This window comes from Eumetopias jubatus, unplaced genomic scaffold (assembly GCF_037043125.1).
Source record: "Eumetopias jubatus isolate StellerSeaLion01/CBP00866 unplaced genomic scaffold, mEumJub1_p1.0 scaffold_11, whole genome shotgun sequence".
In the NCBI taxonomy this organism is placed as follows: domain Eukaryota; kingdom Metazoa; phylum Chordata; class Mammalia; order Carnivora; family Otariidae; genus Eumetopias; species Eumetopias jubatus.
In genome coordinates this window covers 68,848,575-68,990,468 of record NW_028274817.1, presented here as the reverse complement: position 1 = coordinate 68,990,468, position 141,894 = coordinate 68,848,575, and the positions used below count along the sequence as shown (strand labels likewise).

At 50.6% G+C, this 141,894-nt stretch overlaps 2 protein-coding genes across 4 annotated transcripts; one reads left to right on the top strand and one right to left on the bottom strand.

Annotated features, from left to right (window-relative positions):
- The first annotated feature begins 64,613 nt into the window (after positions 1-64,613).
- On the top strand, positions 64,614-138,617 carry NHSL2 (NHS like 2). 3 transcript variants are annotated; one of them, XR_015769458.1, is made up of 9 exons: positions 64,614-65,128; positions 117,433-117,588; positions 120,618-120,745; positions 121,053-121,248; positions 123,076-123,207; positions 124,472-126,799; positions 128,477-128,609; positions 129,424-130,699; positions 135,105-138,617. XR_015769458.1 is itself a non-coding variant. In XM_088028733.1 (8 exons), exons 1-8 carry the CDS (start codon positions 65,086-65,088, stop codon positions 129,746-129,748), a joined length of 3,441 nt encoding a protein of 1,146 aa, XP_087884859.1. In that variant the 5' UTR covers positions 64,614-65,085; the 3' UTR covers positions 129,749-138,617. The 3 variants fall into 3 exon arrangements, 2 of the variants coding, with proteins under 2 accessions (XP_087884859.1, XP_087884860.1); XM_088028733.1 differs by having other exon boundaries at positions 129,424-138,617; XM_088028734.1 differs by lacking the exons at positions 117,433-117,588; positions 120,618-120,745; positions 121,053-121,248; positions 123,076-123,207 and having other exon boundaries at positions 129,424-138,617.
- Positions 112,432-117,263, bottom strand: RTL5 (retrotransposon Gag like 5). Its single transcript, XM_088028732.1, has 2 exons — positions 113,504-117,263; positions 112,432-113,023 (listed from the first exon to the last, which is right to left on the bottom strand). Exon 1 carries the CDS (start codon positions 116,856-116,858, stop codon positions 115,167-115,169), a length of 1,692 nt encoding a protein of 563 aa, XP_087884858.1. The 5' UTR covers positions 116,859-117,263; the 3' UTR covers positions 112,432-113,023; positions 113,504-115,166.
- Positions 138,618-141,894: the final 3,277 nt, after the last annotated feature.

The window sequence follows — 141,894 nt, the reverse complement described above, 5'->3', positions numbered from 1 at the left end:
ATGCTTCCAAATTCCCTCCAGTAATCCTGTACTCCACGCAGTAGTGTATGAGAGTAGCAGTTTTGCTCACCTCCGTGCCAACACTTGATATAATCAAACATTTAATTACCAGTGTGATGGGTGAAAGATGGTATCTGATGGTTGTTTTCATTTGCTTTTCCTTGATGACTAGAAGTCGAGCATTTTTTCAAATGTCTATTGGCTATTTGTAACTCTCCTTCTGAATTGACTGAACATATACTTTGCCATATTTCTTTTGGGTTGTTTGCCTTTTTTATTTATTTACAGAATCAATATAGATAGATGTAGATCGATATCATTGGTATCAATATATATATGTAGAGAGAGAGATTAATTTTTTTAAAGATTTTATTTATTTATTTGAGAGAGAGAGAATGAGAGATAGAGAGCACGAGAGAGAAGAGGGTCAGAGGGAGAAGCAGACTCCCCACTGAGCAGGGAGCCCGATGCGGGACTCGATCCCGGGACTCCAGGATCATGACCTGAGCCGAAGGCAGTCGCTTAACCAACTGAGCCACTGAGGCGCCCAAGAGAGATTAATTTTTGACCTAATACATATATTGCAAATAATATACTTTTCCCAGTTTATCACTTGTCTTTTACCTTTATTGATGGTGTCTTTTGTCTAAGAAATTTTTTTTTGCTGGAGACTCAGATTTATCAACCGTGCCTTTATGCCTTTTGTGTTGTGTCTGTGTGTTGGTTAAAAAGCATTTCTCTACGCTTGAAGTCACAAATATATGCATCTACATATTTTTATTGTAGTTACAGGTATGTTTTATTTTTTATATTTAGTTGTTTCAGCTATCTGAAATCGTGTGTGCGCGCACTCACACGTGCTTGCGTGCATGTGTGCATGTGTGTGTGTGCATTGTTTAGTACGCGGGAAGGATCTAATTTAGTTTTTTTCCAAATGAAAAGCCAGTTGTTCCAATACTTTGTATCGAATAGTCCATCCTTTCACCACTGGCTTGTAAATGCCACTAATATTATTTATTTAATATCTTTACATATGTTGGTTTGGGGGCTTTCTGTTCTCTTTGACTCATTTATTTGTCTATTTCTGTGCCAATACCGTACCTTACTAGTGAGGATAGATCTGATACCTGGTATAATAAATTAGCCTTCATTGTCATTTTCCCGCAAAATCGTTTGAGCTTTTCTTGTGCATATCCTCTTTCATATGCTTGTTTAAATCAGTGTGCCAGGGTCCACAAAAAATTCCTGTGGAGATTTGCTTGGGCTGGTAATGAGTTCACAGATTAATTTAGGGAGAATTGAAATCTTTTCTACTTTTTTTCCACGTAACTTTTCCTCCTTCACAAAGAACACCGGGGGCCCATGTGAAAGGTGTTTGGGGCTAAATGACCCACATGAGACCCTCCCCCACATACACACACGTTTGTTTCTGTGTATTTGCAAAAGCCTGTACTTCAGACTCCAAGGGTAAATATTGTTTAGAAACATGGACTTTTTGTACCCACACTAGGTCTGTTGTTCAGTGGTACTCCCTAAGCGGGGGCGATCCTTTTCCTGATTAGAAAGAAAGAAACAGAAAAAAAACAAAAACAAATTCTGGCTTGATAACATAGCTTGTTGGACTTCAAAGGAAGGGAGTGAGGAGTAGATGAGGTAGACAAGCATCACAGAGAAACATTAGGAGACAGTGGGGTCATGGTTTTCTTTTTTTTTTTTTTTTTAAGATTTTATGTGTTTATTCGTCAGAGAGAGAGCTTGAACACAAGCAGGGGGAGTGGCAGAGGCAGAGGGAGAAGCAGGCTCCCCGCCGAGCAGGGAGCCGGATGTGGGACTCGATCCCAGGACCCTGAGATCATGACCTGAGCCGAAGGCAGACGCCCAACCGACTGAGCCACCTGGGCGTCCCGCTGGGGTCATGATTTTCTATCCGGGAGAGCCCAGGATGACAGCAAGTGTGAATGGTGGAGGAAGGGAAGAACCAGGAATTAGGAGCGGCCCCCTATTCCAAGCTGCTGGGATCCGAGGGTCGGGTCCTGAGGAACTATGGAACCACCCATTCCCAGCAGGGTGCTCTCCTTCGTGTCCATCTATACAGGGTAAGAGGGGAAGATGAGCTGGGTTAATAGCTGGGCCTGGTGGGCCTGATGTTCCGGACAGACTACAGTGTGGGTATGGGAGTTGTTCTGACTACCTTTGGGTCCGCTGCTGACATAACACTCCCCAGTTCTGTAGAATTTCTGTCTTGGCAGGGTTGCTGATGCCTAGAAAATTTACCCTCAGATAAAAATGCCCCATTCTTCCACAACAGAGCCATGCTGCCTGCCCAGCAGTATGTTCATTGTCACCAGCTGGCAACAGGCGCTCACAGCCAGTTAGAAGGTCTTGATCCTTGGCCTTGGGATAGAGCTGCCCTCTCAGTTGCTCTGGCAAACTGTAGGCCTAGAAGGATATCCAGTAGCACAAGGCAGGCTTGGAGTTTCACTGAAGCCCTCCACACTTTTCCCAAGGAGCCTATAGGGGCTGGTTTAGGGGTTTTTGATGTGCAGATGCTGTCTGGGCAGGGACTTCTGCCCTCCCCATGTTCCATCTGGCCGACAGGATGGACACTGCCCCAGGACATATGTATTCTCCCCTCCCCCCCCCACACACACAAGGTCATGGTCTCCAAAGCAGTAGTGGGGCCTAAGCCACCGGCACTACCCTAGGGATTTTAGCACCTAACAAGACCAACAAACCATCGCTCTAGAAAGAAGGCAAACTAAATTGCAGTAAATACCTTATGAGAGGTACAAAGTCCCATGTAGATCTTACTTATCTCACTTTTTTTTTTAGGATTCTATTTATTGGAGGCACCTGGGTGGCTCAGTCGGTTAAGCGGCTGCCTTCGGCTCAGGTCATGGTCCCAGGGTCCTGGGATCGAGCCCTGCTTCAGGCTCCCTGCTCAGCGGGGAGCCTGCTTCTGCCCCTCCCCTGCTCATGGTCTGTCTCTCTCCCTCTCTCTCTGTCTTAAATAAATAGAATCTTTAAAAAAATAAAGATTCTATTTATTTGAGAGAGAGGGAGAGAGAGAACGAGCAGGGAGGAGGGGCAGAGGGAGAAAGAGAGAAGGATACTTCCTGCTGAGCAGGGAGCCCAACGTGGGGCTCCATCCCAAGACCCGGAGATCATGACCTGAGCCAAAGGCGGACACTTAACCAACTGAGCCACCCAGGCGCCCCTACTTTACCTCACTTTTAAAATCCAGTCTATCATTGACTCTTTTCCCACTCTTGGCTCTGTTCCCCCCCCACCCCATTTTCATGACTCTGATTTAGACCCTACTGAGCGCTACTGGACTACCATATGTCCACTTCACTGATCTGTTGTCCTTTGGTGCATCTTCCCAACTCAAAGCTCTGATCATGTCCTCTGCTCCATAATAAAACACGTTTACAGAGTCAAGCCCAGCACCCCCCTGACTTTCTTCTCAACTGCCATTTATACCTTCTCTTTTATTTCCCAAATTGTCGGTGTTTCTTATAGTGCTTGATTCTGAAGGTCCTCTAGGATGTGGTCCAACCTTCCCTTTCTGCCTATGTGTGTGTTGGGCGTGTGCTTAGGAGGATGCTGTGGACAGCACACCTCGAACCCTGGAGTCAGATAACGGGTTAATCTAGCGGCCCCCCTGCTTCTTAGCTTCTTGACGCTGGCCCTCACCTCCTCTTTCTCGAATCCTCACTTTCCCATTCTGTGAAGGCCGCGTAAGAAAACGACCCCTATCTGAGAGTAAGTGGTGAAGACTCAGAGCTGTGGGGCGCGGGGCTTCCGACTCCGGAAGCTTCCACGACGCGAGGCTTGGGGCAGGGTTAGGCGCGGGCTGGCGGAGCAGGTGCTGGCGCACAGGGGCCGTCGGGGGCCGCCGCGGGGCTGCTTCTCTTTCGTGCGCAGAGCCGCTCCGCGCGTCCGGGTGCGTCACCGGGCGCGTGCAGAGGCGGCCAGGCTGCGGGGGCGAGCGGCGCGGGCGCAGCCGGCGCGATGAGTCACGGTCCCCTCGGCACCTCCGGAACAAGAGGCTCCTTGGAAGCGGCCCCGCTCCCGCCCGCGTTCCTCCCCCGCCCCACGGAACGGCCGAGGCAGCCCCGCGCCCGGCAGAGGGCGCTGCAGCGCAGCCGCTCCGGCCGCCACACCGGCCGGCGCTGCCTCAGAGGGCTCGGTGGAAAAGAATCCGGGGCCCAGGCGGTGGGCTGGGTGGGGAATGTCTCTGCAGCCCCGGCGGTGGCTTTGTTTTTGAAACAGACGTGAAATGGACTCAAAAATGATCAGCCCCTGTGCAGAGTGATGGAGCCGACGGGGTCCTACTGGAGAGAGCCTCTTCTTGCTTCCCGCAAGCTTTGGAGCAGAGTGGGTGGAAGCCGGCGACGTTCCCCCCCCGCCCCCCCGCAGAGAGGGACCCTGATAGGGCGGGTCTCCCCTTTGCAAAGTCGTTCTCCTTAGGTGGTGCAGCCCTTGGTCTTCTCCCCTCGGACCTTTCCTACCCCCGATGAGGGAGGTTACAGAGATTTGGGCTGATCGTAATGCAGGGCAGAAGAAAGCGCTCTGGCTATCAGGGTACCAGGGTTTCAGTGCCAGGCCCATCTCGAGGGTGCTGTGTGACCTTGCCCATGCCATCATTCATTGATTCAGAAAACATTCACTGTGTCCACAAGGTACTAACGATAGGGGAGATGGAAGAGGCCAAAGCTATGAACAGACAATTATCCCACACGTCAAACAGCTGTGCCTCACACAGGGCCCCACACATAGGTGATCCATATTCGTTGAAGGAATAAGTGCTATGACTTCATCACGGCACACTAGGGCAGGGACTTTTTATCACTGATGTGTCCCAGGTGCCTACAACAGTGCCAGAAACACAGTGGGCGCTGAGCGTTCTGTCAAATGCACGGTAGAGGAATGCGTGGAGTTTTTTTATGAGTACAGAGGGCACCTAACCCACAAGAGTATGTGATGCTTGAACCACATCTTGAGGAAGAGTGCATGTTAGCTGGGTACGCAGAGCCGGACGGGAGGGTGATACAGGCAGAGAGAAGAGCCTGTGCCAAGGTACAGAGCCCTCAGTGTCCTCACGTGTCTGCACCTCGATTCCATCCTGTAAGAAAAAAAGGACAGGGTTGGCCCTGTAGTAGCTCAGATTCTTCTAGTTCTAAGAATCTCTGATCCTAGAAATGAATACATTCACCCAGGTTAGGGCCTGACCAGTGCTGAGCAGCTTTGCATTCTAGGAGATCCGGGTTTTGACTTTGGCTCAGCCCAACTTCAGAATAAAGGCTTGGCGAACTCAGGCACCTCTTTTCCATCCCGGCACTCTCCTTTTCACTTTGGAAATCTCCCTCAAATCCCGTACAATCAATTACACCACAGAAGTCAGCACTTCTTTGTATATTGCCATGATTTTCCTTTGTATTATTTGGGTTGTTGAAATAAAGCCTTTGTTAATTACAGATTTTTAAACTAACACAGGTTAATCATGGTCAACATGGAAAAGTATCACAGAAGAAAAGAAAAATCACCCATACTTTCACTACCTGATATAGTTCCTTGAAGATTTGTTATTAAAATCTACATACATGGGGTGCCTGGGTGGCTCAGTAGGTTGAGCATCAGATGCTTGATTTCGGCTCAGGTCACGATCTCGTGTGGGTCCTGAGATTGAACCCCACACCGGGCTCCATGCTCAGTGGGGAGTCTGCTTGGGGAGTCTGCTCCTCTCCGCACTTGCACACACTCTCTCTCTCTGTCTCTCTTTCTTTCTAAAATAAATACATAAATCTTTTAAAAAATGCACATACATGTGAACTTGTAAAACCCACTGTCACAGATGGCTGCCCTGTGAGTTTTATGTTCCCAACAAAGCATGAGCTCGGGGCAATCCTCTCTTACCCTCCATTAGTTGTGTCTCTGATGGGAAGAGATGTTGGCTGGGACCCCAAAACTTCAATTTTTTTTTAAGATTTTATTTAGTGACGCCTAGGGGGCTCAATCCATTAAGCGTCTGCCTTGGGCTCGGGTCATGGTCCCGGGGAGCCTGCTTCTCCCTCTCCCTCTGCCACTCCCCCTGCTTGTGCACGCACTCTCTCTGACAAATAAAAAAAATGGATAAAATCTTTAAAAAAATAAAGATTTTATTTATTTGAGAGAGAGAGAGAGAACACGAGTGGAGGGGAGGGGCAGAGAGAGAAGCAGAGTACTCCCTGAGCAGGGAGCCTGACATGAGGCTCGATCTCAGGACCTTGAGATCATGACCTGAGCCGAAGGCAGACACTTAACCAATTGAGCCACCCAGGTGCCCCAAAACTTCAATTCTTTAGCCAGCCGTGGACCATCGTGCCAAGGCTGCAAAGAACATACTGGTCAGAGGACTTTTCATTGGGAGGCAGGGCTCTGGATCCAAAACACTATGTAGCTTCCTCACCCCGTCTATAGAGTTGGCCTAGATTATGTGGGAGCCACCAGGCTTTGTTCCAGACCAGAGACAGCACTGAGTGGCTTTCTGGCGGCGGGGGGGCAGCTGGGGAGAGGCTGCTTAGGAACTTACTTCCCTACCTGCCTGAAGGGGCCCCCACAAATAAACCCATAACCCTAGCTTGCTCAGTTTCCCTTGGCCCTCCCACAGAAAGCTCCATCTCCAGCACGCTGGTCCCTTTTTGTGGCCTAGTCCCTTTCTATTCAGTGAGTGGTCCATGGGCCGGCAGCATGGACAGCCAGATCTCTAGATGATGGTTTGTATGTTAATGTTTAAGAAGCGAAGTGCAAATTCTATTTCAGAAAGTCTAGGGTGGAATCTAAAATTCTTCATTTTCTTTTTTTAAAGACTTTATTTATTTGACAGAGTGAGAGAGAGAGAGAGAGCACAAGCAGGGGGATCGGGAGAGGGAGAAGCTCCTGCTCAGCGGGGAGCCCGATGCGGGGCTTGATCCCAGGACTCTGGGGTCATGACCTGAGCCGGAGGCAGATGCTTCACCGACTGAGCCACCCAGGCAACGGGGAAGTCTAATAACATGAGATTGGCAAACCGATTGTGGGCCCAGGCCGGTAAAAGTAGTTGTGAACATGGTGGCGAACAGGCAGGGGCTGCCCATGCCTCGAACAGGTAAGGAAGAAATTTGGGCTAACAGATGCTGGAGGACTACCTTTAGGAGCCTGGAGGAGCAGTAGGAGAAGGAGATGGAACATTGTCTGCTCTTTCCAGAATGAGCGCACACAAGGGGAAGTAGCGATTACGGTTCCGACAAAAACAATATTTCCAGTTGTTACCTGAAACAATAGGATTTGGGGGTGTAATTCTGAGAGGCGGGTGATGTAATGGGAATGGCACTAAACTAAACTTCTTTCTAGAACACTCAGATTCTGTGACCCCTTGACCTGCGTCTCAGTGTCCCCTCTCCCTGTCTTGCTGGCTCTCAGACCTTGGCCAGCTCCGTTCCCCTACCGCAGCCTCCAGTTTCTTCCTCTCTGACTTGGCAGGATGTGCAGCGGGGTGGTGTTCATGGAGCTTGGAGTCTTGAACAGTAAGCTTCCTCCGGGCTGTTGACATTCTTGGCATGCAACAGGAACAGAAACATGGATCAGGAAGGCTCAAGCAGCAGAGCAGACCAAGGTCGGGGAGGTGGGTGCGGAGTGGAAGGAGCGAGGACCTGACTCAGTTACCACATCTGCGCGGCACAACGGTGGCTTGGATCCTCCCCAATCCCGTCCCTGACCCATGACGACTACAATACATTAGAGGAGCTGTGGGTTTCTAAATCCCCCTTTAGCTTGTTAGAAGTTTGTAGGCACACTCCAGACTCTTAAATGGGGAGCCCAGGGCCGTGGCAGAGCCAGGGACTACGGCGCCTTGGGCAGCTGGGGGAGGGGGCAGCGAGTGAGTGGGGGGCTACCGGGAGAGGCCTTGGGGGACTCTCCTGAGGTGAAGTCCAAGGACAGGCAGTCCCTGAAAAGGAGCTCACTTCTTGGCCTCAAAGAGCTGGCCTTGGCAAGTGTTTTAAAGGAAACATTTCAAGATCCCAGGTCTCCAAAGAATACAAATGGCATGGTATTATGCGAGGTGTTGGAGTTGTCTTTGCATAGGGGGGGAACTTCGCTGGAGGTAGGGCTTTGCCCTGGGGGTTGGACCTGCACCCTAATCTATAGAAGCCCATTTGCAGAAAACAGTAAGAGCCAACACTTAGAGAGCATCTGCTACGGTCCTAGGTGAGGATCCAAGCGCTTGATGTATGCTCATTAACTCAGCGCATGCTCAGAGCCACGCCCCCCGCTCCCCCCCCCCCCCCCGTTTCACATAGAAGACAGGCACAGAGAGGCTAAGTAGGTTGGCCTGGGTCACACAGCTAATGAGCGGAGGAGCAGGTAGATCTGTCTCCAGAGCAATAAACCACATTGCCCTTGGCAGCATCCGTGACTGTCCCCAGTAGAATTCCAGCTCTTCCTATCACCTTCCACTGGCTGCAGGCATCTCAGAACATCATTAATGCTCATCACTACCTCAAAACGAAGGGAGTCATTGGAGCCGCTGCTAGATCTTGTTATGTTGAATGTGTTCATCAAGAAGCCCGTACGACTGGATTAGAAGTTGTATTTCAGGACACAGTAATCAGTTTCCTTTGTCATCCTTCATAATTTATTAGATGCATTTTTTTCTGAGAAAGGGTCCACAGGCAGCACCGGGCTGCCAAAGGTGTCCACGGCCTGCTCTAGAAGTCTCTTCCTGAAGCCTCGGGAAGCATGCGCCCTGAGCACCCCTCTGTGCCAGGCACTCCACCTGCATGCTTTCACCACAGCCCCACGGCTCTGGGAGCTAGCTGTGACAGACGAGGAGACCAGGGCTAGCAAGGAGGGAGCCTTGTCTCTACGGGCACCATCATGTAGGGGGCCAAACTGGGCCACGCATCCAGGCATGTCTGACCGGAGTCCATTTTGTAACAACTGCCGCTTTCTGTCTTCCCTGGAAGATGCAGGTCCCTCAAATACAAATGATCCCCCCCCCACCCCCGCAAGATAAAGGACACCTGAATGCACAGCAGCCAACACCACTTTTTCAGACGCAGAGCGTCTCCAGACCTGGGGTATGCATTGAGGGCACTTCCAGGGAGAAGGGAAGCATCTGAGAGCCATACCAGGCTCAGTGGTCAGCAGCCGGGAGGTGGGGGGGTGGGGGGAGAGGGGAAATAATGGCTGCCAGCTGCCTGCCTGAGTTCAAATCCCAGCTCTGCCCCTTGCACACTCATGAACCAATTTCTCAACCTCTTGATGCCTCAGTTTCCTCAACTGTAAAATGAGAATGATAATGGTACCCCCGAAGATGAGAATGGTCCTATGGATGCAGCGAGGTAGCACACGAAGCCCTTGGTGTGAGCCGTTGCCATTATTTTCTCCTGAGAGTGTTGCATGGAGGGAGCCCAAGGCTTCTGGAAGAACGTTGGGAGATGCCCACCCTTTGTCCTTCCCCGTATCTGTTACCTGCTCACCCTTGCCCGGATTCCCGGATGTAATAAGCAGCAGAAACCCTCAAATCTATGGCTCGCAACCCTGACTGCATATTGAAATCACCTGCAGAGCCCTCACGGTGGCAGGTGCCCAGTCCCCACCGCCCACCCCCAGACTAACAGGCTCTGACTCCAGGGCTGAGGCTCGACTAAGGAGCATTTCTTTCAAAGCCCTTCGGGAGATTCTGATGTGGAGACAGCTCCCAACCATGCCCTCAAAAGGAAACGGGGCTGTGTGCTGCTCTCGGGGGACAGCGAGAAAGGAGGGGGAGCCTCGGAGAGCACGCCCTGCTCTGCAGACAGGATGAGAAGGAACAGAAGCCCAGGCGTGGAGACGAGATGGGCAGCCTCAGGGAGGAAGAGGAGTGGGAGCCTGCAGTAAGAAAGAGAGAGAGAGAGAGCAGGGGGAGGGGCAGAAGCTGACTCCTCGCTGGGCAGGGAGCCGGACATGGGGCTAGATCTTGGGACTCTGGGATCATGGCTCCAGGCCCCGCCAGGCCGAGGGCCTAGGCGGTCTTCCACAGAAGGAGTTGGGAAATACGGGGGTGAAGGAAAGACGAAGATGTGCTCACAGCCTCTTTCTGTGCCCTCGGATGGTAGATCCTGACGGGCTGTTAATGCCTTGCAAGGAACACGGGAGACAGTCTGTCCTCCTCCCCTGACACACAGACACACACACACACACACACACACACACACACACAGTGGCTCCCCATCCGCCCACTCACAAGCTCACACCCAGATTCCACCTCTACCCAACCCAGCAGAAAGTCCAACTCTGATCCATGCAAATATCTGGCAGCCAGAGCAGAACAGCATGCCGGTGGGGGGGGGGGGGTGTCAGATCCCAGGTCCCCAAGGGTGCTGCCTTCTGCTGTAATGGGAGACTGCAGCAAGCCTGGAGCTCAGCAGGGCTGGGATTAATATGTTTTCACATGTCAAGAAAGGAAACAGGGGCAGAGCGGAGGAAAGTGACTTGCTCTCGCATTCGGAATAGTGGTAGAGGCAAGACTCCCAAGTCCCGTACTCCTTTTCCCACACTCACCTGCAGATGTCCGCTTCGGCCACTAATGTGCCAGTCCTGGGGACCTGACCCACATCCCACCGTGGCCCTGTGTCCCTAACAGGGTCTCTTGAGTCACCCAGCAGAGGTCTTGAGTGGGCTGCTCTGGGGGAATCTCAAATACACCTCCAGCTCTGAGTCTGAATCAGGAGTGAACATGTGGGACATTTGGGGCTTGGCACTAATGTTTTCTTCCCCCCATCTTTTGTTCGGGGACATATTTTAGCCAGGTGAGATTTTCCTCTCGGCCCTCCCCCGCCCCAACACCACCCCAAAGTGGAGACTATGACTTTAAGAAAGGACGAGTCAGAGCCGCAGGGATCAGTTTCAAGCAGCCCTCAGAAGGCGAATCTGGATTGAGTTTAGGAAGAAAAAAGAAGGGGTTAGCTTTGGTCCTGCCTCCTTTCCTTTCTCTCCTTTGCTCGTCCCTCCTCCGGCCTTAGTCTGGAAACTCTGTTAACTTGGCCAGGAGGTTACGCAGCCCAGGGCTTTCCCCAGCAGCTTTGTCGTCTCACCTTGTCCCTCCTCCAGCTCCCAAGCACGCGATCTGGAGGACTGCTGGGCAAGTTGCTGGAATGACTAGGTACGTGGTCGGGACATTTTCACCTTCGCCCTGTCAGTGAGGTCTGGGGAGTCCAAGACGGACCTGGTGGGAAATGGGAGGGGGACCCCCAGGACATCCAAGAAGCTTGGTAACCGAGGCAGGGAGAAGATGGATGGGCTTCGGCCCCACTCTTCTTGGTGACTCTGCTAGGGGCTCTGCGTTCAGGTGTCTCTAGGCTCAGAGAGAGGCTTGGTCTGTGCACCCTGGCCCCCCACCACGCTTGTGAGTTGCCTACTCGACCCCTGATGGGTGGGAGTTTGGGACTGGGGAGTGTTGGGCTTGCTGCTGGAGGAACTGAAGCCAGAGGGGTGCTGGGAACCCCATGAGAAAGGCAGATGGGACTATGTCTGGCCCCAGCCATCTGTCCGTCCACAAACCTCTAGGGGCATGTAGCCTCTCAGATGAGGTCAGTGGGATTCGGTGTGCTCAAGTTGCATTTGCAAAGGGGTCAGGAGCCATGCAAGGTCTCCTTGGGCTTGTTTTCAACTTTCTGGGATGCCTACAAGCAAGGTTCTTAATTTTTAAGGACTCAGTTTACACTTCAGAGAAAAGGACTTAATGATACTTAGCTGGAAGATGGAAACCCAAAGAAAGGGGTAGAGAAGGCAAACTGGGCGGGTGATGGAGATTTCTGAGCGCTCCAGAATGTTTTCCCTGTATATTTCAGGATCCATCCATGCATTTATTTATATATATATTCAACACACATCTGTTAAATGCCTATTGGCACCCATCACTTCTGTGGGGAAACTGGCAACCCAACATGGCAGCTGATCTTCCCACCTGACCTCCTTTCCCAGGTCTCGGTTCCTCCCTTCCCTCGCCCACATCCCAGCCCATGTGAGAGAGGGAAGAGGCACCAGCTTCTAGTGCACTCAGGTGACCTGATGAAGGCATGATAAGTGCTGACGTTGTTGGCAATGGAGTGGGTACGTCTCACCTGACAACAGTCCGTATTGAAAGAGACTTGGGCCTGAGCCCCAAACATGACCTCAACCACTGGGAGGGACTTTGAAGGTCAGGAACCAGCAGGGATGCAGAAAGTTAGCCTAACCCCTCCCCGGCAGAAGGGGACAGGCCAGGACTATCTTTGGACATTAGGGGTAGAGCTGGGCCCCTGGTTGGGCCTTCAACATCAAATGTGGGCCAAGCAGTGGATGGCTTTGCCAAGAGCATCTGAGGACTGTTCTTTGTGACTTCAGTGAGTTGTCATAACTTGGGCAGCAGGCATGCTGGGATCTCAGCCACCTAGGCTGTTGAGGAAGAAGGGGCGAGGTTGGGAATACTGGTTCTTGGGAGGTCCTTCGGGTGTGGAGGGCTTGGGCGTGGCACAGGTAGGCTCTGTGTGTGTGTGTGTGTGTGTGTGTGTGTGTGTGTGTGTGTGTGTGTGTTACAGGAAGTAGCTCCTGTGGAAAAAAAAGCCTGGCAAAAGCCAGTGGGAATTATAACCCTATCCTAGTAGGCTTGGGATTCAGGCCTGGAGTCCTAACTGGCAGGTTGCATAAGGGCCAATGAATACAGTGAAGGAGCACGGAGACCAAAGCCAGGGCCTGCTCACCCTGCCTGGGCAAAAATGGGAGGGGGCTGAGTGGATGGGTGAGCTTCGTGACTCTAGTTGAGAGGGGTTGAGGGGGACTGCCAGGAGCTACCACCACCCTCCTCACAAACAAAACCTCACAGCAGTATCTGTCTACACTGCACTCTGGGAACTTGGGGCTTGAGCGGGGCTTAGCTGAGGCGTGGTTTCTGAGCCTGGAGGGGAGATGGGGAATAGACTGTGTGATTTCTCCGGGCTGTGATGTTGACACTCCGCAAACGTCCCCTCGTTCACCCTGGCTGCTCCTGCATCCCCAAGAAGGGCTGGCACACAGCCAGACCTCCTGCTCCAGCAGGTGGACCCTCTGCCTTGTCACATGTCCGGCCCACTTCCTGGATCACAGGCTCTGCCTGCAAGCTCCCGTCCTTCCTTCCCAGAATAAAGCAGCTGCCCCAAGCAAGTTGTGCCCCCGGGTTGCTGAGAGGAAGGGGAGGGGGGCAGGGAAAGCGCGGGGATTGTGTTAGAAAGGTTAAATGCCAGCCAGCGTTCTACAGATAGAATAAGGAGCTGGGCCTTCCCATCTAGGGCCGCTTCATGGGGAAGAAACTCAGGAAAGGTGGTTTCCTCTCCCTGGGGAGGGTGCATTTTTTGAGAAGTGCCTAGCTTCCTCTCCATTTTCTCCACAAGTCCAATCATCTGAGGGGACCAGGTTTTGTGTACTATATTCTTGTTAAGTGGAGAAAACCTCCCCTGAAATGTAAAGCCTGAGTGATTTCAGTAAAAAGATCCAAGCGAAGGAGACTTCTGCCCAAGTATGGGAAAATATCCATCCATCTCGCCACTTAATTAGAAAAATGATCTGCCGAGTAGTGAGTCATGCTGCCCGTCAGCAAACAGCACCATCTCTTGCCACAGAGCCAGGAATAACGTAGGTGAGAGATGACAGCAGCAGTGATGAAGAGAAGACGCGGAGGGATTCCGATGCCTGGTGCCACCAGCCGCCGCTTGGACCACCTTTGCCCCCTCTTGCGCAATAGATAATGCACCCAGCACAGCTGTGTCATCTGTGATGCAGATCAGTATGGCTGGAGCTCAGCACGCATCTTGATAAGTGGGGTCTCCGCGGGGGGCATCCAGGATCGATCCACAGCTCTTTGCATAGTCCGGGAGTTCATTTTTATTGAGGGAAACATACATACCGTAAATTGCATAAAGCACACTAGTCGTAAACATACAGCTCAATGAATTTGTACGTATGTCTACATCTGTGTGTAACCACCACCCAGCTCAAGGTATAGAAACTTAGAGGCACCACAGAAAGCTCACTTTTGCCCCTTCTGCTCGGGGATTCTTTATTTACATGGACCGAGGTGCTGCAACCAAATGTTTGGGATCAGGGGTGTGCTGGTAAATGTTTAACAGCCAGTTCTGGTGTGTGTGTGGCGGGGCGAGGTTGGGGGGTGCTCTGCTTTGTAGCCTTTACCAAGTTTTGTGGCATAAATATTCCCACCGTGGCTGATTTCAAGCTACAAACGGTTTAACAACTGGCTTGCAAAATTCTGGCTCTGATGAGGCAGGACAGGCTGGTGGTTGTGATGGGGCATCAGAGAGAGCCAGGTCCACCGTCTATCCAGCCCAGCCTGGTGAGGTGCCGGTAAGGGTGCGCTCTCGAATAGTCCCAGGTCCAGCCCCCTCGGCAAGGAGAGAATTGTTCACAGGGTCACAAACAGGAGTAAACCATGGTTCTGTCTCTCAAGGAGTTTACGTAACACAACGCTTGGAGGGAGAGGCCGACATGCGGATATATGGGCAATCAAGGGTTCTAGGGGCTGGGGTAGGAGACTACATAGGACTTATTGAGGGCACCAGAGAGGGCTCATTTCTGCCTTGGAATCTAAAATGCATTTCCTTTTTGTTACTAAGTTTTTAATTTTAATTCCAGTATTTACTTTGGGAAGTGCCTGGGGATTGAGGAAAAGAGTGTCAGGCTCATACATGCCTGAGCATGTACATACATGAGCCTATACACATAAGCGCTTTCTAATTATTAGCTCCAATCAGGAATTATTAGCTACTAACTTGGGCAAGCCCAGAACCTAAGTCTCATTGTCTTCGTCATGAAATGAGAATAAGAGGGGCACCTGGGTGGCTCTGTCAGTTAAGCATCTGCCTTCAGCTCAGGTCAGGATCGGTGGGGGGGACTGGGATCGAGCCCCACATCTGGCTCCCTGAGCAGCGGGGAGTCTGCCTCCACCCCTCCGCCTGCTCCTTCTCTCTCTCTCTCTCTTGCTCACTTTCTCTCTCTCTCAAATAGATAAATAAATAATCTTAAAAAAAAAAGATGCCAACCTTGTCGGGGTTGTCTTGAGAAGTAAATACGATCGCGTATGTGAACTGACTGCCCTAGAGCAGGTTCTCAGCAAACGCTGGTTAGCCTCCCTTCCCTGCTTTCCCATACAGTGACTTACGAACTCGCCTGAGAAAACCCAGCTCTTAGGAAATAAATACATCAAATACATAAACCAACCCAGTGGGGGGGGGGTGGAATTCTTTATTTTGAAATAATTACAGATTCAGAGGAAGTTGCAAAAAAATGTATAGGAGGTCCTGTGATCCTTCACCCAGTGTTCCCCAGTGTTGACATCATAATTATAGAGTATCAAAACCAGGAAATTGATAGTGGTACAATCTATAGAGCTTCTTCAGATTTCACAGTGTTACATGCGCTCAGTATGTGAGTGTGCGTATGTATCGTGTGTCTGCAATTTTATCACATGTGTAGATTTGTGTAACCATCCCCATAGTCAAGATGCAGAACTGTTGGCTCACCGCAAAGATCTCCCTGGTGCTCCCTCTTGGCATTCATACCCACCCACTACCTACTCCCCACCCCACCCCCATAGCTAGACCCCAGCAACCGAGAGGCTATTCTTCAGGAGTATATATTGTTTTTGTTATTTCAATAATGCTGTACAGAGGAATTCATATCCTATGTAACCTTTCAGTACTGACTTTTCTCATCGAGCAGAATTTTCTTGAGACCCTTGCGATTTTTTTTTAAGATTTTATTTATTTACTTGAGAGAGAGTGAGCGAGAGCAAGGGCACAAGGCGGGGGTGGGCAGAGGGGCAGAAGGAGAGGGAGAAGCAGACTCCCCACTGAGCAGGGAGCCCGACATGGGGCTCGATCCCGGGACTCTGGGATCATGACCTGAGCCGAAGGCAGACACTTTAACAACTGAGCCACTCAGGCGCCCTGGGATGCAGACATTTTATTATTTTTTAATTATTTCTATTTATATTTTTTAAGATTTTATTTATTTATTTGACAGAGAGAGAGACAGCGAGAGAGGGAACACAAGCAGGGGGAGTGGGAGAGGGAGAAGTAGACTCCCCGCTGAGCAAGGAGCCCGATGCGGGGCTCGATCCCAGGCCCCTGGGATCATGACCTGAGCCGAAGGCAGACGCTTAACGACTGAGCCACCCAGGCGCCCCGAGATCCTTGCAAGTTATTGCATCTGTCAGTAGTTTATTCCTTCTTTTTGCTGAGTAGTATTCCATGGTATGAATACACTACTAGTTCGTTTGACCATTCACCTGTTGAAGGACATCTGGGTTGTTTCCACTTTGGGGCTGTCAGGAGCAAAGCTGCTATGAACATTTATGTAACGGGTTTGTCTGTGAACGTAAGTTTTCATTTGTCTGGGGTAAATGCCCGAGAGTGCAATTGCCAAGTTGCATGGTAATCGCATGCTTAGTTTTTAAAGAAATTGTCAAACTATTTTCCAGAGTGGCTGTACCATTTCACATTCCCACCAGCAACGCATGAGTGATCCAGTTTCTCAGCATCCTCACCAGCATTTGGTGTGGTCGCTGTGGGTTTTCTTTTTCTTTTTTCTTTTTCTTTTTAAGTTTAGCCATTCTGATAGGTGTGGTGATATTGTACTGTGGTCTTAACTTACCTTTCCCTAAGGGCTACTGATGCTGACCACCTTTTCATGTGCTTGGCCATCTGAATATCCTCCTCAGTCAAATGTCTGTTCATGGCCTTTGTCCATTTTCTATTTTTTTTAAAGATTTTATTTATTTATTTGAGAGAGAGAGAGAATGAGAGATAGAAAGCACGAGAGGGAAGAGGGTCAGAGGGAGAAGCAGACTCCCTGCTGAGCAGGAAGCCCGATGTGGGACTCAATCCCGGGACTCCAGAATCATGACCTGAGCCGAAGGCCGTCGCTTAACCAACTGAGCCACCCAGGAGCTCTGTCCATTTTCTAATTGGAATGTTCATTGTTTACTGTTGAGTTTTAAAAGTGCTTTATGTATTCTAGATACTAGTCCTTTGTTGATTATGTGCTTTGCAAATACTTTCCAACACTCTGCAGCTTGTGTCTTCCATTTGCCCAGCAAAATGTTTTAACTTTAATGAGGTTGAGTTTATCAGTTTTTCCTTTTATGGCTTGTCCTTCCAGCAGCAAATCCAAGAACTCTTTGTCTCGCCTTGGATCTTCTCTAACCCACTTTGAGTTAACTCATTCTTTTGTAAGGTGTGAGGTTTAGGCTGAGGGTTTTTGTTTGTTTGTTTGTGTTTTGTTTTATTTGGAAGATTTTTTGGTTTTTGTTTTGTTTTTTGTTTGTTTGTTTGTTTTCACTATGGATGTCAATTCCTTCAGTGCCATTTGTTGAAAGGGCTATCCTTCCTCCACTGAATTACTTTTGCACCTTTGTCAAAATCAGTTGGGTGTAGTTTGTGGGTCTATTTCTGGGTTCTCTATTCTGTGCCATTGATCTGTATACTGACCTCATAAATGAATTGGGAGAGTGTTCTCTCCTTTTCTATTTTCTGTAAAAGGCTGTGTAAAATTGGTGTTAATTTTTCTTTGAGTGTTTGGTTGAATTCTCCAGTGAAACCGCCTTGGCCTGGAGACTTCTTTTTTGGAAACTTTTCAAATTTTGAATTCGGCTTTTTAAATCATAGGACTATTCAGATTATCCATTTCTTGACTGGGCTTTGGTAGTTTGTGGTTTTGAAATATTGGTCCATTTCTTCTAAGTTGCTGAATTTATGAGTGTAAAGTCGTTCATAATATTTGCTTATTCTCTCTTTAAGGGTTTGAGGATTTGTACTGATATCCCTGTTTTATTCATAATAGTGGTGATTTGTGTCTTCTCCCTTTCACCTTTGTTAATCTTGCTCGACGTTTATCAGTTCTGTTGATTTTTTTGAGAGCCAGCTTCGAGTTTCATTGATTTTGCTCAGTTGCGTTTTCATTTTCAATTTCATTGATATCTGCTCTTATCTTATCTTGCTCTATTTTTGCTTCTTATCTTATCTTGCTTTGGGTCTATTTTTCTCTGCTTCTACTTTCTTGGAGAAGGAACTTTCAAATTATGGATCTAAGGCCTTTCCCCTTCTCTGATATCAGCATTAAGTGCCCTCTATTTCCCTCTAAGCACTGTTTTAGATCCCACAAGTTTTGATATGCTGTATTTTAATTTTTACTCAGTTCAGTGTATTTTAAATTTTTCTCTGAGACTTCCTCTTTGACCCGTGATTGTTTAGAAGTATGTTGTTTATATTCCATGTGCTTGGAGATGTTCCTGTTGTCTTTTTTTAAATTGATTTTTAGTTCGATTCCATTATAGTCAGAGAATACACTCAATATGACTTCAAATATTTTTAATGTATTGAGGTTTGTTTATAGTCTAGGATATGGTTTACCTTAATGAATGTTCCATGAATGTTTGAGAAAAATGTGTACGCTGTTCTTGCTGGGTCAAGTGTTCTATGTATGTCAGTTAGATCCTATGGGTTGATTGTGTTGTTGAGTTCTGGTTTTCTGTCTGGTAGGTCTAACAATTATTGAAAGGGAAATGTGTAAGTCCCCAGCTATAATTGTGGATTCACCTATATCTACTTTCAGCTCTGTTAGCGTTTGCTTCTAGTACTTTGTAGCTCTGTTGTTTGTTATATCCACATTTAGGATTGCTGTCTTCTTGGTGGATTTATCCTTTCATCATGTGTAATGTCTCTTTTTCCTTGTAATTGTCTTTATTCTAAAGTCTCCTTTATCTGATACCAATACAGGCTCTGTTGCTTTTTAAAATTAATGTTTGCATGACATAGCTTTTTCATCTTCTTACTTTCAGGCTACTTATATTGTTATGTTAGAAGTGAGTCTCTTGTGGACAACATATAGTTGGGTTGTGTTTTCTAGTACACTTTGCTAATCTCTTTCAGCTTTAATATATAGATGATTTATATTTACTGTGATTATTGATATGTTAGGGCTTAAGTGTGCCACTTTATTTTTTTAAAGGTTTTGGGTTCTCTTATTTTTTTAAAGATTGTTTTCATTTATTTATTTGATAGAGAGAGAGCTTGAGCACAAGTCGGGGGAGGAGCAGAGGGAGAGAGAGAGAGAGAAGAGAAAACCTCAAACAGCACGGGACTCATATCTTTAGATGCAGGGTATGAGAGTGGGGCCAGGGAGCCTGGGATCTAATCACACTTCCTGTCCTTGGACAGGTCACTTCACCTGTCTGAGCCCCCAGGGCCAGGGTCATATGAAGGTTTAAATGATTTACGGTCTGTGAAAGACTTACGATAGACCCCCAGTCTCATACCTGTTGCAGCAGATCCTCATAAAGGAGCGTGTACAAAAGGATAAGGCAGGGGCAGCCTGAGACCCTTTGTTGCCCTGAATTTTCAAAATTATGAAGTCTTTTAAACATACAGCAAAGTAGAGAGAAAAATGTCAAATCTTAACATTTTAGCCACATTTGCTTCAGATTTTTGTGAAGAAACAGCTCATTAGGATCTAGCTGTGAGCTCCACCCCATCCTAGCCTAGAAGAAGCCAGAATCTCTGTTCCTAATTCTCATGCATGTATTTATACTTTCACCACATACGTATGCATCCATAAACCATATATATTATTTTGCATGTTTTTGAACTTTCTGTAATTGGCATCATAAGTACATACATATTCTTTTTTTTAAAGATTTTTCTTTTTTTTTTATTTGACACAGAGAGAGAGAGAGAGAGGGAGCACAAGCTGGTGAAGCAGCAAGCAGAGAGAGAGGGAGAAGCAGGCTCCCTGCTGAGCAGGGATCCTGATGCAGGACTCGATCCCAGGACCCTGGCATCATGACCCGAGCCGAAGGCAGTCGCTTAACCGACTGAGCCACCCAGGCGTCCACATACTCTTCTTTTTGCTCTTGAGATTTATCCATGCTGACACAATTAGAATTTATTCATTTTATTGTTATATACTATTCCACATAATGGCTATATCACAACTTATTCATCCATTCATCAATTGTTAGGCATTTAGATTTCTTGTCATTTTTCACTGTTCATAAACAATGCCTCTCCGAAATATCTTTTGAAGCATTCAAAAACGCCTACAGCCTTCGAGTTCAGTCCAGTTCAGTGGCAGGTACACTTCCAATCAATAATCCCCACGTGGTGTCTGTGGGAAATCTCAGAAAGCTTGGTTAACCACAGTCTGGCCCTCTTTGGTTAGGTGCGTGCTGGTTGCATCAGGTCAGCTGGGTCCTGTGTGAAGCTGTTGTGGTATTCAGAACCCAGTCAGACGCACCCTCCCACAACATTTTGGACCCACACATGCATCCTCTGCACCCATTGTCAATCTTGTGGCCTCCTCTCATTGTGGCCCTATTAAAATTCCTCCTGTCGCTGTCACTTTCATGGCCATCCCCTTCAGTGTGCAACATGCTCGGTGTCCCTCCCTTCACCATTCTTCATTTGTTAGCCTACGGTCCTATGGCCCCAGGGAAGGGAAAGAACCCTAATGTTTATTGAGCGTCTGCTTTGTACACTAACACCAAGTGAAGTGCTTTTAGATGACCCACCCAGCCTTCCAAGCAGTTGTTACCATTTCCATTACATGGAAGAGGAAACCACAACCCAAAATGGGTTAAGAGTGCAGCGTTCATACCTATGGGCGTTGTGGGCACTATGGGATGGGGGCTGGGGCAAGACAGCGCTCTGCCATGCCTGTGAGCAGCCTCTGATGGAGGAACTAGGCTTAGCTCTCTTTGGAGGTTTTGTTGAGCATCCTGGAACGGGATTCTTCCTTTTAGGGGCTGTGCCCTAATCTTCCCTTGAGAGGGTATCCCAAGAAATCGGAGTTGGATAGGAGCACAGATCTCACCTATGGAACTCCACATTTCACTGAACATACCCAGTCACGCTCACACACACACACACACACACACACACACACACACACACACACACACACCCTTACTAACTCAGACTAACAAAGGGCCCAAACAAACACGTATTAACTGACTGCAGCATGTCACTTGGTCCAGAGGTACCTTGTTTACCTTCTCATACCTACTCTGTAATGAAGTAGTAGTATTCCCATTTTTTCCAATTTATTTTTTCAAGGTTTTATTTATTTATTTGAGAGAGAGAGAGAGAGCATGAGCAGGGGGGAGAGGCAAAGGGAGAGGGAGAAGCAGGCTTCCTGCCAATGAGGAAGCCCAGTGTGGGGCTTGATCTCAGGACCGCAGGACCATGACCTGAGCCGAAGGCAGACACTTAACAGACTGAGCCACCCAAGCACCCCTTTTTTCCTGGTTTAGACATTGAATGTCAGGGAGTTTAAGTCACTTGCCCAGGGTCCCAGAACATGGATGTGCTGGAGGCAGTATTCTAAATCAGAGTGACACAGGGTGGCCCCCGGAGCACTCCGACCCCGAATAAAGAGCAAGTGTCGTGCTCCTTGGGCAGACGGACTCAAATCTTTTAGTCCAGAGCACCGGAGAGTGCTGGGCTCTACACCAAGCACTCGGTGCCAAGTGAGACTTGTGAGACGCGAAACATTTCGCATGTGGCTTATGATGACTTCACATAGCTGTCACTTCAGGGAAACCAGAACTGCTCTGGTTCCACCCAGCTTGCCTCTGGTCCCATCGAAGGACAGCCATTATCTATACTGAGTGAACAATTTGTAACTCCTTTTTTATCTCTTCGGCCAGTCATCATTTATTTAACAAGCCTTTGAGTGTTTCCTCTGTGCCAGGCCCGCACTAGGAGCCAGTGATTCAAGGAGAAGGAAGACCCATTCCCCGCCCTTGAGGGACACACGATTCAGCACAGACATAGAGACACATAATGATAAGCCAGTGGGCACATGCTAATGAGGGAGCACTGGACTGGATGCAGCTAGAATCTAGAGGAGGATATCCCCAACTCTGCTTGTAGGAGGCTTCACGGGGGAGACGAAGCTTCAGTTGGATCTTAGAGGATGGGTAACCATTTCTAGGTAGGCTCTGGGTGGCATGGCACACAGAGGGTAGGATGCAGGCCGATATGGAGGTGTGTTTTGGAAATAGTAAGTAGCTGGATGTAGATCAGGGATCTCGACCGAAAATGCTGAGAGGGCCCGGGAAGTTACTATATAAGTGAGGGAAGCAGGCCACGTACAAACCAACACAAGCTCAAGCATGATAAGTGGTCCTCCGTGCCCAAAACACTGTAAGGAGATGTGTGGACTGTGGGAAATGGGAGAGTTTGCACCCCGTCTATGGGGACATTGGCTTCTAAGCCGTGCTGTTCATTCTCATCTAGAATCACTGACCTGGGTTGCTATGTTTTCCCATTTTTCAAGATGCCAGAAATTCAGACTTGGTTTCAACATAAAATAATATCACTTTGGAGGCACCTGGGTGACTCAGTTGGCTAAGCCTCTGACTCTGGATTTTGGCTCAGGTCATGATCTCAGGGTCGTGGGACTGAGCCCCGAGTTGGACTTCGCTCTCCACGTGGAATCTGCTTGAGATTCTCTCTTCTTCTCCTTCTGCCCATCCCCCAGCTTGCGTGCGTGCTCTCTCTCTCTCAAATTTATTTATTTATTTGTCGGTGGGGGGCACAAGCAGGGGGAGTAGCAGGCAGAGGGAGAAGCAGGCTCCCTGCTGAGCAAGGAGCCCGACTCGGGACTCGATCCCAGGACCCTGGGATCAGGACCTGAGCCGAAGGCAGACGCTTAACTGATTGAGCCACCCAGGCGTCCCCCAGATAAATAAATAAATCTTTAAAAATAGTAAAATACTGTCATTTTTGAACCTTGTGACAATGATTTGAAATTCGTGAGCTACATCATCAAAACATGTCTCCCAGCCACTCCTTGTGGCCTCTGGAATGGCTGTAACCTGAAGAGCAGAGGGAGCAGGAAAGAAACACGGGGGCCGGATGCCCTGCCCTTCCCTTCCACAAGTAGCCCGGCTCCTGGGTGATGCAGAAATATATCCACCTGACTTTCAGAATCACCTTTAAAACAGAAGAGAGCACAAAAAGTCCCAAGAAGTCGGAGCAGAAAACAGTGGGGGCAGGATTTCACGTCACCTCCCTTCTTCCCTTTCTGGGTTGAAACATTTCGCGTGTGGCTTATGTACTCATCCGATTCTGGCCCCCGGCTCTTGATTCTCAGCAGGCTAGGGGTGGGGATGGGATGAAAAACAAAAGGAGTACCAGAAGGGCCAGGCGAGGACGGTCTCTCAGGAGCTGCCCACGCAGGATGCTGCTTGCCTTCTCTTTCCCCCTCTCCCCTCAGCTCTGGGCTTCCCCACAAGGCCTGCCAGCCTTGACTGGCAACTGCCAGATCCCAAGTGCTTTCTGTCGGGTAAGAGAGGGTAGACTGGCCTGGGGTGGAGCCTGGAGGACTCCGGAGGCCCTGCCTGGAGACGCAGGCCTTGCAGGCCTCATGGCTGAAGCCACCCCCTCAGCCCCTGCCCCTGTGCGTTCTGCTCTCGCCTCCAAGCTCTCCGGTCCCTTGTCTCTGTGATTTCAGCAGGAAAACATCTAGAGTGTGTTCAAACCACACAGTCTGGCAGAGCGAGCTAGTCGTTTGAAACAAAAGCCTGAAGCTTCACTTCCCGGGCTCCAAGCTTGTGTGGGGACGCAGTGGTAGGCAGCCCAGTCTGCTGCCTCTGTGGGGGCTTGGGGGCTCCAGTTCACCCCCAGTAGGGGTCCAGGAGAGGACTGTCACCAGCTGACTTCCTGGCCTCACTGTTTTACCATGCCTTGCTTTGCCCCTCATCGACTTCCTCCCTGAGGGCTCAGTTGCTCTGTTTTCTTTTTAAAGATTTTATTTATTTATTTGAGACGGACAGAGAGAGAGAGAGAGAGAGAGAGAGGACACAAGCAGGGGGAGCAGCAGGGGCAGAGGGAGAAGCAGGCTCCCCGCTGAGCAAGGAGCCCGACGCGGGGCTCGATCCTAGGACCCTGGGATCATGACCTGAGCCGAAGGCAGACGCTTAACAACTGAGCCACCCAGGCGCCCCAGTTGCTCTGTTTTCTTTGTCTGTGAGTTGGTCCTCACTCCCGACCCCTTTTTCAGGCCAGTAGGGACCTGGAGTGTTAGGGCCAGGCTGGGGCGGGGTGTCCTGGAGCCGGAAGGGGGTTAGGAACTGGACCACACCTATTTGTAAGCAGTAATGGGAGGAGCCGGCGGGGAGAATTGAAGAGGCAGAACCTTGGGAAGAGGCTGAACCTCAAAGCTGAGCAGGGTGTCCGACCAGGAAGCCGGTCCCTGAGTAAAAGGAGGCGCTATGAGAACCTGTGCAGTGAACAGGGAGCCGGGGGCCTAGGCTGAAGATGTGGACCACACTGGGAGCCCGGTGCATCATAGGTGCTTTATTGAGTAAACAGATGGATGAATGAGCAAAGCAGGTGTAGACATGCAATTCAGGGCTTTCGCAGACCCCCATCAGGGGGCTCCTGCTCAGAATTCTCTGCTTACCCTCTCCACTCATGCATGTGCTCTGGGCCAGGCCTGGGCTAGGTACACAGAGTAGTGGGGTACAGGAGAGAGGAGAGTTGGGCTCCGTGCCTCTACCAGGGTGCCCACAGCTGACTTGGGGGAAATGGGCAACTCACACACGCAACCACAACAGACCTTTCCCTACTCCAGGAGTTCTCGATGCCAGCAGACCGAATACCTCTTGATCAATAACCAGTTCATTGTCACTTCATTTGCTCTGCTAAAATGAATTTCCTAGAAAATGTCCCCCTCCTACACACATAACGACACCCCGAAGACACTCCTGGGGGCCTCTGCGGATTTAACCAGGTTACATTTTGTGCATCAACATCCATCATGTTCCAAGTGTTATTAATGATATTAATAGATGCCATTCATTGAGAAGGATCTGTGTTACAAGGTGGTCGCTACGTGTTATTTGTCATCCCTGTGCTGACTCAGTGGAGTAGACAATGTTACTGGCCCCCATTTTACACCTGAGGGAACTGGGCAATGAGAAGTTACTTAGGAAATTGCCCGGAAGGGCACCTGGGTGGCTCGGTCGTTGAGCGTCTGCCTTCGGCTCAGGTCATGATCCCAGGGTCCTGGGATCGAGCCCCGCATCGGGCTCCCTGCTCAGCGGGAAGCCTGCTTCTCCCTCTCACACTCCCTCTGCTGTGTTCCCTCTCTCGCTGTGTCTCTCTCTGTCAAATAAATAAATAAAATCTTAAAAGAAAAAAAAGGAAGTTGCCGGGAGTCACCAAGGAAGGGGCAAAGCTGCAATTTGGCCCTAGGCACTCTGGCCTCAAGCCTGTGCTCTTTCTGTGCTCCCTCCAAAACAACTTCTTCAACGCGCCGTTGCCCATTTCAGCACGCTTTCCTCTGGTTGTCCCTTTTCTCAGAGGCTGTCATGCATCAGGCTCCCCGAGGCCCCCTTCTTGACCAGGGTGGCCTCCCCGCCTCTTGGGCCACACACAGTTGATGATTTGGGCAAAGACTGACTCCATCTCACCCGGGCCTGGATTCCTAATCCCTTGTCCTTCCCCACTCCAGGCGAATGGAACCCCAAGTTTTAGGTAAGATCTTTGCTAGAAAGGAGTGGAGATTCTGCAGGCCCAAAACAAACCGGCCAAACTGTGAGGGGACCAGGTTAGTCCTACACTTGAAGCTGAGCGCATGTGTTTGTCCTGCCAACACTTCCTGGGCTCACACTCCTTGTGTGGTGACAGGGATACAGAGATGAATGAGGCCCTGTCCTTAAAGAGCTACCAGGTGAACTGGGAGGGATGCAGGGAGTCAGTTCCAGAGGAGCATGGCCAGTCCTCTGATCATGGAAGGAGGAGGCGTGGAGCCGAGGGGACACAGGTCAATCTTCGGCCCAACAGACTGGCACTCCAGGCAGAGCTTCTGGAGCAGTGTGGGAAGCGAGTGCATATCAGGAATCCAAAGAATTGGAAGCGGGTGTCCGGGGCAACATGGCCACAATGGAGGACACCGTGGCTTTTTGGATTCTCACATGCTTGGGGCTGATGCATCTGACACAACCAGAGACCAGCCTTTCAGACAGCAGCGTGACTTCAGATTCCTCCTAGTTTGGGAACTCTTCCCCAGGTGAGGGGAAGTGAAGGTGCTGCTCCCAGAACAAGAACTCAAGCTCCTGTCAGCATGAGCATCAACCGGCAGCCTTGTCAGGGTGTCCCACCCACTCACCCCTTGGCATGGTTTGGGCCGCCACGGAACTCGAGGGATTGCATAAAGAGAGTGGCTCGTGGAAATTTCCTAAATGGTGTAGCCTTGGCGGTAGAACATTCTGGAAGCTCCCATGTGGGGTACAGGGCCATCAGGGTCCAAGTTGCCACTGAGCAGCAGGGCCGGGGACAACTAAGACCCAGCAAACGTCCCAGCTTCTAGCACACAGTAGGTGCTAAAATTAAAGAACGGCTCCACCAGGGCATGAGAAACAGCGTGAGTACAGTGTCTAAGGGGTATGGGGAAAACTCAGGGTCAATCTGGTACAGATGGCACCATCTGGGAAATGCAGGGAGCAGGGTGCAGTAGCAGTCCTTGGGGTCCTGTGGGAATCTAGTTGCCCATCCCGCAGGCCTACAAAGGCCAGGGGGTCTTTGCAGAGATCCAACGTTAAGGGAAGGGTGGGGCTGGCAGGAGCCAGACCTGCCAACTGGCTCCCTGGCAGCCACCTGAGCTTCGGAACTGGGGGCCAGGTCCCTTGTGGGGTGGGACTGTTGGAGAGACCAAGGACGGTGGCCCCGTGCACGATGGATGGGGAGGAAAACCAGCCCCTCCTGGTGGGGTGCAGTGGCAATGGCCGGTGGGGGGCCCCCATGGCCTCGGGGGGACTCAGCTCACGCCCAGCCTCCGCAGCAGTGCCCAGGGCAGTACACGCTATTTGCAGTGTCCTCTCAGACCGCTTGCCTAGTGCCCTCTCAGGCTGGGCTCCCACGGACTCTAGAGCTAGCCAGGTTGAGCGGGCAGAATGTCTTTGACCCCCCTCGCTGACTGAGACAGGCCTGGGACCGGCAGGGACTGACATATAAATAGCTTGCCCTTCGCTCGGGGGTTTAAGATGACCGTGTGTGCCTTTTTACGTTGTGTATAGACCACAATCTGCACTTGCACAGACCTGGCAAACATGAACGTCTGCTGAAAACTGCTTTAGTTTTGGGTTGTTTTTTTCTTTTCTTGTTTGTGTGTGTGTGTGTGTGTGTGTGTGTGTGTGTGTGTGTGTGTGTTTATGGCTGAGAACTTACCAATGGTGAGGGCCTGAGTGGGAGCTCCCCCAGTTTTCTTAAGGCCCCTCCATGGACAGGTAGGAGCACCTAAACAAAGCTCCCAGTTCAGGGAGACAGTTTCACAGCCAAAGCCAATGAAAATCAAGGCTGCCTCCTGGAGACAGAGGGGCTCACCCCCCATTGGTCCTTGGATGTTGCTAAGCACTTTCATTGGTCCGTTTTCCCTAACTCCCTGGTCCCTGCATTCCTAACCTTTTAAGGTTTGGAGTTTCTTTGCTCCTAGGCCTGCCCACAGCCCCCTCTGATAGGTAAAAGACAGAGTCTTCTAGACAACACCAGGCAGCCTATCTTCCTGGAAAAGTATTGAATGGCGCTCGACCCTAAGAAGCCATCCCTAAGATTCTAACAGCAATAAGGCAACTCCATATACCTAGAAGAGGCATTTGGCCAGGCCAAGTGTTGGAAATGGCCGAAAGCTCATGCTTTCCAATTCCTACATCTTTAAACAAAGAGAAAAAATACGCCTGTGCCTCCCGAAGGCTGATGTGAGAAAGAACTAATCAGAGTGATCACAATGCACTTTGCCAACATAAAAGTGAGCTGGCGGTGCTCATTATCACCAAGGAATCTGGCCCATTTCCTCCTCTTCCTGTGGTTACGAATGCAGAAAGCTTATTAAAGTCGAGAGTCTGGTGGCACTGATAAATGGGCCATGCCATCTGGATTCCGGCTCCCAAATCCTGGACTGAGGATTACGCTGTCTTCCCTGGGGACGTTTCAAGAACAGACACCGCAGAGGATGTTCAGGAGTCACCTTTGTCCTGTGTTCCTGCCTCTCAATGTCTTTACATTGTTGGCAAAGCCCCTATTGGTGGCTCAGAGCAAAAGGCAGATGGAACAAATAAACGAGCTCCCCTGAGCCAGGCACTAGGTTAGTTTCCCTTACACCTCTTTTTTTCATTTAAGACCCCTCCCAACAACGTTACCAATCTGGTATTGCTGTTATTATTATCATCAGGGTTGTACAGATGGGAAGACCGGGGTTCAGAGAGGTGAGGTGGCTTCTCAAAGTCACACAGCTAATAGGAGGCGGCGCTGGGATGAAAACCCCAGGTTTACTGAAATCAAAATGCAGTGTGATGTATTCCTTTCCCTGTGTTTGAGTCTTTATTTCTCAGTAGGTATTAGCAGGCTGAGCAGGGGGACAAGGGAGCTGGCCCTTGCTGTGTTTCTCAGTTTTACAGAGACTTTGCTCAGTAAACTGTTCCACTGAAGCCATCAACACTGAAGATGGTCCACTGTTCCCGTTCTTTTTTGTTTTTAAGATTGTATTTATTTGACACAGAGAGAGAGAGAGAGATCTCAAGTGGGGGCGGGGGGGGGTGCGGCGGGAGGCAGAGGGAGAGGGAGAAGCAGGCTCCCAGCCGAGCAGGGAGCCTGATGTGGGTCTCGATCCCAGGATCCCAAGATCATGACCTCAGCCGAAGGCAGATGCTTAACCGACTGAGCCACCCAGGCGCCCCTCACTGTCCCCATTCCTGGGGCCTTTGCATTTTCACCGGAACATTGGCTCTGGCTAGGAAATGAAGCATTCCGATGGTGGAATTTTAGGCAACAGCCACTGAATGACAGAGGAGACACTTTGGGGTCTTTCTCTTGCTCTCCAGATCCTCTTTGCCCATACTGAGCCTGGTCCTGACTGCAAGCCTTCTTAGCTCAGTCAGTGTTTCCCCGAATTTAGTTCCATGGAGCCCCGCGAGTCTCGGGATGAGAACCACTAGTGGATGCCTCCCAACCACTGTGAGGCCCGGTGTGCCGGGTGGGCTATGGAGAAGGCGTGCCTCGAGTCTCGGTTCCACATGGCCCCTGCGGCCGGCTCCTGGTGCTGCCAGTCCGTGGGTTGCCCTGTCAGTTCAGAGGAGGAGAACAAATCTAAATAGGACAGAGGAGAGAAGATGGGAAGGCAAGGATTTCAGGAGGAAAGAGCAGCCGATTCTGCTTTGCAGAAGAATGCACGCTGATGGCTCCAGGATCCAGCCTGGCAGTGGCCAGAGCCTTCTTCGTAGGGCCTCCCTCCTGAAGCCAACTCTCTCGTTCCAGAGCTGTCCATCCCTGTCCATCCCAACAGGAACAGCCTGTTCTGTGGCTGCCCAGACTGGTTCAGTGCCATTAATACTTCACTGCCCTTAACTGTACCCTTCACACTCATGATGATATTCATCATAATCATAATCATAATCGGCAACATTTGGTGGGTGCCTACCCTCTGGCAAGCCCTAAGCTAAACACTGTATGTGAATTAACGCACTCAGTCCTCACAACCTGATCAGGTAGATACTGTTTTCTTCCCACAGCATAGTACGGATGAGGAAGTGGAGACACAAAGAGATTAAGTGACCTTCCCACCCTTGGAGTCAGTGAAAGGTAGTTAGTTAAGAGGATGGGATGGGGGTCAGCAGGGGTTGCCCTGAGAAAAAAATGAAGGGCCTGGCCTCCTGGGGAGAAAGGAGCTCTTGAAAGGCAGAGGCAGGTAACTTTGTTGGTGGGAGGGGCAGAGAGACAGAGTGGCCATCTGATGGATTCTCTTGCTTAAGAAGGAGTGACATGATCCCACCAGGGCCTCAGGGTGGTTGCTAATGTTCTAGCCCTGCTGTTTACAATGCAGATGTTCTGGCAGACCCCCAAACTCCCTGGGGATGGAGATGGGGGGAGCCTTTCATTTCTCCTCCAGAATGACAGGAGAAATGTCATCAGCATTTCCTTTAGCCAACACCAGGGGGTGCAACAGCTTGTTTCTGGCCTCTAGCTTCTGGCAATTTACTTGACCTCTGTCAGGAGGATAGAGAAGCATGTACCACCCTAACTGAAGCAGTTGAGATGTTCCTCATAGTAGAACGGAGTCCTTGCACGTAGAATAATACTCAGAATTCACCCTAGAACCGAGTTTTGTGTCTTGGCTCAATGGAATTTCCTGCCTGCAGTCCAGGGCAAGGAGGCCTGGCAGGGGCTGCAAAACACAGATGGCAGCCAAGATGGTGGCAGTGCCCTCAGCCGGCTGCAGAATGATGGGAGACTATGAAGAACCTGGTTGTCAGGAATGCTGATCTGGTGTGTACGGTTGTGCAAGTTGTGCACTGTGCCAGGGTGCCTTGCGAAAGGGGCCCAAAATCCAGCCCAAGCTCCAATAACCAAGCCCTATGCCCCAGGGCCAATTTGTCCCATTCCTCCCAGAGGCACTGCAGCTCTCCAAAGTGTCCATCCAGCAGGAGGAGGAGCCTTTCTCAGATTTGCGCAAAGGAGCCCCTCCTGAGCTAGTCGTGCACGATAGGAGTGAGACCCCTCCTCTCTTCTTTATGCTTTCACCAACACCCTCCCCATGCCTGTCCCTGCTCGTGCAGATTTTCAGTTATTGAGGGATGTTTTCTGCCCAAGCCTCCTGGCTCTTTACTCCTCCTGGAGCTTCACTTCTCTGTAGCTACATCACCCTTTCTTCTGCTGACGCCTCAGTCCCAGGCCCCAGCCCCTACCATAGGCAGCAGTATGAAGTCGCTAGGAACACTACGAGTGTCTGCTTTGGCACATCTGAGATCCGGTCACTTGAGCAATCAAGATGCCAGAGAGCTGGGGGCGCTCAACGCTCTTGCCTTCTACCCCAAGCCATTCACCATTCCCTTCGACTCACTCAGCGCAGAATTAGTGAGTATCTACTGTATGCCAGACACTCTAGGGGCTGGGGACAGAGCAGGGAACAAAACAGAACCCAACAAATCCTCCCGGAGCTTACGTTCTAGTTCTAGTGAGATTGCCTTCCCTTTGATTTCATGTCCTTCTCTGTCTCTCTGATGCCCTGAAAGCCCTCCTCCTCCTCTGCCTCCACACCCGGCCCCTGGCAAAGGCTGGACCTGCTACTCCGGCTGTGGCGCTTGGATACCCTGCAGGGATGAGCTGTTTCTCATGTGGGGAACATATGTGTAAATTTCGCTCTCCCGAGTGCCTTTGCGTCTGGGCCTGGCCAAAGCTCCATGTCATTGTTCTCCACCTTGGGTCGCTTTGGTGCACTATTTATTTATTGTTTTCTTGTCTGAAAGCCAGTGGAGCCGGATTCGGGCAAGAGTGGAACTGAGCCCAGGCTCTGTGATGTGGCATTTATTGGGAGCTGTAGGGTCATTTTTCCTGTTTTCTTTTTTTTTCTTTTTTAAGATTTTACTCATTTATTTGTCAGAGAGAGAGAGAGAGAGCACAAGCAGGGGGAGCGGCAGGCAGAGGGAGAGGGAGAAGCAGGCTCCCCGCTGAGCAGGGAGCCCGACGCAGGGCTCGATCCCAGGACCCTGGGATCATGACCCGGGCCGAAGGCAGACGCTTAACGGACTGAGCCACCCAGGTACCCCTTTCCTGTTATTATTTTTTTAAATTGTAGCTGTGGTGTCCTTCAGTGTGTGTCTGTGGGCTTCTAATTGCTAGATGTGGTAATGGCCAGGACCCTCTCTTCCATCCCTCTCCTCTCCCTTTTTCCTCTTTTTTTTTTTAAAGTGTTTTTTTCTTTTTAAAGTCGGAGGATAATACAGCAAATGCTCATGTACCCTTCACCCAAAATGAACAAATGTTAACATTTGCATCTTGTTTGCCTGAGATTTGTGTTCTGGCAAAATGATACATTACCATTGAAATACCATTGAAATCCCTTAATATGCTGTCCTCCCCTGCCCTGTCCTTCATTATCTTGACCGTGATACGTATCTAGGCCATGTTTATGTGTCCGTACGTGGCGTGTAGTATTGGGTTTTGTACACTTAAAATCTGCCATGATATTCCATGTGAAAGAGCTGTGTACAATTTGCTTTTTTTCATTCAGCATTATCTTTTTGGTCCCTATTCCTTTTATACTTGTAGGTTGTTCGTATTAACTGCTACATAGTAAACCATCACGTAAATAATAAAAACACTTTTTATAAAAATCCTCTGCTGGGGCGCCTGGGTGGCACAGTCGTTAAGCGTCTGCCTCCGGCTCAGGTCATGATCCCAGGGTCCTGGGATCGAGCCCCGCATCGGGCTCCCTGCTCGGCGGGAAGCCTGCTTCTCCCTCTGACCCTCCCCCTGCTTGTGTTCCCTCTCTCGCTGTCTCTCTCCCTCTGTCAAATAAAAAAATAAAATCTTAAAAAAATAAAATAAAATAAAAATCCTCTGCTGATAGAAACGTAGGTTGTTTTGGGGGGCGCCTGGGTGTCTCAGATGGTTAAGCGTCTGCCTTCGGCTCAGGCCATGATCCCAAGGTCCCGGGATCGAGCCCCGCATCAGGCTTCCTGCTCAGCCAGAAGCCTGCTTCTCCCTCTCCCCCCTGCTTGTGGTCTCTCTCACCATCTCTCTCAAATAAATAAATAAAATCTTAAAAAAAAGAAACTTAGGTTGTTTCTCTTTTTTTACATTGCCCACAATGCTGCAGTGAACATTCTTGTGCATATTTCCCCTTGTACGTGTAGAAGAAATCTTGTATATACCTAGAAGTCAGGTTGCTGGGTTGAGGGCTATGTGTAGATGTCACAAAACTGCTCTTTGAGATGGCTGTGCCAATTTACAGTTCCCCCAGGGATAGATGAGAGACCTTATTTCCCTAAGTCATCAACAGCGTTTCACACTTTGCCCTCCCCTTCTGTTCTTGTAGCGACCACAAGTCCCAGACGCCGTCATGCCACGTGGTCACCTCCCACCCGACCCGCCTCTCTCTCTTGCTTCTCCCACATCACTGCTTGCTCAGTCTTAGTTAAGATTTTCTTCTCCGGAACATGTTCCTGAAACTGTTCCTCCAGCTGGAACTGAAGGCCCTCCACAGCATGGGGTCCAGGCAACCTTTCCAGCATCATTTCCTACCACCCTCTTCGAGCCAAGTTTTCTACTCGCGGGCCTCCAACCACGCATCCCAATCTGTTACCTTTGGTCATGCTTCCATTCCCTACACTTAGCTAGAGTGTTCATTTCCACCTTGGAAAACCTCACTGGCTCCTCAAAACTTGCCTCAATGACACCTTCTCTGGAAGCCTTCTCAGATACCCCCAGGCAAAGCCCCCTCTTGGTGTCTACAGCACTCGATACAGTATTTATCCCAGCAGCTTGGAAACAAATCAGATGCAAAGCCTCTTGACTCTCTAGCTTGGAAAGTAGAGATTTGGCCAACATAGATCTTGTTTTCTCTCATGGCTTAGAATTCCTTCAACAACTCAAACAAATATGTATCACATGCCCACTCTGGGCCAGGCACTGAGTGCTGGCTGAGCCCGACCAGGCCCCTGCCTTGGCACAAGGAGCAACATGAATGTGTGTCATCCTCTGAGAAATTTGGCCCCTCGGGACTCTGAGGCATGCCTGACTGGATGCCCAATTCCCAGTTTGAGTCCCCAGTGCTTGGCACAGAGCAAGGGTGAGGGCGAGCTTGCTTAGGTGAAAAGTCAGGCACTGAAAGGCTTCGAGAACTGTGGGGTAGAAGCATGTTTCAGTTAGGTCACAGACATGCTGCCAGGCCTCCAAGCCAACTGCCCTAGGATGTGCTTGGGTGGCCACATGACTTCTGGAACAAGGCCGGGGCCGCGGTGGGGCGGGGGGGCGGGGGGAGGATCTTCAACCGAGCAGGGGCTGGGCTTGGGGTTATGGAAAGGGATGGGACAGGGAGCTGGCCACTCTCTGGTCCTCCCCCACCTCTTCCCCTCCTGGTCCACCTTCCCCTGTGTCACTCTCCCATTCCTCCAGGAGCGCAGGACACTCTCCCTTGCCTCTCCAACTTAGGCTGACGGCCCTGGTGCTTTCCAAACTTGTCACTTTCCTATGCATGGAAAGGCAAGGCCCCCTCCAGGTTGCAAATGGAAAAGGCAGGCAGGTAGGTGGTGGTCTCCCCAGAGACACCCATCTCCCTGGGCATTCACTTCACGCTGCTCGGATGGCAGATCTGGGAACGTGTCGCCTGCACCCTCCCCCCACCTCCAGCCCCTCTGCGAACACTCCATTCCTGCACTGCTAACCAAAAAGGAACATTTTCTTTCTTTCTTTTTCTTTCTTTCTTTCTCTTTGTTTCTTTCTTTCTTTTTCTTTCTTTCTTTCTTTCTTTCTTTCTTTCTTTCTTTCTTTCTTTCTTCAGATTTTTAAAATTCATTTATTTTAGAGAGGGATAGGGTGCACACAGCAGGGGGAAGGGCAGAGGGAGGAAGAGAGAGAGAGAGAGAGAGAATCTCAAGCAGACTCTGCTCCGAGTACGGAACGTGACATGGGGCTCCATCCCAGGACCCCGAGATTGCGACCCAAGCCAAAATCAAGAGTCAGACGCTCAACCGACTGAGCCACCCAGGTGCCCCAAGAATATTTTCTTTCTTCTTGACACCTGTTGAAGGGGCCACTGTGGTCTGGTCCTCCTTGTCTCTGGAGGAGGAGGCTTGATTTCTACTTGGGAAAGGCAGCAGGGATCTGATGTGAGCCTTTCCTGCGGGGAAACATTTCCTGCCATTGCCCAGTCGGATTGGCACCTTGTTTAAACAACCATAACAATGTGTCCCAAATTGGGGAAGGGAAATGTAAAACAATACCTCTCCATGTTGCAAAGAACATAATAGCCAGAATTGAATGTAAGCCCTGCCTCATTCGGATTTGTGTGCAGCAAACTAGGACTTAGGAACCCGTTCTGTAGTCTAATTAGTCACTTCTCCCCATGCACCCCAGGCTTCTGGGCCATTTCTTCTGAGTCAAGGGACCCTTCCCCTTTCACTGGATTCTCGTGAGAACCTCTGACCAGTTTGCCTGCCTCCATTCTCTCCCCCTCTAATCTTCTCAATTCTGGAGATAGGGCCCTCAGTGGCTCCATATTGCTTTTGGCACAATTTCCCCAAATGTGGAACCCCCACCACTGGCATTAAGTGAACCGCCCTCAAGAGGTATGGATGAATATTTCCTTTTATTCGAATGCTTAGATATTTGTTTTTCTGTCTATCAGAGGACACTATGAGCAGCATGTCAAATCCAAGATTTCACAGAGGTAATGTTGCTTAGGAGGAGGCTGAAGTTCAGAATCATAGACTGGCAGAGCTGAGAAGGGCCTCAGAGATTATCTCACCCACTTGCATATCTTTGCCTTCACTCCCAATACTGATACCCGCCCTGACTACGTCTCTGCCTATCGAACTCCTACTCAACCTTCAAAGCCCATCTCAAAAGCTGCTTCTTTCACAAGTTGCATATTATCTCCCCCAATAGACTGAGAAGTCTTTGTAATAAGCTCCTCATTTGGGGGTCCACTCCTCCACTCCCATCTCATGCTCAACAGATAATAGGTCTCAAGCAATGTCTGATGCCACAATGTGTCCCCGGTCATACTCCTCTCTCTGCTCTGTATGGGAAGCAGAGCCCTCCTGCTTGCAACTGTCGGTGACAGGTTCCAGTACCATTTTGATAGTTTGTTCTAAATTGGTTGCTTTTAAATAAGCTTTAGGAGACCCCCACCCCCATCTCCCCAGTTCAATAAGCAGGACATTTTCCAGCTCTCTCTTCCTGAGCCACTTCTGCAGTTGTCTGAGCTGATCTACATTCTGTGATTCTTACTAGCTTCCCTTTCAGAGAATGACATGTTCTTCTGCTGTCCTCTTTTTTTAAAAAACAGAGTCGGTTTTTCTGATTAGAAAAGTAAAATATGTGTCTTTTTCCTTATTGGTAAAGAGCTTATTACTTAAAGCTCTTTATGTAATAAAGTTATTAACCTTTATTTTTATTTATTTATTTATTTATTTATTTATTTATTTATTTATTTATTTGCCCTGTGCTGCAGATAGCTTTTTATTTCCCGCCTTTCTATTTTCTCTTTGATTTCTGGTTTATTGTGCTTTGGGATGTGCTAAGATTTTTTTTTTATAACGACTGCTGTCAAGTATGTTGCCGTTTTCCTTTGTGTGTGTGTGTGTGTGTGTGTTTTACGCCGAGAAAGTCTTCCCTCCTCCCAGATCAGATGAATACTCATCTATATTCTCGCCTAGCAGTGAGGGGCACGTTTGCCGACCTTGCGGGGTTCTACTTCTGGGCTCCCTCTCTCCCAGCCTCCGAGCCTAGCCCCTCCTCCGGCAGGTAACACCACCTTTCTTCAGCGGAGGCCAAAGCAATCAGTTAGGCTGAGGCTTTAAAAATGCCAACGAGGGCAGTCCTTCTCTGGTCTCTACTCCAGCCACTCTTTCAGCCCCTTTGAGAAAGGGCAGCTTGCTGTGGGTCCCTCCCCCTGATGTTCTCGCTCCCGCTTCCTAACCTCCTTCTCAGCGGCAGGGGAGGGGAGGGCGGAAAAGAAAAGTGGGAACGAGCCTCAGGTACGCGAGGGCTACCTTGCTGTCCCTGCGTCTCCAGTGTATACTTTTCACCTCTTCTCAGCAACTGCATTTTCCATTAGGCCCAACTCCAGAAACTCCCATTCCTGCAGAATCCCTGGGCATCTAAACACCCAGGCCTGAGCCGAGTCACGCGGCCCCCAGCAACCGCCAGGCCGGGCTCCTGCATCTTCACTGGCAAGCCCCCCCCACCCCACGGTTGCCATGGGAACTCGGGCGCTAAATTGCTTTGCGTGTTTGGAAGCTGAAGACCTCAGCTTTGACGCACGGAGCCCGGCAATTGATTGACCGACCTCCAATTGGTTTTTGTTGTTTTCTCGAGGCATCGCCTGCTTGTGACTTGCCCATCTCTCCTGAGGACTGCGTCTGCGAGAGAACCGAGCATTTAGCTCAATTGTTGTAAAAAAAAGAAAAAAAAGAAGAAAAAATTCTTTGTACCTTGATTTATTCTACAAAGGATTTAGGGTGGCTTGCGAAGTTACGCCCAATACTTGGAGAGAGCCTAGATGAGATGTATGAGAGAAAGATGAGGCAAGAGGAGAACAAAGATTACTGGTGAAGAAGCCGTGACTTAAAGTGAGTGTCAGGAAGTCCGTTCCTGATCAATGTGAGTCCCACAATTTGGCTTTAAGCTTTCATGGCAGATAGCAGAAAGGGGAGGCATGACCAGTCCTGGGATTCACAGATAAAAGCAAACCAATTGTTTATTAGAAGCACAGGCGTTCCAAACCTTGAGACTAAAAAATCTGTGCTTTTTTTCCCCCCTGGAGACTCGACATTTCTTATCTTTTTATTCCTGCCACCCAGCATGTTACCTGAACAAATGGAGGCATATTTTAAACTCAGTAGATGGTCTTTTTTCCTTCTCTCTCCACCTTTGCTATTATCATTGTGAAATAAGTCATACACATTTTTTGTACTGGAAATAGCCCAAATAACCGTAGAATAATACTATACAGGCTTTAAAAAATGTGGTGGCTCTTTGTGTCAAGTGAAAAGTGTAAGGTGCAAAAGAAAAATGGGTATAATCTGATGCCACCAACTAATTTCTTGTGTATTATGCAGAGACCATTTCTGGCAGGATGCCTAAGAAACTAGCTAGGGGTCAAGGCAACTCTCTTTTCTCTGAATTCTCTTTGTAGTCCCTGAATATTTATGTCGTGTGTGTGTGTGTGCATTAGCTACTCAAAAATATTTTTAAGTGAGTAATACACATACAGGCGGGAGTGGTCAGAAGGTGGGGAAATGGGAAATTTAAATGCAGACAATTTAGAAAAGAAAAAAAGTCTGTGCAGGTTTTTTACCACCTGAATCTGACTACTGTTAACCGCCCCTTTTTAAATTTTTTTAAAGATTTTATTTATTTATTTGAGAGAGAGAATGAGAGAGAGAGAGAAAGAGAGCATGGGGGGGGAGGGTCAGAGGGAGAAGCAGACTCCCTGCTGAGCAGGGATCCCAATGCAGGATTCGATTCCGGGACTCCAGGATCATGACCTGAGCCGAAGGCAGTCGCCCAACCGACTGAGCCACCCAGGCGCCCCCCCCTTTTTTTAAAGCAGACTTTTTCCTGCGTACAACCTTTCTGCAGGGCAGTATGGCAGTATGTTTCAAAAGCCTTAAAAAATGTGTCTGCCCTTTAACCTGGCAATTCTACTTTTAGATATGCATGCTGAGGAGATAATGAAAGGAGTGCCCAAAGATGCATATGTGAAGACAGACATCAAAATGTTGGGTTATGATGTGGAAAGAACAGGAAAACACCAGTAAGGGACTGGCTAGGTAAATCACGGAGCGTGCCTGCAATGAGGCGCCGTGCAGCCTTTGGAAAGAAGATCTCTATTTACCAACAGGCCTCCCCGACTGCATTAAGCCTCACCGGCAGGCATACTGTCTCAGCGCCCCGTACCTTCTTTCCCTGAAGTTATTATGGTGTAATGATATTTGTTTCTGTGTGCTTACTTAACATTCCTCCCCCCAACCCCCCACCCCCTACTAGACTGGCAGGTCCATATGGATAAGGACTATGCCTATTTTATTCCTTATTGTATCCCAAGTACCTTACAAGGTTTTTTGTTTTGTTTTGTTTTGTTTTAGATTTTATTTATTTATTTGAGAGAGAGTGAGCGAGAGAGAGAAGGGGCAGAGGAAGAGGGAGAAGCAGAACCCCCCCCTCAGCCGACTCGGAGCTCGATCCTGGGACTCCGGGATCATGACCTGAGTCGAACACAGACGCTTAACCAACTAAGCCACCCAGGCGCCCTGAAGGTTCTTGGCACATAGCGGATACTCAATAAATATTTGTTGACTAATTGATTGATCGAACACATAAGTGAAAAATCAAAGCAATTATCCTGCCATCCATCTCAAACATCCCTCAGTCTCCACATGGGATGGACCGTCAGTGCTACCTGGGCATACTTTTACTTTTCTCGTCTCTAGGCAGCTGCTTCACATGGTCCTCAGATCTTCATGCCCCAACTACAAACCATCTACTTCGAGGCAATGATCTCATCTTCTACTTCCCAGAGGGAAAAAAAAAATTAAAAAAAGGAACCAGCAAGTGGGACCTCCTTCCATGCCCTCCCTACCTTTCGGAGCCTTATTCTGTGACCTTCAGAAACCAGGAGGCCAGTGGTAAACCCAGGCTAGCATGTGTTTGGATACACTGATAGGAGGCAACAAGCACATATCCCACCCACTTCTTTCTCTGGAACTCTCTCCAGCGGTGCCCCCTTCTTTTCACCATCAGTGCTCTTGAAAGAGTAGACTATTTTCTGCCTCCCATTCACTCTGTCCTTGTTTGCACTCAAGGGCACAGTTAAATATACTGCTCTGCACACTATCATCTACCCATGCAAGGTCCTTTACATTCTTTTTTGGTCTGACTTGATTTTTCCTTTTCATCTTTAATCCCCACTCCCGTCCTCTCTTTAGTGGGTTGGTATGTGTCTTGGAAATACAGGTGTCTTTGAGAATATATTTATGTGTGCTTTTAATTCACAGAAATGGTGTTGATTTATAGACAATATTCTATTTCTTTTCTCCCCCCTCAATACTCTGTTTTTGAGGTCTCTCCATGCTGCTATGTGCATGTCTAGTTGATCACTTCTGACAACTGCACACACCTACCACAGTTTACCTCTGTGTTCCTCTAAGACTGGACATCTTGGTCCCATCGACTCCCTATGACCCCAAAGAATGCTGCAATAAACCTTCCCTAACTTGCCCCTATGGGTCTGGGCAAGAATTTCTCTAAACCAGCAGTTCTTTTTTTTTTTTTAAGATTTTATTTATTTGAATGAGAGAGGGAACACAAGCAGGGGGAGCGAGAGAGGGAGAAGGAGGCTTCCCGCAGAGCAGGGAGCCCAATGCGGGGCTCCATCCCAGGACCCCGGGATCATGACCTGAGCCGAAGGCAGACGCTTAACTGACTGAGCCACCCAGGCACCCCTCTAAACCAGCAGTTCTTGAAGTATGGTCAGCAGACCTCTAGGGGTTACTACTGAGAGCCTTTCAGGGGGTGCGTAAGGTCAGAGCGATTTTCAGGATAATACGAAGACATCATTTGCCTTTTTCACGAGGTTGATGTTTGCACCCAGGCAAGACTGCTGGCACGTGAATAAAAGCGGTGGCCCCCGCCCATACTGCTGGTATACCTCACCACCACACACTCCTCGCGGGGGCAGGGGGGAGCCAGTTTTACCTAAGAATGGCTTTGATAACTCAGCAAAAAAAAATGTTTTTTTAAAAAAAAAATGCTATTTTTATTAAATCCTGACCGTTGAATTCAAATCTTTTTAATAATCTGTGTGACGGAATGGGAAGAACACGCACTTGTGCTGTGTGCTCAAGTCTGAGGGTTGTCTGGGAGGAAAAAGCACTTGTGCGATTGTTGGAGGTGTGAGCTCAATAGACCTCTTTTTCAAAACATGGAACATCCGTTGTATTCGAAAGAAGCACTGATGAACTACGGTTATTCAGGCTTGAGTACTTGGCAGGCATTTTCTCAAAAGTGAACGGAGTGAGCTTGAAACTTCAAGGAAAACAGCTGACAATATCTGTTACCAAAGATAAAATTTGAACTTTCTTTAAAAAAAAAAAAAGATTTTCTTTCTTTATTTGAGAGAGAGATACAGAGAGAGAGAGGAGCAGGGAGCCCGATGCGGGGCTCCATCCCAGGACCCTGGGATCATGACCTGAGCCGAAGGCAGACGATTAACCCAATGAGCCACCCAGGATTTGAACTTTCAAGCGAACGTCAGAATTTTAGAAAACTCGTTTCTGCCACCCTGGGATTGATAGCTTCTCAATACTTACAGGCTTTCTCTGTCTGCTCCCTGATGTTGTGGGACCTCTTGGGATTCTCGAGTCCTTCTCCCAGAAAATCTTCGTGTCAGGGGTGACAGCCGCCCGCCTGGATTGCTAAGGCGCCCTGCATGAGGGCCCGTGCCATCTTTGCTCACCAAGTTGCTGCGGGACCAGCTTGGTCTGCATAGGAGGGAGCTTCATAAGTGTTGGAGTTGTGAGTCAGGAAGGCTGCCACCGCAGAGCCGGGCAGACACAAACGATCCCGACACAGAGCTGAAACATCAGTGCTCTCTCTTCTCCCCGTTCTCCCCACACAAACCGAACTGTCCCCTCCACTCTCTAGTTCCATACACAGTTGACCCTTGAACAGCATGGGGGTTAGCGGCACCGACCCTGCACATAGTTGAAAATCCCCAGAGAACTTCTGAGTTCCCCCAAAACATACCTAATAGCCTACTGTTGACCAGAAGCCTTCCCGATAACCTAAACAGTTGATTCTCACCTATTTTGTATGTCATATGTATTATGCACTGTATCCTTACAATAAAGAAAACATTATTAAGAAAGCCACGGGGAAGAGAAAAATACAGCTGCACCTCTCTACTGTATTTATCTAAAATAATGCACACGGAAGCGGACCCGTGCCGTTCAAGCTTGTGTTGTCAAGGGTCAGCTGGACTCCCCCAAGAGCTAAGGACTGTTCCATTTCTAGCTCAGCCCTGACCTCGTGGACAGTGTGCCCAGAAGCACCGCACACCCACAGCAGCCAGGCTGAGCTCTGTCCTCCCCTCCCTGCTCATGTGCCTCTCCCAGGGCTCCCTCATTTGGAGAACAGCACTACCCCGGCCTCTCCCCACCTCACGTCCTCTACTGTTCCTTGTTCCCCTTCATCCTGTCGCTCATCCTCAGCCCTCACCCCTTCTCACCCGCACCCTTCCACAGCCTCTGACGGGTCTTTGTGCCTCTCTCCAATCAGCCTTCCACCTTGGAGCCCCCCTGCTGATCTTCAGGCCACTTCTTCACCTAAAGGCTCCCGTGGCTCCCAGTTACCTTCAAGATAAACTCCATTACTAACCCTTCTCCTGACACTCAAGTCCTCCGCAGTCTACTCCCAACTACCTCATCTTCGGCCTCACTGTACTAGATCACTCTTTTCCCCCCAAACACCAGGTACCTTCATACCTTTAGGCTCTAGCTAAATGTCCTCTGCCTGGAATGTCCTCTCTCCAGCCCTCATCTTACCGGCCAATCTCGCTCCGTTCTTTGACGACTGGCTCGGTTATCACCTTGTCTTGATGCCTTCCTCTTCCTCTGGCAGAAGGAATTCAACTCCAGGTGTTGGTAGCCGGCAATGAGTGGATGACCGGGGAATGAAACTGAAATTGCATCAAATGAGGGCTGGTGTCGTTGACGAGGCAGAACAGGAACTGGTCCCTGAAGGGAATACTCTTAGCAGTAACTAACATTTATGGAGCGCTTACTGGGCACCAGACCTTGCCCCGCCCACTTTTTTAAAAAAAGATTTTATTTATTTGAGGGGGGAGGGGAGAGCGCACAGACAGGGGCAGGGGCAGAGACAGAGGGAGAAGCAGATTTCCCGCTGAGCTGGGAGCCCGACATGGGACTCGATCCCAGGACCCCGGGATCATGACCCGACCGAAGGCAGACGCTTAACCCACTGAGCCACCCCGGCGCCCTGCCCTGCCCACTTTATACACATTCTTATTTCACCCCTCCAGCAGCCCCAAACTAGAGTCACCCTCACTTTAATGATGAGGAACCTGAGGCCCGGAGAAGCACGTCAGTTTCTGGTCATTACTGGGTGGCAGCTTATTGATCTACTGGAGAACACTCTTCCGTCCTCAGTGGCAGAAGAGGGACAGCGTCCAGAATCACTTACAGTGGTGTGGCTTGTTCGTACAGGCGGCAATGAAGCGTATGTGTCATCAGAGTGTGGGGCCATGTGGGGAAGTGCAAAGACCAGTGTGACGTCTAACGCCACTCCGTCTAGCTGTGTGACCTGCAGCCCCATTCCTTAACCTCTCTGAGCTTCCTAACATGTGAAATGGGGATAATAATAGCTCTCTTGCAAGTCTGGGGTGCGGATGAGCTATGAGGAATACAAAAGAATCTAGCACAGCATTTAGGTACTCAGAGGGGCTCCATCAATATTGAATGGCTTTCCTCCCTCCCCAGTGCCCAGGGAAAGAAGTATACCGTGGTGAAACTCACCTTCGGAGTCAGGGGAGATGTGCTCTGACTCTGGCACCACCGAGGCTGTGCAACCTTCGGCTGGTCACTTTCCCTCTCTGGGCTATGGTTTCTTCTTGTGCTTGTAACACAAGGGAGTTTTGTTTTACAGCAGGTGGATGTTTCCATCTTCTTTCCCTTTCCCAGCCACACAAAAAAAGAAAGGGGGGGAGGACCACCAGAAGAGACCCAGGGGGAAAGGGCCAGGGTTATGCCAACCTGGGGTCCTGTGTTTTGTGGAAGTTCAGCATATCTGGCAACAGGAAATATTTCCTGAAGACGCAGGCTTTGGACCCTGGTGACCTGACAGGGAGCTCAGGGCTCCTCATAAGCATACACAAAACCAGCTTCCCCTCCACACTACCCCCCCTCCTTTCTGGGAGCTGCCCCCACAGGCTTGGGCCTCTGCTGAGGCAGGCCTTGAGCTGATCAGGCGCCCAGCTGCCTGTTGCCATGGCAACGTTCCAGCGTGCTTTGCATAGTGACAGGGACGCAAGGCTTTGCTAACAAAGTGCTCTAAAGGACTTCATGTCTTTGGCAGGAACAATTCTGCCTTCTTTTTCACACGAATAACTTTGGGGGCTGTGAGGGGTTTGGCAAGTCACTTGCCCTGTCTTGGGCTGTGCCCCTGGGCTTTCCTTGAAGGCACAAGTTGGCAGCCTTTATATTTCTATTTCCAAATATACCATCACCACCCGCCTCCCGTCCACTCCCCCTCCAAAGGAAAGAATGGTTTTTCCCTTACTTAGAGCTCTGGTGAACTGAGCATGTTTAGGAAAACGGGACGAATGGACTGTTTTAATCACTTGCGTACCCTTGGCTGATTGCCGGGTCAAACAGTCTTCAATCCCCTTTTCTTTGTTCAGGATGCCCAGTGGTTTTCAGGATTGAGGTCGGAGGACCCTGTATGGTCCTGGTGAATGATTCTGTGGAGCAGAAAATGTAATTAGAATTCAAAGTAGAATGGGAAGGAAGCCAGGCAGACCGGGGTGAATCCTGCTTTCATCACTTACGAGCCGTGTGATCTTGGACAAGTTATTTAACCTCACTTGGCCTCAGTTTCCTCAAATGTGCGGTGGGGAAGATAATAGCGGCCTCGCGAAGGCATTACTGTAGGGTCGTTATGAGGCTGAAATACATCTTATGCTTGCCTGCTCTCGCTGTTTCCGCTGTCCGATCCTGGTCTGTCATCTCTTGCCTGGACCAATACCATAGCCTCCTGACCTCCCCCTTTCTTCTCCAACCTCTCCGGTCCATTGTCCACAGAGTAGACATGGTGGTCTTTGAAAATGTTAAACGAGATCTGATCACTCCCCTTGCTCAAAACTCTCTAGTGGTTTTCCATTGTGCTTCAAATAAAATCGGCCACTCGCCCCCTTACCTTCTCCACCCTAGACAGACTGCCTTTCCTTCCAGTGCTCAAAATCATTTCTCCTCCCCTCGGGGCCTTGGCACCTCCCATTCCCTCTGCTGGCCCTTTGTCATCCTCAGTTCTCAGCTCCGGGAGACCCTCCCCGACCACTGATCCAGACGAGCTCCCCACCCTCATCCCCATCCCTCCTCCCCGACCACTGATCCAGATGAGCTCCCCACCCTCATCCCCATCCCTCCTCCCCGACCACTGATCCAGACGAGCTCCCCACCCTCATCCCCATCCCTCCTCCCTGACCACTGATCCAGACGAGCTCCCCACCCTCATCCCCATACCTCCTCCCAGACCACTGATCCAGACGAGCTCCCCACCCTCATCCCCATCCCTCCTTCCCGACCACTGATCCAGACGAGCTCCCCGCCCTCAGCCCCATCCCTCACCGTCATATCACCATGTTGATTTCCCTCATAGCACTTCTACCAAAGCCAGCCATACATCAGTTATTTATGCCTTTAGTTATTGTCTGTCTCCTCTGACTCGCCTGTCAGCTGCTTCCGTCTGCCCTGTCCACCTCTCTATCTCCCAGGGTCCGGCCCAGGGCCTTGATACAACAGGCCCAGTGAAATCTAATGAGCAAGTGAATGACTAAGGCGTGTAGGGTCTGGAAGGTAGTGAAGCACAGCTCATGTCGATCCCCTTCTTCTGCCCTCCTTGCATCAGCTAGCTGTAAGACCTGCGGCCTCCTGCAATGGGTGCATAATCTCTTGGGGTACCAGACGGCAATATTAGAATTCCTGATGACCTTGCTTGTTGTCACGTATTTCTTTGTGTTTTAGCACTTATAGCATCGATGAGCACAGCATTACATGTATGTCGTTTACACAGAAGTAGACACCTGTTGGGGTATAGGTTCAAATATATTTGGAAGCAAACTGGCCAGCTCTTGGCAGCCTGTGGGCCACAGATGGGTTAGGCTGGGCCAGCATAGAGGTTTCCCCAATTGGAGGATGAATGCCTTGGGGGCCCCCGGGAGGAGTGCATCATGCACGCTCCAGTTTGCTTCCCCCAGCCTACTTCACAAATGTCCCCACCTTCCTGACCTTCAGAGGCATGTGTATTTCCAACCCTTGCCTACGGTTTCCTTTGAAAGTCGCTTAGAGACCCTTCTACTCTGAACCGGGGTGCTCATCTCCCCCCAGGGGCAAGTATAGCAAGACAAACCGAGGCCTGGGAGCCCCCTGAAGGCAGCCGCTGGAGTCTCTCATTCGTGTGTCCTCTGTGACCAGAACAGCACCTAGAACAGGATGGGTGTTCAAGTTGTTTGAGAAGAGATTGTTGACTAATGTCAACGCATAGGATAGCCCTTTGAGTGTCTGAGGCAAGAGGACCCTCAAGGAGCAATTAGGCCCATGTATTTTACTGCCCAGGTGGAAACAAAAAGGGGCTCAGAGAGGCCCAGGGCCTGCCCAAGGTCATGAAGCATCCAACCCACACTCTCCCCTGTGCTGGCCTGTCTGCTTATCCTCTGGGATGTATGCTTGTTTATGATCCAAGTCTTGGCTGGTTCCACCCCCTTGGCCTTGGCCCGCTACTCATCAACACAGGCTCTCAGAAAGCGCTCTGGCTTTCTTACTGGGACAGGGGCCAAAGCAGAAAACATGCCTCAGATCACAATTCTAGAGCCTACTGCCCTCCCTGAACCCACTTTCTGTACACCTGCACCCCCCTTCCTTGGCTGTCAGTGGCATCAACACCCTTCCAGTGGGTCTTTGGGCCCACATTACAAAGTGTGCAACTCACCTTGAGTGAGGGCCTGCTATGTGTCAGGTTTTTTTAAATAAAATTTTATAGGAAATTCACACACACACACACACACACACACACACACAATAGAGCACACATCAAAAAGTGCACAGGGGCGCCTAGGTAGCTCAGTCAGTTAAGCGTCTCCCTTCAGCTCAGGTCATGATCTCAGGGTCCTGCGATGGAGCCCTGCACTGGGCTCCCTGCTCAGCGGGAAGCCTGCTTCTCCCTCTGCCCTCCCCACCCCCCCCCCCGCTTGTGCTCATGCTCTCTCTCTCTCTCGAATAAATATATAAAATCTTTTTTTAAAAAAGTGCACACATCAGTGAATGATCCTAAAATGAACACAGCCGTGTACCCATGACCCAGGTCAAGAAGTTGAACCTGACCGGGACCACAGAAGTGCTCCTCAAAGCGCTTTTTAGCCATCATTGCAGATCTCCTCACCACAGCCCCCAAGGAAGGGATAAGTAATTCAATCCGCTTTACAGATACCAAATTATTTTTCTTGAACTCATTTAATTCAGTCTTGAATACTCAAGAAATTACACTAGTTTTTTCCTCCAATTATTATTGGAGTCTAGTATGCATTAGAATACATACATGACTATTAGATTTAAAAAGATCATCTGGGTATATGTGAAATTGTCGTACCACTATTTCATGTACCACTAGCAAAACGTAGACCACACTTCAGGGAACATCGTGTTGTACTGTGGGAATAAACACAGGGGGACAGCTGTTTACAGCTGGGAAGATCTGAAAAAGGCTTGAAGCAGGACGGGAGGTGTAGGGCAATGGCCCTACCAGTCCCAAAAAGGATGTGGCCATGGGGAGGTAAGTGTGCTCCTGGCTGCCAGGCTAAGAGAAAGCTTCATGGAGGAGGAGGCTGGGTCTTGAGAGATGAGTACGGCTTTGCTCAAGCAGAGACGGAGGTGGAAGAGAACTATTCCAAGCAGATGGAATAGAAGACAGAGAGCACTTTGGGGGGCTTGGGAGAGAAGTTGGTAATTCAGGCTTGAGGGGGCCTGGAGAGTGTCTCCAGGATGGGGCGCTGAGTGAACTGCCAAGCACCGGCTTCTGGTAGGCCAGGACCCGCTGGAGCCAGAGTTGGGGTCTTGTATTCGAACTCACTTCTCCTTCTGGAACTCGTACCCAGAGCTTCGCCGTACCAGGATAGAGTGTGTGCAGATCACGGCAGACAGGGCCAGCAGAGCGAGGAAGAGCCGGACTTGGAGTCAGCCTCACGTGGGTTCTCGCCCCGACCATGCCACTTACCAGCACCACCTCCTTCCCTAAGCTCCATTTTCTGCTCCGCGGAATGGGGACTGATCACCGGCCCCTCACAGGTGGTTGTGAGAAGTGAGAGCATGACTAAAGTGACAAACTGGCCCTCTTCCCAGCTCTTGGGTTCCATCCGGGGGAAAGTCTGGAGATGGTACCCCCCGCCTCGTTCCCTCCCTCCCCCGCCCCCCTCCCTCTGTCCTCCAGCCCTGTGTACAGGTGACAGCAATGAGCTTTAAACTCCTTCACTTTAGGGAGACGGACCTCAGAGTTGCTGATTTCGGGCCTCAGACTTCTCTGTCCCCTCTCCTGGTGTGTCTAAAGGCACCAAGTCGGGTGAGGAGCCTGGTCCTCTTTCCTGGAGAGACACAGCTGCTTCTGGTCTGGCTTGGCTTGCACATGTGCTGGAAAGATGCCCCTTCCCCACCCCCAAAATCCAGGTGAAGACACCACAGGGGACCTAGCCCCCTCCTAAAGCCATTATGGCACCCGCCACCCCCCCGACCTAAGCACAGTGCTCAGCACCAAGGATAGCTGAGTTCCTAGCCCCTTTCCACAGGCGGTGATCTTGCGGCCACCCGCACCACACACAGCCCGAATGCCCACCCTCATAAGTCAGAAGGGTGAGAATATTTTGAGAAGACTCTTGAGTTGCTGGGGGCGGGAGGACCAAGCTTTGGAGGGGTAGTCAGGGAGCAAAGGGAAGGTAGGAGGGGAGGTCTGCGTGGGCAGGGTAGCGTGGCCCATACTGACTGGTCAGCAAACACTAACTGAGACATCCTCTGTGCCAGGCCCGGCATAGCCCACACTCGGGGGCCCCAACTCTGACACAGCCCTCCAGCAACTCACAAGCTGCCAAGAGCAGAGAAGGGTCAGGAGCCCGTGGAAGATTTCTAACAATTCCGGGACTTCTGTGTTTAGGGACAAGTTGAGTGACTCAGGCAGCGCAGGCTGAAGGTACTCAAGAGTGAGCCCTGCAGACTGGGAATGGATGGGGAGAAGGAAGGCTTTAATGGGGTGGTGGGGTTAGAGCTGAAACTGGAGGGGCTGGAGGATTTGGGAACAGGGAGAGACAGAAGGGGATGAGAAGCACTTTTTCTTTTTTTTGTAAGATTTATTTATTTTGGGCGCCTGGGTGGCTCAGTTGGTTAAGCGACTGCCTTCAGCTCAGGTCATGATCCTGGAGTTGCAGGATCGAGTCCCGCATCGGGCTCCCTGCTCGGTGGGAAGTCTCCCTCTCCCTCTGCTGCTCCCACTGCTCATACTTTCTCTCTCTCTGTGTAATAAACAAATAAAATCTTATTTATTTATTTTAGAGAGAGCAGTGGGGAGGAGCAGAGGGAGAGGGAGTCTTAAGCAGACTCCGCACTGAGCCCAGAGCCCGACGTGGGGCTTGATCTCACGACCCTGTGATCGTGACCTGAGCCGACACCAAGAGTCCGATTTAACAGATCGCACCACCCAGGCGCCCCGAGAAGCACTTTTTAGCTAGTGCCGACTATATGCTTCATGCCCCTTTGCTAATGGAAGTCTCAAGCGAGAGGTTTTCATCCCCCGTTATACAGATGAGGAAAATCGAGGCCGGGGAGGTTAAGAGACTTTGCAGGGCCACACCGATGGAAATGGTGGGGTGAGGATTTGAATCCAGGTTGCTCTGACTACAAAGCCTTTCCCGGGTTGCTTTACCCATTGGGCGATAAGTCACAAGGACGAAGTAGAGAATAGAATGTGTAGCCCAGAAATTGAATGGGCAGAGAGGTTTATTTATTTATTTTTTAAAGATTTTATTTATTTATTTGACAGAGAGAGAGATAGCGAGAGCAGGAACACAAGCAGGGGGAGCGGGAGAGGGAGAAGCAGGCTCCCCGCAGAGCAGGGAGCCCGACGCGGGACTCAATCCCAGGACCCTGGGATCACGACCTGAGCCGAAGGCAGACGCTTAACGACTGAGCCACCCAGGCGCCCTGGGCAGAGAGGTTTATTTCAGGAAACAGAGAAGCACGGACCAACACTTTATTTATTTTTAAAGATTTTATTTATTTATGTATTTATTTATTTATCAGAGAGAGAGAGAGAGAGAGAGAGAGAGAGCGCCCGCACAAGTAGGGGGAGGGGCAGAGGCAGAGGGAGAAGCCGGCTCCCCGCCAAGCAGGGAGCCTGACGACGCGGGTCTCCATCCCAGGACCCTGGGATCATGAGCTGAGCCGAAGGCAGACGCTTAACCCGCTGAGCCACCCAGGCGTCCCCGGACTTGACACTCTAGACAGCAGGTCCCTGGGAGGGTGCAAGCAATGGAGTGATAGGATTTGGGTTACATTTGTAAACGCTCCCTCTGGCTGCTGTGTGAAGAATAGATTAGAGGATCTAGGGGTGCGGGCAGGGAGCCCAGTGAAGAGGGTGTTCACGGCAGTGGTCCAGGGGAGAGGTAATGGTAGCTGGGGCCAGGATGAGGGAAGTGAAGGTGATACTGCAAAGTGCTTGGATGCGAGACAGTTCTGAGGAACAACATACAGGACTCTGTAAGTGGATGGGAAGGGAGATGAAAGTGTTAACGATGCCTAAAAACCTTCCCCATCCAGCTGAGGTGATAGAGGGGGAGACAGTAGAGAAAGTACCAAACTTGGAGATAGCGGCCCAAATCCTGTCTACCCCATGTACTAGTCGGGTTCATTTAGTCAAGAAGGAGTGGGGACGCCTGGGTGGCTCAGTGGGTTGAGCATCTGCCTTTGGCCCAGGTCGTGATTCCCAGGGTCCTGAAATCGAGTCCCGTGTCGGGCTCCCTGCTCAGTGGGGAGCCTGCTTCTCCCTCTCCCTTTGCCCCTCCCCCTGTTCATGTTCTCTCTCTCTCAAATAAATAAATAAAATCTTTAAAAGAAAAAGGAGTGTGTGACCCACCCCCCACCCCCAGCGGTGAACAGAGCAGGGAGGCCCAATGAGAAAAGATGTGAAAGCATCTGTGACTGGTTGTGGCCACAGGGACACTGGTGACTGGGCAAGGGAAGCTCTGGGGGGTGGGAGTGGGAGTGTGAGAAGGGTCTGGGGCTTCCCTGGGGCTAACAGAAAGAGGTGAAGACCTGGGACCCGGGTGTAGACTCTTTATGAGAAGCTCAGACGAGAAGAGGAGAGAGAGGAATGATGGGACAGAGGGGAGGCAGGGAGAAAGGACAAGTTCTGTGTCCGCTGTTCTCTTTTGTTGGGTTTTGTCCTCTGGGAGTGACTTGAGCACATGTCGAGGCCCAGTGGAAGAAGCCAGTGGGGACCTTGGCCAAGCTGCCTCCCCCTTCTTAGCCTCCACTTAGGTACCTGTAAAGCGGATCGAACGAAGACTATCTACCTCACAGGGCTGCGTGGGAAGATCTACAATGATGGCTAAAAAGCTCTTCGAGGAGCGCTTCTGTGGTCCTGGTCAGACTCAACTTCTTGACCTGGGGAGCGGGTACACGGGTGTGTTCAGCTTACGATCATTCACTCGGTCCTCGGCCCCACCCTCCATCCCCTTACTCTTCAGACGCTCCTGTGTGAGCTTCCTTGGCTGATCCCTGGGAATATAATCTGGGGTCCCAAGTGCACAGTGCAATCGAGTTCAAATCTGGTTTGACTCCCAGCGTGTCCTATGCCTTTTAGAACCATCTCCAGATCTCATGGTTCTGTCTCCTCCAGCCCCACTTCAGGCCACGTTTATAACCTTGAACCTACCAAGACTCACATCCAGGACCCACCACCAGTAGATAAGGGGTCAGGGACCAGATGTCCCCCAAACTTGCCTTCAAGGTTTTTGCCACCACGTTCATAAACCTTTCATGATTTTTACTATATTCATACATTCATTTTTCCCAAGATGCTTCCCTCTTGGCCTTTTACACTTGCTCTGGGACCTCTATTTGCCAAGCCCTCTTTTCTGGCCCCTGGAGGGGGGGGTCTCCTTGGAAGCCCCCTGCCACATTCCACAGGAGACCCCCCCCTCCGGGGGCCAGAAAAGAGGGCTTGGCAAATAGAGGTCCCGGAGCAAGCGTAAAAGGCCAAGAGGGAAGCAAAGATCATACCATGCCATGACTTTTCTGTATAATTGTGTCTCTCCCACGAGGCTGGGGAGCCTCGAAGGCAGCGTCTGCCTCCCTCTGTCGCCTCAGTGTGGCACAGAGGTGAGGCTTAGGTGATGTGCATGGAATTGTTGAAGAAAACTGAGGAGACCCTTGACCGTTGGGGCCCTGGCAGGAGAGGTCCCTAGTGGGGGTAATGTTCCAAATGTTTAGCAGTGTGCCCTTTCTCTCTCTGGGTCTGGCCAACTCTTCTTCATCCTTCATGACCCCGTCCAAGGATCACCGCCTCTGGGAGGGTGTCCTCCAACTCTTCCAGACTGAAGAAGTTTCTCTTTGGTGCTCCCACAACATGTGGATCCTTGCCCTGGTATAGTGGTCACCCCGTTGTACTGTTGTGCTCTGTGGATGTGTCCGTCTCCCCTCCTAGGTGGTGACTTACTACATCTGTGTCCCCAACACCTAGCAGAATGCCTGCCCGGCCAGAGTAGATCCCCGAGAACTATTGAAAGAACGGCGGTGATCGGGTGGGTGAGTGGGTGGGTGGATGGACGGACGGATGGATCCCACTTTAGACCTCTTGCCCCCAAGTCAGAAGGCTCTGCTGTCTGGGTGGCACGGTGCTCCAGGTCGGCCAGGCGGAGGTGCTAGCCAGCCCCGTCCCCATGGTGCTCTGTGGCCGTGACTTTGACAGACAGGTCCCCCGTCTCAGTGGGCAGGAGTCTGACAACATCAGGTTGGACGGTACCACAACCCCACCAAGCCGCCAGGCTGTTAGGGCTGGAACGAGCTGCTGAGCCACCACAAGCTGCCCCGTGTCACTTATCCCACAGGGTTGCAGCACTTGCAGTGAGCAGCTGCATGCGCGTGGGGAGGAGGTGGGAGAGAGAGAGAGAGAGAGAGAGAGAGAGAGAGAGAGAGAGAGAGTGCGGGAATTACAGTGGGACTCATGGAAGGAGCCCTCTTATTGGCTGCCGAGGGTCCCAGTTCCAGGCGCTGAATCCCGGGGGCTGCCAGCTCAGCCCTGCCCCTGCGAAGGCAAAGCGGGCAGGGGAGGGGAGAGCGGAGCGAGGCTTCAGGCGTGTCTGCCAAGGCGGCAGGTCCGCCCCGGTGGCCACACTGGCCACGCGGGAGGCATCTGGCTGTGTTCGCTCCAAGCCCACAGGCCGGCCGCCTGGCGCTGCCAGAATTTCCCCAGGTCTCTGCCAGGGCTGGAGCCCGGAGTCCGGTGTCCGCTGTCCCTTACAGACCTGGGTCCATCCCCCAGTGGAGCAGGGAGCTGTATCACTTAGAATTCCTGGGGAGCACATTCCGTCGCCGGTCCCTGTCACACTCCCGGATTAGGCTCTGTTATTGGCCCCTCGCTCCCGCAAGCGTCTGCAGACGGAGCGGAGCCCGAGCGGCCGCAGCAATGACGGCGCTGAGCGCAGAGGCAGCTGGGCGGGCGAGTGGGGGCCCCGAGGCTGCCGGTGCAGGCCCCGGCTGCAGAGGCAGATGAGGCGGGGCGGGGGGGGGAGGGTGGGTTGTGGGCTGCCGGCAGCGCTCGCTGCGGGTCCCCTGGAGCCTGGGCTGCTCCACCTGAGTAGAGCCCTAAGCAAGGGGGAGGGGGACGGAGAGAGAGACAGAGGAAGGGGGGAGGAGGGAGGGAGGGAGAGAGGGAGAGAGAGAGAGAGAGAGAGAGAGAGGCTGAGAGAAGCTCCTAGCAGGCTCTAGTCCAAGTGAGAGGGTCAGGTCTGGACAATTGTGTGCCAGGGGCACAAGTGGGATTCGGATGAGCCATGTGTGTGAGAAGCGAAGCCGAGGTGATGTAAGCACCTGGGGAGGAGCGCAAGCAGAGGAGGAAGAGGAGGAGGAGGGGGAGGAGGAGGAGGAAAAGGAGGAGGAGGAGGAAAAGGAGGAGGAGGAGGAGGAGGAGGAGGAGGAGGAGGCGGGCGGCAGCCACGGGGCAGCTGCCAGTCCAGAACAGAATGATGGGCAACTCTCACCACAAGCAACCGAGGAGTAAGAGCCAAAGCAGGATGCATTCAGCAACAGGTACTCTCTTCCCTTCCCTCCTTTTTCTGGGGCCCCTCCAGCCAGGGCCTCCCCAGCTGCAGCCGCGCGGGGCCCCTGACCCTTGGCGTGACTTGCAGGGGCTGGCAGGGGGCGGGGAGAGAGCCCGAGGGAGCTGCGGGCGAACTCCCAGCTCCGCTGCTCCCGCGCCAGCCTGAATTGCATAAGTCAGAGCTCCCGGAGGTGGCAGGGGCTAGCCTCCTCGCCAGAAACACCATGTAGCCTCTGGAGGGTGGCTGGACCGTCTGGGAAGTGAGCAACGCGCCTTGGACTGAAGTTTATTGCTAGGACGGTGCTTTCTGTCTGGATCCAGGAGGCAGAGACCTGGAACCATGCATGGCTTATCCTTTACGAGACTCCTTTGTTATTCGAACCTTCATCTCCCCCCAGCGGCACCCCCCCCAACCTCGCACTGTACACCTCCACCTCTCCTGGTTCTACCTCATATGCTGCATGCATGGAATGAGCCAGACAAATCTGTTTCTTGCTGTGTAATGCCCTGCCCCCACCTCCTGCCCCAGCCCCGGAGCGGAGCTCTCCTCACTGCATGGGTGAGAAGAGCATGTGCCAGCCTTGAGCTTGGTGCCCTCCTGCCCTGGGCGTACCCTGCATCATCACTTGGCCTCCTCCAGACGTGGACTTGAGGGTGCTGGCATAGTTCCCCCCAACAGCCTCTTCCTGGATGCTGACAGGATGGAAAGCAGGGAGACAGAATCTGGAGACAACTTTTCCTAGCTTGCCTTCCCAAGCCGAGCAAAGAGCAATGTGGATGAAACTTCTCTCGTCCCGTTCACCCCGCACCAACTCTTTCCCCTCCTGCCCGATCCTTGGCCACGTGGGAAGCACCTTCCACTGCCGCCTCAGGTCAGGCCACATCCATGAGGACCAGGGGTCCCCTCCCTGCGCTCCTCCCTCCATCTTGCTAGTGCCCCCCACCCCGTCTCCCTACTCAGCGGCCCTCCCCACAGAAGAAGCCCATGGTTTTCTCTGTACCCATTTGGGAGGCCCATGTCTACCGTTCTGGCCAGCGGGAAGGAAAGGAAAGTTTTTGCCAAGTTTAACTCAAGTTTACCGTAAGAAAGCAACACACAGATTGGGGGCTTGCCAAAAGCCTGCCATGCTCAGGACCAGAGGGCTGCCTCTGCCCTTTCCTGGGAACTTGGCCAGCCGAGTGGTTATGGGGAGTTGTCCAGGGCCAGCCAGTTCTAGGGGCGGTCCTGGAACGGGGGTCTCGCAGAGTGTTGGTGCAAGGGAAGCTACTGGAAAGCAACTTGGAATGTGCTGCAGGCAGGGTAACTGCCCCTGGGGTCCACCTGTCGGAGCTGGGCCTGATTTGACCTCCTAGGTGGGCTTAATTTGGGCCCCTTTGGGGCACTGAGCCAGCAGCAAAGGTTCTGGGCATTGAAGTTTCTTTGGAATCTTCTGGGGACGTACTCTTCTGAGGCCACCATTGGGTGGATGGCCCAGCCATCACCTCATAGCGTCCTGCTTCCCTGGCACAGAGCTGGAGGCTCAGGCCCCACGGGTGTTACATGGAGATACTCGGCTGCCCAGTACGGGAGCTTGAGGATCACTTTCCACATAAGTGCTGGTGCTACAGCTTGGGACACTCACTGGCTGCTATTTCATTTCTTAGAAATTGCTCTGCCTCTTCAATGTCAGTTCCCATCCAGGGTCATCCTGGAAGCAGTAGCTGCTGGACCAGCTTCTGGAGGCATGAGGAGGTAGCCTCTGGACTACTTCTCCCTCCCCACTTCACCTCCTGGCCCTCGCCTTTCCCCAGCACTGCGCCTGCTCACTCACCATCCCTAGGCAGTCCCCGAAGCCTTGGTGGAACGTTCAGTCCCGCTGAGCTAACTAGAGAAAGAACCGGTTAGCCTCTCGGCCCCAGGCTGCCCACTGACTGGTCAAGGAGAGGAGATAGACACAGGAAACAGCCGAATGGTCTAAGGGAGGAGGTGAGGCCCAACCACAGGAGGTAGGTCTGTCCTGAGGTCGCCAGGAAGAGCCTCAGGGAGGAAGAAAGCCCCTCTTGCATTGCCCACCCTCAGATGCAAATATCCCTCCTTCTTCAGAGCTCCAAATGGGGCTTGCATCTTCTCTCACGCTATGCCTCTCCCCTGGCAGGTAAAGCCACACCAGGAGGCCACCTCCAGAGGCTTAGCCTCCACATCTCTAGCCCCTGCTCAAACCAACAGTCAACTGCTCCATCTCCACCTGAATGTCCCACAAAGATGTCACTGTCAGCTAAGCACCTCTTGTACTCCCCTCCACCCCGGCAAAGAAGCTCCCCCTTCTCTCGTCCATTTTCTCTTGGTGACACCACCATCTCTCCAGGAACCCAAACTCGAAACTAGAGTCATCGTCTGCTCTTCTCTCTCCCTCCCCTCACAATTAAAAATTTCACTCATCCATCGGTCCATCCATCTGTCCGTCCATCCATCTGTCCATCCGTCCATCCATCCGTTCATTCAACTAATATTTATTGTTGAGTCTTCCTCTGAGACCTGGCAGCCCCTCCTTTTATCCCACTGTCGGTGTGAGTCCAGGCCTTTGTTACCTCTGGCCTGTTCCAGAACTGGGCTCCCGGCCTCCACCTTTGCCCTTCTCCTGGCCACGCCTAGTGCAGCCCGCCACCAGAGTGATTCGACCCTGCACTCTCGTGCTGTGAGCCCAAGCCTTGCTAATTTGGGGCAGGGAGATCCGGATTGCTCCCAATGTGTGGCCCCACTTGTCCCAGGTGGCCCAGGGGATCATTTGTAGATGATCCAGAGAAAACCTTTTTTTTTTTTTTTTTTTTAACCTTTCAGAGTTCTGTATGTATTTTGGTGTGTATCAGAAAGAAAATATTACTAGCAAATCCAACCCATGGTTTCTCATATATTTTTTATTAGGGCAAGATTAAGTGTTTTAAAATGAGTCTTTTAAAATAAAATAGTTAAGTAAATAATATTACAGGTGGTGCATGGAAATGGAAAAAGTTGAAAATGTGAGACACGATTGCCTTAGGTTTGGGAAGCAGCAGTTTCTAGGGTAAAGTATATGTTCCCTCGCACGCCGTGGAGACTTTCCATGATTGGACCCACCTACTTCTCCAGCCTCACCTCCTGTTACGTCCTTTTGAACTTGATGATCAAGTTCATCTTGAACGACTTGTGGTTTTCCAAATACACCATGCCCATTCAGCACTTCCACACTTCCACAAATGTGCTTTCTTTTGCCTGGAATGCCCCCCTCTAGCCCCCCATCTTCTCTTGGCAATTTCCTATTCACCCTTCAAAGCCCTGACTGGGTGTCTCCTCTTCTCTGAAGCCTTCCCTGACTGATCTCCTTCCTCCATACAAAATATATTAATGGAGTTCATCCTTCCAACCCCTGTGCTAATTTGGTACTTTGTATGTAATTTTTTGATTGCTGACAATGTCTTTTCAAAGTGCTTTTCATCTGGCTTTTTTTTTTTTTTAACAAAGAGTTTCGTTTTTAAGAGCAGTTAAGTTCACAAAATTGAGGAGAAGGCATAGAGATTTCCTATATACCCCCCGGCCCCCTCCAGACTGCCTCCCGCATGATCAACATCCCCCACCAGAGTGGGACATTTGTTACAACTGATAAACCTATATTGACGCATCCTTATCACCCAGAGTCTGTAGTTCACATTACAGTTCATTCTTGGGGTTGCGTATTCTATGGGTTTGGGCAAGTGTGTGATGACATGCACCCATCACTATGGTATCATGCAGAGTATTTTGACCACCCTAAATGTCTCCTGTGATCGAGGTATATTCATCCTTCCCCCACCCACCCCCAACCTCCAGCAACCACTGGTCTTTTTACTGTCTCCCTGGTTTTGCTTTTCCCACAATGTCATATAGTTGGAATCATACAGTATGTAGCCTTTCAGATTGGCTTCTTTGACATTTTTATGGTTGTTGTGACGTGCTTATCTCCCCTAGTAAAATGTGAGCTTTTCGAAGGCGACGGCTAAAACTTGTTTACCAGAGGGTGGGAAAAAGCCGTTGACCAGGCCTTGGAAGGCTTGCATTCTGATCTCTCTTGCCTGGGAACCAGCAGGGTGATGTTAGGCAATTCATTCACCTCTGCTTACCTTCATCCTTCGGCTAAAAAAAGCTATTAATTCGGGGCGCCTGGGTGGCTCAGTCAGTTAAGCATCCAACTCTTGATTTCGGCTCAGGTCATGATCTCAGGGTCGTGAGATCGAGCCCCACTTTGGGGCTCCACCCTGAGCGTGGAGCCTGCTTGAGATTCTCCCTCTCCCTCTGCCCCTCCCCCCTGCTCACGCACTCTCTCTCCCTCTCTCTCTCTCTCTCTCTCAAATAAATAAATAAATCTTTAAAAAAAGCTATTAATCCCTAAAGGAGATCCTTAACACACACAAGCCCCCCCACCCCCCCCCCACCAAGGGTGGTTGGGAAGAAGTGGTGTGAGATAACTAGAAAAACTTTGAGAAAGTTGAACTCGCTTCTCAAGTCAAAGAAGAGTGATTATGACTGCGGACGGGGGAACACTACGGGTCTTCCCTGAGAATGGAACCAGTCGTGAGCCCGGCCTGTTTGGGGGACCGTGGGGAGCCGCCGGGCTGAGCAATGCAGCTACAAAGTGGGTGGGGGTGCAGGTGGGGCTGGCACTGGGATGGCCCCAGAAGGTGGAAGGCATAGGTTCCTTTGACACTGGAAAACCTTGTCTGCCAAGCTCATGAGTGGGAATTGGTTTCCCACCAACTTTCACACCCCCCTTGTACCCCCCTGAATGAGCTGTAGCCCTGATGCCCTGTGAATCTGGATGGGGTGGGGGGAGATGTGTGCTAGTACCACCCTCACTACCCAGCATGTGCAGAGCTGTGCATATATGAACCATCTATTTGGACCCCTAGCCCACAAAGAAGGGCAAAGGAACCAAGAGCGCACACCTATGATATGTACGCCCGCACTTTCCATCCGCAACTTTACTTAACCCTCGGAATGCCCTCCAGGCAGGGATTGTGAATGCCATTTTACGGATGAGAAAACTGAGACTCGGGAGGAGAGCTGCCCCAGGGTCTGACGCCCAGGAAGTTGCAGAACCAGGACTGGAGCCCAGGGCCGTCTGACTGTCAAACTTGCCCCTGGCGCGCCACGCCATGGGCTTCTCGGCATCTTTGCAACTGTGGCGGGAGTCAGTAACCCTGGAGACCAGGTGTGGTGAAAGGAGGATTCTGTGGCTCTGTTCTGGTAGGGCGAGCCCATCTCTATAGCAACAGGGACTGCAGTTCCCAGCCCGGTAGAAGGCCCACCATATGTCTGGTTGATGGCACGCTTGTGTTGTCGGAATAATTAAACTCATTGGAGGCTCGTGTTGGGTCCAGAAACTGGAGCTGAGGCTTCCTGAGCTAGCAAGAAAGTGGGGTATTCTTGAGTGTAAGCCTAACCCGGGTGTTGAGAGGGGCTTCGGATGCAGGGAGAACTGGTATCACTGCTGCTCTTTGAGCCGCTCCCCCGCCTCAATCCAAGCGGCCAACCCTGTGCTGTGAGCAAGGTGAGCTGTGCTCCAAGATGAAAATGAGCCTGCCGTTCTATCCTCTGGGCCGAAGCAAAATGCAGAAGTCCTTTCGTTGCATTTGCGAGGCGTTTTCGTAGTTGACCCGGCCCTTTCCTATTCATAAGCTTCTAGAAGTCTCAAGATCCTTGATTTCGGTATGATGGGTGCTGAAGTGGCAGGGGTTTCTGAGGGAGTCAGGTGGCCCCAATCCCTCTGGGGACCTTCCTCCCAAAGACCCGTTTCCCGACCTGACTTAAGGAGTCCATTGGAAAGTGGTATGGGGGAAGTTGAAACTCTAGGGCACCAAATAAAATACTTCCTGGTGCTCCTCACCTCCCACAACGCTGAGACATGTTGGAGGTGGAGGCATGAGCCCTGGGGCTTGAGTCCAATCACAATAGTCACCCATTTCCTGGGCCAGAACTGGAAGGAAGCAAAAAGTGGGTATAAAAAGTACATTGGCCAACCTAAGGGCAAATAACAGGGAGATGGCTAAGTAAATCCGATGCATCCCACCTCACTGAAGTAGGATGGAGCCGTAAAGAGCTGATTCTGAGGACAGTTGGGCAACATGGACAACGCTTATAATAAGGATCCCATACAAAAGGCACAATACAGAATTGTATCTGTGCTGAGCTTTACGAACCCCTGTAAAAAGTATGTCTGCACACGAGCAAGGACTGGAAGGGAATTGTGGAAAAAGCAAACCTTGATTTATTGTGAGTGGCAGGCTCGTCGGGGAATTATTCTTTCCCTTAGATTTTCATTAATGTTGTTATAATGTCATTTGTGCAAAGAAAAATAAAAACCACTAACATATAGAACAATTGCACTGGCAAATCATTCTGTCAAGCTGAGAAACCAAATCATATCATTTCTCTGAGCCAGCAAACGCACTCGAAAGACATCAGTGCAAGAGTAAAAGCCTCTTTTTAGGAAAGAAGCAGCCACGGGGGATGGGGAAATGTGTGGATTGAGTGTGGGCAGCCCCGGGTTTGAATCCCAGCTCTGACCCTTACCTTGAGGTTTGGGGGAAGTGATTTCAGCCCTTGTACCCTCCTTTTCTTCATCTGGAATGTAAGGATGCTAATGATAACCACCTCCACCGCCTTACGGGGCTATGGTGCAGAACAGATGATGTAGGATGTTTCACGGGGCTTTGCGAGGTGGGAAATGCTGTGCGGTGGAAAGCCTTATCCTGGTATATACGCAAGTACCTTGAGACAAAAGCATTAGGTACCGTTTGCCACTGTCCCACCTCAGCTGATCGCAAAGCTAGGCTGGCCTGTGCGGCTAGGTCTTGTCTTCTCTGGGCGCTGGGTGCCACTGAAATTTGATTAAGCGGGTCAAGCTGTCCGCTTTTAGCCAGGGTTAGGGAATGCTTGGGAAAATGTCGTGGGCTTTGCTCCCCCTCTAAAATGCTTAAACTTGGTGGAGAGAATAATTGATAAAGAACATGGCGAAGACTTCTTCAGCTGCTCGGACTCTTCAGCCAGATGTGACCACTTACTCGCTGTACACCTTCAGGCAAGTGACCTAAGTTCTCGGAGGGCCCATTACCTCCTCGGTCTGGCGGAATGCGTCATGCCTGCCTCGGCGTGGTTGTGAGGATGAAATGAGGTGCTGGCGAGGAGCATGGGTGTGTTGCCTTTATTACTGTTTAAAACTGTCGGGGGGGGGGGCGGCGCCCGGGAGGCGCCATTGGCCAAGCGTCCAACTCTTGGCTTCGGCTCAGGTCATGATCTCCTGGGTCGTGAGCCCCACGTCGGGCTCCACACTAAGCAGGGAGTCTGCTTGAGATTCTCTCTCTCCGCCTGCCTCTGCCTCTCCTCTCCTCTTCTCTCTCTCCCAGAAATCAATCAATCAATCTTTAAAAAAAAAAAAAAAACCTGTCGGAGTAGGAAGGATCTTTAGGGATCACCTAATCTAGGGCTTCTCAATGAGTGCCAAGAGGGGTGTGGAGGCAGTCTTGGGGGAGCACAGTGTGTATATATTATTATTTTGCCTGTGAGCGTTGAAAAATCCTCTGTGGGAAAAACAGATTTTTTTGTCTAGCGTGGTGGGACCCGGGTATTTTAAGAAAAGTGAGATAGGTGTTTGGAAACCGCTGGTCTCCCGCAAAACTTTCATTTTATAGACCCACAGAGGTAAGGTGATGTGCCCGAGGTCACCCAGCTACAGAGATTAATGCGGGCCCCGGACCAGCTGCTGTCCCCCCACCACACCGCCTGTCACCACAGCCCAAGAGTGGTCCCCATGCCCTCTGGGATCTCCCCATCTCCACTTGTTGGAGATGCCCTGTGCCACCATGTCCATCTGACCATTATCAAGCTGGGAGAAACCACACAAGGCTCTGACATTGAGAAGAGGCAAAAAATGATGTTTGAGATAACAAGGAAAGATGTCGCTGGTAGGGGTTCCTGTACACTGACAGGTCAGCCCTGCATCACCCCCCGGGCAGTCCTTCCAAACCATCTGAGCTAATGCAGCCTCCGAAGTGCCATCTGCATCCCTGTGGAGTAAATGGTCTTCGATGAAACCTTCATCTCTCTCAGTAGCAGATTTTCTATTTAAAAAGTCAATCTCCTGTCAGATTCTCCAAGAGCACAGATGGAGGGGTGTGGGGTCCCGGGAGCAGGATGAGGCTCTCGATTGCTCCCTGTCATCTGGGTGGAGTGTGTTCTTTGAGTCTGCTTTCTGGCGTTAGAGATGGCGGCACAGAACCATCTCTGTGAATTCCTTTTGTGAACTTTGTAGACGCGGGGGGTGAGGCAGGTGCGGTGTAGGTCCCTTAGGCTTGCCTCAGAGAAGACATGCCCCTTTCTTGTGCCCCAAGAGGGATAAAAGGCACATCCCATCTCCAGAGTACGGCTCCTTTGGAATATTCGGGCCCGCCCAGCAGCCCGGGGCCTTCCTCCTGCTTCAGGGACCTCACTTCTGGGATTTCTGGCTTCTGTGACTTAGCTCCTCGCACTTCTGCCCTGGCTTTTCTCGCTGAGCACTGGATGCTTCTGCCCTCCCCCTTTCCATACTCTTGACTGCCTCTGCCCCCGCACCATGGCTATCTTCCTGGACATCTGCCCCAGCCTTTGGTTCTGTCACCAGCTCCCTCCGATTCTCTGGGTGCTGCAGGGCCTGTCTTGGGGGATGGGAGCCAGATGTCTGCTCGGAGTAAAGGGCAAAATTGGAAAGGGTGACATCTCTTTCGGCGGCCACAGAGCCCAAGGTCACACGGCCGGCTCTTAGGGTGAAGACAGCCCCCATTCCTACTATTGTCAGGCCCTCAACCTCCCAAACATGAGATCTGTGTTTATGGAAACTGACACACGCCCACCGTTTCCCTACCCGGGGGCAATAGTTTGCCTGGACTCCAGCCAAAAGAGCTCAAAAACCTGAGTTGAGGGGAACAAAAGACAAATACCAGCCAAGACTCTAATTTGTAGACTCTTCCCATCCCAACCAACATGGTCCTGGTCAGGCATGATGGCGGTTCCTACCACAACAACGGCAATCAGCTCCAGCCCAGAGGGGGCCAGATGAGAAGTGGCTGCTGAGGTTGATGACACCTTCAGGCTTGTGTGAGGCAAGCCAGGGATGATAGCCAATGGGAGACCAAGCTGAGGATAAGACCAACAATGTTTCTGGGGCGCCTGGGTGGCTCAGTGGGTTAAGCGTCTGCCTTCGGCTCAGGTCATGATCCTGGGGTCCTGGGATCGAGCCCTGCATCAGGCTCCCTGCTCAGCGAGGAGTCTGCTTCTTCCTCTCCCACTCCCCCTGCTTGTGTTTCTTCTCTCCGTCAAATAAATAAAATCTTTTACATAAATAAAATAAAACAAAACAAAATAAAATAAAATAAAATAAAATACCAACGACGTTTCTGAAGGGATGCCTCTCTGAGCCTTAGGCAGAGGTCCAGCATGTTCAGGAGGGATACTAGAAGGCACAGGCCAGCCCCAGCATAGCTTCTTCCGAGCCAGGCAGCATCCTGAGCACTTTGCGGATATTCACTCATTCGATCCATGCAACAACCTTATGGTATAGGTACTTTCATTATCTCCTAAAGGAATTATATAGGTTAGAAACTGCAAATTACACAACAGATACATTGATTAGAAATTGAAGCTCAGAGGCGTTAAGTGACTTGCCTAAGGCACACAGGTGAGACTGAGATTCTAGCCCAGGCCGTTGGGCTTCCAAATCTGCCTTCTTAGCTGCTATGCTAAGCTGCCAACACGAGGGAGCTAAGACAGTCAGGCCCCCTTTGCCCTCCACCCACTAGCTGGACTAGGACTGGACTTCAGTGTCTACTAAGAATTAGCAGATGGTTTTCAACTTGAAGAGATTGCAAATACTATCTATCAGTGCCTGGGCTCCAAGCCTGAGAAAGTCTGGTTCAGTTGGCCTGAGATGAAGTCCAGCCTGTGGGGAATGCGGAGGGCAGGGTGAGCAGCAGTTTGGGGGAAGCTCCTCAACTTAGAAACACATAGCATCTCCCCCATCCTAACAAACATCTACCTCCCAGCTCTGCCGTGCCCTCCGGTTATGGCCCTCTCTCTTTCCTTTCTAACTACAACCAGACTTCCTGAGAGGTGCCTCCACTCCACTCCCACTTCCCTCCTTAACCTGCTGTGGGCTGGCCTCCAGGAAGCAGGCCTGGCCAAGGTTACCCTTTTGGTGCGCAAAGGGAGGAGAGAGAGAGAGAGAGAGAGAGAGAGAGAGAGAACCCCAAGCAGGCTCCCACAGCCCTGAGATCATGACCCGAGCCGAAATCAAGAGTTGGACCCTCAACTGACTGAGCCAGCCAGGCGCCCGTGAACAAGATAGGTTTTAAATGTTTTAAAACCAACGATTCTCTCATGCCTTGTGCCCTGGGAGATAGACTTTGCTAGAATCTGCACTACGGTGGCAGGGTGGTGGTGGTGGAAGCGGTGAAGGAGACCAGCGGGATTCTCCACCTGATGCCGTGGAGAGCAAGGTTGGACACCGAATCTCACGATTCTCCGGCTGTTGGACATTGGAAGGGCCTCTTTCCCTCTCTGAGCCTCGGCTTTCTCCCCTGTTCTGGGACGCGGCATCATTACTCCTGCACCTCTAGTGAGGATGCTGCGAGATCACCTCTCCGTGCCATAGGCATGATCCTTGGCGAGAGTGGGCACTCACTAAGAGTTGAGGAAACCGAACTGAATTGCATTCAGCCATGGTGCACAGGCTCGTTCCGGGCCAAGAGAGAAAGTGTGTGTGTGCAAGAGAGACTTGCAAAAAACAAGGCCTATCTCTGTGTACGTCTCTCCTCTGGGAAGGAAGGGGCCCACACAGTGACAATAGACCAGGGGCGCTGACTCAGACAGCCAGTTCCTGCCCACTTCCCCTCGCTGCAGGACAGCGGCTGGGCCGAACGGGAGGTCAGCCCTCTGTGGGGCTCTGACTCGGACCTCTGGCTGAGAACCTTTCCTAGAGAAAGACAAGACCAGTTGGCAGGCGCTCCTCCCTGTTCTGCCGTGACAGGACCCCCTGGGCCAGTGTGGCCGTGGGCAGGCGGTGGGGGCAGAAGAAAGCAGGAGAGAGAGGAATCTCACTTGTCGAATCCAGCCTTGCTCTCCCTGGGCTGCGGAGCCCAGGGACCAACTCCACAGGCAGCAGAGCATGTGACCGATGGGGCCAAACTGAACCCAGCCGGGGTGCAGGGGAACGGAGTTCGGGAAGAGTCCCTGGGTCCCACAGTGAGGAGCCTGGGGACGGGGCTTGGAACAGTGTGGAACCCCTCGGCCCCCTGCCCGCAGTGCGGGCCCACAACACACTTCTCCCTCGCATGACGATTTGCTGGATGTGGCGTCTTGGTCATCCACACCGCTAGGATGGAGAGACCCGAATCTGTCACCCTCTTCTGGAGCCGGGGAGGTGAGTCGCTGGGGGAGGAGGGTCGCATGCTCGGTGGAGGGGCGAAGGGAAGGAATTGGGGCCCGTGGAGGAGGAGGGGCTTCCTGCACTCGGAGCTATCCTGAGGCAGCCTGGGCCGTCTTGGGGTAAAATGGGTTCCCCTAGGACTAGAGGTATGCCAGGAGGGGCGGCGCGACCACTGGGCCGAGGTGCTGTAAAAGGAATTCAAATTTGGGTGGCTCTGGAGGAGGAGAGGGTGGATGTGATCACATCCCAACCCTGATGATCTGGGATTCTAAAGGGATATAAGAGTGACCGAGGAGACATTAGTGCGTGCGTAAGAAATCCCGTATCGCTCATTTTCTGCAAATCGACCTCGCATACTTTCTGCTCATTCGGATGGGGGGAGATGCCCTCTCTGTCAGTCTTGGGGCTCTACCCTCCTCCTGGACTCCTGCTGAAATGAGGATTGTGTGTGTGTGTGTGTGTGTGTGTGTGTGTGTGTGTGTGTGTGTGTGCAATACCAAAGCATGGGGGCAGGGAGGGGCCAGAAAGAGATGCCTATCACCGGTCATCGTTCACACAGGTTCCTAGCCAGGAACCCAGTGTCTTCTAATCGCAGTGCCAGCCAGATCTCCTGGCAGTAGGGTGGAATAGAGTTAAGAGTCCCGAGGCGCACCAGCCTCCCCACTCTGGCTTGGGTGAAGAGGATAAGCCTGGATAGGGGAGGTGACCTTACAGTTGCCCGCCCTTGGAAATGGCCTGGAGGTAGCATGTGGATAAGGAGGGACTTTCCAGCAGCCTCTCCACGGGCTGTCTTGGAAAGGAGTGAGGGGTCTGTGGGTCTCTGGATAGGTTGCCTTTCTCAGTCACCAGGCAGGCCCTTGGGAAGACAAGGCTGGCTTTCCTCTTCTGAGGAGGAGGGGGAAAGAGGCCCTCCCCTCCCCCCCACCGGGATGCAGGCCCGGCCCCACCCTGCAGTGGGTTCCCTCCTCCCGCCTCCACAGCCACCTCCCTGGCACCCCGTCTCTCTCCCTCCTGCTGGGCTCCCTGCGGCCCCTCTTGTCCCCCTCCAGCCATTGTCCACTCTGTGGCCAGGGCGCAACTTTATAGAACGCACCCGGCCGCTCCAGATCCTCCCATGGCTGCCCATTGTCCACTGGTGAGAGTGCAGATTTCCCTTTCTTCTCTTTCGCTTTCTTGCTACTCTCTCAAAACAGAGCAGTGATAACATCGTTTCTCGCTAACACAGCTCTGACATTTCATAAATCTCTGTCCCAGACAACTGGAAGGGGCTATATTTAACCTTCAGCCTTGTAGCTTTTAATGGAGGGCCTTGCTTCAGGCGCTGCCTTCTAACGCCACAGGAGACCAGAGCCTTTTCTTTGTTCTCTGCAGGCCAGAGCCGGCCTCTGCTTTCAGCTGGCTGATGCAGGCTGCTTGGCCTCAGAACACCCGCCCTCCTCTCTCTCTCTCCAGGTGAAGGAGGTCCCCCGTCCTGCCCCCTGGAGTGTGCCCCTCACCTTTCTTATCTGCAAATACTTGAAAGACTCCTTCTGAACCCCATAGCTGGAGAAGTGGGACCGCAGGTGAGCACAAGAACAGGACGGAGGACAGGGCCAGGAGGTGTGAGCCGGGCCAGGGGGGAGAGAGCCAGGAGGAAAGAAAAAGTATCGTCAGGGCTCTAGTTGTGGCCGGGGAGAGAGGAAGTCATGCTAAGTAAGTCCTGTGCCAGGCCCTGTACACAAAGCTGTGCGCGTCTTGCCTCGTGTGACCCTCGCAGCAGACCTATAGGAGGCAGGCGCTATCCTTACCCACATTGTACTCTGCTGAGGAGACTGGGGCTCAGAGCAGGTTGGCGACTTACCCAAAGTCACATCCAGCTTGAAAGCGACACAACCTCTAGCTCTGCCCTGAGCTGTGGAGCCCAGCCTGGCAGAGGAGGCGCTTTGAGGGTCCTGGGGGGCTGCTTCCATAGTCTGCTCTCTTCCGCCTTGCGGACAGCAGCTCCCGGGACCAGTCACCGTAAACAAGGAGCCGTAGAGTTCTTTTCGCTCCGTCTGTGCCCTGGACGCCGAGGGTCCTGCCCCTGTCCCAGCCTCACCCTTGCCGCTCTCTCTCCCACAAATGCGGGGAATGACGGTCACCGCAAGCACTGGCCGGGAAGCCTTCGCTGGGCCGACAAAGGGGCAGCTCCATCGAAGGGACCTGCCCCAGAGCCAATGAGTGGTAACAGAGTGGTAATGACAGCCACATTTGTAGGGCACTTTATTGTTTACCCAACTGCTTTCCAAGTCAGCAGAGTCGCAGGGAAGGGAACTCCAAGGTGATCTTAATGGTACACGGTATAGCTTTAAAGAACATTGAATTACATGGTGAGAAAATGATTCACGCGCCCTTCTCTTTCTAGCTTTCTGATTACATCAAAGAGAAGGTCTCAGTGTGGTGCTATTCTTCCACCTCTGTAATGCGTGCTAATCTTCTTTTGGAACAGAGCTAGAGCAGGCCTCAGGCTCGAAGCCACTGACAGGCAGTGATATCTACATAGGATTTAATTACTCTGCTCAGTTTCCGCGGTATTTATTTTTACAGTGACTTTCTCTTTGGGGCAAGGGAAACTCCTTCTGTGTTGGTGTTTGGTTGCCAGAGACAGTTTCCTTTCGTAGAAATTTACTTAAGCAAAAGACCTTGCTGTCGAGAAAAAGATGAAGTGAATCATGAGCAGAGCCGGCGGTGCCCGGACAGGGCAAAGCTCGCCCAAGTGGTACCTACATGGCGGAAGCTTGGGCACCACTGGAACGTGGCAGTCGATCAGCACCAAGTTCCCCGAAGGCCCTGCACGGTCTGCCCCTACTAGTGTTCTGGACGTAGTTGTCCCTTACTCCCCTCCCTCCCCCACACTACGCTCTTCCAAGCCTGCCAAGACTTTGAGCATGCTGTGCTCTCTGCAGTGTCTCTCCCGCATCCCTTGTCTGCCCATCAAACACAAACTCATTCTTCAAGACTCAGTGTACATGGTACCTCCTCTAGGAAGCTGTCCTTTAAGCTAAGCACTAGGTTCATTTCTTTCTCTATTATAGTGTCTCTCCCGTGGCTGTAATTATTTGTTTATAGGCCGATCTCTTCTACCCTATTGGCTCCAAATGCATTTTATAAGAAAAACTTAGAGAGGGAGGGGGGTGGGGGAGGGGATAAAAATGTGACTCCGAGTGAGGCCTGTGCACAGTGATTGGGCCCTGGGGACTGTCACAGCTCTTGGGATCACTTGGAATCGAGGCTTTCCAGATACCAAACCAGAACCTACACAGGCCACAAAACCTGTCTGGGGACTGCTGCCTTGGGGGGGGCGGGGAGGCTCTTGCAGGTCCCATGTATTGGGGTGCCTTTGAGATTAACACCTAGGATCTAGGGGCACCTGCGTGGCTCAGTCGGTTAAGCATCTGCCTTCGGCTCAGGGCATGATCCCGGGGTCCTGGGATCGAGCCCCTTGTCGGGCTCCCTGCTCAGGGGGAGTCTGCTTCTCTCGCTCCCTCTGCCCCTCCCCCCTCATTCTCTTTCTCTCTCTCCCTTTCTCTCAAATAAATAAATAAAACCTTTAAAAAAAACAAACCCACCTAGGATCTAAATGAAGGAGGCAGTATTGGTTCAAGGGAAAAGCTGGGCTGTGACTCTTGTCCTAACAACAGCCTCAGCTCACCCCACAAGAAGCTCTGGAACTGGATTGGTCCTTCAGAGTTGTTCTGAGTCAGGGTGAGGAGACCAGGCACTAGATGCAGGCTGCCTCCGGGCAGGGCCTGTGGCCTTGGGCGAGGTCCAAAAAGGACTGGCAGCCAGCAGCACTCGGTCCTGGGGGAACCTGGGGGGACATCACCATGTCTACCACAAGAGCCTCGTCAGCGCCCCCCTGCTCTGAGGCTTCAGTGCTGGGGAGGCGGGGAGAAGAGATCAGTGATTTGCAGGGCAGAGTGTGGCGGTCAAGACTCGGTGACTGGAAGAGCCTGCTAAACATCTGTGAAAAGAATAAATGGCTGAGGGGCGCCCGGGTGGCACAGCCGGTTAAGTGTCTGACTCTCGGTTTCAGCTCAGGTCGTGATCTCAGGGTCGTGAGATCGAGCCACTCGTCGGGCTCCCTGCTCGGTGGGGAGTCTGCTTCTCCCTCTCCCTCTGCCCTTCCCACTCGTGCTCTCTCTCCCTCCCTCTCTCTCTTTCAAATAAATAAAAATACATTTTTTTTAAAAGGGAATAAATAAATGGCTGAATATGATGTTCTAGGCACTGTGCTTAGAGGCAGGGAGCCAGAGACAAACAAGTCACAGGGAACTTCTGGTATAACCGGGATGATAGATATGTAAAGAGACTCTTCCAGAACATTGTGGTAAGTGCTACAATGTCTACTACAGACCGTGCGTCCACACCACTTTGTTCTTGCTTCTCTTGGAGGCCTTTTCATAGGACCCTTCTAAACAACCCTCTAGGGCCTGATTTATTGCCCTCACTCTACACGTGACAACTAAGATCCGGGGCTTCACTTAAATATCAACCGCTGGTCAGAATCCCCCAAGCCATGCCGGCCCCCTGAATGGTTCAAGCCCCACAGCCCGTGCCCTCTCTGCCCTACACCACCCAGCCCCTCTCAAAGCCACGCGCAGTCCTTTGCATTTGGCAAAGTGCTTATTACATATATTTTGCCTTGTCATAGCCCTGTGAGGGAGCAAAATTAAGGTGTCAGAAGAAAGTAGGCTTTTACCTTTATTTTCTTAACCTGCCTGCTATGCTTTCAGAAATAGATATATTCTGATCATATTTATAACAGTGACATTCTTTTTTATTCTGCTTTTCTTTTTTTTCCTACACATTCTTAACCACCTGTGAAATTCTGCCATTACACTCATCTGTTCTTCCATATCTTGTCTCAAAAGTGAGAAAATTGTGATCAAAACCCACTTAGTTCCTTTTGAGCTGTGAGGGGGGAAATGGGTTGGTTTTTTTTTTTTTAATTTCAACCTCACTCAAAAAAGCAAAACTTTATTGATTCGAAACATTAAAATGTATACATTAAAATGTATGAGGCCAAGAGTATCTCTGATTTTATGTGTGATTAATACTCTAGGAGAGGTTTTTTTGGGGGGCGGAATTATATAGCTGAATAAAGGGCCATTTAGAGGCAACTAAAAATTACCCTTGAGGAGCTGGGTCTTGAGAAAGGCAGCTGCCCCTTGTCCCCTCCCCACCCCTAGGCTGGACCCTCTCCCCACCTTTGTGTCCACCCTCCTCCTCAAACTCTAGGCCCAGTCTCTTTCTTCTCTTCATTCCCCACCTACAAGATTTCCCGTCAACTGTCAGTACTGGCCCCATTTGAGGCTGTACCAAAAGAATTCTAGCATCTCTCCCGATGAGTTCCATTGTGGTCCGTCTGGTCCAGGAGTTCTCCTAAAGCAAAGCTTTTCTCTAGAGTTTCCCCAGCAGAAGCTATCATACTGTAGAAAGCCAACAATGGCTCTATGTTCCAGAGGAGAAAAGTCTCCATATGTTCCCAGAGAGAATAAAAATGTACACACCCTCTGTCCGTGCTCAGCGTGCATTCATTTGCCATCACTCACACGACTATAATTAAAATTTCCTCTCTCTTGGGAATGCCCGGGTGGCTCAGTCGGTTAAGCGTCTGCCTTCGGCTCAGGTCACGATCCCGGGGTCTTGGGCTGGAATCACCCTCTTCCTCTGTCCCTCCACCCTGCTCATGTGCTTGCGCGCTCTCTCTCTCTCTCCAATAAATAAAATCTTCAAAAAAAAAAAAGAAGTTAAACATCAGAAGTTAAACATAAGAAGTTAAAAATCTTTAAAAAAAAAGTTAAACATTAAACATCAAAAAAGAAGTTAACACCATTATCATATGACCCAGCAATTCCACTTCTAGGTATAGACCCAAAGGAATTGAAAACAGGACTTGAACAGAGACTTGGATATGAATGTTCATGGCAGCATTGTTCACAATAACCAAAAGGCTGAAACAACCCAAATGTCCATCTGTGGATGAATGAATACACAAAATATGGTATATCCCGATAATAGAATAGTACTCAGCCATAAAGGGGAGTGAACTTCTAATCCATGTGACAATATGGTTGAGCCTTGAAGACATTCTGCTAAGTGAAAGAAGCCAGACAGAAAAGAAGAAGTGTATGCTTCCACTTATGCAAAATGTCTAGAATAGGCCAATTCATGGGGAGAGAAAGTAGACTGGAAGTTACCAAGGGCTAGGAGGAGAGAGGAATGGAAAATTAGTGCTTGGGGTTTCCGTTTGGAGTGATAACAAATTTTGGAAATGGATGGTTGTACAACAATGTGAATATAGTTAATGCCACTGAACTATTCACTTCCAGTGATTAAAATGGTGAATTTTATGTTATACCTAGCTTACCACAATAAAAAAAATAGTTTAAAAAAAGAAATGAGAGGCCAAAAGATAGGAGAGACTTTAGAAGAATGCTGGAATGAGATAAAAAATTTGGATACAAGACTGGATATGTCTCCAGGATAATAAAACTGTAACCTTTGGTGCTATCTTTCTTACTGGACAGAAATAACTTTCATTTCTACCAGACAAAAATCATTCACAACTTGCCAGCCTCCTCTGAGGTAACTTTTTACTTTACAGAGTGGACTGTAGTCAATAGTGAATAGTCAGGCAGCCTCATGGATGATACTCTCATATGTTCTTGAAAGAGTGCTCAGCCATCTTGACAGCCTTGTTGTCAAGTTTTTTATCATTCTTTAACACCTCAAATAAGACATGACCAACCACCCTCCGATGTGCGTCTCCATGAGAGAAACTTAACCTCATGTGAACTTTGAAGCCTGACTCTCACGTGGCATTTACGTCTTGGTGGCACCTTCTCTGTGGCAGCCAGCAAGGGCAGTCCCGGGCCACACATCAGTCCCCAGTTAGTCCATAATGGTGTATTACCACCAGACCCATCTTTCAAAGCACCACTTTCATCGTGTTCCTGCCGCACAGAGAATTGAAATGACTCCTGATCTAGCCCACACTTCGTAGACTGGCTCACGGAAGCCTCTGGAATCTCGCCTGGATAGAGATTCGGAAAGGAGCTTTCAAGTCTCATTTCACTCAGGCCCAGCCAGGTTGGTCTGTCCAACTCCTTGCTGTGTCTCAGACCTTTGCTCAGACAGATACTCCAACTTTTTGTCCCTGGCCCATCTCTTATCCTGATGGGCCTACGGCGGCTTCCCAAATCACACTCATCCCATGTGTCACTGCCATGATTTTTGTTTGCTATCTGTGCTATTTTTTTTTTCGTAATATCTACTCTTGGGGCGCCTGGGTGGCTCAGTCGGTTGGGCATCCAACTCTTGATTTTGGCTCAGGTCATGATCTCAGGATTGTGGGATCGAGCCCCTTGTAGGGCTCTGTGCTCTGTGTGGAGTCTGCTTGTCCCTCTCCACCCCCGTAAATAAATAAATAAATAAATAAATAAATAAATAAATAAATAAATAAAATCTTTAAAAAATAAAAATAATGTACCCTTTTTTATTTAAATATTTTATTTATTTGTCAGAGATATAGAGAGAAAGCACAAGCAGGGGGAGTGGCAGGTGATAGGCAGAGGGAGAAGCAGACTCCCCGCAGAACAGGGAGCCCGACGTGGGACTCAATCCCAGGACCCTGGGATCATGGCCTGAGGCGAAGGCAGACACTTAACCATCTGAGCCACCCAGGTGTCTGAAAATAATAAAAAATTTTTACCCGCCCAAAGCAGCAGGTTTGATGTGCTAATTAAAGAAAAAAGTTTGTGTGCCACCTGAAATCACATTTATTTCCTGCTTGATTGTGTTCTAATTGTTCGGTATGTTCGGCCTCACTTGAAGATTTCAAGTTCCTTGAGGATAGGTACCATGGCTTTGGTGTCCCTCCAGCACGCAACACGGACCTAAGCACTTGGCATGTCCCCACAACGTACCCTTTGGTTGACTCAGTGTCCCATCTTCTTTGGTAAGCTTCTCATCAGAACACCAATGGCTTTCCTTTTTATCCCTTTAGTGTGCACAGAAACATTGAAAATGTACTCCTGGTCCTCCAGGGACTGATATTCCGGCTGAGGGAATAAGGTTCTTGGTGAGGCAGGCAAACCTAGCTCCCTCTTGGCCACCTTCCGCATGTGCTACATCGAACAAGAAGCCTCCCTTCCCCTCAGTTTCCTCACGAATGAAATGACGACGATAATGATAGCACCTGCCTTGCCTACATCATAAAACGGATGGGAGGCTCCAGGGAAGCAATAGTTATCTAAGTGCTTTGTAAAAGAGAAAATGATATCCATATTTTAGTCAAACGACTCCATGAAAATTAGTTCACAACACAAGATGGCCAAATAAAGAATGTCACAAGGCAGTTTCCCAAGCTCCAAATTAGTCCCTGTGGCACCGGCTCACTAATGGGCGGAAAGATTCCAGAAAGTTTGCCTGAGATGGGTCATGAGGTATGAGTGGAAGTTCAGTAAAGGCTGGGAGTGGGGAGGGGTGGCCTGTCTAGGTGTGGAGGACGCGGGAAGCGAATTGAGTGAGGGAAGAAAGATGGAAACCTACCTGGAGCTGGTGAGAAGCCTAAGTGGGCCGCAAAGAGGGAAGTGTGAAGGGGCAGGGGGAGAAACGCAAGCCGTGCCCAGATGGTGGAGGCAGCCAGTGCCAGGCTCAGGCTCTGGGCTTGCCAGCTGAGAGAAGTCCCTGGGTGGCTCTCGAATGGAGGGGCATGTGAGGAAACCATGCTTTAGAATGCAGATTCCTGGGCGCCTGGGTGGCTCAGTCAGTTAAGCATCTGCCTTCGGCTCAGGTCATGATCCCGGGGTCCTGGGATTGGGGCCCTGTCAGTGGGGAGTCTGCTTCTCGCTCTCCCCCTGCTTGTGCTCTCTCTCTCACACACGTAAATTTTAAAAAGAAGAATGCAGATTTCTCTAAGATCGCACTTCTTTTCCTCCTCATCATTTATGTACCATTTATGTTTTTCTTGCGAAATAAAATGCAGACTCATTGGACCAGAAAAAATCAAAAGTAAACCAACAAGTATTTAGAGTGAAACATGAAAGTCCACCTTTAACTCACCCCTCCCCTCCGCTGGTTGATTCCAGTCTCTTTCAAGGACTACACCTGTTATCAGCATGTTGTCACTCATTCCAGATCTTTTCTTATTAATACGCCGACGTGTGTGTGTGTGTGTGTGTGTGTGTGTGTGTGTGTGTATACGTATCCTTTTATACAAATGAGTTTCTATTATACATTTCATACAGAGCTTTGATGTTTTCTAAACTTAATATATCGATGGACATCTTTCAATGACAGGATATCTCTTCTTTTGAAAGGCTGTACAGCATTCCTTAGTAAGAATATGCCACCATTTATTTAACCAATCCCCTATGGATGAAGACTTCTGCAATTAATTGTGCTTTTTCTTTTTCCTTTTATGTCTTTAAAGTAACATATGCATGTAGCAAGGGAAATTAAACAGTATAAAAGAGTATGTAGTGAAAAAAGTAATTCTCCTGCCTATCCCTAACTCTCCACCCCACCTTAACAGCCTCCCTCTCAAGAGGCATCCACAGTTACCAGTTTTCTGTGTGTCCTTCCAGAAATTGTGTATGCATGTACATGCGTGTGAGAGAGTATGCACTGTGTGTGTGTGTGTGTGTGTGTGTGTGTGTGTGTGTGTGTGTGGAGAGGGAGGAGGGGGCAGAGAAAAGAGAGAACATTCCATATGAGCACATATCGTGGCTACCTGATTCTTCTTAATGGCCATGGCCCAATATATCGAACCTATCTTCTGTCGAAAGGGCTTATTGCCAGTACACAGCCATTACGTGTGGTACTGCCATGTGCATCTTTGTTCATGTATCTTCCTATGCACTCCATCTCCAGTGTAAATTCCTAGAAGTGGCATTGTTGGGTAAAAAGGAATGTGCATTTAGGTTTTGACACATAAGTCCAAAATGCCCTCCAAAGAAGTTGTTCCAGTTGGCCATGTTGTTCCCACTGGCCGTGTATGAGAGTGCCTTCTCCTCCATACCCTCTCTCCCTATCATGGCATGTAATAAAACCTTTCATCTGCACTGGGGAAGAGGGTGGGAAACCTGAGGGGGTTGTGCAGGAGCGTGGTCAGGGAAGGCAGCGATTGCCCAGTTGTTCCCCATGAGTATGGTTGAGACTCTCCGAACAGCCCGATGGTAGATGTGACTTCACAAACATTGTGTCCCCAAGAACTTAGGTAGCTGGGGGCACCCGGAAATGACTTGTGATCCGCAACCCTACACAGCGCAGGTCCTTGACTGCCAAAGAGGTTCTTTTGTTTCCTGCCACCCTCTTCCAGCTTCACGCAGAACTCTTCTGGACCTCCTTGTGTGCATCACCAGCCAGGACTGGGAAGCCTGGATGGCATTCTGCTGGAGACTGGGCCTTGTGACGCACAGCTCTTGCAAGGGTCTGGGTTCCCAGAGACTGTAGGTCACTTGGCCTCTTCCAGGTTGCAAGAGCAAGGATGTGCTTAAGGGTCCTTGAGTGACAGGGCATGAGTGTCAGGAGTCACGTGTAAGTGAAGGAGAGGAAACCATCTCTGGCAGCCATTACCCTTCACGGCTGATGCCTCAGGAGCGCTGGACAAGCCAAGCACAGTATCTGCCACTCCTACCACTCATCTCTCTGTCACAGCCTCTCCTGCCACTCCCTGTGGCCTTGCTTTGCCCACTCCCCATGGCTTCTGCTTATTGCTATCTCCCTGGGCATCTCCTGGCTTCTGGGCCACCCCACTGCATGTGCTCCCCCATACGTAATATGTCACATCATGTCCCCCAGGAAAGGACTCTCGTGGGGTCAGTTGGTCACTCTGAGGTCTGGAACATCCCTGTCAGTCTGGGCCCTCGTTGCAGAACATTCAGAGACCGCTGGGCACTCTCGGTCCCAGCTGAGGATGGGTACCATTGATGCGGGCACAGGCCCCCTAGTGCCTTCAGTCGTGACCGAGAGCGCAGTGCTGGGCACAGAGTAGCCACTCAACACAATATGTATCGAATGAGTAAATAGGAATCCAGGATCAAGGAATCACTTCTGTCCACTTTGTTCGCAAGGGGGCTATAGGTGAGGCAGGCACACAGAGCACTGTAGGAGTCCTTTCTGATCCATTAGGCAGACGGCCAAACTTGGCAAATTAATTACCTGGGTTTCTGATATACTTGTCTCCAAATGTAGAGGGGCAGTGTGGTATATGGAGAAGAATGCAGGGGCGGGGACTGGGTGGCTCAGTCGGGTAAGCATCTGCCTTTGGCTCAGGTCATGATCCTGGGGTCCTGGGATTGAGCCCGAGTCACTACGGGGAGCCTGCTTCTCCCTCTCCCTCTGCCCCCCACTTGTGCGAGCGCTCTCTCTCTCACTCTCTCGTTTGCTCTCTCAAATAAATAAATAATATCTTTAAAAAAAAATAAATACTAAAAAAAATTAAAAAGTTAAACCTTCTGGCTTTATCCACTAAGCTCTCAGCAAATGAAAGTATGCTTGCATTTCTAGAGATACATTTGAATTTCTCAAGTCAAATCCCACCAGTCACCTCCAGCACTGTCTCTTATTGATGTTAATTACCAAAGGAAAAAAAGCCTTTTCTTTCTGCTGGTCCTTTAGCTTTGAGACAAGGCAAACCATTCTCATCAATTTGCGAACATTCCTTTCAAATACTTACAAATTCCGTCTCGCTCTGATAGTGGCACATCTGAGTTCTATTTTATTCCCTGGACTATTTTCCCTGTTTTGATTGGAAATTGATTGCTGGGAAAGACACGGGGCTCTGGCCAGGACCCCACGTGGCAGTAGAGAGGGTATCTCTGTCTAATACACAAGCAGTTACAAGTCACCTCCCGGGTAAGGGCCTCCTTATGCTGTTTTCTTCCAGGGGTAGGGTATTCTCTAGGGAGGGTGTCCCATAGGTGATTCATCTCTCCACTGATGGGTGTTGAGATTTAGTTCTTAAAATTCATTCATTACGGGCGCCTGGGTGGCTTAGTTGGTTAAGCGTCTGCCTTCTGCTCAGGTCATCATCCCGGGGTCCTGGGATGGAGTCCCTCATGGGACTCCCTGCTCAGCGGGGAGTCTGCTTCTCCCCCCCCTGCTCCTCCCCCCTGCTCCTGCTCTCTCTCCCTCCCTCTCTCTCACTCTCTCAAATAAACAAATGAAATCTTTAAAAATAAAATAAAATTCATTCCTTCACTCAACAAATAAGTACCCACTACATGCCAGGCATGAGACCAGGCCCGGGGATACAGAGGTGAACAAAACAGAGAAGGTTTCCAGTTTCCCCCTATTACCAACAGTGTGGCAATGAGCGTCCTTGTTTCATACATCTGTATGTACATGTATGACTATTCCCCTAGTAAAGCTTTATGACATCGCAGGTACTGGATCAAGTAGTGTGCGAATAGTTACTTCGGATACATACTAGAATATCGCCCTCAAAAAACGCTTAACAATTTACACGTCCACCTTTCCCCCCTGCCCATTGCTCTCCTAGGTATATATTCTAGAGAAACTCTCATGCAGGTGAACAGTGGCACATAGATCATGAGTGTTTGTGACAGCCTTGCTTATGAGAGCAGTTGAGAAACAACGGGAGAATAGATAAATGAAATGAAAATGCCCGAAACAGAGCTACCTATACCTACATGAGTATTTCTCACAGACCTAAAGGTGAGCAAAGAAAGCAAACCACAGTGCGCCCGGGTGGCTCAATGGGTTAGCGTCTGCCTTCGGTTCAGGTCATGATCCTAGAGTCCTGGGATCGAGTCCCTCATCGGGCTCCCTGCTCAATGGAGAGTCTGCTTCTCCCTCTGCTCCTCCCCCCCCCCGCTCATGTGTGCGCTCTCTCTCTCTCTCTCTCTCTCTCTCTCATGTGCACGCGCACAAAAATAAATAAATAAAATCTTTTTTTAAAAAAGAAAGCAAATCACAGGAAGATACGTACAATTCTACAGAACGTATATGAAGTTGAAGAACATGCAGAACAGTGCCGTATATTGTATATTGTTTATGAGCATATACAGAGTGCCTTTGAAAGCATGCGTGTGCATCATAGATATCCAATTCTGGAGGACAGCTACCTCTGTGGGGGAGGGGAATGTGATTGAGGCACACAAGGGGCTTCAACTGAACCTGTAATATTTTATTTCCTTAAATAAAAGTTACAGGGGGCGGCTGGGTGGCTCTGTCGGTTAAGCGTCCTACTCTTGGTTTCGGCTCGGGTCATGATCTTGGGGCCGTGAGATCGAGCCCCGAGTAGGGCTCCATGCTGAGCGTGGAGCCTGCTTAAGATTCTCTCTCTTCCTCTCCCTCTGCCCACCCCCCCACCCCCTGCTTGTGCTTGCTCTCTCCCTCTAAAAAAAAAAAAATGGAAAGAAAAGAAAAGAAAACGTTCTGGGGCAAATATAGGGAAATGTGTTTGTTCCTAGTACTTTTCTGTGTGCTTGAAATAGTTCATCATCTAAAAAAAGAAGAAGAAAAGAAAAGCAGGGCAGAGGTTCCTGCTGCTCCTTTTGGCAGATGAGGAAACTGAGGCTCAGACGGGTTCACAGCCCAGCCCCTCTTGGAGCCCACCCTTTTGTCCAGGGGCACCATACAGGTACATCGGAGAGACCTATAACCTCTATGGGAAGAGACCTTGCACCCCGATTCACTGAGAATCCCCTTCTTTCCCGGACTCCAGTATAAGTCCTTGGAACGGATTTATGATTCTCGGCTTCCAGGCCCAAGAGGAGGATCACTGAAATTTCTCGATTGTCACTCTGGTGCTGGTACCTGCCCGGCTGTCTGGGGCTTCTGGGTGCACTCGAACCAAGTGTGATGAGTGCTTGGGGCAAAGGTCAGATCCAAATCTGGTTTGGCAACGGCCTTTACCATGAGCCCACCATTGCAACATGGGTACAGTGAGAAGCAACAGCATTGCAAAGTGCTTTCTGGAATCCCGCTGCCTCTGGCCCGCAGCTTTACCCTGATGAGGTGACACAATGGGACCATCAGACCTTATCAGCAGCATTCGGCCTAAAACAGAAACTAGGAGGGGTAGGAAGGGCGGTCCTCGGTGCTTGGCCCTGTTGCCATGGCCCCTGTTGCCATGGTCCCCAAGCACTTTTTGCTTATTGTTTCTTTCAGTCATTTGTGGCATCCATTAGCAAGCAGGATCTAGAGACTCCCTGAGGCAGACCAGGAAGAGAGTGGTTAAGGGCGAAGATAAGAGAGCGTAGGGAAGTAATTAAACAAACAAAAAGTGTGGGCAGCAAGAAGTCGGTGCATAGAAACAGGAGGCCCAGAAAACAGGTTTTTTTTTAAGGAATCTTCTTGAGATGTCAGAGACTGAGGTGGCTGGGTCAGAATTAGCTAAGAAGTACCCATTATGGAGCTGCCATATGTTACAAGAACAGCAACTCTGTGCCCTGGATTTTCCAGAAAAGTCCTAGTTTCGAGTATTTGGTTCTGTTTGTCAGACCAAGAATCCTGTTTTGAGATTCAGAAAATAAGGTCACTGTGGTTATAGTAGCTCTATAAGTCATCAAGGAAAGGCTGATTTAGAGTTCACTCTGCCCTCGCTAGTTGGCAGGGAATCCCCACAGGGCCTGCCCCTGGGTCCCAAAGGCCCGAGCAAAGTGGCCCCATATACAGCCAAGAAAGTGCCTCTGGACTCTGTGCCCCTCCACACCCCTGTAGCCCTCCAGGGAGGGTGTAAGCAAGAAAAGCATAGGTTTTGACCCCCACACCCTGAGTTTCAACATGCTCTGCATTAACTCCATCAACTTGGGCAACGTTCTGAGCCTCAATGTCCTCCTCTGTGAAGTGAGAACAATACCCATGACAGAGGGTTTTTCTAAGCATCAAATGAGGTGTTAACCTTTCAAGCCCATACAAATGTTACTTGTTACAATTCATTCCTCCGTTCAACAAATTGGGCTGCCACTTGCCAGGCACAAGGCCAGGCCTAAGGGGTATAGCCCGCCCAGAGGGGATCAGCAGACATTAGCCAAAGAATCACCAACCCCAGGTCCACACGGAAGAGAGATAGGGTCGAGTTTCTCTTGGTAACAGTTGACTCTGGCTTCTGTGTAGAGTGAGAGGTCAGGAGATGGAGCTGGAGGCCCTTCGGGGGTTTCTGCCAGCCCTGCTAGCCAGGACTGGGGTGGTGGCAGCGCTGGCGAGAAGCGGTCAGCTTCTGGATCTCTTTTGGAGGCAGAAGCAATGGAACTTGATGATGGACTGACGTTTGGCAGCGAGCAGGAGGCAAGTAGCTTAGCTAATTGTGTGCCCAGGGCTGGGGCCACTGGGGCCGGGAAGACGGTCCCAAGGCTGCTAGGCAAACCACGTGGAGGCTGCATTTCTCCTCTCCTCCCTTGGGTCGAGCAGGACAACTGAAGATTGCAAAGATTGCAATGCATTGATCTGGGTGATCTGCTCGGGGATGGGTGTATGTTCCTTAAGTTGTACTTACTTCAAAAAAACCTTTGGTTCAGTATTTCCGGTTCTGAGAGGTTAGAAGAGAAAAGAGCCCGAAGGGCCACGGGGAGATGGGGGAAGGGCCAAAGACAAGGCTGGATTTCATAACACTAGTTAACCGCGCTTTAGAGTTTTCAGAGGAATTTCACACCAAGTATGCTTTGTCATGTTTTGCCAATTCGGGCCCAGAGCCATGTCCTGACTCTCGCAGTCCAGTGCTTTGGCTATTTACTGCACCGCCAGGTCCTTAACATTTGGAGGGGCGGGAGGGGGAGGGGAGCACGTCTCTCCCTGAAAAAAGAAGTTCTAATAGACAATCCAGGCCCTTCTGTATTGAAGCGGTTTATTCCATTTGCATTGAGAACGAATGTTAAGAGAAAATTTGCTATTTTCCCACACCACTTGTCCCCAACCCGCATCAACAGAGCTTTCATTTCTCCATCCTAGCAGGCCCACCCTCCAGAAGCTATTATCTGCTTGACAATCGGGTGAGACCTCTTGTCTTTTTTTCCTCTCTCAATTAAACTCTAAGGACTGAGGTTCCCATCTGCCTTGGAGCAAACAAATCTTTTGTTCTGTTTCCCAGAAGCTGGAGCGCTTTTTTCCCCCTTTCTCCCACCTCTATAGTTCTCTTTTTCAAAACACTTGACCCTCTTAGTGATTTTTAACTGCAGATGGCAAATTCAATTGGTTTCCCAAACCTGGATCAAGCCTTCTCTCCCAAGGCTGCTGCTTTTACCCTGCCTCCACCCATCCCTGAGCAAGGAAAGAAAAAAAAAAAGTCGCATGCACATTTTCCTAAGTTCTTATTTTTCTCTTTGTCAGCAGTGTTACCTTAACAGGAAGGTAGCCAAATTGCTGGGAAGAAATAGCAGGGTACATTCCTACTGGGTAGGTTTCTCTCTCCACGGCGGATAATGGCGTCCGTCCTTGAGCCATCGTCCCGCATGGCACCTTCCCCCTCTACGGGAAGACAGGGGTAACAGGAGACGCCAAAGGCTCGCGTTAAAGCCGAGCAAGGAGCCAACAGAAGTGGAATGGCTCTCCATTCACAGATCTCTGTGGGGTTGGAAGATGACAGGAAAGAGAAAGAGAAGGTGAAGATGGAAGAGTGCAGAATAAGAGACACTCTGATGTTTTGTTGAAAACCATCCATACTTTTATACTATTATATAAACTGTTATAATAAACTATTCCAATATATAAAATATAAATATAAGGAAAGCGGTGCCCGACTGGCTTAGTCGGTGGAGCATGCGACTCTTGATCTCCGGGGTGTGGAGTCGAGCCGCACGTTAGGTGCAGAGGTTACTTAAAAATAAAATCTTTAAAAAAATAAAACAGGGGCACCTGGGTGGCTCAGTCGCTTAAGCGTCTGCCTTCGGCTCAGGTCATGATCCCAGGGGCCTGGGATCGAGTCCCGCATCGGGCTCCTTGCTCAGCAGGCAGTCTGCTTCTCCCTCTGTCTGCCACTCCCCCTGCTTGTGCTCTGTCTCTCTCTCTCTCTCTCTGACAAATAAATAAATAAAATCTTAAAAAGAGAAATACCCAACAATAAAAAAATTAAAAAAAAAAAGAAATGCCCATATATACATGAATTTGTTTTGGACGCTTTTATTTCATTCACCGATTTGCCAGTTTTGACACCAGTATCCCCCCCCTTCCAGCAATAACATGTAAAAAGTAAAAAGAGAGCAATGAAATTAATGACATATTACATTTTATCCAATATCAAAAATATTATTTCAACATGAAATCAATATTAAAAATTATCAATGAGGCATTTTACGTTTTTGTTTCATATTGTCTTTTTTTTAGGATTTTATTTACTTATTTGAGCGAGAAGGGGAGAGAGAGAGAGAGCGCGAGCAGAGGGGAGAGGGTGAAGCAGATTCCCTGATCCCCCGGGATCATGGCCTGAGCCGAAGGCAGACGCTTAACCTACTGAGCCACCCAGATGCCCTTAAGTCTTTATTTATTTTTATTTATTTGTTTCTTAAGTAGGCTGCATGCCCAGTGTGGAGCCCAACTCGGGGCTTGCGCTCATGACCCTGAGATCAAGACGTGGGCTGATACCAAGACGCTTAACCAACTGAGCCACCCAGGCGCCCCTCATATTAAGTTGTAAAATCCAGTGTGCGTTTTATACTTACAGCGCATTTCGGGCGCCTGGGTGGCTCAGTTGGTTGAGCGACTGCCTTCGGCTCAGGTCATGATCCTGGAGTCCCGGGATCGAGTCCCGCATCGGGCTTCCTGCTCAGCGGGGAGTCTGCTTCTCCCTCTGACCCTCTTCCCTCTCGTGCTCTCCGTCTCTCATTCTCTCTCTCTCAAATAAATAAATAAATCTTTATACTTACAGCGCATTTCACTTCAGACTAGCCAATTTCAAGGGCTTAAGAGCCACGTGTGGCTGGTGGCTACCGTACTGGACGGTGGAGGTCTAGTAGACTAGAGGTCCAAAGTGTCCCCACCTCTGTGGTGGGTGGGAATGTATTAGAAGGGCAAAGGCTGAGGAGAAAAAAGCCTCAACTTCACCACTCGGGGCAAATCCTGGGTTCTCTTGGGGCCATGGTGAGTGGACCCCCATAAAGTCACCGCATGCTGGCCTGGTCCACGACAGAACAGCTGAGGCAAGGACCAAAGGGCCTACTCCTCCAGCCGTCGTGGGCTCTAGCTCTGTTGGCCACTGAGATAAGGAACGGGCCCTGAGTGCTCAGGAGGTCATTATCTGGAGCCCGTCCGAGGTTCCCCCCCCTTTTTTTTTTGCCTCCAGAGGTGCCTCTGTTCACAGCTTCTCATCCTACTTCGCCCTGTACTCAAGACCCAATGCCCCATTTCCTTTTTTTCAAAAGCAGAGTGGTGTGGCAATGGCTCTCTGAGGAAAGCCTGGTGCTGGGGTCGGGGAGGGGGGTGTGCTGGGAGGAACCCACACCGCGGCTTACTCAACTGCGAGATCTTAAGCAGTGGCCCCATAGCCGTGGCGGCCCAGCCCGGAGCGCGGGACAGTGAGCGCGGGCGCGAGCGCTGACTGGGAGGGGATGCGCGGTGGGTGAGAGGGACCTTGCATGGGGGCCTGGCAGTGTGGGAGGAGGCGGGTGGCCAGAGAGCACTAGGGACAGGGAAACCAGTTTGGGCCGGGCCTGAGCATTTGGACTCCACAGTGGGCTTGAGGGCTCGCTCACCCCTGGGTTGGCGAGAAGCTGAGGAATGTGATTATCCCCTGAAGGGCAGCATGCAGTCCCTGGGCAAAGGTGGTGGCCACATGCCCACTGCCCGACTGATTTCCAAACCGACCCTCCCCCAGCCTACCTCTCGTCCACTGGCCCGCCGCAGGAACCAAACCCATGGCAGTGGGCCAGGCCAAGGCCTCAGAGTGGACTCTGGTGTGGAAGAAAGAATGTCTTCCTAAGGCAGCTTGGGAAGGAGCCCCCCCTTTGCTGGCTCACCCCCAGTTTCCCTTTGGTGGTATCGGGGTGGCACACCGACATTCCTCTCTCCTTCCTACTCCTGCCTCCTCTGGCCCTGTGGCCTAGAAACTCTTAGCAGCATCAGACTCCTGAGACACCAGGCAGAACCCGGCTGCTTTCCGGCTGGGCGCATAAGCTGGAGCCTCCCGGCAAGTCGAGCCTGAGCCAGTGGAAAAGGTCTAGGAAGCCAGAGCAGCTTCACAGCAAATCAAAATCCCATATGCACATGGTGGCCTCACCCCAGCTTCCACTGTTCTATCCCCCTCCCTCAGCTGGCCAAAGGGTGGGACCCCTGCTGACTAGGACCCTTCCCCGAATGTTGGTAGCTCAGCACTTCATGCAGAGCCTGGCACGTATGTGGGACATACCCAGTAGAATTCTCTTGGTTGGATGGATGGAAGGATGGATGGATGGATGAACAGATAAGGCAGATGGTTGGATGGATGGATAGATAGATGGATGGATGGATGGATGAACAGATAAGGCAGATGGATGGATGGATGGATGGATGGATGAACAGATAAGGCAGGCGGGTGGATGGATGGATGGGTGGTTGGATGGATGGATGAACATGTTCTATATACTATCTTTACTATACCATACACTCCCAGCACTCTAAAAATCAAATTTGTCAATTCATCACTTTAGTGCTTTTTTTTCTGGGCACCTAGGCTCCCACTACTCATTAACTAAGAAAAGGTGAGGAGTACAGCCAGTCAGAAGATTCCTGAGCATAGGCTGGGAGAGTGGCCTCACAGCCTTGCCTCTCCTCGCGTCACTGCTGTTAGGGTCTTCTGGGCCGACTCATCCTACCTCGAGAATCGAGAGCATGGGCGTTGGCTTCAAGTCTCAGCCCTGCTATTCCCTATCTATGTCATTTCACCTCTCCGAGATTTAGTACTTTGTTCTGTAAAATGCAGCTAAAAATACCATGTGGGATTGTGGTAAGGAATAAATGAAAAAAAAATGTATCAGGTTGAACACTATGAAATTGCCCTGAAACAATTGAATATCAGCAATTTTGTATGGTTCAACTTAATACATCAAGTGCTTTATGAAGTATGAAACACTGTAATAAGTAGCCCTATGTTAGTCTTCATTATTCTTTTTTTTTAAAGATTTTTTATTTATTTATTGGAGAGATAGAGAGAGAGAGTGGGAGCAGAGGGAGAAACAGTTTCCCCGCTGAGCAGGGAGCCCGACATGGGGCTCGATCCCAGGACCCCATGATCATGACCTGAGCCGAAGGCAGCCGCTTAACCGACTGAGCCACCCAGGCGCCCTTAGTCTTCATTATTCTTAAGAGATATAATTCGAAAGTCAGCATATAATTTTAGCAAGAAGTGACTAATCCCTTTCACCAGAATACGGGTCACACTAACAGAAGCAGCCACTCCTCCACCAGTCACAGATACAGGCATTTCCTGGAGCCGTTTGGCCTGGGAAATGGGGACCGGGTATTGTTAGGAGACTAGGCTGGCTCTTAGAAAGCAAAGGACTTGAGGAGCAGACTGACTCGTGGCAGCCCCTCCCCGGAAATGATTTACCCACAAGAGCGCGGGAGGAACGGCCACCTTCTCCTAACGTGGGGGGGAGTGCCCACTGCCCAGCTCAAGTTCTAAGGCAGAGATGGCCTAGGACGACGAGCCTTCCTTCCCAGGGACAGAGCCGCCCTCTGGGAGGAAACTAAAAGGAGCTACCTGTCTGCTTTTGTCTCCCTAGTGGCGGCTGTTAAGCCCAGCTCCTCTTGATCTGGCAAAGATCCAGGCCTGACAAAGCTCCAATTTGTTGCTGATCGCCAGAGTGGCCACTAGTCAATCCCAGCCCTAGCTGTACAGGTCACTGAGATTTCAGGCCAGAAGGGGTTGCGAGGAGTCAAGAGAAATGCCCGTGGACGGACCGAAAGACCACTAAAGCACCAAGCAAACATTTATAAGAGCACCTGCCCAGTATTTCCTGCCGAGGGCATGATTGTCATTTTGTGCAGGACTTCTCTGCATTTTGTGCAATTCTTCTTTGTACAGGACCGTCCCACACATTGCAGGATATTTAGCAGCAAGATAAGGGTAGGGTGCACCCAGTAAGCTTGAGAGCTGAGTGAGTCCCGCCTGTCCAAGGCTCCATAACTATGTGTTGGCTTGATGGCTGTGAGCTACCCCATGAGCCTGGTGCTTGGGTGATCCTGGCTGGACCAGTGGACTCATGTAATGTTGCTTGGACAGGGCCTGGGACCCGAGGAAAGAAAAGTCAGGGAAGGGGCACCTGGGTGGCTCAGTCGGTTAAGCATCTGCCTTTGGCTCAGGTCGTGTGATCCCAGGGTCCCGGGATGGAGCCCCGCATCAGGCAGGGAGTCTGCGTCTCCCTCTGCCACTCCCCCTGCCCATGCTCACTCTGAGAGAAGACATCCTCCAAGAGCTGCCCAGCTAGGGTTTCTGCAGTGAGCCTTGGCCAGAGAGCTCGCCCAGAGAGTGGGGCCGACTCAGCCCAGTGCCTAAGTGTCAGTTTCCCAATGTCCCCCAAGATGCCTGACATGTGTTCAGGGAAGTGCAAATCTCCCGACCTGAGCTACAGCATAGGCTCCCCATAGCACAGAGGGGTTTGACCAAGAATCTGTGTACTTGGATGGGGAAAAAAAAGACAACCGTATTTCTGCTAACCTCTATTTGCACCTTTGCTTCCATTTATGAATGCAGGCAGCACCCCCACAGTGGTACCAGCTGTACCCGTGACTCTGTTCCCAATAGGAGTCACAGAGATTTCTATATTTCATTACTATTGCTGCAGACATCCTGAAGTATTGTTACACTCGTGACTACTTCCGAACTATGGCACTTACTGGACCCACCACTAGATCACTCTCCTTAATGGGCTAATAATGAAACATGTATTACAGTATTATAAATTTTAAAATATATATATATATTTAAAGATTTTATTTATTTATTTGAGAGAGAGAGCACATGCGTGCACATGAGTGGGGGGAGGGGCAGAGAGAGGGGGCAGACTCCCCGCCGAGCAGGGAGCCCAACGCGGAGCTCCATCCCAGGACCCTGGGATCGTGACCCGAGCCAAATACAGATGCTTACCCAACTGAGACACCCAGGCGCCCCGATCCTAAAGGTTTTTAAAGAGGAGGCTGCCCAAGTGATGCTGAGGTTTCCAGCCTGGGATTCCAGGGAGGGCCGCGGCATTCAGAGAAATAGAGAAATGGGGAGGAAAGGTTGCTTAGGGTAGCAGGAGAGGGTTCTGCTTTAAACCTATTAAAATGAGGGAGGGCTGAAAAAAATGGACATGCAGGCGAAACTGGCTCTGGGCAATGCAAGAGGCAGACTGGGAGAGTGGCCATGGCAACAGAAAAGATGTGGGGGTCATCCTTTGGAGTAATTGCGGTCATCAAGGGAGAAAGGGCAGTGAGAGAAAAAAAGCCAAGGCAAGGGGCTGTCCTAGGCTGACTTCCCCAGGAAGCAGAACCTGAGACTGAGCTTTGCGTGCAGGTTTGTTGGGGACCGCCTTCTATGACAGCACCTGTGAGGGAGTGAGGGAGTGACCGGGGTTGGTCAACAGCAGGAGCTGAACTGAAATCCACTTGCCCCGGACACCTCGGCTGATCCCATGGGGAACTCGGAGTTGGGCACGTCCTTCAGATGGCCCCGACTGAGTCTGGGCAACAGGGCCTTTCCCCTCCCCAATCTATTGACTTGTCTGCGGATGCAGGCTGGCCTCCAGGCCAGGAGTGTTACCTTGAAAGGGACCCAACTGTGAGCCATTAGCCAACACCTCTGACAGCTGAGGGAATGAGTGCCTTGGTCCCGAATGGGGGTGTCAGGCAACTCAAGGTCTCCTGTCCCACCCCTGCAGAAAGGACAACTGGCTGCCCCCACCCCCCACCACTGTGCAGCCCACGGCGAGTTATGGGAGTCCCAGGGACAGGGAGCCAGGGCCTAAAAGGGATTTGAGTCCTTGATACCTGCAGTTCAGAGTCCTCAGTATCTCCTTCACATTTTTCCATGTGGGGCTAAGCTGGAGGGGACAGGGTGGCTGGGGGGCAGGGGAGGTTGTAGGGAGCTGAGCCCCGTTGCCATCCTCTGCAGTTTGTTTTAAGAAGTTACCAAACTAAGCAAACCAAACACAGCCTCTGCGTCCCTTCCTTCCTCCTGGGGCGACCCACATCTCAAAGAGGGGATGTCACCACAGTTGAGGTTGGAGCACTGGTCACAGGGCCTGTGGGCTCCCCAGGAAATGGTAACTGCTAGAGCTGCCAAGTGAAAGGAGGTTGGGCTTCATTTTGAAAGAGGGAAATGTAAAAACTTAACTTTTGATTTTTGACTTTCATGTCCTTATACCAAAAAAGCAAATGAAATAAGCTCCTGCACTGACCGGGCATAAACTCTCCCCGAACTTTGAAATTGAAAGAAGCCGTAGGAAACTTGAATTTAGAAAAAGTCCTTCCTTCCTCAAAAATATAACAGGTTCTGACTTTGCCAAATGATCGGCCAAAAAGACCAAGTATGGCCTGAAGGCCAGTTGTTGTGGTTATTGTTCTAAATCGTTTTTAAAAAAAAATAATTTAGGTTAGTTGTCAATCCACTTTCTAAAAAATCTTAAGATCTGACTGCAACGGACATGTTGGCTAATACTGAGGAGTGCTGCCCCCCTCGTGGGTAGGCATGGAGCTCCCCCGTTCACCTTGGGCCCCAGTTCGACCTGCTTCTCTCCTTAGCCTGGGCCCTGTCAGGTCGGCATTTGCATTCAGCAGTGCTAGACTTCGCGAAGCTGCGTGCTGGGGCTGTGATGGTGGCCGGTGTTATGGATCTACCTACAGGGCTATCTCCTCTGCCCTCCGCTGCTCACCACCTGGTGGGGGACTTGGACCCACCAATCAAGACCTTGCAGACCCATGTGTACCACCAGACAGAAAAGACAGAGTCCCGTGGGGCCTTGGCAGAAGGAGCCACAGACGTGGTTGAGAGAAGTTGGGCAACGTACCGAGATTCTAGGAGGGCAGTTGGACTTCTGTTGGGTGGAAGAGGCATGTCAGCACAAAGGAGTAGTAGGGGCCAAAGAATGGCGCTTCCAAAGGAGATGAGTGACATGTTCCAGCCAATACTGAGGAGTGCTGCCCCCTGGTGGAGAGGGGGTGGAGGCCAGCTTGAGGAGGACTCCGGCCAGGCCCAGGAACTGGCTTCTTATCCTAGAGGTTCTGAGGCACTGGCACGAGCTAATCTGACTTGCGTGACTAGACGATGACTCTGGTGGCCCCATGGAGAGCAAGATCCAAGGCAGGGAGGGCGGGCAGGAGGTTCTCGCAGCTGTTTAGGTGAGAGGTCACGGTGCTTCAATTTGGGCAGATGCCAGTGAGTGGGGGAAGGGACAGGTTCAAGAGGGACTTAGGAGGTCAGACGGATGGGTCCCGGGAATTCTTCAAAATGGGTGGGCCCAGTGGCACACCATGGCACACTGGTGAGCTCTGTGATCCTGTCCTCAGCAATAGCGGCCCTTTGTCCGGGGTTCTGGGACGTTAGCACTTGCCCATCCATTAGCACACTCCAATCTCAAAGCCAAAGACGGCCAACCTACTGCCCATCCACAAGGCATCTGGCTTCTCCAGGAGCTCCCTAGCTTCCCTCCTGACACCCTGGCATAGCGCACCCTCCTGACTTGAGCCGTAAGGACAGCAAGGCTTCGGGCAGTAATCCAGTGAGTGACTTCGGGAAGGGCCCTCCACCTTCCCGAAGTCACTCACCGGATTGTCAACCTGCCCTGGGAAGTAGACATGACTTGTACGCCTTTCTACAGATGAGGACACTGAGGCTCATCAAGGCAACGTGACTCTCCCAGGGTCGCATGGCTACTAAGTGACAGAGCGAGGATTTGATCCTGTGCAGTCTGCCCCCCGAGCCTAATTCTGCTGCCGGTGCAGGATGGAAGAGCGGTCACCAGGCACCCAGCCTCGTAGCACTGGGCGACTCCACGCTGCCCCGGTGAGCATCCAGGCTGGAGACCCCCAGGTGTTAGCTAGACTTTCAGATTCTGAGAACGTGGGGAGATGCAGGCCGGCAGGGGGCGGGGGTTTGGGGGTGACGTGAGCACAGCCCAGGTGGCCAGGATAGCTGGCAGTGAAGGAGAGTAGTCAGGTCCCATGGCTCCCTGGCCCCAGCCCAAACCATAAACCCTCCTCCAGTAGCTTTCCGTGGTGCTGACGATCAGATCCAAATTCCTGACCGTGACCTGCGAGAGCCTGAAGTCATCTGGATCCTGCCCACCTCTCCAATGTTTTTCTTACTACACGCCCCCTCCCTCCTTAGAGTCATTCTTTCCCACCGCAGGGCCTTAGCACTTGCCACTCCCCAGGCCAGGCATGCTCTCCCACCGTGCTTTGCATGGCTGATTCCTTCTCATTGTTCCAGTCTCTTCTGCAAAGTCCATGAAGGCAGGGACTGTGTCTGTCCTGGTCACCACTGTATCCCTCAATGCCTGTGTGCCCAGTGCACAGAAAGGACCCAGTAAGTATTTGTTGAATGAACGAACTAATTATTTTGGCACCTACTGTGTGTCACGTTCTTTGCAAATATTAATTCATTGACCCTTCAAAACGTCGCAGTGAGTTCGCTGTGATTATTAGTCCCATTTTGTAGATGAGGAAAACGAGGCACAGAGAGGTGAAGTGACTTGCCCAAGATCATGGGGCTTAGGGAGAGACAGAGTTGGGATTTGACTTCTGATTTATGCTGGCTCCCCTGCCAACACATGGCTTCAAAGTGTGTGCACTCAAATAGGATCTTTTTTTTTTAGAGAGAGCAAGAGAGCATGCATGCACGGGAGCAGAGGATGGGGTCAGAGACCCACAGGACCGGGCATCCCCTAGAGGATGGCGGGAACAGAGAGGCAAAATGCCTTCCTCTGGCCCCATTGTTTTTTCTCCACCAACTTCTTGCTACTCCGAGTGCGGTCTGAGAACCTGCAGCAACAGCACCTGGAAGGCAGTTAGGAACACAGAATCCCAGCACCCACCCCTCTCCCCACCCACTGATTCGAACCTGCATTTTAACAAGATCTCCAGGGGATTCAGATGCACAAAAAAAGTCTGAGAAGCGCTGGCCTGGAGGGCAGCCTCTGAGACTGATGTGGCTCATCAGCAGACTGGAGCTCCCTGGGGGTACTCGCAGTGGGGACTCAGTAATTGCTGAATGAGTACATCTGTGAAGGAATCTAGTCACATACAGCCAGTTTTAGGCACAGATAGGATCATTTACTAGGGGCGCCTGGGTGGCTCAGTCGGTTAAGCGGCTGTCTTCGGCTCAGGTCATGGTCCCAGGACCATATCGAGCCCCGTATCAAGCCCCGTATCGCGCTCCCTGCTCAACGGGGAGTCTGCTTCTCCCTCTGCCTCTATCCCTCCCCTTCTCTCCTGCTCGCGCTCTCTCTCAAATACATAAATCTTTAAAAAGGAAAAAAAAATCCTTTACTAGGCACGTTGTGCAGCCTCCTGTCACCCACTCCTGCAAGCCGCCCAACGCAGAAGTCCAGCCCTGAGACTCCCTCCTGGCCTGTGGTCCCGCGAGGAAGGCCCAGCGACAGGGAGTTTATCGAGATAGGCCTTAGAATTTGGATAGGATGTTGAACAGGCTTGTCCCTTCCTTGTTCCCTCAATCTTCTCACCCCCCGCAAAAGGAGGAACTTCTGAGGTGCCCATGCTCTCTTTGTTGCTCTCCTCACTGAGGGCATGGCCTCATCAGCACACGTTGGGCGCCACAGTCCCCATGTCACTTCTCAAATGGCCCCCTGGAAATCGAAGTCCCTTCCAAGGTGGAGAAGGTGCTGCCAGGTGCTGGCTACCAAGCCCTCACTGAGTGTGGAACCAAAATAAACCCCTGTTGGTATGGAAACGGGTCGAATTATTTTAAGAAAAAAATTGCTCCTTCATTAAGTCATGTTGTTATGGTAACCGGGATTAGGAAAGTAACTTGGCCGAGGAGGTTATGTGCAATGTTTTGGGACTGAGAGCTTTCAGAATAGTGGAAAACAATTTAGGAGCTCCTTCCCCACCCCACCCACCCCTGCCCTTGGCTCTGCGAGGATACGGAGGAGGGCCAGCTGAGGCTCAGCCCATCCCACCCCAGTGGGCTTGTGCCGAGTGGCTGTGGTGATGCAGACCAAGGTCATAACTGATATGTGGGAAAGGAAGCTAACCGGGAAGGGGACATCCTGACCAGAGATCCAGCACTGTCTGAGTGTGCATGCGGGCCTCCCACTTGGCTGCAAGAGGAATGCTCCCAACTTCCCGGCATGAGGGGGCGAGGTGGGAGAGTTGAAGAAAAATTCCAGTAGCTACTCTTGATTGGGTCTTCACTGTGTGCCAGGTACTGTGCCAAGTTCCTGACACGCTCACATTCAGTCCTCAAAACCACCCGGCCGGGTGCTGTTAGCTCCATTTTATAAAGAGGGAGACTGAGTCTTAGGTCAGTGGAGTGACTTGCCCAAGGTCAGACATAAAGGTACAGACCTGGGATTGGAATCATAGGCTCTACCGGTGCTCTCTGCCGCAAAGTCAAAGGACAATTAGGGTGGAACACAAACCCAAGCTATTATCTTCTGCCCTCCTTCATGCATTTATTTATTCATTTAGCCAAAAATCCTTTACTGAGTACTTAACTCTGTGCCGGGCCCTGAGGAGCGTACGGACATAGTACATTTGCTTTTTTTTTTTTTTTTATGAGTTCAAGGACCGTAAGCTGTTTTAATCTGATTGTCCGGTGACAATATAAATCATTGATTTCATAAACACTTTTCCCAGTTTTATTGAGAAATAATTGACATACCTCACTGTATAAGTTTAAGGCATCCGTAGGGCGTGCATATATGGTTTGATTTACATATATTGTGACGTGATCACTACAATAAGTTCAGCTACCATCCGTCTTCTCAGATCCATAACAAGGGAAAGAAAGAAGAAAAGAAGAAAGGGGACACATTTCTTCCTTGTGATGAGAACTCTTGGGATTTACTCTTAACGACCTTCCTCCGGATCCCAGGGCAGTGTTAGTAGCCACAGTCATCGTGTGTCGTGCGTTCCATCCCTAGTGCTTCTTGGTCTTGTACCTGGAAGTTTGTGCCTTTTCACCACCTCCCCCCAACTTCCACCCTCTATCCCCTGCCTCTGGCAACCGCAAGTCTGATCTCTGTTTCTGCGAGTTTGTTTTTGTTTTTGTTGGGAGAATCCACAGCAGCGAAATCACATGGTCTGTGTCTTTCTGGTCTGACTTCTTTTGCTGAGCATAATGCCCTCAAGGTCCATCCATGCTGTCGCAAAACGGTAGGATTTCCTCATTTTTTTTTTTTTTTTTTACGGCCGAATCACATTCCATCGGGTATACGTCTCCCAGCTTCTTTGCCCATCCGTCCACTGGTGGACACTTAGGTTGTTTCCAGGTCTCGGCTACCGTAAATAATGCTGCAATGAACATGGAGGTGCAGATACCTTCTCCAGTTAGTGTTTTTGTTTCCTTTGGATATATTCCCAGAAATGGAATTGCTGGATCATATGGTAGTTCTATTTTTAATTTTTGAGGATCCTCCCCAGTTGCTTTTTGCCTTCAAGCAGCCCAAGGAGGAGTGGGGGAGAAGCCTCGCAATATGGTGGATGTCGACCCAGGCAAGGTGCCTGGCAGAGGGGGGAGCGTGGGAGCATAAATGCCCCAAGACAGAATGAGCAATGAATCTACCACTCCTCAGAGGGACCCTGTTCTCCTTTCCAGATTCCCTCTTCCGTTCAGATATTCTGAAGGGCTCCACAAACTCAGGAAATGCTGGCCTTTGGAGTGGGCAGCAGAGAGGTTGGAGGGCTTAAAATAACAGAGGGGGAAGGGCAGTGACGCCCGGGTGGCCAGTCAGTTAAGCATCTGCCTTGGGCTCAGGTCATGATCCTGGGGTCGTGGGACCGAGCCCCACGTCGGGCTCCCTGCTCAGCGGGAAGCCTGCTTCTCCCTCTCCCTCTGCCTGCCGCTCCCCCTGCTTGTGCTCTCTCTCTCTCTGACAAATAAATAAGTAAAATCTTGAAAAAACAAAACAAAACAGAGGAGGGGGGCAGAAGCAGTGGATATTCCAAGAGTTAGGAAGGGAGAGCAGTCAGAAGGGCCAGCCTCACTCTAGTTCTTCCTTCCCACCCTCTGCATCTGGGAAATGCCTCATGAACCTTGGAAGCTGCAATTTAGAAGGCTGCTGTGAGGCGTCTTGGGCCTACCGGAAAAAGTAGGCTATATCCTGCTAAGCCAGCCCATTGTGTGCCGAGCTTTTCTTAATACATAGCAAAATCTGTTGCTTTTGAAATTGCCGGTTAGTATTAAATAAATAGCACTGGAGGCCTTTGCCCTCTTTTTAATCTAGACTCGAAGAGGCTACTGTTGTGAGATTATTGCCACCCTGTTAGATGCTAGCTGCTTTGTGTAATGCAGCTGTTGCCAGAGGCTGAGGCCTCTCGCTGAGTAACAAGGGCCTAATAAAGAGCCCCTCACCCACCTGAAGACACAGCCTTCAGAGCCTGCCTGGAGGATCACCAACCCAGGACCCAGCAGGGTACACCCTCACACCAGCATGCTCCGGTCGGCGCTCACCAAGGAGCACAAAAGGGGGGACGCCTGGGTGGCTCAATAGGTTAAGCATCTGCCTTCGGCTCAGGTCATGATCCTGGGGTCCTGGGATGGAGACCTGCATCGGGCTCCCTGCTCAACGGGGAGCCTGCTTCTCCCTCTCCCTCTGCCTGCCGCTCCCCCTGCTTGTGCTCTCTCCCTCTCTCTCTCTCTCTCTCTCTCTCTGAAAAATAAATAAAATCTTAAAATTTTTTTTAAAAAAAAGAGCACAAATGGGGTCCAGTTCATCTGCACTCAGGAGACTTAGTAAGGAAGCCCTCCCCCTTCATACACATACCAGGTCTGGTGCAGTGTTGAGTAAGGGAGTAAAATTTGCTGTCACTGGAACATCTCCACTCCTGTGTAATCCACGCCATAAGGTAGATGCTTTTTTTTCCATCTTATGGAAGATTTAAAAAAAACGAGAGGCTCTCGGAGGGGTAGTGACATGCCCATCCCTGGTCCCATAGCTGGGAAGTGACAGAGCTGGGATTAAGAACCACAGAGGTTCTCAACCCTCACACCTTCCTGGGCCAAAAGAACCACCCAGAAAACTGCAGTATGACTCTGTCGACTGCCTTAGCACTCCAAGCCCTGTTTATATTCAGCCCAGTGTCAGCAGCCCCACTGCCCACTGGAATAATTGGGGATACATGATTAAGAAATCATATCTGTTTCTGCAGGCTGGGCTGAGAAATTAACTGTCAGAGAGATCTAAATTTCGGGGGAGGGCTATTGTTTACTAGTTGTGCAGCCTGGACAATTTACAGAGCCTCTCATCTCCTTTTTTTTTTTTTTTAAGATTTTTAAAATTTATTTGAGAGAGAAAGAGAGATAGCGAGAGAGAACATGAGCCGGCAGGAGAGGGAGAAGCAGGATCCCTGCGAGCAGGGAGCTCAATGTGGGGCTCGATCCCGGGACCCCGGGATCATGACCTGAGCCGAAGCTGACACTTAGCCGACTGAGTGACCCAGGCGCCCCTCTCAGTGTCCTTTTTAAGATGAGCGTTTGTTCTATGAATTAGAGATAATGTATGTGCAGGGCTTACTTAATGCCTGACATATAATAGGGAATCAGTAAAGTGTTTTTAAGAGGAGGTCAGAGGCCAGATCTTGGTAAGGACTTTGCATTTTAGTCTGGTGTGATGAGAAGCAATGGGGGGGACATGCTGGAGAGCAATGGGATATGATATTCTTTTTGTTAAATAATAGCTTTATCGAGATAGAATTTACATGCCATACACTTCACCCATTTAAAAGCTTACAATTCAGTTGTTCTTGGTATATTCCCAGGTGTGTGCAACCATCACCACTATCTAATTCCAGAACGTTTGCATTATCCTCCCAACCCCCAGCCACTGGTAACCACTGATCTACTTTCCATTTCTGTGGACTTGCCTATTCTGGAGAAGTCATATCAATGGAATCCTATAATGTGTGCGCTTTTCTGACTGGCTTCTTTCCCTTAGTGTAATGAGTTGAAAGTTCGTCCATGTTCCAAGATGTAACAGAGCTTCATGCTTTTTTTTATTGCCAAATGACATTCCATTGTGTGCGTACACCACCTTTTGTTGACCTGTTCGTTCATCCATTGATGGAGACATAGGTCGTCTCCCTAATTTGACTGTCATGCATAATACTGCTATCAACATTCATACACAAGCTTCAGCTTCAGACCAAGGTTTTCCATTTTCTTGGGTATAGAACCACAAGTGGAATTTTTTTTTAAAGATTGTATTTATTTATCTGAGAGAGAGAGAGAGAATGAGAGAACACGAGAGGGGGAAGGGTCAGAGGCAGAAGCAGATTCCCCGCTGAGCAGGGAGCCCGATACGGGGCTCGATCCCAGGACTCCAGGATCATGACCTGAGCCGAAGGCAGTCACTTAACCAACTGAGCCACCCAGGCGCCCTAGAACCACAGGTGGAATTGCTGAGTCATGTAGTCACTCTCAGTTGAATCATTCGAGGAACTGCAGGCTGCTTCCCAGGGTGGCCGCGCCATTTTACTTTCCCTCCAGCAGTGTATGAGAGTTGCAATTATTCCACATCCTCACCAACACTTGTTATTATGTGATTCTAGCCATCCTCATTGGGTGCGACGTGGGATTGCCTTGTGGTTTTGGTTTGTATTTCCCCGGTGACTAGCGATGTCGAGCATTTTTTATGTGTTTATTGGCCATTTGCATATGTTCTTTGGAGTAATGTCTATTCAGATCTTTTGCCCGTTTTTTTTTAAATTGGATTGTCTTTTTCTCTCTCTCTTTTTTTAAAGATTTTATTTATTTGAGAGAAAGAGCATGAGCAGGGGGAGGGGCCCAGGGAGAAGGAGAGGCTGACTCTGCACTGAGCGCTGAGCCTGACATGGGGTCTGATCTCATGACCCGGAGATCGTGACCTGAGCTGAAACCAAGAGTCAGACGCTTAACCAACTGAGTCACCCAGGCGCCCCTTTTCTTGCATTTCTTTTATGCAAATCCCATTTCCTGTTATTCCCCTGGTCTGAACCTGGTTGGGCAACTCAGACATCTGAAAAGACAGGCTCGGGGCCAGGTCAGGAGGTGATCTGGATGACCTTGGGTGGCTGGGGAGGAGGGACCTGAGAAAAAGGTCTCTCTCTTTCTGGGCCTCAGTTTCCGTATATCCATTATCTGAGGGGATTGGACTAGGGTCCTTGGCTGCCCACAGGTTTCTGTCTTCACTTCTCCATTCTCGGAGAGTAACTTAACATGAGTGACAAACTATTTATTGTGGGAGTGAGAGTTTAAGCAAACCACAAAGCGATATTACAGTATGACCCCATATTTGTTTGGCGTAGGAGAGTTTCTGGAAAGATACATCCAAGGTAGCAGCAGTGCTTGTCTCTGATATGTAGGATTATACACTGTTTTCCTCTTTTAGTTTGTATGTTCTGATTTTTCACCTTGATAAGCTTATTTTGCTTTTGTAGTAAGAAAAAAAAGCCTATGAGAAAGAAATTAAAGTTGACCTTTTTAAAAAGATTTTATTTATTTCTTTGTCAGAGAGAGAGAAAGAGAGAGCACGAGCAGGGGGGAGGGGCCGAGAGAGAGAAGCAGACTCCCCACTGAGCAAGGAGCCTAACGTGGGACTCGATCCCAGAACCCCGGGATCATGACCCGAGCCGAAGGCAGACGCTTAACCGACTGAGCCCCCCAGGTGCCCCAACTTTTTTTTTTTTAAAGAGAGAGGTTGCCTGGAAACCATCAGCAAGAAAAGGGATAGGAAAGGTAGCAGCCCACCACATCTCCGCCAGAGCTGATGGGAAGATGCATCAACGCACCTTCCACACTGCAGAGCGCCCTCTCTGCCAAGGGAGGTTGGGTGTCCCGGAAAGTGGACTCTGAGATGGAGATTAGTATGCAGGGAGGTTAGTAGGGAGGCTCTTGGGATCACTAGCTGCGGAAAGTGGGTAAGGAAGCAGGATCGTACGGGGGGATGCACTACATTGTACTGCAGTCCTGACCGAGGCTTCAGTCAGTCTGAGCAGGAGTCTCTGGTGCTGGGACAGCCCGTCAGAGCTGTCCTTGAGTGGGATGAAGGAGCCACCCCAGGAAGGAGGTGTGACATTGGGCAAGGCAATCCCCAAAGAGAGCAGACAGCACAACGCCACCTTAAGGCAGCTGCACCAACCCTCAGCAGAGTAAGTTGTCAGTCTCTGAGGTAGGATCCGGGTGGCACCTCACAGCATCCCCTAGAAGAGAACTGCCTAGAAGAGGTGACCTCCGTGAAGGACAAGGTTATAGGCAGATATTAGGGGGATTTTTCAAAGAGGAAAACACTTCTGCACTCAGAGGCCCGGCTCCCTCCATCATTCCGAGCGCCCGATCTCCACTCCTGATCTGTCTCCTTCAGCCGTGACCTTTGAGGCCCGTAGATGGGCCGGCCTCTAGTTTAGATGTTTCCTAGGATCCAAAACATTGCTCTGGGCTTTGTCTACTAGGATCCTTTCATTGCTCTGGAATGCCGAGAGGGCGGACGTATTATCAGCCCCATTTTATCAATAAGGAAACCCAGATTCAGAGGGGAGATAGAGCTGGGTCGAGATGAGCCAGAGTCTCAGAGCCAGCTCCATCCAACCCTAGGTCACCTTCCCCGGGTGACACAGCTGCCCGGACTTCCAAGTGGTCTGTTCCGTGGTCCAATGGACCAATGTCTTCCTCCCCGTTAGCGCTGGACCAGGTTGGTCCCCACGCCCACCCATCAGTCTTCAGAGGACCCAACTCTCAGTGCTGCAAACCACAGAGTGGAATTGGACTTAGTAGGCGCCTCACAAAAAGGGCCCTGGCTCTCCTGGAAAGCTGCTGTCTTTGGAGGGGAGCAGAGCTTTCTTGCACCGAGGACAGGCCTGAGGCTCCCCGGTTTGGAGGACATGGGGAGGCTGGGGGCCTTCTGGCCCAGTTAATCTGATTAACCTGTGAGATCCGTTGGCTGCAGGTACCAGGCAAGTGACAGCATAGGCATTAACTCAGCAGTGGCCGGCGCGGCCTGACTGATTTATCAGTCCTTTGAACGGCTGGCATTGCATTAGCTAATCGAGTCTGAGATTGGCAGGAACGGACCCCTCTTTTTCAAGCAACCCTCTTGTGACGTGGTGCTCCTCGGTGGCTGCCCGGCCCCGGCAGAGGAAAGGGAGAGGGAAGGAGAAGAGGAAGCACGTGGCAAGCGACTCGCCCTTCCTGACCCCTCCGAGGACTGGGTTGGGGGGCTCCAGGGATTTCTAACCGGGAGGCGGTGCCTTGTGGGGCAGCAGTTCTCAGACGTGATCATCCAAACCAGCAGCAGCAGCAGCAGCGCTGGGGAATTTGTGAGAAATGCCGACTCTGGGCCTCTATCCTAGATCTACTTGATTAGAAAGGAACTCCGGGAGTAGGGCCCAGCAATCTGTGTTGTGACAAGCCCTCCGGAGAATTCTGAGGCTCACTGAAGTTTCAGACCCACTGTGGAGGAGTCATGACCAGGCCACCTGGGTTACTAGCTGCCTGACTTTGGACAAAGCATCTAACCTCTCTGTGTCTCAGTTGCTCGCTCATATGTTAGATGAGGGAAATAATAGAACCTGCCTCATAGGATGGTTGTAAGGATTCACTCTGCAAAATGTCTAGGAGCAATGTCCAGGACATGGTAAGGGCCGTATATATATATATATATATATATATATAAGTGTTAACAACTGTTATTATTGGAAATAATGGAGCCTGGGACTTCTGTCTGCTCCCTTAGCACGACAGTGAGCCTAAGTAAAATACTGGATCATAAAGTTCCTATGATTTTATAAGTAAAAAAAGAACTATGGTAGAAAATTGAATCTTTCCTGTGATTGTTCTTATCTAAAAATATGTATGTATATGGACAAGGTAAAATTATGGGTGATTTCTTTCTCTAATCACCAACCTTTGAAATGTGGCTAACTAGGATATGTCTTTGGAATCAAAATATTCGGTACATTCATATTAAACACATACGTTAAAAAAACATTCAATTGGACAAGAAATATGTATTGGGTCATAGATACCCAATGGGCAGAATTGAAGTTAAACACTCCTCTAGAGGATGCAAGATACAGGACTGCCATACCCGGGGTCCCCATCTCCACCCAGGTAGAAGAGGGCAAGTCTGGGCTCGTCAGGTCACATCGGAGCAAAGCACAAGGTCCCTCAGGGTTAGAAGGGAAGAGATGTGAGCCAGAGTCTGGTCCAACTGAGGAACCTCGATAACAATACCAAGGATTGGGGCGCCTAGGTGGCTCAGTCGGTTAAGCGTCTGCCTTTGGCTCGGGTCGTGATTTCGAGGTCCTGGGATCGAGCCCCATGTAGGGCTCTTGCTCAGAGGGGAGTCTGCTTCTCCCTCTCCCTCTGCTCCTCCCCCTGCTCGTGAGTGCTCTCGCTCTCTCTCTCAAATAAATAAATAAATAAATAAATAAATAAATAATAAATAAATAAATAAAATCTTTTAAAAAGAAACAGTACCAAGGATGGTTGGCCCCAGAGAGGACACTGGGAGTTGGGCATGAGGACTGGGCAGTGGACTCATCCTCAGGAAGGGAGAAAGAGGCCAGCTGAGAACCAGCATGGTCCTGGAAGCTGTGACACCTTGCTGACTGCTGTGGAGAAGTCTCAACAGTCGATGAGAACTTGAACTGGATCTCTGTCTGTAAGGAGTTGAGCACAGCTGGCCAGCAGGGTCTGTATCTCCATCTTGCCACCTACATATCGCTAGGTATCAGAGGACTCCTGATTGGGCTGTAAAATCCTGCCATAGGTCCAGAATAGCTGACTTCAAGATCACGATCTAGGTCAGGTTATTGGGGTGAGCGTGTGGTAAGCCTGAAGCTCCATCTGTGTGTGTGTGACTCTAAGCCCCGTTTTCCTCTTTTATTTTATTTTTTAAAGATTTTATTTATTTATTTGACAGAGAGACACAGCGAGAGAGGGAACGCAAGCAGGGGGAGAGGGAGAGGGAGAAGCAGGCTTCCCGCCGAGCAGGGAGCCCGATGCGGAGCTCGATCCCAGGATCCTGGGATCATGACCTGAGCCGAAGGCAGACGCTTAACAACTGAGCCACCCAGGCGCCCCCCATTTTCCTCTTTTAAACTATGGTACCTACAACAAAGACACTCCAGTAAGAGTCTACTAAGATCTGACTATGGTGCTTGTCTCTACAGAGTGTTTCTTTGCAGCCCAGGAAATAGTTTACTTTTCAGTGGTAGCATATCTATTGATACATGGTCACTATGGAATATTCTAAGACACACGAGAATTTCACAAAGCTACCCTGATCTCACGTCGCAGCCTTTGCTTTGATGCTTGAGTATGATATTGTGGTATGTTTCTGACTTATCAAGGTTCTTTTCTGTATTGAGCTTTATTTTTTTTAATTTTATTTACTTACTAGAGAGAGAGTGCCCATGAGCAGGGGGAGGAGCAGAGGGAGAGGGAGAAGCAGATTACCTGCTGAGCAGGGAGCCTGATGCTGGGCTCAGTCCCAGGATCATGACCTGAGCCGAAGGCAGACGCTTAACTGACTGATCCACCCAAGTGCCCCTGTATTGAGCTTTATTGAGACCTAATGCATGCATATACCATACAATCTACCCACTTAAAATGTACAATTTCATGGGTTTTAGTATATGTAAAGAGTTGTGCGGCCATCGCCACAATTTTAGAACATTTTCAGCATCCCAGAAAGAAACGCTATACCCCATTTCCCCCCAACCCCTTCCCCAGCCCTAGGCAACCACTAATCCATTCTCTCTCTCTCTCTGTCTCTGTCTCTCTCTCTCTCTCTGGACTTGCTTGTCTTAGACATGTCATATAAATGGAATCATCCACTAGGGGGCATAATGTGACTGGCTTCGTTCACATGACATGTTTTCAGGGTTCATCCTTGTAGCATGCATCAGTGCCTCATTCCTTTTTATGGCTGGATAACCTTCCATTGTATGGCTATACTGCATCTTGTCGATTTCTCCATTCACCAGCTGATGCACGTTTAGGACGCTTCCACTTTTTGGCTATTGTAAACAATGCAGCTGTGACCATTCCTGTACACGTTTTTGCATGGATGGGTGTTTTCATTTCTCTTGGGTATATGCCTAGGAGTGGAAGTGCTGGGTCTTAGGGCAATTCTATATTCAGCATATTGGGGAACTGACCATTTTCCAAAGCAGCCGCACCATGTTGTTACATCCCCACCAGCAATGTGAGAGAGTACCAGTGTCTCCACGTCCTCATCAACTTTAGTCTGACTTTTTGATCATACCCATCACAGCGGGTGTGAAATGGGATCTCATTGTGCTTTTTTTTTTTTTAAGATTTTATTTATTTATTTGAGAGAGAGAGAGAGTGAGCATAAGCAGCAGAGCACAGGCAGAGGGAGAGGGAGAAGCAGACTCCCTGCTGAGCAGGGAGCCCAATGCGGGGCTTGATCCCAGGACCCTGGGATCATGACCTGAGCCCAAGGCAGACGCTTAACCGACTGAGCCACCCAGGCGCCCTCGTTGTGCTTCTTATTTGCATTTTCTGAATGACTACCGATGTTGATCATCTTTTTATGTGTTCATGGGCCATTTGTCTATCTTCTTTGGAGAAACATTTATTCAGATCCTTTGCCCGTTTTTGAATTGGGTTCTTTGTCTTTTTATTATTGCTTTGTAAGACATGTTTATAAGCTCTAGCTACAAGTCTCTCAGACCTATGATTTGCAAATACTTTCTGTCATTCTGTAGGGTGTCCTTTCACGTTTTTCATGGCATTGTTTATAACATAAGAGTTTTGAATTTTGATGGGTTCCAATTTATCTATTATTTTCTTTTGTTGCTTGTGCTATTGGTGTCATATCGACAAAATCGTTGCCTAATTCGGGGTCTCAAAGATTTACGTCTGTATTTCCTTCTAAGTTTTAGAATTTTAGCTGTCACATGTAAGTCTTTGATCCATTTTGAGCTTAATGTTGTACGAGTGTGAGAATAAAGGTCAACTTCATTCTTTTGTTGGGGGGAAATCCAGTTGTCCCAGTAGCACTTGTTGAAAAGATCATTCTTTCTTCATTGCATGGACTTGACGTCCTTATCAAAAACCAACTGGCCACAGATGTATAAGTTTATTTCTGGATTCTCAATTATGTTTCATCGATCTATATGTCTATCCTTATGCTATTAGCACACTAGTTGGATTGCTGTAGCTTTGTATAAAGTTTTGAAATCAGGAAGTGTGGGAGTCCTCCAACTTTGTTCTTTTTCAAGATTGTTTTGGCCCTTCTGGGCCCCTTGAATTTCATATAAATTTTGGTATCAGCTTGTCTATTTCTACAAAGCATCTAGCTGGGCTTCTGATGGCGATTGCATTGACTCTGTAGATCATTTGGGGACTATTGCCAACCTAACAGTATTAAATATTTCCACCCATGAACATGGGATGTCTTCCCCTTTTGTTTTGATCTTCTTTAATTTCTTTCAACATGTTTTGTATGTTTTCAGTACACGAGTCTTGTACCACTTCTAATTTATTCTAAGTGTTTTATTCTTTTGATGCTACTATAAATTATTTTCTTAATTTATTTCAGATTGTTCATTGCAGATGTATAGCAATAAAATTTTTTATATTGTGGGGTGCCTGGGTGACACAGTCATATAAGTGTCTGACTCTTGGCTTCGGCTCAGGTTATTATCTCAGGGTGGTGAGATCAAGGCCCACGTTGGGCTCCACACCCAGCACGGAGACTGCTTGTGACTGTCTCTCTCCCTCTCCCTCTGTCCCTGCCCCCCTGCTCTCTCTCGCTCTCAAATAAATAAATAAAATCATAAAAAAATATATTGACTTCATATCCTGTAAACTTGTTGAACTCAGTTATTAATTCTAATAGTCTTTCAGCAGATTCTTTAGGATTTCTATATGCAAGATCATGTCATCTGCACATATAGTTTACTTCTTCCTTTCCAATCTTTCCAATGCCTTTTAATTCTTTTTCTTACCAAATTGCTCCGGCCATAACCTCCGGTACAATGTTGCATAGAAGTGGTGAGAATGGACACCCTTATCTTGTTCCTGATCTTAGAGGGGAAGAGCTTCTAGGATACTGTGGGCTTTTCATAGATGCTTTTTGTCAGCTTGAGGAAGTTCCTTTCTATTACTAATTTGTTGAGTGTTTTTGTTTTTTCGTTTTTATCATGAAAGGGTGTTGGATTTTGTCAAATCCCTTTTCTCTGTTGAGGTAGTTATGATTCTGTTTTTTATTATACTGATTGCTGTATTTCATCAATTGATTTTCAGATGTTACAAGTTTACGTATTGGCCATGGTGTATAATCCTCTTTATATATTGCTGGATTTGGTTTGCTAGTGTTTTGTTGAAGAAATCTGTGCCCATATTTATAAGAGATATTGGTCTGTAGTTTTAATTTCCTGTGATGTTTTTGTCTAGTTTGGGTATCAGGGTAATAGTGGCCTCATAGAATGAGTTGAGAAGTATTATGCTATGAATGAGTTTGTGAAGAATTGATGTTAATTCTTCTTTCAGTGTTTGGTAAAATTCACCAAAGAAGCCATATGTATCTGGACTTTTCTTTGTGGGTAGTTTTTTTTCTTAGATTTTATTTATTGAGAGAGAGAGAGAGCAGGGGGAGGAGCAGAGGGAGAGAAAGAGAGAGATCCCAAGCAGACTCCACGCTGAGCATGGAGCCCTACACAAGCCGTCATCTCATGACCCTGGGATCGTGACCTGAGCCGAAATCAAAGAGTCAGAGGCTTAACCAACTGAGCTACCCAGGTGCCCCTCTTTGTGGGTAGTTTTTTTTTTTTAAGATTTTATTTATTTGAGAGAGAGAGTGAGAGAGAGAGATCACGAGCAGGGGGGAAAGGCAGAGGGAGAAGCAGACTCCCCACTGAGCAGGGAGCTTGATGTGGGACTCAATCCCAGGACCCTGGGATTATGACCTGAGCCAAAGGCAGCCGCTTAACCGACGCAGCCACCCAGGTGCCCTTTGTAGGTAGTTTTGATTACTAATTCAATCTCTTTACTTACTAGAGGTTTATTTGGAGTTTCTATTTATTCTTCAGTCATTTTCAATAGTTGTTGTCTTTCTAGAAATGTATGCATTTCATCTAAGTTATATAATTTGTCATACAATTATTCATAGTTATTCTTTATAATCCTTTAGATTTCCAGTTTGATTGTAATGCCCCCTCTCTCATTTCAGATTTTAGTAATTGAGGTCTTCTCTCCCTTATTCTTAGTCAATCTGGCTAACCAAAGATCTTTTGTATCTTCATTTGGTCCTCAGTCTCCTTCTGCCTATGGTTGGGAGCCTTGACCAACCTAAGAACATACACATATTTCTCTTATGGTAAATTTAAGTCTTCTTCACATTCCAGCATATGGAGCTCTCAGCCTGCCCCCTGCCCCCAAAGTATGCTGTTCTGTTCCCTTGAATAACTGAGGTAGATTCGTTCTTTTTTTTTTTTTTTTTTTTTTGAGGTAGATTCATTCTGAACCAGCTTCTTTATTAGCCAGTGGCTGTAGTTCATAAGGCTATCAGAATTTTACCCTCTCACTTTGGAAAATGAGCTGCAGCCTTTTTAGCAGAGGACCATTGGCCAAGTAGTGCTCATTTCTGAGTAAATATCAGGGCCCAAGGAAGAGAAGAAGGCAGCAGACCAGCAAGCAAGGCATTGTGAGTAGGCTTGGGGCCTGTTTCTTATGAACAGTGCTCTCGTTGAGTCTTGAATGGGAATAGAAGCGAGTTAGAAAAGCAGAGGCCTTACTGCTGTTTTGACCATTTGTCTCCTTGGCCACAGCGCCCAGGACTGTGCTGCCCTGGTTGGCAAGGACTCAGCTGACAGGTGGCAAAGTCAGGAATTCGGGGGACAAAAGCATTTGGTATTTTGGGAAAGTGTCAATTCTGACCATTGTTCTGGGATTCATGGCACAGTTAGTAATCTCTCCCCTTCTCTCTGTGAGCCTTAAAGCCTAGCTGGGATGCTAGGGTAGAAGAATCCATGAGCTCAGAAATTGTCTTGGAGCCAATGAAATGTCCACTGAAAGAATCTTTCCAGACTAATGAGATATCTGTGTGTGCGGGCAGGTCCAAATCATAAAATGGAGCGAAACCCACCAAGATTTCATGGGTAAGGTAACAAATCAACTCTTAGGGTTGGGTGTGTGGCGAGCTTAAAACTCAAACCCAGTGTGGCAGCCTCGGCCCCACCCTGGGCTGCTGACTCAGGACCAAGAGGAAGACGGAGCTGCCAGACTTCATGATTTCTGTAAACAGTTCTTGAAAGAGAAACCACACACTTGTCTTTCTGCCAGCCCGCAGCTTCTCCTCACAGCTGACAGTACCAGCCATTGTCTTTTCTGTCACACCCCAGGGCCGGGCTTCTTCACTTGAGCTCTGTGCACCCCAAAGAGAATTTAGGGGGATCCATGAACTTGGATGGGAAAACTCTTTGATCCTTTTTTTTCCCACTGAGCTCTAACAGAAATTTAGCATTTCCCCAAATTCGGAGTGTTGGCAACAAGCCACAATAGTATTAGCAGTATCTGTTACTTTAGCCCCAATAGAAATCACAAACATTTTCGTATCACATTACAGTCGTGAGGCAAACATGATAACCACTACATTACGGAAACTCACATCACAGTCGTATCTCACAAAAAGTTACTTACGTTCATCATCGCTTCGAGACTGCTACCTCTAGATGTGCCACGAACTCTGGTGATTTGGTGCATTATTAAAGTAGTGCTACAACTAGACCACAATTTCTTAAAAATATTTTAGAACTGTCTCAGTAGGATTGGTTTCCTTTGTAATTCCATGTATTTTATTTTATGCACCTGAACACATTCTGAGAAGTGGCTTCGCCAAACTGCTGAGAGGGATCTTTGACCGAAAAGAGATTAAGACCCGGGCTCTGGATCTTGGTGCTTTCCTGCTCCATTGGCCCCATTTCTGATCCACAGAATTTTCCTTGTATTACTGGAGGGCTCAAAAGCACTTGCATGCTCGTGCCATGATACTGAGCAAGTTAAACTATCCATGCCATTTCTTTTGTTTTAAAGATTTTGTTTTTTTATTTGAGAGACAGAGCACACGCATGCGCGGGGGGAGGGGCTGGGGGGGGAAGGGGCAGAGGCAGAAGGACAAGTAGACTCCCGCTGAGCAGGGAGCCTGACTCAGGCTCAATCCCAGGCCCCTGGGATGATGACCCGAGCTGAAAGCAGACACTTAACTGACTGAGCCACCCAGGCACCCCCATATCCATGCCATTTCTTAACCCGCAAAATGGGGACTAAGAACGCTACCTACTTTATATGGTTGTTGTGAGCATTCAGTGAGTTAATAAATGTAAAGCACTTAGCGCCCCAGAAATAGTAAGCGCTAATAAGTATTAGCTATTTTTATTGCTGTTGGTTCGTATCAATTATTTTGCCAATGTATACTATTATTTTTTTTAAAGATTTTATTTATTTATTTGACAGAGAGAGAGCAGGAGAGCACAGGCAGGGGGAGCGGCAGAGGGAGAGGGAGCAGCAGGCTCCCCACTGAGCAGGGAGCACGATGCGGGACTCGATCCCAGCACCCTGGGATCGTGACCTGAGCCCAAGGCAGACGCTTAACCGACTGAGCCACCCAGGCGTCCCTACTTTTAGAAATTGAAATGGGGCTTAGAGAAGTGAAGTAACCAACCTAAGGGTATCCAACAAGGAAGTGGCAGAGCCAGGGTTCAAGGCCAGGTGTGTGGGATTCTCAAGCCCCGTGGAGGTTCCTCTCCACCACACCTCTGAGAGGGAGTGATGGTCCCCCAAAGAGATGGAGGCCACTGACAGGTGGTGGGTTGGGAATGAACAATCAGCTCTGCCAACTCTTGCTTTCTCTTTCTTACCCAACTCATTCCAACTGTCCACACCTCCAGCTTGATTGGGATGTGTGGGGACACAGTGCTTGCCTACCATCAGCCCTCAGCCAGACCTTAGGAGGCCAGTACTCCTTCCAAAACCTACTGCCAGTGCAGCCCTCACTTGCAAAGGGGGACAAGTGCATGTTCTCACACTAAACAGCAAGCAGCCTCGCAGCAACAAATTCATTTGGAATCCTGAACCAGCCTCCACTCCCAGGTGGAACTCAGGCTTCACAGAGGGGTTGGGCGCAGGGAAGCAAGGGAGGGCTCAGAAGGGCAAGAATTCATCTGGGAAGCAAAGGCAGCTTTGTGGAGGAAGTGAGCTTTGAGCTGAGAAGATTGCCAGTTGGAGTGGGGCCAGGAATGCTGATGAATTCTTAAGGCAGCGAGTATAGGGTGTGCAAAGGCCCAGAGGCATGAAAGGGCCTGGTACGCAAGGAAAGAAGGGAGTGGGGCGCCTGGGTGGCTCAGTTGGTTAAGCGACTGCCTTCGGCTCAGGTCGTGATCCTGGAGTCACGAGATGGAGTCCCGCATCAGGCTCCCTGCTCAGCAGGGAGTCTGCTTCTCCCTCTGACCCTCCCCCCTCTCATGTGCTCTCTCTCTCTCTCTCTCTCTCATTCTCTCTCTCAAATAAATAAATAAAATCTTTAAAAAACAAACAAACAAAAGAAAACAAAAAAGGAAAGAAGGGAGTGTAATTCAGGATGTCTGGGGTTTAGACTGAATGGAAGAGGGAAGAATGATGGCGTGGACAGATGAGATGGCATAGGTAGTTTATGACCAGACAGTGAAGAATGCCAGAGTCAGATCCCTAAGTCTTCCGGTAGAGGAAGGAGAGCCCTTGAAAAGTTTTTGAATAGGAGCCACAGGACCAGATTTGTATGTTCAAAGGACCATGGCCACCCACCCCTCAAGCGTATGGGAAGGTGGATTGATTAGAAGGGGTAGAGACTACTAGAAGCTGGTCAGACCCGGCAGGGAGGCTACCTCAGTAGCCCAGGTGAGAGATGAGGAAAGGCTGCACTGTGGGGGAGAAGTGGAACTTCTGGACATTCTCTGTGGTTCTTGTGTCCATGGTTAAGTGGTGAGGAAGAAGTAGGACCGAAATTGCTGCAGGGCCCTTGCCCTCTTCAAGTTTGGTTTGTGTGGGGGGTAGGGGTCCCATGAAGCAGGGCTTCCTTAGGCCAGAGGATAATTGCCATGAATTCACACTCTAACGAGTGTGAATTTCTTCCCCTTGAGCTTCTTTCTCCTATTAACAGCCCACAGCAAGAGCAAAATAAAAAGCCAAGGCCCTACTTTCTGGCACCCCTCTCCCAGGGGAGTCGCTGAGGCGAGGGGCCCCCGCTGCACCCCTTTGGGTGGCAGGCAGGAAGGGGAGAAGGGGTGTAAGGAGCAGGTCAGAGCCCGCCCTCTGTCAGAGGAAATACCCACCCTCCTGAGCTTTTCAAGAGATTGTTTTCTTCCAAGTAGGTCCCACCGTTACCATGGCAACCAAGAGCCCTGGGCTTTGTGTTTCTGTGTCTATTGAGTCCCTGGGGAGAAGTGGCCTGCAGAGCTTTCTCTCGTCTGGTCAGGATGCAGGAAGTGCTAGCCAGAAGTGGATCCTCCCAGCCCCATTTAGGGGGTAATCTCTTGCCTCCTTAATGCCTGTCCTTATCCCTAGGGAGAGGCCAAGGCTCCACAGGAGTCAGTTCTGGTGGTCAAGTTTAAAGGCTTAGGCTCCAATGAACTGGTTTCTCGGGGCCGGAATTCTGCACCCATCCTATGGCACATCTCTTTCAAAAGGTGCAATCTGAGGGCGCCTGGGTGGCTCAGTGGGTTGAGTGCCTGCCTTTGGCTCAGGTCACGATCCCAGGGGCCTGGGATCCAGCCCAGCATCGAGCCCCGCATCGAGCTCCCTGCTCAGCAGGGAGCCTGCTTCTCCCTCTCCCTCTGCCCACCGCTGCTCTTGCTTGTGCGCTCTCTCTCTCTCTCTCTCTCTCTCTCTCTCAAATAAATAAAATCTTTTTTAAAAAATGCAATCTGAGCAGGTGTCCAGGAGGGGCGAGCTCACATCAGACCACGGCACATGCTGGGGGACTGTTGCACAAATATTTCTTGATCACTTACTATGGGCTAGTGCGGGATCTCCAGACTGGTTTCTGCTCCGGGGAGCTCTAAGGGAAGGCTCAACACCAAACTGGCCATTAAATGTCGCCGGGGAGAGTTGTCCCCAAGGCTCTTTTCTGCAGGAGGCTAGGCATTAGCATTGCCTAGGGAGCTTTTTAGAAACAGAAATTCCTGGAGATTCTGATTCCACCAGTGTGGCTGTGAGTGGAGGGTGGAGGTTAAGAGTTCTGGGTGTCAAAACCACTGGAGTTCGCGGTCGAACTCAAGTGAGTGACCTTGAGCTGCCAGTTCCTCACTGAATGAATGATGGGAAGGAACAGTGGGGCCTGCTTCACAGGTAGCACGATGTTCTCTGCCTTCCTCCACCCCTTGGCAACAGGGTGTTGGTGTTGTTGTTGTTTTTTAATCCAGCAGCCCATTTATTCACTCAAGCTATGTATCAAGCTAGGTTTGAGATCCTACTGTGTACCCAGGCTTGTGCTGGGCACCAGGGACCCCACAGTGACTAGACAGATGAGGTAGCTGTGGCCTGAATAGGAATGGGATTCATGCAAGGTTCCAAATCGAGTCTGTGGCGGGGCCGGACTGGAATGCTGGGCTCTTTCCCCTAGACTCACAGGGCTTGTGACTGCGGGGGTGTGGGGCAAGGCTCACCCTACTCTTACTTTCCCCCACCTGCTCTGATGGGCCATGACACAATCTGAGCTTGCCTATCCCTACCTGTGATGGCATAAGAAACTCTGGGGGTGCTAGAGATCTTATCTGCCCCGCCCCCGAAGCAGAATGGGCAGCCCCGGGGCTCACTGAGGCAGCCCCGGGGCTCACTGAGGCAGCCCACGGTGCCACAGCCCTGTCCCTCCCCGAGAAGGAGCAGTCAGCCACACACTTACACATACTCAACGCCTTAAACTAAGCACCTTACTCTGCAGGCCCTTCCCTGACGGGTGGAGCTTGCCACCTGGCTGGTTCTCCCAAAGCCTCCAGAGACAGTGCCCCTGATGCGTAGATCTGACTGCTTTGGCAAAGACCCAGAATCCAGTCAGGTTGAGACTTGAACTCTTCCAGGGGCTTCCTTGGGATCAGCATGGTGTATTAGAGGTGAGAGGGTATGGCTTTGGGGGTCACAAAGACCTGAGTCCCGCCATGGAACCTCGTATCGCTGAGATTCAGATCCTTCAGCTCTCAAAGGAGACACATTATCTGCTACATTGACTTGTTGTGGGAATGAAATGAGATTTGTTGGCAAAAGTGCCTGGTACATGGTCAGAAACATGCTGGTTCCCCACACACACAGACACCTCCTTCCCTTCTCTCTCCCTCCCTCCCTCTTAAAGGGGCAAAGCAGATGTGCTTCTTCTGAAACCGGGCTTTGTTTCTCATTGTGCTCCTGTAAGCTGAGGGGGGGTGGGGAGGGTGGGCAGGACAGGGTGGGCAGGCAGATCCAGGAGGCAGTAGGACCAAGGGAGTGGAGGCGGAGAGAGCTGACTACTGGGCAGCCGTGGAGCTGTGGAAAAGCTACTTGCCCCTGTAAACCTTGGCCAATGTGAAGAACACTGGTACCTAGTAGGGAGCTCCATAAACATTCCCACCCACTGTCCCAGGGGTGGGGGGGGGGGATTCCAGTTCATAGCTGGGAAACGTTAGCCAATTCAAGAATGGGATTCAGTTTCTTCTGACCCCGGAGTCTGTGAGGAGCAGTGGAATCTTGCTGGGAGGGTCTCTGCTGAACTGCTCTGGGCAAGTGTATTTAAAAATCGTCAGCAGCAAGCTCAGTCGTGTCCGGTAGCACCACCTAGTGCCCCAAAGTGGAAGGGCCCTCCTGCCTCACCACCACCCCCCCTTCTATGTCCTCTGTGTGTGTGCGTCTGTGTGTTGGGGGCCGGGAGAGGTGCTGTTATAGGATGATAGGATTGGGCCACCCGTACTTTCATATCCCAGTATGCGGAGAACTAATGCTGTTTTTCAAGATAACTAGTCTTTTTACCTCCCTCCCTCCCAACAACTCCCATCCCCAAGTGCGTAGGACTCTAGGTAGGTCCCTTGGGCCTTGCTGGGCCTCAGTTTCCTCATCTAAGGATTGCAAGGCTTCAGGCTAGGGTTGACTCAGGCAAGGTGCCTGGGAAATGATCTCTGATGCCTACTGAGTGCTCATCTATGTTTGCTCAATAACCCAGAGAGACGCAGTCTTTACACACCCTTTATATTTTTATTGAGGAGAAAGCTTTAGCATACAGAACAATTTCTTATCTTCACAACACAGTAATGCAACAATAACACAATAACAATAGCACATTTTCAAACGGGTTTCCTCCCGAGTCTCTGGGAATCCTTGGGCTGCCTTCATACCCCTGGCATGCATTTCCCCCCCCCACCCCCCCACCCCTCTTTCAACCCAAGAAAGCACCCAAAGCCCATAGTTCTTCTTACAGCTCTTGTGGCTGTCACATCACAACAAATATTAAAGATCCGGGAAAGGTGGGGGAAGAGGGTCAAAGGGAAGCCCAAGCCCCCCCCTGCCACCAGAGGGCCAGAAGCCAGCTCACTGCTCATCCGCTCTTTCCCCGGCTGAGGCTACAAGGGCTCAGGGTGAGAGGCACCACGGGAACAGCAGGGCCTGTGCTGAAAGGTCCCTGGAGGTTGGGGTGCAAGGCACCTGTCCTTTGCACTTCTCCGGCAGGGACGTGGGCAGCAGGGCCAGAGTGTCGACCGTCAGCAAACAGGGTCCACAGCCTAGAAGGATAGCCGTTCCCCTTCTGGAACCCTCTCCTGAAGAAATAGCTGAAAAAGACAAAATTTTCTTTATGCGGTTGTTGACCACTGTACCGAAGGGAATGGAGAAAACCACGCAACTGAAATGTCCAACAAATCAGGAAACTGCTTAAATAAATTATTCAGTATGCATGACTGCATAGGTGGCAGCCATTTTAAATCCTGCTGATCAAGAGCTTACAGCATGATCTCAGCTTTGAAAAGACAGAGGGAGAACATGCTAGAAAGGCATCAAAGTGTTAACAGTACTTGCGTCCGTGTGGCCGGATTCTGGATGTCTGGGGGTGTTTTGGCCTTAACACTTTTCTCGATTTTCCACATTTTCTATTATGATTATCTATTACTTTTCTCCTTGGAGGAGGGGGGAGCCTTTTTTAAAAGGTAGCAACAGGTTCTAGGAACCCGGCTCCACGGTTGCCCCAGGGCTGCCCCAGGGCTGCCCCAGGCCAAGAAGGGAGAAGCGTGTTATAAACAAAAAGGGCTTCTTACCTCCCACTGACGAATAGAGACCTCACCAGAAACCAGCCGGAGGACTGGGTTTCTCTGTGACTCCTCTTCCTTCAGCTCCTTCCGCTTGCCTCCAGGCTCAAGATCCTAAGGCTGGGCTGAGGTTATCTGTCAGACTCCGGTGAGGAACAGAGGCATCATTTACTATGTTTTCTTCCCTCTAGCCACAGACACTTTGGCTGCACTTGTCCAGCTGCCAGGCACTGTGCAGGAAGCTCAGTGTGGAGGGCAGTTCAGGCCAGAAGCGGATCTGGCTGCCATTCTGGGGCCAGACTGACATAGTGTATATTTTTTCACTGCCGAAGCAGTGTTTTTTGGACCCGAGACAAGCAGCAGGACTCTTTATGGGCGGCCCTGGGTTCATACCCAGAAGTCCCCGGAGTTATTAGGAGGCAGTCACCCTCTTAAGCCTCATTGTCTAATCGAAGCCCAGCACCGGGCCATGGCTTGCCCCCCCCGCCCCCCATGTGAGAAACATGAGAACGTCCCAGCTGCAAGGCTGTAGACAGAACCTTCCTCTCTCCTCTCAGAACCAAGGAATCCTTGAAGTCGAAGTTAAAGAGCAGGCCTCGGGCCCTGTCTTTGGCAGTCCAGGAAGGAAAGGCGAATCGGGCCTCCTCTGGCACCTCAAGGATGGCGAGTCTCCTGCAAAGGCCTTTGGCTGGGGGCTGCAGTCCAAGGCCTGGCCGGGGAAGGAGACCACCGTCCCCAAGGAAAGAGTGACTCCTCACAATGTCAAGCTGAGTTGTTGCTGCTGCTGCTGCCTCCTTCTCCTCCCCCTCCCCCTCCGCTCCCCCCCCCTCCGCCTCCTTTTAGGCAACATCCAGAGAAGGGTTAGAGCCTGTAACCTTGGGCTCTGTCTGCTGGGGATGCCCGGGGAAGGCGGCGTGGTGAGAGGAGAGGGTTCCGGACTTGGCGAGCTGGTCCAGGGGCCCTGATACACGGGTCTGTGGGGCGGAGGAACCAGCTTGCTGGGTCAGTCAAGAGCCCATCTCAGCCATGTCGTCCGTGTGACATGTGGCTTTGCGCACACTCACTGGGCTGGATGTAGGGGTTCTCTTCGGGGCCCTTCTGCTGGGGGGGGGCTTGAAGCAAATGTCGGCTTCTCGTACATCTCTTGATACCATCCTGCTCTCTGTCCATTTTATCGAGTCAGTGGCCTCAGTGGCTTTAGGAGTTCGGCACAGCCCGTCCTTTCGCTCATGGGGGCAGATCAGTGAGGCATTGGGTGAAGTCCTGGTGAGCCAGTCCAAGGATAAAACCGTAGAACACAGGGTGAATAAACGCAGGAGAGGTGAGGGTTAGGAACAACTAGAGGGGAAATTACAAGAGGGCGACCAGTTCTTTTATGGGAACAGGCCCCGAAACCTGCTCTCTAGCTTGTGGCAAGACTGAGCAGAGCGCACTCCAAGAGGACAGCTACTGCTGATCCCTTCTTTCTCGGGTGGCCTTGCCTGGACACGTGTCACTCTCTGGTCACGGTCGCAAGACGATCTGATCTGGAGTTCTGTAGGTCTTCTTCGGGCTCTACAGGTCTGGAACTCCCTCAAGTACTGGTCAGCAAATAGGGCAGGCGTGGCAGCGATAGCAGGGGCAGGGGACGCTGTAGAAGGGTGTGTTCTGCGCGGCGAGCTCGCCCCAGCTCTCACACGCGAATTCGGCCGCGGGCGGCCCGGTGGCCCCCCTGTCTCGGAGTGAGGCGGAACAGCACGGGGGGACGCCTTCGAATCTGGCGTTGCCCCAGGCGACCTGCACGGCGAATCAGTGGGGGCGAACTGTAGAACGGCGAATTAGTGCCCGGAAGGCCCTCCAGGAGCGGGACACGATTCTGGTTCCTCCTCCTGCTGGGCTGTACTATGGGCGGTGAAGCATCTAGGAAATTCTCGTGGTAGTAGCCAGTGGTCTGGGATGAAGCGTGGGCAACAGTCGGCTCCATCTCCATCATCTCGTCCAGGTCATCGTCTTGGGTCTCGTCCTCTGACTCTGGTTCTGGCTCCTGGTCCCCCTCCTGGTCGGCGTCGGGATCTGGCTGCGGGACGGGGCACACGAATTCACCCTTGTTCTCTTCATCCTTGACTGTCTCCACGTCCACCTCCTCGTCCACGTCCACCTCCTCGTCCTCCTCCTCCTCCTCCTCCTCCTTCTCTTCCAGTTTCTTCTTCATCTCCTCCAGCTGCTTCTTCCTCATCTCTTCCTGCTTCTTCCTCTTCTCCTCCTCCTCCCTCGCCTCCTCCTGAATAGCTCTCACGCGCCTCCGCTGCTCCCTGTCGTAAAGCCTGCGCCTGCGTGTCTCTTCATCTTCGTCACTGTGGAAATCTTCTTCATCGCTGTCTTCGTTAGGGTCCGCGGCAAAAGGGAAGAAGATGTTGCGGACCCCCGGGAGCGGGATCGGCTTGGGGACGCGCACCTTTCTCTCTATCTCCACACACTCGAGAATCAGCTCATCCAGGTCGGCCATTTCGGTGGACCATAAGAGCTCCTTGCGGAAGAATTCTGACAGGCCTTTAAGGAATTGGTTTTGAAGGCGGCAGTCATCCCAAGACAAGAACTGGGCCAGGAACTGAAAAGCATCTGCATAGCTGCCTAGGGTACAGTGGCCCTGCTTGAGCTTGCGGATGGCCTTTTTAGCCACGCTTGGGGGGATGGGGCCGCAGAATTCCTTGCGGATCTCATCCAGGAAGCGTGGGAAGTTGGCACGCAGGGGGCTTCCTTCCCGGGTGACTGAGATGGCCCAGTTCTTGGCTTGGCCCGCGAAAAAGGAGATCAGAAAGGCCACCCGCTCGGCGCCCCCGGGGAAATGATCCTCGTGGTCAGCTATGAAAGTCTCTAGCTTCATCAGGAATTCGGCCAGGTAGACCGGGTCGCCCGAGAAGGGCTCTAACTCGGGCCGCTCCAGCGGCGGCAGAGGAGGCTGCGCGGGCAGCTCCTTGGCTGGGGGCGGGGGCAGCGCCGGCGGGGGCGGGATGGCCAGCGGGGGGGGGTCGACGGGCGCGTCGGAGGTACCGCAGTCCTGGATCACGCTAATCAACAGTTCGTCCGAGGCGTACTCGGGCTCCGCGCGAGGGGGAGGCCAGCACAAGAAAGGCAGCTCCCCCTCGGGAACTGCGTCGATCTCGCTGAGCGGGAACTCAAAGTTCTCCTCGGCAAGGACGGGCACCACCGGCACCGGCCAGCGGATGTAGCTCGACACATTGCCCCGCAAGGAGTTAACCTCGGCTAGGGCTCTTCCGAGCTGAAGGCCCAGATTGGCATTCTCCCCGCGAAGGGCATTTAATTCTTCTCGCAGGGCCACGTTCGCCATGCGCAGGCTGTTTAGATTTCCGGCGGCCTCGGACATCAGGATTAGCTCAGGGGCCCCGGGTCTGAGGGCGGGGGCGCAGGTGGAGGGGGGGTGGGGAGCTGGAGGCCGCGAGAGGAGGCTGAAATGCGGCGGCAGGGCGCGTGCGGGGGGAGGGGAGCGGAGCGCCGCGGCGGGGCGCGGGAGAGGCCGAGCCACACCCACTGGGGCGAGCGCGGAGGGCGGGCGCTCCGGCCGGAGGGCCCAGCGGCTCGGCCCGGGGCGCTTTACCTCGTCCCAGGGATCGGATCGGATCGGATCGGAGAGGGCGGGCGGCGGCGGCGGCGGCGGCGGGAGCCGGAAGGCGCCGGGGGCCGAGGACTCGGGCGGCAGGCGGCAGGCGGCGGCGCGGCGAGCGGAGGCTGGAGGAGCGGGAGGGAGTGCACTGCGGCAGGATCTGTCGAGGAAAAATCTTGCGGCTCGCGAGTCCCCGCCTTTTAAGTGCAGCGTCGCGCCGCCCCCCACCCCCGGCGGGGCGGGTCTTAGGGAACCGCGGGCGCCCACTGGCCGCCGCGCGCCGCCCCCCCCGCCCCCCCTCCCGCCTGCGCCTCTCACTGACTCTCTCCTTCCCTAGCTGCAGCTAACTCGGGTCGGGAAAACGCGACAGCGACTGCCCACTCGAGGTCGTCATGGCGACAGCCAGTGAACGTGTTCCTCTCCTCGGGCAGGCCCCCGAGTGTAGAGGAGCTGCTTCGAGAGGCGCAGCTCAATCTCCAGAGCCTGTTGCAAGGTACTGAGAGGGAGGGGGGCTGCGGCCGGAGCCCACAGGCGAGATGCGCAGCGGCTGGAGGGAGGCGCAGAAGAAAGAGGACAGGGACCAGCGCGAGGAAAAAAAAGAGAGAGAGAGAGAGAACGGTTTAAACCCCCACTGAAAAACAAAAAAAACACACAGTTGCCCATCTTTTTACCTTCCAGACTAAAGGGGTCGAGAGGGCTCGGTTTCTCCGGCTGTTTACTCGCCACCCCTCCCTTCCACCCCCCCCCGCCCCTTTATTTTTCAGTTCAGGAGGCCACGGCGGGGGTGGGGGGGAGGACGGAGGCAGAAGCAGGGCAGTGGTCAAGCCATTTACAGAGGGAGCTGGGTGAGAGACTCCCACAGGGTGGGCTCACAGATCTTTTAGATCCTCTCTTGGCACGTCACCCGTGCCTTTGGAATCCTCACACCCAAGGACAATGGAGGCATCTGCAAGGGTCTCCCCCTCTGGGCTTCGCCCACTCTGCTGTTGCCACAACCTGTCCGTGTGTCTCCTGGGGAGCAACTGCCTCATCAGAGTAAGCCCGACAGGGACGCCTGAGTGGCTCCCTTGGTTGAGCTTGAGCGTCCAACTCTCTTATCTCAGCTCAGGTCTTGATCTCAGGATTGTGGGTTCGGTCCCTGTGTTGGGCTCCATGTTGAGCGTGAAGCCTACTTAAAAACAAACAAACAAACAAACAAAAAGTAAGCCCGATACCCAGCACCCAGAGCTCTCCTCATCCCCAATTCCCAGCCCATTGTCTTTGGAGTATACAGATGAGCACAGAGCAGTCAGACTGTGCATGCACCAGGCAGAGAGAGAAAACCCAGACTCTGAAATCAGACAGAGCTAGAATCTCATTCCCACCCCTCACCTAACTAGCTGTGGGATATTATGCAGATTACCCAAAGCTTCAGATGAATCAGTCATCTTTAAAGTGAGATTCCGGTTCCCCATGCCGCATAGTCTTGTGAGAATTAAAAATGGTATGTAACCTGCTCGGCAAGAGTATCTTCCAGCTGGAGAGACCCCGATAGGATGCACCATCAACACCCGGTACGTGTCATTTGGAACACAGGCTTAGCTGGGCACAGTATTAAAGTTAACACAAAGGAGAGAACAGTGCGGTCGCTGATAGGCCCTTCCAATACGAAAAACCAGACACCTTGACCAGAGGGATTTAGCCTATGTACGTGGCAAAGAGATTAAAGCTCAGTGCTATGAGAGAGACAACTGGGGTGTTACAATATCTGGACGGAGGTTACAAGGGACGTGCATATGTCAAAATTCACTGAGCTGTGCACTGAAGGTTTGTACACCTTGCTGTAGGTAAGTTATATCTCCATGAAGTAATTAATACAAATAAAATCTCAGTGGTAGTCGCAAGCTCTGTACCTACTCCAGGCACTCGCTGTCCCACTGAGGCCTCTCTTCCAGGCCCAGAAGCCCTTCCTCAATGTCTTCCAACCTCCAATCCTTACACGTTCTTCACAGTTCTCTTCTTGCCTCATTCAAAACCCTTTAACACTAGTTCTGCACTTCACTCATTCCCTTCGTGAGCACTCCCGCGAGCCACCTTGGGCCATCCAGCTCCAGAGGACTTGTATCGTTCTGAAGTGCTTTTTCTTTCATTTGTTCATCCATTTACTCCTTCACCTACTAGTTCTGGGCTTACCACTTGTCCGCCTAACCAGACCGAACTTCTCGACAGAAAGAATCACATCTTTTAGTACGCTTGTGTTTCCAGAAGCAGCCGGCACAGAGCTGGATCCCCAAGAGGTGTTCCGTAGGCATTTGTTGAGTGAATGTTAAGCGTGAGAAGAAGTCTTGTCAGCTCTCGTTTATCCATACCAACGAAGGTTAACTCTTACGGAGAGTAGAAAATGGTAGCTGGGCCACCCAACTGGACTCCAGCCAAAACCCTCATCTCCTTTGCCAGGGCAGTGGTGGTGACCTTAGAGAAGCAAGATTCCAAGGGACACCATGAGCCTTGCGTTCAGATAAGAGAGGAGCTGCCATGCAGAAAAGGAGTCAGTGTGCTCTGTGTTGCCACCATGGGCAGATTTAGGACTGGTGGGTGGAGGAAACCTAGAGGGAGGCGGATTTCACCTCAAGATAAGGAAGAGCTTTCCTGCCATGCCTGGCAGCCCCAACTGTCCTTGGATAGGATGAGCTGCCTTGGGAGGATGGCAGCCTCCCCTTCTCCGCAGGTCTGTGTGGAGGCTGAAGAAGCATCTAGAAGGGCTGCTGAGGAGGAACTCTGAGCCCAGAAGGAAGGAGAACTTTTGAGGCCCCCCCGGTCTCCAAGTCTCTATGAGTCTTAGAGTCTTTGTTCAGGTGTACAGAGAGCCCCACCCCTGTTGGTCCTTTGCTCTCTCATGTTGCTCATCTACTCATCGAACTCATCACTTCACTGAAGCCCATTCAAATCTTGTGCATCCCTCCTATTCGCTGACAATGTCCTTCCACTTCTCCTTCCTTCTCTGCCACTACCTCTGCCTTCCCTCTCCCTCACCTTAGCCCCCCCCCGGACCTGACACAACCCACAGTGGGACTAAGGTGCAGGGAACCAGGCCCTCGGAGGCTCAGATGAGAGTTCTTGAGATCCAGGCGAGCCCTCCACCTTGGACTTCCCCGTGCAAATATCTTCCTGCTTCACACGGGTCCTTTCCCTGGTAGGCTTGCAGAAAACCTGAGGAGCTGCAGGGCTTCAGAGAAAGGTGTCTGCACCCTGAGGCTCTCCTCTAAGTTGAGCCCCTGAGTTGGGGGCCGGCAAGACACAGGCTTGGTCTGCGAACCAGCGCAACTCGACTCTTACCGACTCGCTTTTCTCCTCGGCCCTTGCAGTCCTGGGAAGTAGGCATTTTTCCGTTTCCAAAGCCAGAGGCTCGGACGCCGGGCCAAACCGTAAAGAAACAAGGCAAGTCGCCTGGCAGCTAGAGCAGGAGCCCCAGCTTGCGGTCCTCTCCCAGCCCGGTGCTTGGCCGTGGCCCCTAGAGTGTGTGTCCACTGTGCTATTTTTCAGAAGAATATGAGGAACAGTACCCGGAGGCCAGACTTCTGGGGCAGACCTTCCGCTCTGCTGATGAGGCCCCCGAGCCCACTCCTAGCCCAAGGCCCCAGGCTGGCAGGCGTCTGGAGTTTGTGCTGATGGTGAGTTGCCTCTTCCTCCCACCTGTGAGAGCCAGCGTGGGCAGAGAGCTCTCTGCGCTCATTGACAGGGGCCCTCGAGCTGCGTACCTCACCCACCGGAAGCTGCTGCTCACCTCTGCTTGCCAGCAGAGCTACCCTGAGGCCCTGCCGAGATGGGCCCCACACAGCAGGTGTCTGGCCTGGCAGCCCGTCCACACTTTCCTGCCTACCAGACGAAGCCTCCGACCACCCTGTCTAGACAGCCATCCCGTGGGCACGGCTCATCCGGTCGGGAGCACACCCTTCCCATCACCTTCTTTCCCAACAGCCTACAAAACGGCAGCCGAGCGAGGATGAGACTACCACCCAGGGTGTGAGGGCCCCCGAGGCCTCCCTGAGCCTGTCTACCACAGCCGACAAGCAAGCTGCCTGGAATAGCCCCTCCCCTCTGCCCATCCTAGAGGAGAAGCGGTGGCTTCAGCCTTGTTCCACGCACTCTGACATTGTGCCCATCAACATCTCTGGTAGAGTTGCTTAGCACCACCTCTGTTTGCTTCCCTCCGTGCCAACTACAAACCATCCTCTCCAAATGCACTGGGTGCTGGGGGAGGGAGCGAGACTTTTCTCTGCTGCTGGCTCACCTTGCACTGTCAAGGTCATGGCTCTCGCGGGGGCAGGGGGGAATGGAGGCATGCAGGCGAGGGGGCTCTCACTGCTCTTTCTTCACTCTCTCCTGGCACTGCCACGCTAACCGAGCCCCTTTGAGAGCAAACAAATTCCTCTTAACAGAAAACGCTAGGACTCTGTGAATGTGTGGGCTCTTCAGAACGTCCATGGGAACTTGAAGTTTGTGAGCTAGGTTTGGTTTGGGGAGAGAGAACTTCTCATGCCAGAAGCCAGCTTGGTAGCACCCGGATAGGAGTCGGAGTCGAAGTGTGAGGTTTGTAGTGGTGGTGGTCAGAGGGAGGATCCCATCAGGGACACAGAGCTGGGGCCTCGTGGCACTTTCAGTAGACACTCGGTCTGCTAGAGAGGTGGGCTTCTTCACCTTGTGCGGCAAGTGTTTGAGAGGGGAAGTAATAGAAAGAGACCAAGGCAAATGCGGCTCAGCTGGCTGTGATTTGGGGGCACGGGGCCCCCTAGACCATTGCTTCGCACTCCACCAGCTGTACGTGGAAGAGGAGGAGGGTCCGTCATTTCAGAAGGGGATAGGGCCAGCGACCTGATGACATGAAGCCCTCCTAACTTAAAGGGACCAGGGGCCCCCTGGGAGCCAGCACTGGCCAGTGGTATGCTGGAGGAAAAGTTGCTGAAGGCCATGAGGGCAGGTCTGGCCACGTGTGGTATCGCTCCCTGAACACGGGGTCATTCGGCGTCACCCGCATCCCCTCGGCAAATCAGAGGCAGAGCTCAGAGCCTAGGGAGATGCACCAGGAGGAATGAGGGCCGGGAAGAGAGACTCGCCAAGTGAGGGCGGGCGCTTTGTCTTTAAACTTCCACCTTACTGTCAGTGAGCCTGGCCCTGAGTTTTGCCCGCAGAGCCTCTCGCTGGGGGCAGGGTGGGCAGTGGGTACACATGCAGCCCCGGGGCCGAGAGGGGAGGGTCTGGTGAGCCCGCTGTCGCTGCGCTGCGGAATGAGAGACAGCGCGGGGAACAGCGTGCCTCACCCCCACCCCTGCCCCAGCAGTTCCCCTGGAGCAAAGACTGACCCAGGGTTTCGAGAGAAATAGATCTCAATCACTACACGGGGGTGAACCTTGATAAAATGTGATCAGGTGACTGGAGGACAGACTAGCAGGCTGCTTCCTGGATGGTGGGGGGCCGGTGGGGCAGGGGAGGTGGAGGCCCTGTCCTTACTGGCCCATACAAAGGCTTTCTTTGAGAAACGATTACAATCAAGCAACATCTAGTCTCAACCTGTCTCTCTACTCCGGTGGTTCTCACCCCAGGCTGTACATCTGAATGATCAGTCACCCGGGGACTTCAAGAAAAATGTTTCTATCGGGGTCTGACAGCCCGAGATTTAAGTGTCCTTGATGGGGTTCAGATACTAGGGTTTCAAAAGCTGCTCAGTTGGATTTGATATGCAGCCAGGGTTGAAAGCCCTGGCTCTCGGCCACGTAGGACTCACAGGTGACCCAGGGTGTGACCTGTGAAAGCCCACATGTATGTCTTGGGCCTGTGGGTGCCCGGGGCCAAATTGGGAGGGATGAGGAAGAAGGGCCACTTGCCTGGACTCTGTTCATGCTCATTGCTACTGCCATCATCCCTTCTGTGCACCTCAGACTGATTTCCACTGTGCTGTAAACAGAAACCAGGATGCACCCAAGTGTCTTTATTTTGGCTACAGGGCAACAGTTTGATAAACACGCAAGTTTGCGACACTCGTTGTTTAACACAGAGACAGCCGTGAACCCCAAGTCCACCCTGAGGCGGAGGCGGACCATTATTGGATTCTCTAACTTTTCCCAGCGAGACCAAGGTGACCCCACCACAGCTGATGCCCCAGACCCTTCCCCTTGTTCACTTCTACCAGACCTGCCCCCCAGGAATAATTCAGAGTGCGTGCGTGCGTGTGCATGTGCATGTGTGGGGGGCGGGGGGGGGCTTTGGATGTCCTAAATAAAAACCCATGTAGTAATTAAGGATAACCAAGGGCCCTTTGTCAAGGGCGTCAACTGAATATGGAAAGCAGGTTTCCCAGGCTAATAAATTCATTATGTTATTGTTTCCCATTCTACATGGAATATAGCTGTATGTGTCAGATTTAGGCAAATAGATCAAGGCAGGAATCATCATGAAAAGCACCATTCTAACAGAACCATTACTGCTACTAAATGGAGGCCAGCCAAAGGGCGCAGACCAGAAAGATGTGGATGCGAGTCCTGGCCTCTCCACTTACTAAAACCGTGAGGGCTTGGCCAATTTGCCTGACCTCTCTGAGCCTCAGCGCCTTCATCTGTAAATTGGGGATAATAATACCAAGCTGGCGGAGTTGTGCGGATTACAGCTGTTACATGTAATGGGCCTACCGTGTGCCCGGTGCATAGTGGGTGTTCAGCGAATGGTGGTTGCTCTTATAAATTTATTAGAGTTGTAGTAGCAGCAATGATGTGACAGTAAGGATTGTTGTGGATGAGAAAATCTTTGGGGATTTTGGACATCGGAATGGTTTCCCCACACCTGTGTGTCATCCTAAGCCCCTCGCGTGTGGCAAAGCTAAAAAGTGCCATGTGCCAGAAATGCAACCAGGCTCTGAACTTGCCACCTGTGGCATCCTCCAGATTCATTGCCGGGGCTGAAAGTCCCACGGCGCTGTCCTTTGGCAGTTGCACAGCCCCTGCTCTCGTCTCAGGAGAGGAGGAACCCTGAGGTCTGGGATCATTGGTGAGCCTGGGCTGAAAGCTTGGGGAAAAAGACAACAACAACAACAACAACAAAAAAAACAAAAAAACCCAGGTAGCCCCACGCACCACTTGAGCTCTAAAAGGAATAATTAAAGCCGGCAAGGCTTTGGCAGCCTCCTGGACAATTCAAGGGCAAGGCACCCCGTGACTCACCATGTGGTGATGGGCAAGGACCCAACTTCGCCAGCATCCTCATCTCGGGAGAGGAAGAACCAAGGAATCCTGACCAAGCTGTTGGCAGATGCTTCTTGGCAAAACTTGGGTGCGCCTGTCTCGAGACAAGGACCTCAGGGGGGATCCCCGGCAGCAGCACTAACTCTCTGTGTTTACCTTCCCCAGGTCACGGCAACAGGCTGACGGGCAGCGTGGCCCGCACCGCCACCTCGGACATCAGGCCCAGTCATTCGGCCCCAGAGGGTGTGCATGGAAGAGTGGCAGTTGGTCAGGAAGTTCAGTTCCCAAATCTCACCTCCCCAGGACTGAGGAGTCCTTCTAGTGACCCGGAGGAACCTCTCCAAGTGCGCGGTGCCACAAAACCCCCAGGCATGGAGAGCATAGGAATGGTGTACAGCGTCCCCAGTTCTTGCAACGGGCCGACAGAATCTACGTTCTCTGCTTCCTGGAAGGGAGATACTTTTACCTACATGACTCCAAGTGCCGCCAGCCCAAGCAGTCGAGTGGGTGAAAACGGAAGAGATCCTTCCTCGGGCAACGCTTGGGTCCCTCTGCACACGCTGCCGCCTCTAGTTCCTAAGGAGGCCGCTACCCTCTTTGTCACTCGTGATAACCCTGCAGGATGCAGTGGGTCAGCTGGCTACTCTGAGCACCCAACTCAACGAAGGCAAGCATCGGAGCGACCCTCCAAGATCGGCCTTCTCACCAGTGGTACCTCAAGGCTGGAGACAGGCCCAGGGGGGTCCAGCAGGTTCCGGGAGCGGTCACTGTCTGTGCCCACGGACTCGGGCGCCGCGGATGTGGACTACAAGGAGGAACAGAAGGCCAGTGAGGCCTGTGCCCTGCCTCACGCCAGTACGAGTTCTGAGGGCAGTAACAGTGCCGACAACATTGCCTCCCTTAGCGCCCAACAGGAGGCCCAGCACAGGAGGCAGAGATCCAAGAGTATCTCTCTCCGGAAGGCCAAAAAGAAGCCTTCCCCACCCATGCGCAGTGTCTCGCTGGTCAAAGATGAGCCGGCCATCTCGCCGGAAGGTGGGTCAGCACTGCCCAAGGACCAGCGGCCCAGGAGCCTCTGCCTCTCCCTGGAACACCAAGGACGTCACTCATCCCACCCCGATGCTCAGGGTCACCCAGCTGTGCCAACCTTCAAAGATCCGGAAGGTACACATTTCTCCCACCACTGGTATCTGACTGACTGGAAGTCTGGCGACACCTACCAGTCCTTGTCCAGCTCCAGCACTGCCACTGGCACCACGGTCATCGAGTGCACCCAAGTTCAGGGCAGCTCAGAGTCTCTCGCCTCCCCTTCCACGTCCAGAGCCACGACACCTTCCCAACTCTCCATCGAGGTGGAGGCCAGGGAAGTATCCTCCCCAGGAAGGCCCACAGGGCTGATGTCACCCTCCAGTGGATACTCCAGCCAGTCGGAGACACCAACGCCCACTGTCTCCATGTCCTTGACCCTGGGCCACCTGCCCCCACCGAGTGGCAGCGTCCGGGTGCGTCCGGTGGTACCCGAGAGGAAGTCGTCGCTTCCCCCAACCTCGCCAATGGAGAAAATCTCCAAGTCACGGCTGTCGTTTGACCTGCCGTTGACCTCTTCAACCAACCTGGATCTGTCTGGGCTGAGTATCTCCATCCGAAGCAAAACCAAGGTGAGCCGGCATCACTCAGATACAAATTTTGGGGCCAAGCTGGCCCAGAAAACGAGCCCCAACCAGCCCGTTATGCCCATGGTCACTCAGTCCGACCTCCGTTCCGTGCGCCTGAGGTCAGTCAGCAAGTCTGAGCCGGAAGATGACATCGAGAGCCCGGACTATGCTGAGGACACAGGAGCGGAAGTCTTCACCTTGCCAGAGAGAAAGACGAAACCTCCCATAGCCGAGAAGCCCCCCGTGGCCCGAAGGCCTCCGAGCTTGGTCCACAAGCCACCATCGGTCCCCGAGGAGTACACACTCACCTCGCCGACCTTGGCTATGACCCCCAAGAGCTCAGTTCAACACACGCGGCCACTCCCTCAAGACATCTACACGGTGGTGCGGAAACCAAAGCCCTCCAGCTTCCCTGAGGGCAGAAGCCCCGGGGAGCTGCCAGCGCCCTCGTCTCTCGCTTTCACACCTTTTGCCAGTTCCTCTGGTGCTTTCTTCTCAGGAACACAGCAACCTCCCCAGGGCACCACGGAGGACGGGGGCCCCAAGGCTAGAGCCCTGCCTGAAAGAATCAGCCTCCAGAGCCAGGAGGAAGCAGAGAGAAAGAAAGGCAAGATCCCACCTCCCGTCCCCAAAAAGCCCAGCGTGCTGTACCTGCCTCTCACCTCACCCACGGCTCACATGGAGGCGTACGGGGCCGAACTGAGGCTGCCTCTCAGCCCCATCATCACCCTGCAGGAAGAAGCCAAGGGTCCCCCCACCAGTGACCACCCGCAGTCCCCTGGTATGAGGACAACTTCACCACTGCAGGCCGAAGGTGAAAGGGAGGCAAGTCCTCTAGGTTAGTAAACTGCTGGCTTTTCCTTTCAATCCCAGGAAAGATGACAGTGAGCATAGAGTGCCAGAGACAGAAGGAGATGCCCCCCAATAATGATCCTGAGTCCAGGACAACCGGGTCAGTAGGAGGCATCTCTTGAGGGTTGGGGTTCTTCCAAAGAGGCCTCGCTGCCCTTGGGATCAGGAGTGACCCAGGCAGAGATGGATCTCCAAGGCCCAGTTTGGGCCAGTCCACCCTGGAACCCCCAAGGACTGAGAGAATAAAATCAAACTAGGTCTTAGCACCCTAGGACCTTAGGAGCCCATCTGCCTAGTCAGGCACGCATACCCTGCCCTAAGAACTCTCTCCCTGCCTCACTGGACAGCACTTTTCTCTAGCCACGCTGATTTTCATTTCACGCATGGGACTCAGTACCCTCCCAGGCTGAGTTCCGGTGCCACGGCCGGCTCGCAGGCCTCTGAAACAATGGCACAGGTTTCCAGCGGCACCCTTTCTTAGTGCTTTCTAGAGGAAAGGGCGCTCACTTGCTGGGATTCTTTGAGGCTGGCTCTTCCCAGGACAATAAGGCTAGGCTAGATAATGTTTCTAGTCCTTTTTTGGGGTCTTTTTTTTTTCCATGCCCCTTTCTTGTTTCGATTGTGGTCAAATGCACCTAACGTGAAATTTTACCATCTCCAGAGTGCTCTTCATCTTGCAACACTGAAGCCTGTACCCATTAAACAATAACTCACCACTGTTCCCTCCCCCTAGCCCCTGGCAACCACTCTTCTACTTTCTGTCTCTATGAATTTGCCTCTGTCTAGGGAGCTCGTGTAAGCGGAATCACACCGCACTGGTCTTTTGTGGACCGCCTATTTCACTTAATAGATTGTCCTCCACATCCATCCGTGTTTCTCATCCTTTTTTTGAGCCCTTAACACCAAACATCAAAATTTTATCACCTTCCTGGGGCGCCTGGGTGGCTCCGTCAGTTAGGCGGCCGACTCTTGGTTTCTGTTCAGGTCATGATCCTGAGATGTCGGGGTCCTGGGGTCAAGCCCCACATCGCATCGTCGGGTTCCTTGCTCAGTGCAGAGTCTGCGAGTCTGCTTGTCCCCCTCCCTCCCCCTCAGCCCCTCCCCCACCCCATGCTCTCTCTCTCTCTCTCTCTCCCTCTCTCAGATAAATAAGTAAAATCTTAAAAAAAAAAAATCTTATGACCTTCCTTAAGCTGATTTGGACTTTCAGCAGAAGTTAAATCATAGAGACTAGAACAGGCAAACAAATCAAAGCCCACAGGTAATTTTAGAATATGCTTTGTCAAACTCCACAGGCTCCCTCTGAGATTCAGATAGGTCCCGCTCCCACCTACTGGTTGAGTCATTGCTTTAGATTACTCTCAGCTTTTTTGATTTTTAAAAATGATGCATTCAAAGCAAAAGAATGCTCTGGCAACCTGTTGTAATGGAAAAGGCATGAGAAAACAAGGACCCATGCTGATCTTCACCACTCAGGCCACCTTGGCCAAAACATTAACCTTCTGAACATCGTGTTCCTCTGCAAAATGGAGACATTAAGGGTCTCTCTGCCCAGCAGTCCTTTCAGACTTGCTTTGAACATCAGATGAGATTCATATGAGAATGTGCTTTGTCCTAACTCTTGTGGTCAGAGTATTTAATTCCTTCTGGTTCTTATGCCTAGGGAGCTCTGCAGAACCGAGCACTGAAGAAAAAAGTGTAATCAGTGATAAAACAGCCGAATGGATCGCCGAAGACGATGATGACGTGTTTGTGGCTTCACGCACAACGGAAGATTTGTTTACTGTGATACACAGGTCTAGACCCATCTTCTTAATTCCTAATGTAAATGCCTTCCCTTTTGAGACCTCCAAGCAGCCATGAGCACTGAAGCTGGAGACTAAGTGCAGATACCCACACATGGGAACGGCAGTGCCAGGCCTCGCAGATGCAATTCGCTGACATCTTTGGGTGACGTGGAGGAGGGGCCGGGAAGGGAGGACCAGGTGCCGAGTGAGAGGCCCCTCGTCTCCTAGCAACCGCAGGCCTATTGTGGCTCCATCTGCTCCCTGCAGCTCTGTCTACAGACAGAGACATTTAACCCTTCACAGCATTCCTTGTACCAAACCAATCTTAGCAAGAAGCGCAGTGGGGCACCGAGCCGGGTATCAGAGCAGGAACGCAGGCAAAGGGGGACGGGACGGGGACCCCCGTTCTTGGACAGGGGCACAGAGCAGGGCCTTGGTGGTGAGAAAAACTAGAAAGAGCCCAGTTATCAGGGCTGCGGGAGGGCCCATTCCCTCAGGCTGTCTTGAATCCGACTCACCGAGCTACAAGCCTTGACTCCTTAAATTCTTCCTCGGTCCCAGAACCAGAGCATGGTCGAGCCTGCAGGCCCTCCAGCTGTGGGTATTGAAAGAAGGGTACAGGCAGGGAGCCAGGCAGGGGACTCTGAGGACTTAGCAGTGAGAGAGAGAGAGAGAGAGAGAGAGCGCTGGTCAGCGCAATTGCTCGCAAGGCTGCTTCGTAGAGGCTCCCAGATCATGTCACTGGCCTTCAGGAAGTTATATGAAGCATTAGGAAAATGTCTGCCACGTTGAATTCACTCAGAGCAAACTTTCTCTTATTTAGGTCCAAAAGAAAGCTGCTTGGCTGGAAAGAGCCTGGGGAGGCCTTTGCCGGCGGCGGCAGACCGAGCTCCCATTCACCAGTAAAGAACCCAGCTGATTCTCCAGTCAGTGAGTCAGCTGCCTCTGCAGGGTCAAGCGGCAGTGCCAACCTAGATGCTGGCAGAAACGATGATTTCAAGGCCTTGCTACAGAAGAAGGGAAGCAAGGCAACTCCAAAGTCCCGCCCCTCAGCAGCCGAACTGCTGAAGACCACTAACCCGCTGGCTCGGAGAATTATTGCACAATTTTCACAAGACTACGAAACCACCGATAACCCCAGTACCTAAGGCCCGGGTTCAGCAAACAGGGTTTAGTCACCAGACTTGAGTAGACGAAGGGGAAGAGAAAGGGTTTTAAAAAGGAGTTGTGGAAATAACAGAAGAGCCTACTTGTCCTTTCCATTCATTCACCCTCTGGACAGCAGGAGAGAGGCCACTCGACCTAGAACTAAAATCATCAGGCACTTTAATCACCTTCGGACATTTTGCATTGTCATACGTAACAATCTTGCCATTACTGACTACAGATTTTCTCCTTCTTTCCCCCCAGTGCTGTGCCCCGAGGAGAAATTCTCAGGTGCAAGGGCACCTGTGCCGTCTTTTCGGTCACTGACCGGGCTGCTCTGTCCCTGACTCCTGTCACCGCGGGGCACAGCGCGAGGGCCGACTGGGGCTGCCGAAACGGGGGTTTTCCCATTATTCACTTTCCGGGCAAGGCCTCGATGGCCCTGTGTGGAGAAGCGGAAAGACTCTGAGGCCTCTTCAACCACAGTCTTGCTCTCCCAAGCCCCCCTCAGAGAGGTTTGCGGGTGTACACTTATTTCAGCATGGGGTTGATTGGCTGGCTTTTGTCATGCAAAATATGAATGTGACTCTGTCTTGAAATTCATGCCTTTTTCAGTTGGATTATCTACGCGGAGAACAGGGTGATGAGTTCCGATAAACATGTAGACCCCCTCCCCCTTTAGCTAGGAAAAGTCAGGACTGGGTTGCTTTGGATGAACCAAGTTCAGCCAACAAACGAGGCAGCCAAGCGTTCTCTCCGATCTAGCCGAGGCGACTCACACGCGCGCGCGTGCGCCGTGAGATTCTCCAAGTGTCTGTCAACAGTGAGAGTTAGGATGGGTGCCCAGCTCAGGGTGCATTCTAAGAACCCTCGTTTCATTTGCATATAACCTTCATTACAGGAAGTAATTAGCTGAAGGAACAGCATCATCAAAGGCTCAAGGAGGAGAGAAAGTAAGTGTAACTTGTCCACCTCCATTCAGTTTAGATTGTGGTTTGTGGTTGCTTTTGTTCGGGTTAAAGGAAGTCTTACTCTGTTCCCAAACCGAGAATGTATGGACTGAAAAAGGATATATCCAAAACCTAAAAGGCTGCCTTGCAATTTGCTGTGGCCCATAACACACACACACACACAAAAAGGGCTATTTTTTTTTTTTTTTTTTTTTTTGCCATTTAGGTTCCACCGTGTGCCCAACTTTCAGTTAACTATGCTGTGGGGGAGTGGATGGTCTGGGGAAAACAGGGTGCTGACAGAACCCCAGAACAATCCCCATGACCCCCCCCCCCACAAACACACAAGCTTATAGGCACTATTCTTGTCAGTTCAATTTTCTAGGCAGATCAAGAGCAGTGATTTATTTGATTTTCCTATGTCTGGTCGCTGGGAGGTTGGGTTAAAAAAACAGACGACGCATTGAACAAAAACTGGCTGACCAGTAATGGAGGGTTAATTGTCCATATTCCCAAGAAGGGAAAAGAAAAGTCAAAGGAAATTGTAGCCTGCTTCCTGGACCCCTTCCTCCTTCACCACTGCCATCCCCCCACCAACGGATTCATTGGCCAACCTCCTGGAGGCTGGAAAAACTGCCCCAGAGACAAGCAGTTCTTGATTTTGATAGGCCGCCTTGCTCACCAATGAGAAACAAGCTCTTAGCTCCCCTGCCCACACTCTAGCAGGCAGAGCAGCTGAAAAGCTACCCTGAGAGCTGAGGAGACTTGGAAGCCGCTTAGAAGCCTTCAGCCTAGGCCCTTGGTTGGTACAGTTCTGAATTCCAGACTTCTGGGTACAGGCCGGGCTCACCAACCTCTGCGCAATCCGTACTTGCCCCTGGTTTAGGCAGAGACCACTTAACAATAATAAGCAGCGAGAACCCAGTTGCTTTCGAAAGCATCCCAACTATTTGAAGGTCCTGATCGAATTTCAGGGGGTTTGCCCGACATCAAATAGACTCCTTCCTGGCCTGAATTTACATACGAATGCCACACTCATCTGCCCCAGCCTCAGCATTCCAAAAGACAGAAATATTTTCCTCTGTAGGGAAGTGAAGGGGTGTTTGTGCTTTGGCCTAACAAAAGTGAAAAGCTTCCAGGGCCTTCTCCTGGGGAAGCACTTTGAACAGCTGAACTCTGAAGCCGAATATGAGACTCACATAGTATAGGATTTGTTACTTCTGCTGATTTTTCTGGAAGCTTCTCGTTTGCTACTTCTACTGGGTTTCGCCTCTCCCATCACCTTGCTATCTTTCATGGTTTTCCCAAAAGGTTCTCAAGCTGAATGACCGGACACCTTTATGTTTTAATGTTACCTTGAGTCTTGCTTTCCTCTACAGTAGTCTGTATACCTGGGATTTTTATAACGTCTTCTGCATCATTATTATGGCCCTGAAATTCCCAGTGGTGTTTCTCATTAGCACAAGAGGATTTGGGGCAGTGACTATATGGCCAGAGGGATCACCGAGGACTACAAATATTCCTTTAATATTTTGCAGCAGGGGACCTAATCCCAAACAAACAGCCAGACTGTAGAATTTGTTAGTCATTGAGGACCGTAAGACCAAACATCTTTCCTGCTCTTAACACTCAACCTCTCTCACCCCTGTGACTATCGTAACACCAGCTCTCTCTCCCACCGAGGCACATAGCACAGTGTTTGCTGCCTTGTACCCCTACTTGCTAAGACTAGAGAAGACAGGCTGGAAGCCCCTCCAGGCAGGCTTTCAGAGAACCTCCTACTGCCACTGTTACTTGTGCAGATAATAATGATAACAGGTTTTGAAGGTGGAAATCAGAAGGGGTTCAAGTGAAATGAAGTTGGCCCCAGGAGGTCAGCTTCCATTTCAAGTTGTTTCCATCCTTCTTGTTTGCTCTGGGTCCAGCCAATAGCAGCAGGTGGCTCTGCTAGGCTGAGCTCAGTCTAGTCACGAGTAGAGGGAGTCATCCCCAGGATTGGTTAATGGGTAGCTAAAAGTGCTTTGCTCTAGGTGAGTGTTGATTACGTATTTGTGGTTCAAATGTTGAGGGGAGAGAGCAAGCCATTCTTGGTACAACAGGAAGCCTCGCTGGTGCCCCCCTCCTTTGCCTGCCTCATCTCTCGCCTGGGCCTCCCACCAGGCCCCTACTTGTCCCTCAGCCCCAACTCCCGTGACCTGCATCCCTAGCCTACCACGTACCCTTTCAGGAGGCGGGACCACAGGCAGCGAAATAGTTCACCTTAGCCTAATGACCACAAGTCGACCAGTTGGTCCGAAGGCATGACTTCGAATGTGCAAAGATGGAGGAGATTCTATAAGGCTGACAATGCACATCTCACCGGACATCCATCTTAATTAACTCTCTAGATGACAGGGATCAGCTCGTGATCCCGCTGTACCTGTCTGTCTGAGCAGATGTGTCCATGCACCTGCCCTCTTCCTCACAAACAAATCATCCCCTAAAAAAAGACGAGTTCATGGCCAGGGCTCTGTTCCTCACTGGTGTAGCCTTCCATCCTCACCAAGTGTATAAACACAGTAGTAAGCTTTCACTGTAATTGGATCTGCCAGGGCCAGGACCAGAGTGAGGTGAATGAGGCGCCCGCTCTCATGGCCGCGCCGTGCCCTAACCTCGGCCCAGCCCTGCTCTTTGCACTCTATAAATATCAGTTTATCTTCTTCCCAAGCACAAGTGTGGATCCTCCAGTAACTCCCTATCTGCCGTTGCACCAAATATCTTATTACCATCTCTTTTTCCACTGCTCTCAACCTTTGTATGCCTATACATCAGAGAGCCTTCAATATGATCAGAAGACACGGTTGATTTCCAAGCAACCTGCTCCAACTGGCAAGTCAGCCCCCATTTAGGTAGGGATGCAGACAGGGGCAGCCCTTCAGCAAGATCGTGAATAAGTTGGAGGCCTGCCACTGGGACCCTCTCTCTCCTCTTTCTGCTCCATGTTCCCCAGACCTTGGTTCCCAGAACCAACCCTCCTGAGTGCCTCCTCGTTTGTTCTCCTCAGTCAGAAAAACATGCTCTCAGGAAAGAGATGAAGTCCTTTACTTTGACATTGTAAGGCTTAGTACTACCTTTTTTGAGGGTCACTTGCATTTTAACAGGGGAAAAGCCTTAAGCCAAAGAAATTGAAGTTCTACTTGTAGAATGTTAGGCACCAATTAGTTGCCGAAGTGTATTTTTCACCACGGAAAGGCCAAATTCCCTGACAGCTAACTCCAGAAGATTAGAAAATGCTGTAGTCTCCTGGAATTATTTTATCACATTGCCGGTGGTTGGCTACATAGTCCTGATCCCCAGTGCTGTCCTCTTGGACAAGGACTAAGGGACCACATCTACCAAGAGACTCTCGGAAATGGCTCCTGAAAGGCCGAGATCCTTGCTATTGTAGAGTGACATTTTTACACAAATGGAAGTCATACTAATCATTTTAGTAAAAGAACACAAGGAGTTAGAGTTTGTGAGACTGTGTCCTGTTCGTGAAAGGTGAAACTGTCCAATGTCGGACAGTTTCATCAGAAACTGTCTGATCGATGTCGGTCGCCCGGTGTTGGTGGTGATTATTAAACTTACCGGAGGTACAACTTTACTGACCACAAGCCTCTGCTTCCCCTACCCTTATTTATGTTTTGTGCTATCACTTCCGCTTGGTGTGAGAGAGACCAGATCTCTGCCAGAGCACCCAGTCCCTCCGAAGCCTTTGCTTGTGTTTCAGCTGTAAGTCATGAAGATACTAGGGATTTAAGAGGACAGGAGAGTGGGAAAGAGGTACAAACAGCTGCCTCCGTCAAAGGGCAGCAAGAATTGTAATTTAAACAATGACATGAAATAAAGTTCTAGAATATTCTGAAGCAGACTTATATAGGGATACAGTAGTAAATGGTTAGCGACAAATATTTGAGGTGCTTTTTGTAAGTGTAACAAAAATACATTTGCATAAGTAATGGGTTGTGTGAAATACGTATATATGTTTGTTCAGCAAAGCCCAAAATCGAGGCCGGTGGTTCTCAGAGTGTGATCTCGGAACCAGCAGCCGCAGCCCTGGGATGTGTGTGTGTGTGTGTGTGTGTGTCTGTGTGTGTATTCCAGCGACGTTACTTCTTCAAGCCCCTGAATCACTATAGCCACGACTGTCCAAATGGTTCCAGCCTTTCCCATCGTTTCTTCTGTCCTTAGAGTGATCAGTGTCTGGCCAAGTGATGTATATTGTCGTGTTGGTCAGGTATACATTTGTCTGGTATTAGGAAACGATCAGATTGCATCAACTACTTGCTTAACCTGCAAAACCCTTGATTTAACTTAGCCAGGACATCTGACCTGTTTAGAGGTTTAATTTTTTTTTTTTTTTTTTTTTTTTGTAATTCACGAATAGGAAAAAGGAAGAAATGTTCTGTTTGTTTGGCATTGCCAACCCTTAAATACCTATCTTCACCGTGGTGGCTGTTCTCGACGAGGGCTCCGTTTTTAAGATTTTTGCCTACATAGTGGAATTTGATATCAACAAATCCACCAACAAAATCTGAACTGGAACAGCCAGTTAACCCCTCTCAGCTTCTCCTTAATGCCAAGCTTTATAGGAACTTACTCCTTATGTGGTGTTCAGCTTTTTTTTATGTCCAATTTTATAAGATGTTATGCATGAGGACGCAGCATTGTGCTCATTGTATAAGTCACCCCGAACTCATTTCTTCCTCCGTATGTATGATGGTGATGAAATATCAGTCTGTATGTCCTGACCTCTCCCGATCAACTGTAAATGACAAATCTTTTCATTGATTTTTAAATGAGATATATTAACTCTGGCTAGTAGTTAAAATTTTATTCTTTTTATTATATTTCATTGCTACTCTTTTCTACTGACTCCAAAGCTAACTTTGGGGAATATTTCTTATTTCTAGGTTGTTGTATTTCTCTTATTTCTATATTTACCTGTAGTCATGGAATGTTAGAACTGAAAGGGACCAACCTCTCATGTCACACATGAGGTCCAGAAAGGTCAAATAACTTACACGAGGTCCTGTACACAGTAGGAGGGTCTGGCCTCAATCCCAGGTCTCCTGCCTCTGGGGCCAGTGTGTTTTCATTTAAAGCACTGCATTTAGAGAGAACCCACAGCTGGCTTCTACTTTTATGACATATGAATTTCCCGGGTATTTCAGTGAACTAATTAGCTATGCTTTAAGGGAAAATGCTCAAGATTTCTTTAGTTGAATCTGAAGACAAATCTCATTTTCAATTTAGAAACATTCATTTCCCCTCCAAATTTACTTTGTTTTTCCTAAGAGATGTTTGAAAAATGATTTTTTGTAGATCAAATTCCACTTTCTGGTAGAGAAGCGTCCTATGTGGGGGAATCTTCTGGCGACTTCTTTTGATAAACAAAAATCCAATGTCCCCTAATATCTCTACTTCTTTTTAGTGTGACCTTTTGTAATTGGTATTTATTTAAAGTAGGGCAAACCAATATAGGCTTTCCTAGAATCTACTTTATCCTTCCCTTCTGAAACTTTATGAGATATTTTCAGACTGTTAGATGCTCGTGAGATCTTTAGTTGTGTTCTAGAAACTTCACCTAACTTGATGTTACGTCAATCCCTGGGCTCAAACTATCTCCATCTTACCAGAAAATTACAGAATTTCCTCATCAGTACTGAGCTCTGCATGCATTCTCTTTTCTGGAACATTCTTTGCCTAGTGTGACTCTATTTAGCTATTCTTGGGCTTCCTTCCATGGTTCATGCATACCTTACTATTCTGTGGAACTGCAGTCAGTGTCCCTTTAGGGCCATGCTAGTCACATGGAGTGGTCTTTCCAGTTATTTCCATCGTTCCCTTGTTTCTACTGGACCTCCTCTGGTTTCCATTTTCAAGAATGCTCAGAGATTGGTGGGATCTTGACCCGGCCGGGGGGGGGGGGGCGGAGTTGACACGCATTTTTGGCAAAGGGCCAGACAGTAAGTATTTTAGGTTTTGGGGTCCACACGTGGTCTCTGCAGCATATTCTTCTTTGTCGTTGTTTCTTTTTTTCTTTTTTTCACCACACTTTAAAAATGTAGATACCATTCTTAGCTCTTGGGCCATAGAAAGCCCCAAGCTGGATTTGACCTGCTTGTCATAGTTTACTGACCTCTGGTCCAGACAATCTTCTGGGACAGGCATTTCTGTGACTGGCCCCATGTGATAACTAAATTGTATGCTGGATGATGGGGCTCGCTACCCTCCCATCTACTTACTACACTGTCACACCAGTCTGCACAGAAGTGGGTGGAGAAGGGCTGCATATGTCAACCCATGACTCTAATAGGGTACTCTTCATCATGGTCTTTCTCTCTCTCTTTCTCCCTGTCTCTCTGTCCCTCTGTTTCTCTCTCACTGACTACCTTGGTGTAGAAACCCTCATTCATTTTTCCAGACCTCCTGACCTGAGCCGAAGGCAGCCGCTTAACCCCCTGAGCCACCCGGGTGTCCCTGCTTTCTGAACCTTTAAAAGGATTCCCTAGGGGCACCTGGCTGGCTTAGTCCATAGAGCATCTGACTTTTGATCTTGGGGTTATGAGTTCAAGCCCTTCATCAGGCCTAGACCTTACTTTAAAAAAAGAAGAAAAAGAAGATTCCCTAAAGTTTCCTCACAAGTCTCTCCATCTCGCTCCCATCTCTACGTCTCCTGCCACCTGGGAGTCTAAAGCTCAGATTCGCATTTTCACATTTGCTCATAGAAGCACTGAGGGGCATGAGGGACGAGGGCGGGTGCCTGAGCGTGTAAGCATGGTTTCTCCCCTGGGACTGTGAAGGCCCCATTGACTAATGTCTCTCTCTCTCTCTCTCTCTCTCTCTCTCTCTCTCCTCACACACACACACCATGTACACATGCACACACTCCATCCAGTGTTCTCATCAGTTCTCTGGTCCAGGTCTACGTCTGGTCAAGGAGAAGGGGATGGTGTGCGGCTCCTGAGGCATTTCCCTTTTTCTTGTCTTTTGAAACCTTCTTTTGGCTGGTTTGTGCCGGCTTCTCTCAAGAAGCCATTTGAAGAAACTCCTTTGTGACGGTTGTGGACAGGCTGACATACAGAGCGCTAGGACTTTAACTCAATATGAACTCGGTCACTCAGACATACTTCTGAGGCTGCAGTTTTTCCTCTCGAAGCAAATTGTCTCTTAGGACCTTTTGGCTTGCTTCCTGTCATTTGAGCCCAGGGATCTGCCCAGTTACTGAAAACTAAATTTTAAAGTCAGAGGCATGTGTACCTTTCAGGATCTCCCTATGTGAAAACATCCGTGAAACAGTTTCTTTCTGCCTTTGGTTTAAGATTGCCAGACTGAGGAAGGCAACCAGGCTTATGCCTTGAACTCTAAGACAGCGAAAGGGTTACACTTGCCAAAAGCAAAACGAGGAAGGAGGATTGACTAGTCCTACTGTGCATAGTCAGGAGACAGACTCTTCTTACGTTGGCATGCAGGGCTTACTAAGTGCCAACAACGCACTTAAGAAAAATAAGGGAGACAGGAATTTACAGACCAATATCCTAAACTGGAAGGCGGCGATAAGGCCATTCCCCCAGTGATGAGACAGTGTCCCTGGATAAAAATTTCAAGAAGCAGCAGAAACTAGGAGAGATCATCATCCCAATCCTTTTTAGAATTCTAACACAAAACGGAAGGAAGCCCTCTGTGGGGTGATATGACAAAGGGTTTTTCTTGTCTTTTCTTTCTTTCTTTCTTTCTTTCTTTCTTTCTTTCTTTCTTTCTGTCTGTGTCTTTCTTTCTTTTTTTCTTTCTTTCTTTCAGCATTCCATACTGGCTTGCTACCAGCAATTGAAGTGTATTCTTTATATGCTAGAGCTGTTTGTGTCTTCTCAAAATAAATTGTTTCTGTTAAAAATCATTTTCTGTTTCACCCTCTGGTTTTCATTGTAGCAGGTGATGCCTTTATTCAGACACTAAGCCCAGGTCTCGAGCCTGTGTCACCGACCACACAAGTGTGGGGCCCACACACAGAGGGGTTGATTCTCACAAACCCCTGAGAGCCCAAAGCCGATAATGCAGGACATGGTGTCTTGCAGGCACCTGGCCCACCCGGCGGTAAACCTAAGCTGCACAGGCAGGTAATTCGTGTTCAAGGACTTTATCTCGGGGATTCAGATGCAACTGCTTATGGAAGCACCAAGGGGCCGCAGATGAGGCGGGGCTCTGGTGAAGTGGGCAGCCCGTTGCCAGGCTCCAGAGAGGAGGAGGTTGCCATAGCAACTGTGCTCAGGGCACGCACTCCCTCTTTGTTCTCTGGCTCAATGAAGCCATCCAGCAGGGCAGACCAGAGTGAGTCTGGGCTGGGGGCAAAAAAAAAAAACAACAGACCAGATGTGGCCCAGATCACTTCCACCCCTCTAAAAAGGGTATGATTCCACCATGCAGGTAGTGACAGCTATATTTCAGGGTCAACTCGCATCCGAAAGGAGCTTTGTTCTCTGTTCCCCACTGGCCCACGCATGTAAAGCTGAGGCCCTTGCAGCTGACATCCTTGTCTCCCCAGGCCTTACGTTAGCTCATGTCCCCTGACAATACCAGGCTGTTCTTCCAAAAAGACACAACAGAGCTGGAAACAACCTAGAAGGCTCACAAGGGAAGGGAGAGGGGCCAAGGCAACTTTCAGAAAATGGTAGATGTTAGGATTTAAGATAAAGGCCAGACACAGGCTGGCTTGAGGTGGGCCTTGTGGCAAGCAGTACCTCAGTGGGACCCTGTGGTTCTGAGTCTAGTCGTCATCCTGGCAGGGTCAGGGCCCCCTTGTGCTACCAGACCTTGAATTGGTGAAGCTTTTTAGGGACTGACCCACACTGACCAAACTCACCAAAGACATGGCAAAGGCAGGGTGTGGTATATTAATTGACCAGGAAGAGAACCCACCTTTAAAGCACAGGTCATAGGGGCACCTGGCTGGCTCAGTCAGTGGAGCATGCGACTCTGCATCTTGAAGCTGTAAGTTCGAGCCCCACATTGGGTGTAGAGATTGCTTCAAAATAAAATAAAATCTTGGGGCGCCTGGTTGGCTCAGTTGGTTAAGTGTCCGACTCTTGATCCCAGCTCAGGTCTTGAGCTCAGGGTCATGAGTTCAGGCCATGCCCAGTGTGGAGCCCACTTTCAAAAAAATTTTAAATAAATGAATAAACAAACAGAATCTTGAAAAGATAAAAAAAATAATACAGCACAGGTCATAAATAGGAAGACTGCAGGCTGGATGGAGCTCACACACACACTGTCTGGAGTACACGATTTCCTTTTCAATTTTTTAAAAAAGATTTTATTTTATTTGAGAGAGAGAGCAAGTGTGCACACGAGTGGGGGGAGGGGCAGAGGGAGAGAGAGAATCTCTAGCAGACTCCCCTCTGAGTGCAGAGCCCCATGTGGGGCTCAATCCCACCGCCCCGAAATCATGACCTGAGCTGCAACCAAGAGTCAGGTGCCCCTCCCTGTTTTTCAATTTTTAAAAATTTAGGTGGGACACAATTTCTCCAGTTTACCTAGTCCCCCACCACTCCCTGTTGCAGTAAACCCAACCAGCTTCGTTCATTTATACCGATTGCTACATCCCTGAAGGCATTTGGGCCTGTGAACTTTGCATCAAGGTGTAGTTGTGGGTTGGGGGCCCCCCAGGAAGCACTCTGGGGTGGAGTTTGGTGAGCAGGAATGTTTATTAGGGAATGCCCTAGGGATCAACATCTGTGGGAGAGAAGGGAAGGAAATAGGCTTCAGTAGAAGGAGAAAGGGGCAGCAATGCAGGCACCAAAAAGCCTCGGCTGACTTGATGGCGACCTCTGGCATCACACGGACCCATCAGAGTTGTCCCGCCCTGGGCCAAAGGCAGGCTTTCATACCCTTGCTCCAGTGAGGGGGAGGGGCCAAAGGAGAAGCAGACACCCCGCCGAGCAGGGAGCCCGATGTGGGGCTCGATCCCGGGACTTCAGGATCACGACCTGAGCTGAAGGCAGACGCCTAAACGACTGAGCCACCCAGGCGCCCCTGGTCATCTCTTTTCTCTCAGTACTTCCTTCACATTGCTCTAAGCTTCTGCTCTGCTACTCAGCTTTCCACTGCTCCCCTCCCTTCCATCCTTTTCAACTGTGCCCACTGGAACCCCAATTAGGTTGTAGGGATCAATAGCCCTACAAACCAGAAGGCCCCCCACAATACCTTCCTTAAATGAGAACTGGCTCTCTCTTGAGAACTCCATTTCTCCTGTATGCTTCTCCTCAGAGATCCTTCCCCGGCATCCCCCTTCCCCGTTTTCAACCCCCCACACACAACTACATCAGCATCTGGAGGTGGAGTGGGTCCCTTCCTTGCTCCCCGCTGCGCCTTTCAGACCATAATTCCTGAACCTCTCAGTCACTCCCCTTCACACAGTCTGTCATCCCATTCCTAGACTTACCAAAATCTGGGACCACGTGAATATTCAGGTGGGAGACCCATTGCAAATCCTTGGCTTCTCGTTTCTTTGGCCTACTCATCTCTGATGACCTCCTTTTCTGCTCCAATCACCCACTCTCAGGGTCACAAGTGGACCTCGTTATCCTCTAAAATTGCCATTTCATGGGATGCCTGGGCGGCTCAGTTGGTTAACCGTCTGCCTTCGGCTCAGGTCATGATCCCAGGGTCCTGGGATCGAGCCTGCATCTTCCTCCCCCTGCTCATGTGTGCTCTCTCTCTCTCTCTCTCCCTCTCAAATAAATAAGTAAAATCTTTAAAAACAAACAAACAAACAAAATTGCCATTTCACTGACATCTTAACTTTAATCTCCCACAACCTCACATCTTTCCAACTCTCATTCAGTTATCCCATTACACTGTTTGATTTCACTGAGACCTCTAATAACTGAATTCATTTATTCATTCAATATTCAGTAGGCATCTACCACAAACAAGGCATTAAGTACTAGGGATACAGCTTTGAATAGGACAAACATAATCCCTGCTCTCACGGAGCTCAGGCTACTGTTCCCTTATCTCTCAGCCCTTCTCTCTATTTTAACTTCTTCACCAATTAGCGTTTTGACCACTCTCGTGCAAACATCCTCAACTACTTTTGTTCCATTGTCCTTCCTCCCGTCTTCTAGACACAACCCCACCTGGATCAATCCAACTGTCCACATTCTCTGTTCCTGTGT

Excerpts from the sequence above, each read along its gene's own strand:
- NHSL2 (XM_088028733.1), top strand. The coding sequence starts at position 65,086 with ATGGAGAGACCCGAATCTGTCACCCTCTTCTGGAGCCGGGGAG. Across the intron at positions 65,129-117,432 it reads CCTCTTCTGGAGCCGGGGAG|CTGCAGCTAACTCGGGTCGG; the intron begins GTGAGTCGCTGG and ends CTCCTTCCCTAG. Across the intron at positions 128,610-129,423 it reads TTGTTTACTGTGATACACAG|GTCCAAAAGAAAGCTGCTTG; the intron begins GTCTAGACCCAT and ends TCTCTTATTTAG.
- RTL5 (XM_088028732.1), bottom strand. The coding sequence starts at position 116,858 with ATGTCCGAGGCCGCCGGAAATCTAAACAGCCTGCGCATGGCGAACGTG.